This window comes from Nicotiana sylvestris, chromosome 12 (assembly GCF_000393655.2).
Source record: "Nicotiana sylvestris chromosome 12, ASM39365v2, whole genome shotgun sequence".
NCBI lineage: Eukaryota > Viridiplantae > Streptophyta > Magnoliopsida > Solanales > Solanaceae > Nicotiana > Nicotiana sylvestris.
Genome location: NC_091068.1, coordinates 143410388 through 143542061, shown reverse-complemented (window position 1 = coordinate 143542061; position 131674 = coordinate 143410388). Strand labels below are relative to the sequence as shown.

At 38.0% G+C, this 131674-nt stretch overlaps 4 protein-coding genes across 9 annotated transcripts; 2 read left to right on the top strand and 2 right to left on the bottom strand.

Moving 5' to 3' along the window:
* Positions 1 to 4270: 4270 nt before the first annotated feature.
* LOC104244214 (large ribosomal subunit protein uL23-like) lies at positions 4271 to 6701 on the bottom strand. The gene is made up of 3 exons (XM_009799588.2): positions 6544 to 6701; positions 5101 to 5464; positions 4271 to 4491 (listed from the first exon to the last, which is right to left on the bottom strand). The coding sequence occupies exons 1-3, from the start codon at positions 6557 to 6559 to the stop codon at positions 4407 to 4409; spliced, it is 465 nt and encodes a 154-aa protein (XP_009797890.1). The 5' UTR covers positions 6560 to 6701; the 3' UTR covers positions 4271 to 4406.
* A 3734-nt stretch (positions 6702 to 10435) lies between these two features.
* On the top strand, positions 10436 to 11087 carry LOC138883871 (uncharacterized). Its single transcript, XM_070164589.1, has 2 exons — positions 10436 to 10617; positions 10787 to 11087. The coding sequence occupies exons 1-2, from the start codon at positions 10436 to 10438 to the stop codon at positions 11085 to 11087; spliced, it is 483 nt and encodes a 160-aa protein (XP_070020690.1).
* Positions 11088 to 64018: 52931 nt separating this feature from the next.
* Positions 64019 to 71815, top strand: LOC104244215 (phosphatidylinositol 4-phosphate 5-kinase 9-like). 6 transcript variants are annotated; one of them, XM_070165018.1, is made up of 10 exons: positions 64194 to 64425; positions 64964 to 65144; positions 65622 to 66972; positions 67218 to 67385; positions 67851 to 68016; positions 68508 to 68618; positions 69061 to 69248; positions 70574 to 70731; positions 70851 to 71013; positions 71346 to 71815. In XM_070165018.1, exons 3-10 carry the CDS (start codon positions 65738 to 65740, stop codon positions 71620 to 71622), a joined length of 2466 nt encoding a protein of 821 aa, XP_070021119.1. In that variant the 5' UTR covers positions 64194 to 64425; positions 64964 to 65144; positions 65622 to 65737; the 3' UTR covers positions 71623 to 71815. The 6 variants fall into 6 exon arrangements, with proteins under 6 accessions (XP_009797891.1, XP_070021121.1, XP_070021119.1 ...); XM_009799589.2 differs by lacking the exons at positions 64194 to 64425; positions 64964 to 65144 and adding an exon at positions 64019 to 64127; XM_070165020.1 differs by lacking the exons at positions 64194 to 64425; positions 64964 to 65144 and adding an exon at positions 64019 to 64148.
* A 534-nt stretch (positions 71816 to 72349) lies between these two features.
* On the bottom strand, positions 72350 to 116669 carry LOC104244216 (uncharacterized). Its single transcript, XM_009799594.2, has 7 exons — positions 116348 to 116669; positions 79962 to 80038; positions 78549 to 78614; positions 78355 to 78429; positions 78172 to 78246; positions 77768 to 78035; positions 72350 to 72501 (listed from the first exon to the last, which is right to left on the bottom strand). Exons 1-7 carry the CDS (start codon positions 116667 to 116669, stop codon positions 72353 to 72355), a joined length of 1032 nt encoding a protein of 343 aa, XP_009797896.2. The 3' UTR covers positions 72350 to 72352.
* Positions 116670 to 131674: the final 15005 nt, after the last annotated feature.

Below are 131674 nucleotides of genomic sequence, written 5' to 3'. Positions count from 1 at the left end.
ATATATATATATATATATATATATATATATATATATATATATATATATATATATATATATATATATATATATATGTATTAAAAATTTCAAATGCAAGTGTTGGATTCAAAGCTGTTGTTAGAGAGTATAAATTGACTTATCTATTTTGACTACCAAACCAAGGATATTGATCTAACTTATTCCAAAATTCACTGAAAATTGAACTGATTACTCACAAGGCCGATCGAACCATTGAATACGTACCTCTGCTTTGGCTTCATGTTTCAGTATTAAGAAAATGGTGCACCAGCCGCCTTCAAATCTTAAATTTGCCTATGTATATGGTCATACTAAAAATGGAAGAGGAAAGAAACAATCAATCGGCGTTACACTAAAGAGTCTCTCTCTTCTTGCTTTCTTTTGATCATGTAGTATGTCGAAAAGTTTCAGAATTTAATACCAAGTGTAATCCCACGAGTGAATTCTAAGAAAAAAGTTTCAGAAGTTCTAATAAAATGCTAAGCAAGATTAGCTACAACGAATAAGACAGAGTAAAAGAAGAAGCCATATTTTGTGATTAACTGTGAGTATATATGTGCCGATGGCTGCAATTCTCTTCAATGACAGGCAGGAATTTAAAAGGCATAAAATAGCCGTTTCCAATTTAAAAGGCGTAAATAATGCAGTTAAGCTCATATCCTGTGGTATCTTGACTGAAGGCTAAATCTGCTTTGAAGGGATTAATTAATTAATTAATTATGATGTTTCGAAAGCTTCTCAAGAAATTGTGATATGAAGATTTCAAGTAACATCTATAGTACTAATAATTAGAGTGAGACGAGAAAAAAAAATCTAATCATCTTCTAATTCTTTCACTTCAAAGCTAAGGGACTTTTCCATAGTATATAGATAACAAAAAATGTAATAAATGGAGGATGACATAATGTTTGCTTTCATATCCTATGCGAGAAATGAGATGCCAATTACTTTACCGAAAGAAATTACAGTAGATAGAACGCAAATATGATGAAAATTCAACGCAAGGAGTCATCTCACCCCATGTACAAGAATCTACTATGCACAAAAAAATTGTGTAAAGCTTGGAGGGAACTTAAGTAAAAATCCTAAGGTCTAAGCATTTTAAAATCGTACCTCTTTATTTGGTTTGCATGAAAATTTCATTGTTTAAACACAGAATGGTGAAGTGATACCTACTAGGGGATTAAGACAAGGTGATCCTTTGTCACCATATTTGTTCTTGATATGTGCCGAAGGTTTTTCTAGACTATTAAATCATGCGGAATGCCAAGGGGATATTCATGGTCTAAGTTTAGTTAGAGGGGAACCTACTGTAAATCATCTTTTCTTCGCGGATGATTTTTTTTATCTTTTGTTCTACTAATATCCAAAATGCAACTAATATCTCTAAAATTTTAAAAATTTATGAAGAATATTCTGGACCGAAGGTGAACTTGGATAAATCATCGATAATTTTTAGTAAAAATACTCTTGAAATTGATAAGATGGTATTTTTGTAGAGCTAGGCCAGCTACACAGGAATAACTTAGGCTTTTATCTGGATTTACCTGCAGTAGTCGGAAGATCTAAGAAGAAAATGTTGGAATTTATTAAGGATAGAATGAGAACAAAAATTAAGGGTTGGAAAAATAATTTTTTAAGTCCAGCCGGAAAAGTGGTGATGCTTAAATCTGTCCTATCCGCGATTCTGGCTTATGCTTTATCTTGCATTCAATTTTCAGATAGCCTATGCAAAAAGATTACTACTATTTTTTCTTATTTCTGGTGGAGGCGAAATGAGGATAGGAGGAAAATGCATTTTGAAAAATGGGAGAATCTTTGTTTAGCAAAATCAAAAGGTGGTATTGGCTTTAGAGATTTAAAATCTTTTAACCAAGCTTTGTTAGCTAAACTTGCTTGAAGAATTTTAACTCAACAAGATTCATTACTCTGTAAAATTCCCAAAGTAAGTACTTTCAAAATAGTTCTTTCCTTAAAGCTACAATTTCATTATCTAGTTCTTGGATTAAGAAAAGTATTATTGAGGGAAGAGAACTATTGCAAAAAGGGATTCGATGGAGGGTAGGAACATGTGAAATATTAAGGTATGGATTGATCCTTGGATTCCTAATTCTAGTGGATTTAGACCACAATATTATCAAACACAAGTGAATACAGAGTTGCAAGTTAATGCCCTTATTGATCAACAGACGCATACTTGAAAGTTGCACGATCTTCAAAATTTGTTTTGTATTGATGATATTCGTGCGATTTTATCTGTCCCCATCTCTACTACGGGCTCTTTGGATAGAATTATTTGGCATCACTCTAATCAAGTAATTATGAGGTTAAATCGGGTTATCATTTAGCTAAAGAAATTGCAAGATGTAGGGAGGTTAACAATGCTAGACCACAATCTAGTCATCACTCTTTTTCAAAAGCTTTTTGGGAGTTCTTATGGTCTTTGAACATTAAGAACAAATATAAACATTTTATTAGGAAATATATTTTGAATGTGCTACCTGTTAATTGTACTATTTCTAAACGTTTAAGTCATGTATGTAAGGTTTGTGGATTAGAAAATGAAACTATTGATCATATGCTCTTTAGATGTTATAAAGCTCGGATAGTTTGGAAATTAAGTCCTATTAATTGGCCTAACTTAGAAAATACTTTAGATTTTGTTGCGTGGTGGTATGATGTCTTCATTAATGCTTATAAATATCCTGAATCTATTGAAATTGTTACACTAAGTATTTCAATTATGCGGCAAATTTGGAAGGCTAGAAATTTGTTGAATTTTAATGAGGATATATGTGAACCTAGTGAAATTGTAAACAAAGCACTTTTTGATTTTCATGAATATGAAAATTCTATGTTTACTATCTCTTCTCCTTCCCACATATCTGACTGTTCTGATAATAAAAATATTACAGTGGCACAAAATGGTGTTGTTATATTTGCGGATGCTGGTTACAACTGGAAAAGAAAATGGCAAGCATTGGAGTGGTGGTTATGGATAGTTGTGGTCATTTGCTTCAAGCCTTTGGCACCCCAATTCAATTTGTTGGAAAAGCCATTACTGCTGAAGCACTAGCAATTCATGAAGCTTTGGAAAAAGCTAGAGAAAATGGATGGTCAAAGGTGCATATACTATGTGGTGGATGCGAAAAATGTGGTGGATATGATAAGAAAAAGGAAAGTGGTCTCATGGGAGATAGAGACTACTTGTGAAGATATCTGAAAGATGATGAATTCCTTTGAAGATATAAATATTGCATCTATTCCTAGATCTTGGAATATCTTAGCACATAATTTAGCCAAGTTCTCTATCTCGCTATTACATAGAATTAATTGGGTTTTTACTTTTCCTAGTTTAATTGTAAACGATGATGTTGTATCCTTTGACTCTTTGAAAGCTATTATTATCTAATATATTAAAGCTGTTTGTTGAAAAAAAACAGAATGGTGTAACTCAATGGTCGATAAAGTGGGAAAAGATCATGTTAAATCATATTTAAATCCTAGTAAAATAAACAAATTTGGTCTCTTTTTTTTCCATTAGTCGAAACTAGGAGTGGCAAACGGTCGGGTTGGATATGGTTCGAGTCGAAAATGGGTAATGAAAAAACAAACAAATTATCCAACCCAACTTATATTTAATATGGATAAAAAATGGGTTAACTGACGGATAATATGGGTAATTATATTATCCATTACTTCTTCAATATGATCACTTCTGAGAAAATTCCTAGTCTCCCAAATTTGAAGAACCCCCAATTTGAGGCTTTAGCTTTACAAATGTAAAAACTAACCTCATTGGTTATCCATTGATTACCCATTAGTTATCAATTTTCTAAATGGATAATATGGTTCTTATCCATATTTGACCCGTTTTTAAAAAATTCATTATCCAACCCATATTTAGTGGATAATATGGGTGGTTAAGTATTTTTTTTAACCATTTTGCCACCGCTAATCGAAACGCATATAAGTTGACAAAACGTTAATGATAAGGTTCACTGTTATGAAGCGATGAGAGGATGCTTTCTTGCATAACTTGTGTGATTTCACTTGTTTTACTTTGAGAATTTCTGAGGGAGCAGAAAATTCAAAGAAAAGAAAACGAAGATACGTGTGCTCATTATGCAATAATTCAGTGCAGAACTAAGCGAGCCAGATGTTGATTGTGAACTATCTCCACTCTTAGGAGTTTAAAAGCTTCTAAAACTAAGCTTAAAATAAACTTAACAGAAACACAAGCTTGCCTGACTTGTGGAAAAAATAAACACCTCCGAAACTCAAATATTCAATATGAATCACCCAAGGCACTTCCTGTTCAAAGTTTCTAAAGAACTCATATCCAAAATTTCAGGTTTGACATAAAAATTCAAAACTAGGTAATCAACTTAGATGATTCCAATTTTGTTAGCCACATCCAAAGCATCATAGTCAGGTGTCAGCCTCACATAAGCCTTCTTTGTTCCATCGGGCCTGGACAAGGTAGAGAAAGTAGCTTAGCAAAGGCAGGGTGCTATTTGTACATCATGCCCCTTTACAATTTTGAATTTAAAAATGACCTTTTTAGAAGTGTAAAAGAGAGATCTCTTACATCTCATGTGTAAAAAAAGAGGTAGGGTCATAAAACTAAAAACAAGTTTACAAAAAGCCAAAAAACCAATTGACCAAAAGTTACTAAGCATGAAAATTTGTACCGAAAATAGTAAAAGAAACAGTCAAGCTTAAGCTTCATAAGCATTCTAAAAAATGACTTAACTCATTGTGCTAGGAATGTGAATAACTAAACTATTTGTATTCTTGTTACTTTTCACAAGTCGTTTACTTTATTTTTAAAACAAGGAAGAAATCATTCACTTTCTCGTCGTTGAGCAGATTTGATGGAGGGGGATAAAGGTCTAACTGGTCCTTGGACAAAAACATCTCGCCATTCTAGTTAAATACAGGGAACTGTCAGCATGCAAATGTAATCCTGTATGCCAGGTAAATGAACCACAACTAACTGACATGTCATGGTCAATCATGCCAGGTAGTTATAACGAGCAACCATACAAATTTATCAGGAAGAAAAATGCAAGATATTACCTGATCAAGGTATTGACTTTCTTTGTCTGGATGTCATACATTTTCTTCACTGCATCCTTTATCTTTTTCTTGTCAGCTTTGATATCAACGATGAAGACAAGGGTATTGTTGTCCTCAATCTTCTTCATTGCAGACTCAGTGGTAAGAGGATATTTTAGGATCCCGTATTGATCGAGTTTGTTCCTTCCGGGTGCACTAATGCGGGGGTACTTAGGATTCCTATCCTTCTTCAATGTCTTAGGTCGATGGAAAGTAACTTTTGTCCTTATCTTTGTTGACTTCTTCTTAAATGTGGATCCTGACTTAACAGCCTTAGCAGCCTTGACAGCTTGGGCTTTGGGGTCTTTCTTTTTGGCCAAATCAACTGCATATGGAATTTCACAATTACATTAACAGAATCTATGCTAGTTCACCAAGAGCTGCAACAAAACCAACTCCAATTTTCGAACTAAAAGTCTTAAACTAACAAGTCGTAACACAGTTTTAGCTCGTGGGTATTACTAATTAGAAGCATGTCCAAGATACAATGAAGTCTTTCTTCTGGTCTATGTTGCGCGGACTCATCAAAATGTTGTCGCACCTGTGTCGGATCTTCCAAAAAAAACACTACTTTGGAGGATCCAACACGCACCCGGCAACATGTTCGGAGAGTCCGAGCAACGTAGCTTCTGGTAACCTATTCATCATGCATCTTAAGACAATTAAATCTCCTGTTCCGATAGACATTAGACACAATTATCAGAACGGCTAATCTGTTGAGATAAACACCAAAAACTAGTTTACAAGAGCCTCTATTCCCAAAAACCACTACCGTCTATGCCCCATCCCCTCAGTATATAAAGATTCTCAAAGTTCTAAAGTCCAGGTTATACATTCTTTGTCAACAAAAAGAAAGGCGATAACTATTGGTAGTCTACTGGATCAGGAAATGCAGCAAAAACTCAATAATACCAGCCTTTATTCAACAAAATCAACCTTCATATAATCATACCCTAACCTTAACCAAGACATTATACCCTCCCTTCTCCCATCCCATCCCCACCTTTCTACCAGCTTCAATCTAGCAATCGAATGACCGATTAATGTACCTTACCAATAACAACAGATTCAGCTATGCATCAATTACAAACTAGTTGCAATCATTTATATAAGAAAATCAATATCTACTATGCTCTAATTAGTTCTGTTTCATTTCTTTTAAGACAAAATAGGACTACAAATTCTCTAAATCTCACACTTATCCCTACTTATTAAGCAATAAAATCATAACCAATAGATCAGATTAGAATAAAGTACAAAGAGTTAGATATCTTCTATAATTAGTAAAACGCTAAGAGAAACGTCAAATGCTAGACAATATTTGTCACATTTCAGATAACACAAGCAGATTCATAACAGAAAATAAGATATGAAGATGTAACGGTAGAGCCAAAGAAAGTATACCTTTAGCTGGAGCCATAGCTGAGGACAGTGCTAAAAACCCAACACGATGGCTTACCTGAGAGAAGCTGCTTAGCTCTGTGGTTTAGGGTTTTGGCTGAGTCGATGAAGATGCTATATTTGTATTTGGGGCTGACCTTCCCGCAATTGTTACTTAGGCCCGTTACTATTAGGCCCAATGTTAACTTAACTCCATCAATTCGTAGAAATTGGGGTTTTTGCATCTATACCCGATTTTAGGGTCACAATTGAACATATACCTACTTTATAAAAAAGTTTGCAAGCTTACCCATTTTACGATCAATTTCAGACTTATCGGGTCTGAAGTAAAAAAATTGCACTTCAGATGCACTTAAGGCCAAATAGGTCTAAAAGGCAACCAATGATTTCATGCACTTAAAGCCAATAAGTCTGAAGTGAAAAATTGTACTTCAGATGCACTTAAGGCCAAAAGGTCTGAAGTGCAATAAATATTTTACTACACTTAAGGCCAATAAGTCTGAAGTGAAAAATTGCACTTCAGATGCACTTAAGGCCAAATAGGCCTGAAGTGTAACCAATGGCTTCATGCACTTAAGGCAAGAAGTCTGAAGTGAAAAATTGCACTTTAAATACACTTAAGGCCAAAAGGTCTGAAGTGCAACAAACGTTTTCCTACACTTAAGGCCAATAAATCTGAAGTGAAAAATTGCAATTTAGATGCACTTAAGGCCAAAAGGTCTAAAGTGCAACCAAAATTTTCACGCACTAAGGCCATATAGGCCTGAAGTGCAAATTGCCCAAAAACAGAAATTTATTCTTCGAATTTTAACAACTCAATATATGATTTAATACCTAAATCTATTCCGAATTAGCTCAAATTTGAAACATAACCTCCAAATTTTATCAAGAACAAACCCAATCATCAATTTGTCAAAATAACAATAAATCTAAGGACCCCTTTTTGTAATTAAGAAAAAGAAGAAGAAGAAAAAGAAAAAACCCTAAGCAATAGTAAAAAATAAAGCGCCACAACGGCTCACCACTTTAAAATATCATAAACTACCTAAAAATATGTTCACAAACACCATATAAAATCATTGTCACCAGAAGAAGAAAAGAAGAAAAAGAAGAAGAAGGAGAAGGAGAAGGAGAAGGAGGAGGAGGAGACGAAAAGGGCTTGAAGTTGTTTAAAAAGTGGGTACAAGTTAAAAATAAATAAAAAGTGGGTATATATTAAATGGGGGCGACCAATTAGGGCTCCAATGCAATTTTTACGTAAGAAATGACACCAGATAGCTACTCTAAAGGGTTATTATTTAGAAATTAGTCACTATGTCCTTAATTTCAATTTTTCAGTTTAATTTTTCAAGACAAAAATTTTATGAATTTTCCTGAAGTTAAAATTTTAAGTTTAAAATTTCAGGATAAAATAAATACTGTAAATCTCTAAATAACATCCCTAAGAATGACTATTTGTGCACTTGCCATTAATTATGTGGAAGTCCATTACAGTTAAAAAGTTAAAATTTAGTGAATAGTTTATACTGAAATTATAATGTGGGGAATATAATATGAAAATTGGTCACAAATGACGACATGAACTTGTATGCGTCGTCAAATTGTAATTTCGACCTCGTTTGTCCGGTTTTGATTGTCGAAACCCTTCTTAATCATCTAAGTGACCAGTTTTGCATAAACTCATTCAGAACCTTTGGAAATTAATCTGACCAGTCCCAATAAGTCATAAATGACGGCTCGAACCTACGGGTTTGGTCATATTACCATTTTTGATATATTTTATTGATAAATAATAATTAATTAGATTAAAATAAGATATATACAGTGTCATATAAAATATATCTTTGATATTACACAACTAGACAATCATTATTTTGTTATTTTTTATCCTGAGATTATCCATTTGTGTTTGTTACTCCACATAAAATGTGATATAAAAATAATATCACAATCATGGAACAAACATTTTCGAGATTATTTATATTGAAATTAAAAGAAATCAACGAAATGCAAAAATAAAATATAGATTATTCATTTCACAATAAAAAAACTTTAATCAAATGCAAGATAAAATTATATTTTATCCCAAAATTATTATTTCTTATTCTTAAAACCAAACGCTCCCTATGATTTTACTCCTTTTCTTTAAACATAGTTAATATGAAGTAAAAAAAGGCTCATGTATCGATAGTAGATGACCCATAACTATTGAGATTCAAATTCGTGCCTTGTTTTTTAGAGTTCCATCCAAAGACCTCTCTTTATTACTGATCTAAACCTCAAGATTATGGACCTTAGACAGACGAATGGTTGGGATTTCTCCAAGTTAAGCTTTGATCTCCCTAATTTATATTGCTCATAATATCACTAGTAAGTTCGCTAAGCGACGCAGCATAGACTATTGGTGATAGACGTTGGTATTAGGTTAAAGAGAAGGAAATGGACTGCTCGGGGAACACCGAGAATCAGGTGGGGAGCCTTGACTAAGGATAAAGCCCAAGAGTTGGAGTGGCGGCTGTCGGCTATGGGTGTTTGGAGGAGCAGTGGGAACGTAAACACTATGTGGTCAGCAACAGTAGACTATATAAGGGCGTCTGCGAGAGAGGTATTAGGGGTCTCGACCGGTGTCTCTGGTGGGCATAAAGGAGACTGGTGGTGGAATGAAGTGGTCCAAGGTAAAGTGGAAGCGAAGAAGGCAACATACATGAAGCTTGTGGGGAGCATATGTGATGAGGAGAGGCGAGCATGCATGGAGAGATATAAGGTAGCTAGGAAGGAAACTAAACTGTCAGTCACAGAGGCTAAGACTGCGGCTTATGGTCGTCTGAATTAGGAACTAGGGGAAAAGGGCGGGGAGAAGAAGTTATTCCGGCTGGCCAAGTTGAGAGAGAGGAAGGCTCGGGATTTGGACCAAGTGAGATGCATCAAGGACGAATATGGTAGGATACTGATGGAAGATGCCCAGATTAAGAGGAGATGGCAGACTTACTTCCATAAATTTCTGAATGAAAAAGGGGATCGGGATATTGTGCTAGGCGAATTGGAGCATTCCGAGAGTCACCGTGACTTCGGGAACTGCAGGCGTATCGAGGTTGAGGAGGTTGTGGGGGTTATGCGTAAGATGAATATGGGCAGAGCAACCGGGCCAGACGAGATTCCGGTGGAATTGTGGAAGTGTGTAGGGAGAGCATGTTTGGAGTGGTTGACTAGGTTGTTTAATGTTATTTTTAAGGCGAATAGGATGCCGGATGAGTGGAGGTGGAGTACGGTTGTTCCATTGTATAAGAACAAAGGTGATATCCAAAGTTGTAACAATTATAGGGGTATTAAATTACTGAGTCATACCATGAAAGTATGGGAGAGAGTCATTAAAGCGAAGGTGAGGAGGACAGTGTCTATATCCGACAACCAGTTCTGGTTTATGCCGGGTCGTTCTACCACAGAAGCTATATACCTTGTTAGGAGGTTGGTGGAACTGTACAGAGAGAGAAAGAAGGATCTGCACATGGTGTTTATTGACCTAGAGAAAGCGTATGACAAAGTTCCTAGAGAAGTTCTCTGGAGATGCTTGGAAACAAAAGGTGTGTCGATTCCCTATATTATGGCGATTAGGGACATGTATGATGGGGCCAAGACTCGGGTTAGGACAGTAGGAGGTGACTCTGAGCATTTTTTGGTTGAAATGGGGTTACACCAAGGCTCTGCGCTCAGTCCGTTCTTATTCGCCCTGGTGATGTATGCATTAACAAATCATATTCAAGGGGAGGTGCCATGGTGCATGCTATTTGCCAATGACATAGTTCTGATTGATGAGTCACGAGCCGGGGTTAACGGGACACTAGAAGCTTAGAGACAGACTCTTGAGTCTAAAGGTTTCAAGCTGAGCAGAACGAAGATGGAATACCTGGAGTGTAAGTTCAGCACTGAGCCAGGGGAAGTGGGTGTGGATGTGAGGCTTGAATCACAGGTTATCCCAAGTAAAGGCAGCTTCAAGTACCTTGGTTCGGTTATCCACGGGAGAGGGGAGATCGATGAGGATGTCGCACGCCGTATTGGGGTAGGATGGATGAAATGGAGGTTAGCATCCGGAGTTTTGTGTGACAAGAGAGTGCCAACGATACTCAAAGGTAAGTTCTATAAAGCGGTGGTTAGACCGGCGATGATGTATGGGGCTGAGTGTTATCCTGTTAAGAACTCACATATCCAAAAGATGAAAGTAAATGAGGATGTTGAAGTGGATGTGCAGGCACACTAGGATGGACAAGATTAGAAATGATGATATTCGGGAGAAGGTGCACGTGGCTCCCATTGATGACAAGATGCGGGAAGCGAGGCTCAGATGGTTCAGACATGTACAGAGGAGAAGCCCAGATGCTCCAGTAAGAAGGTGTAAGCGACTGGTTGTGGAGGGAACGAGAAGAGGTAGAGGGCGGCCTAAGAAGTATTGGAGAGAAGTGATCAGGCAGGATATGGCGAGGCTTCAGATTTCCGAGGACATGACACTTGATAGGAAGTTATGGAGGTCGAGTATTACGGTTGTAGGCTAGGAGGTAGCTGAGTCTTGCGTTACCTTGTACTGTTGTGAGCCTAGTCTGATAGGGTTTTTGTCTGAAATAGTTAGGGGCATTGCAATGTCTTACTATTTTCTCTTTTTGGTGCAGGACCTATTTACTAGCCATCATTTTTGTTTTGCATTTTTCCTTCTGTATTTGATGTTCCTATTTTTCCTATGATCTCTGTGGTGAAACTAACATTTTCTCCTTTTTGTTTTTCTTATTATCTTGAGCCGATGGTCTTCCGGAAACAGCCTCTCTACTCCTTTGGGGTAGGGGTAAGGTTTGTGTACATACTACCTTCCCCAGACCCACTTGTGGAATTTTACTGGGTCGTTGTTGTTGTAAGTTCGCTAAGCATACCATAAGCTCTGATATCCCCATATGGGTCCTTAGTAGCAGTGAAAAGTTAAGCATAAGTTCTTGTTACCCCTTTATTGACAAAGTTGACATCAATGATAAAGATTTCACTTGGATCCGGCAGCTCAACTATCCTACCACAATAATATTCTTCTTGTGAAAATATTTCGTTAATAGACTTTCATGCAGATCTTATTTGAGTCACATTGGCTTTAATGTGGATGCACCCGCCTTGTGTGTAAAAATGAAGATGAAACTATTACTCAAATCTTCATCACCTGCCCTGGTGCCGATGCATTCTGGAAAAAACTGGGCTCAATAAATCTCCTTTTTATTGACCCCAATAAGTTGCTTCTCACCATTAAAAAAATTAATATTATTCTTGACAATAATCACTTAATTTAGGAGGATGTGTTTTTTCCTCTATGGGGAATCTAGTTGACACGAAATAGTAATAATAAAAACAATTTTAACTATTTTCTATCTCCGAATTTTGTTTTACAGCTGGCAATGAAATTTAAATCACCGCAACTAGGAGCCTAACTGTAACATTAAAAATCCCATCAAAGTAAAATGACTTAAATCACCTAGTGGGTGGTATAACCTTAACACAGATGGAACATTTAGAGCCAGTAATTTGTATTGTGAAATAGGCAGTGTCATCCGAAACAACCTTATGAGATTAGGTGGTTGGATTCAATAACTATATGCATGACATTACTCATATCCAGGCAGAACTACTAGCTCTCCAACACATCCTTCAAATTGCACGTGCTCTTCAATTAAGTCTATTGGAGATTAAAACAGACTCAATGTATGTACTTCTATGCCTCGAACATGGTTATCCTACGTATACCAATATTTGTGAATGCAGGGGGTTGATGCACTAATTGGAGCAAGTGGTGGTCAGTATAACTTTAGGGAAACAAATCAAGTATCTCATGTTTTGGCAAAAGAAGCTTCTAAGCGGCTCAAACTAAATAAAATCAGAAATTTTGCAATCCCGCCACATTTTGTTGAAAACCAGTTCCTAGCGGACAAAGGTGGAACACATTTTATTAGGTTTATTTCGGATAATATATGTACTAAGTTGGTTGAACTTGGTAAACAAAATACCCTAAGTGGCATTTCTCTGACATGTTATATGATTGGTTCTTAGTAGTACTAATATTAGTATTCCGGTTTCTCAAAAAAAAAAAAAGAGATTCAGATTCATGCATTGCATAATTTATAGGGATAATTCTATATTTTTTTCTACAGAAAACATGAGAACTAAAATAAAAATAATGGTGAGTGAAAGTTCATATAGCCGAGTTAATTTTTTTTTTTTGGAACAAAATATTATACTTAATTTGTTTGACAATTTATTAGGCCGGTGTATGTTTGAGGATATAAGCAAATTATTTTCTGGACTTTGAGAAATTTCTTCAATTTCCCCTAATGTTTATTAGATGGTCTTTGCCTCAAGTAGATTAACTTCTTAACGTACTAGATTGGAGTAATGTCACGATCCGGATTTTCCACCCTCGGGAGTCATGATGGCGCCTACTAGTGAAAGCTAGGCAAGCCAATCATTACAATTATTTACCTTTTTTCCATTTTTAATCCTTTAGTAGTTGTGAATTAACATTATATAAATAGCGAAAATAATAAAGCGGAAGAATGAAGTGTAACAGTTTAATAATAATACCGATACCAATCCTTAAACATAAGCTACCCAGAACTGGTGTCACAATTTCACAGACTGTCTAAGAATACTACAAGTAGGGGTCCGAAAGATAAATACAAGTTGTTCTAGAAATACATAGAATAAATAATATGGAAGGATAGAAGGAGACGCCAAGGCCTGCGAATGCCTACAGGACTACCTTGGGTCGTCTGATGGACTGAAGCAGCAATCTCACTGTAGTCCAAAAGCTGCAGCACCGGGATCTGCACACAGTGCAGAGTGTAGTATCAGCACAACCGACCCCATATGCTAGTAAGTGCCTAGTCTAACCTCGGTTAAGTAGTGACGAGGCTAGGATCAGACTACCAAATAAACCTGTGTAGTTAAATCATATACAACGGAAAAGTAAAGGCAGAAATTTACAGTTAAGGATATGAAGGGAATCATGCTGCGGGGAACAACAAGTGACAACAGAAAACCAACAGATAAATGTAAAGAACACCATAACTCAATTATCAGCACGAATCAGGAAATCAAAGACAAGTGCACGACATCACCCTTCATGTTTTTACTCTCGTCCTAACCATAAGAATTAATATAATCGGCACGGCATCATCCTTCGTGCTTTAACCTCACATAATCATGGCACGGAATGATCTTTCGTGCATTATCACTCATATCATGGCAGAGCATTGTACATCGTGCGGCACGGCATCACCCTCCGTTCTTTTACCTCACAATATTGACACGACATCACCCTTTGTGCATTAACACTCTCAAAATTATACAAGGCATCACCCTTCGTACTTTACACTCTTCCTCACCCAAGCAACAATCACAAAGCAATTTGGGCAAAGGAATCAATAATATTTCAATAAAATCCCGGCAAGGGAACAGTAGCATAACAACAATATTCCAGCAAGGGAAACAGTATCATGAATAATAACATACCGACAAGGGAGATAATATCAAAAGCAACAATATCTCGGCAAGGAAGACAATATCATAAACCTCTTCTCTATTTCACAATTACTTCACAATTCAATTCTCAACTTGAGCCAACGCTCTACAATATTCAATTATCAATAATACTTCCACAAGCCTTGTTCCATAATAGAAATCACCATATAAAGCATGAACAATACGAAACGGAATCACATTAATCATAGTATAAGACTCACGGGCATGGTTGACACCAATGTGTAGATACTCGTCACCATGCCTATACGTCGTACTCAACAATTAACACATAGCAGATATGACACAACTCCTAATCCCTCAAACTAAGGTTAGACCAAATACTTATCTCGATGCCACGAACACAATTCAAGCCTCAACTATCACTTTACCTCTTGTTTCTACCACCAATTCGCTTGTATCTAGTCACAATTTACTTAACGATATCAATAAATGTTAAATGAATCAATTCTAATGCATGAAAATAGGTTTTCCAATGATTTCCCTAAAAAGTCAAAAATTGACCCCGGGCCCACATGGTCAAAACTCGAGGTACACACCAAAATTCGATTACCCATTCACCCACGAACCCAGATATATAATTTGTTTTGAAATCGAACCTCAAATCGAGGTCCAAATTCCCAAAATTTGAAAATCCTAAGTTCTACCCAAAACGCACAATTTCCCCCATGAAAACTCTTGATTTTGGATTGAAATCATGTGAAAAGATGATGTAGATTAAAGAAAATGGGTTAGAAATGACTTACAATCGATTTGGAGAAGAACTTTCTTTGGAAAAATCGTCCAAGAGAGCTTAGGGTTTGAGGGAGTTTGAAAAATAAAAAATTTCCGCTAAGTTATGATTTAGCAGGTCGCAGATGTCGCAATTGCAACCAGGGTTCGCAATAACCTGCTATCTTCGCAATTGCGAAGAATACGTCGCATTTGCGACCAAGGAAAAAATTTGGTCACCTTCGCATTTGCGAAGGTAACATCGCATTTGCGAAAAGGAGGGCTTCACAATTCCCACCCTGGGTTTGCATTTGCGAAAAGGGCCTGCCTAGGCTTGGTTCGCATTTGCGACCCTGGGGTCGCATTTACGAAGCCTGAAAACTTCGCAATTGCGAAGGCTGATGTTGCAATTGCGAGATCAGAGGCCTGGGCAAAATATCAGATACCAACAACTTTTTCCTAAGTCCAAATTCACTCCGTGGGCTATCCAAAACTCACTCGAGCCCTCGGGGCTCCAAACCAAACATGCAACCTAACCTAAAAACAACATACGGACTTTCTCGTGCGATCAAATCATCAAAATAACATCAACAACTATGAATTAAGCCTCAAATTCATGAAATCACTCAGGAACATCAAAAATTCCAATTTTCTCAAATAAAGGTCCGATTTATACTAAACGGACTCCGATTCTTATCGAACTTCACAGATTTAACTTAATTATTATTTAAAACTTGTACCGGGCTCCAAAACCAAAATACGAGCCCGATACCATCAATTTCCAACATCTTTTCATTTTCAAAAACTCTTATATTTTCCAGAAAATAATTTCTTTAAAAATTTCATTTCTCAGGCTTGGGACCTCGGAATTCGATTCTGGGCATATGCCCAAGTCCCAAATTTTACTATGAACCCTACGAGAACGACGGATTACGGGTCTGGGTCCGTTTACCAAGAATGTTGGCCAAAGTCAACTTTATTCAATTTTAAAATCCAATTTCTTTATTTCACTTAGGTTTCACATAAAAGCTTTCCTGAAACTCGCCCGGACTGCGCACGCAAATTGAGGTGAGATAAAAAAAGGTTTTAAAGTCTTCGGAACATAGAATCGACTTGTAAAACAAGTGATATTCATCACATTCTCCACCTCTAAAACAACTGTTCGTCCTCGAACGGATATAGAAATGAAGTACCTGAGTCGGAGAAAAGATGGGGATATCGGCTCCGCATATCGGACTCGAACTCCCAGGTCGCTGCCTCAACAGACTGAGCTCTCCACTAAACACGAACAGAAGGGAAACTCTTTGATCTCAACTGACGAACCTGCCGGTCTAGAATAGCTACCGGCTCCTCCTCATAGGACAAGTCCTTGTCCAACTGGACAGTGCTGAAATCTAACACGTGGGATGGATCGCCGTGATACTTCCGAAGCATGGACACATGAAACACTGGATGCACGGCTGATAAACTCGGCGGTAATGTAAGTATGTAAGCCACCTCACCCACTCGATCAAGAATCTCAAACGGGCCAATGAATCTAGGGCTAAGCTTGCCCCTTTTCCCAAATCTCATCACGCCCTTCATAGGCGACACCCGAAGCAACACCCGCTCGCCGACTATGAATGACACATCACAAACCTTATGGTCGGCATAACTCTTTTTCCTGGACTAAGCTGTACGAAGCCTATTCTGAATGATCTTAACCTTGTCCAAGGCATCTTGTACTAGATCCGTATCCAACAACCGAGCCTCTCCTGGCTCAAACCATCCAACCGGCGACCGACACCGCCTACCATATAAAGCTTGATAAGGAGCCATCTGGATGCTCGACTGGTAGCTGTTGTTGTAGGTAAACTCTGCTAAAGGAAAAAACTGATCCCACGAGCCTCCAAAGTCAATGATACAAGCTCGGAGCATATCCTCCAAAATATGAATAGTACGCATGGACTGCCCGTACGTCTGAGGATGAAATGATGTGCTCAACTCGACCCGAGTGCCCAACTCACACTGAACTGCTCTCCAGAAGTGAGAGGTAAACTACGTACCTCGGTCCAAAATGATAGACATGGGCACACCATGAAGACCAATAATCTCCCGGATATAGATCTCGGCTAACCTCTCAGAAGAATAGGAAACTTCCACAGGAATGAAATGTGCTAACTTGGTCAGCCTATCAACAATAACCCACACTGCATCAAACTTCCTCTGAGTCCGTGGGAGTCCAACAACAAAGTCCATAGTGATACGCTCCCACTTCCACTCAGGAATCTCAATCTTCTGGAACAAACTACTAGGTCTCTAATGCTCATACTTTACCTATTGACTATTCAAACATCGAGCCACATATGCAATAATATCCTTCTTCATCCTCCTCCACCAATAATGCTGCCGCAAATCCTGATACATCTTAGCGGCACCCAGATGAATGGAATACCAGGAACTATGGGCCTCCTCTAGAATCAACTCTCAAAGTCCATCCACATTAGGTACACAAACTCGACCCTGGAGCCTTAAAACTCCATCATCTCCAACGGTAACTTGCTTGGAACCTCCGTGTCCCTAAGAACACACAAATAAGGATTATCATACTGCCGATCTCAAATACGCCCAAATAATGAAGAACGAGCGACTGTGTAAGCTAACACATGGCTGGGCTCAGAAACATCCAGCCTTACGAACTGATTGGCCAAATCCTGAACATCCAAGGCAAGCGGTCTCTCACCAACCGGAATATACGCAAGACTGCCCATACTGGCTGACTTTCTACTCAAAGCATCGGCCACCATATTGTCCTTTCCCGGATGATATAAGATAGTGATATCATAGTCTTTCAATAGCTCCAACCACCTTCTCTGACTCAAATTTAGCTCCTTCTGTTTGAACAAATACTGCAGACTCTTGTGATCCGTGAACTCCTAACATGACACTCCATACAGATAATGCCTCCAAACCTTCAATGCGTGAACAATGGCTACTAACTCTAAATCATGAACTGGATAATTCTTCTCATGAATCTTCAACTGTCACGAAGCATAAACAATGACCTTGCCATCCTGCATCAACACCGTACCAAGTCCAATACGATATGCATCACAATAAACTGTATATGGCCCTAACCCTGTGGGCAAAACCAACACCGGCGCCGTAGTCAAAGCTGTCTTGAGCTTCTGAAAGCTCGCCTCACACTCGTCCGACCACCTAAACTGGGCACCCTTCTGGGTCAACCTGGTCATTGTCACACCTCCTTTTCACCTACACCCCGGAAAAGGGTACGTAAAGGGACTTTTTCCAATTAAAGGACAATCATAAAGGGATTTATTAATTAATTCAGAGTCGCACTTGGGAGATTTATGGTGTCCCAAGCCACCGGTTGAATCCCGAATCGAGGAAAAGATTAACTCTGTTTAAAAGTCTGCGCACGAGAAATCCGGATAAGGAATTCTGTTAACCCGGGAGAAGGTGTTAGGCATTCCCGAGTTCCGTGGTTCTAGCATGGTCGCTCAACTATCATATTCGGCTTAATTATCTGATTTTATACAATTATGAACCTATGTGCAAATTTTAACTGTTTACCGCTCTTGTTATTATTTATTCAAAGAATTGCAACGTCATGAGAATGCATCTCGAATTGCGCCACATAAATGTACCCGCAATTTTCGATACGTTCCAACTTCGTTGAGATTTGGATTTGGGTCACATAAATGTGTACCCGAGTTTAGGAAGATAACATTATTAAATACGCACCTAAAGATATTAACGCGTTGTTATTTTGAGAAAAGCCGTAAAGTTTGCTATGCGACCTGTCTCGAAATCTAAGCATTTGAAATAACTGTCCGTTGAGGGGCCCGTAGTTTGTGTATTCTTGTTTGTCGAGGCTCGTCTCATTCATTATTTTTTAAAGGAATTTGCAACGTCATGGAAATGCATTTCGAACCACGTCACAATCAATGTACCCATGATTAGCGACACATTTCGATTTCGATGAGATTTGGATTTGGGTCACATAAATGTGCACCCGGGTTTAAGAAAGTAAATTATTAAAGGTGCGCCTAAAGTGACTAATGCGTTGTTATTTTGGTCGAGGCCGTGAAATTCACTAAACGACCCGTCCCGAATTCTAAATGTTTTATTTTACCCCTTTATTGAGAGCCCCGCAATTTATTCATTTATTCGGCGAGGCTCGTCTCTTCTATTATTTGTTTTAAAGGGAAAATCCTAAAGTAACTATGATTTTTATTTTTGTTGATCTCTAGTAAAAAAAGGTCCTAATCGATTTGTTACGGGGTCGGTGCAGTCTAATTGGTTATGATGTACCAAAGCCCAACATCGGGCTTCGAAACTGGCCATCCATATATCTCAGCCCAGGCCCAAGCGCATACAGTCATAAAACGGGACCTGGGCTTCTCGTTTATCCATCTGGAGACTACACCTCTTGGGGAAAAAGAAATGGTTAAGCCCACATGACTAAGCCGAACATGGTAGTTCAAATTTGAGCAAATGACCAGTTAACAATTGTTCTAATGCATTATTCAGATTTTGTTGATCAGATTTATACCTTAATAGCTAAGGAAAACTTATCAAGTTTAATCGACAAATCCGATAGACGTGCACATTCTGATGTTTACCTACATTCTTGTACTAACTTGAAAATACTACTTCAAACCGATATATCAATTGATGCTTAAAGTAATTAATCATATGAGGTTACGATTAACTAAGTGGTTGATTGAGATAACTACTACAAGTTTTAGCGTTTGGTGATGGTGCATCAACCTATAGTCATATTAGCAACCAGATTACCTATGACCAATTCAAATAATTCGCTCAATTGGTGCAGCCCAGTACAACTACCTTAACTACAGGCATCCATATTTCAGTCCATAAAATGTAACTAACATCTACTGCACAATAAACGAATCACAGAAAAACTTTTAGAATGACAGAACTGTCGAACATGCAAATCCCCAGTTAATGAGGAACACAAGTTCTCATACTACCTAACGGTCTGTACCAGATGATAGCTAACACAGTCCAATTGCAGTTCAAATTATACAACAACTCTGTTCGAATCTAGTTCATATGATTACAAAACTAATTTTGTTCCACACAATTGAACTGGAGTCTAAGTTCGAATCATAGACAACGAATCAATAAAAAACGACAGAAGACATTTGGTTAATTTTCATTGATTTTTATGTTTCAATCATGTGGAGCTACAAGTCAGAGTCTCGAGCCGTGTACCTGAAAAATGGAATTTTAATGGAGGCAACGATCAGCATCAGCAGTACAATAGAGACAATCAAACAGTAGCAGATGCACAACCCAGGAACTTGAATCACAACACAGAAAGAGTTTGAAACCAAACAAAGATGAGAATTTAACCACAAATCACTCGAATGCGCCCAAATTTCTTGAGATTGAACTTCGAATGCCCTAGGACTTCACTGTTTTTTTTCAATCCCCTTTTCTACAGACCTGATTCTGCCCTCTTATACAGGTCTGCCCTCCCTTTCCAACTTACTGCCTTACCCCCCTTTTCCACTAAAAATCTGAATTTTTCCACTTTAAATCCCACTAAGGAAAACTTTTCCTTATTTCCAGCCCTTCATTCCCTTTTGTTCCCCACTACCATATTAATTTAAAGACACTAATATCCCACTAATCAAAACACTAACATTAAAATATTATCCTAACTGTTCCATTCTCAAATCACCCCTGATACCCCTTAATATTACTGCCCCTAATACAATTATTCATCTGTATTAAAACCCTTTTAACTCTAAAATCTGTTCAAACTAACGATGATTTTAAAACTAAATCTGACTAACAGCTATAACCAATCCTCCTAAGTTCTGAATGCAACCTTATGACTCATTACTATCTAGTTGACATCATCATACCAATACTGAATTCAAATCAGTTGTCAGATTCATTTCAGACCCTAGACAGTAGGATTCGATTCATCAATTGCTTAAACTTGAATCAAATAGCAACAAAATAAAGGCTAAAGCTATTAATGACTCAGAACACCCTTACAGGGCATGACACAGCAGGTTTAGGTGACAACCAAAATAACAGTTGTGATGAAGCAGTTCGATTGACCAAGCAATTCAGAACATTTCAAATGATCAAGCAAAAACAATGTGACGAACTGAATATACCCACAGGCTCAGTACTAAGTTCAACTTATACCAACAGGCTCGTTTCAACACAACATTTAGGACAGAAGCGAAGCAGGAGGGGAAACAGACTAGCATGAACCATGAAATCAAAACCAACATTACACTAATATCATGTTAAACTAACACTCAAACCTACCGGACTAATCGACGACGCTTATGCAAATTATGACATATAACAATCGACAACAAACAATAACAAATGATGAAATTGGACCAAATAAAAGGTTTGATGAAGAAGGACATAATCAATCGACAAAAACTGAAAAATCAATAAAGCTACATTTAAATAAAGTAAACTGAACAAACAAACACAAAAATGGAAACAAACAGGAAAAGGGAAAATACCTCCATAACTCAGAAACTGGACGATCCTGACTTGGACCTTTAATTGAGGTCGAACGGACTTTAATCGAGTGTTCTCAGCTGAGAACACTTCGACTAAGGTCCACTAGACACCCAACTTCCTTTGATTTAGACAGATTTCAGTCTTTGGTTTTCTAGGGTTCTTGGGGGTTCGATTTGGGGTTCGAGTGTTTCTAGCCAGATTCGAACCAAACCCACGGTGGTTTGGTGACGAGGGAGGTCAGGGACATGTCTGGTATGAGTTTGGGATTGGTTGGGGTAGATCTAGTTTTTGCTCGAATCTTCGATTGAAGATTCGAGAAGTTGGAGGTTGATTCGAGGCAAGTAGTCAACAGATCTGTAAGGAGGGTGGTCAGGGGTGCCTTGGTGTGGATTTGGGACTGGTTGGGGTGGGTTTCAAGTTTGCTCGAATCTTCGATTGAAGATTCGAGAAGCTGGAGTCTGATTCGAGCAAAACGGTTAAGGGATTTGTGGAGAGGGTGGTTAGGAGGTTCAGGGGTGTTATTTTGGTAATCAGCGGCGTTGTTGCCGTCGGCTTTCAAGCGAAGGGGTTTTAGGGCGGCTAGGGTTTGGGAGGGTTGCTTGGGTTCGTCTCTGAAAGAGACGATGAACAGGGTATGGCTTAGGGGGGTGTGAGGAGAGGGGTTAGGTTTATATACGGAGGGGATGGTCTAATCCTGGCCGTTGGATCAGGCACGATCAATGGCCTGGATTAGTTCATTTAAGGGAGACGGTGTCGTTTTGAGGTAGTGCTGGGGCGGTCCGGGTATTGGAGTGATGAGTCGGGGGTCGGGTTTGGTCAAAGCTTTAGGACCGTTTGATCAGCTGAGATCAACGGTCCAGATGGAAACGCCTGAAACGACGTCGTTTGGTTGAGTCGCGGGTGGACTGGATTTGGGGCGGGTATGGGCTATTTTTTGGCCTGGTTTGGCTGTAAGGATTTGGGCTTGGCCAAATTGGCACAACTGAATCTTCCTCTTCTTATTTATTTTAATTATTATTTTTTCAATTTTTCTTTTCAACAATAAAACTAAAAATCCCAATTAAATTATAAAATCGATAATTAACTTAAAATATTGAATCTTAAAAATAACTATCACACGAAATTAAACATCAAATAAAGATAAAATTACACAATTCGGACATTAAATGCTAAAAATGCAAAGCATATATTTTTTTGTGATTTTTCTATTTTTGTACAACAACTTGCTTAATTAAATCCTAAATTATAAAATTAAATCCTAATTTGCAAAATTAAATCCTAAATGCACATGCAACACATATTTTTGCATTTTTCTCATTTAAAATAGAAAATAGACAAAATACACCTAAATTACAAACAACGCAAAAACCATTTTATTTTGAATTTTTTGGGAGTAGTTCTCATAGGGCAAAAATCACGTGCTCACAGTCATCGGGGCTGCGATAGATAAAAACCCCTTAATAAACTGACGGTAATAGCCTGCCAAATCTAAGAAACTCCGGATCTCTATAGCTGACGCGGGTCTAGGTCAGTTCTTGACTACCTCTATCTTCTTCGGATCTACCTGAATACCCTCTGCTGATAAAACATGACCCAAGAATGCAACTGAACTCAACCAGAACTCACACTTCGAAAACTTGGCATACACCTGACTATCTCTCAAAGTCTGAAGAACCACTCTCAAATGCTACTCATGCTCCTCCCGGCTGCGGGAATAGATCAAAATAGCATCAATGAAGACTATCACGAGCGAATTCAAGTAAGGCTTGAACACTCGGTTCATCAAATCCATAAAAGTTCCTAGGGCATTTGTCAACCCAAATGACATCATCAAGAACTCATAATGCCCGTACCGAGTGCGGAAGGCTGTCTTAGGGACATCGAATGCCCTAATCCTTAACTGATGGTAGCCAGATCTCAAGTCAATCTTTGAAAATACCTTGGCACCCTGAAGCTGATCAAACAAACCATTAATCCTCAGCAATGGATACTTATTCTTGACTGTAACCTTGTTCAACTGCCGGTAATCTATACACATCCTCATCAATCCATCCTTCTTCTTAACAAACAACACCGGTGCACCCCAAGGTGAGACACTAGGCCTAACTTTATCAAGCAAGTCTTGCAACAGCACCTTCAATTCTTTCAACTCAGGCGGGGCCATACGATACAACGGAATAGAAATGGGCTGAGTGCCCGGAGCCAAATCAATGCACAAGTCAATATCCCTGTTGGGTGGCATACCCGGAAGGTCTGAAGGAAATACCTCAGGAAACTCACGAACAACAGGCATAGAATCCATAGAAGGAACCTCGGCACTAGAGTCACGAACATATGCCAAATAGGCCAAACACCCCTTCTCGACCATACGTTGAGCCTTCATATATGAGATAACACTTCCGGTAGAATGACCAGGAGTCCCTCTCCACTCTAAACGAGGTAAACCCGGAAAGTCTAAGGTTATAGTCTTGGTATGACAGTCCAAGATAGCGTGGTAAGGTGATAACCAGTCCATCCCCAATATGACATCAAAATCGACCATGTCCAAAAGTAACAAATCTACTCGAGTCTCAAGACCCCAATCACAACTATACACGAACGATGGACACGATCTACCACAATAGAATCACCCACCGGTGTATACACATATACAGGAGCACTCAAAGTATCAGTAGGCATGACCAGATACGGTGCAAAATAAGATGACACATAGGAGTATGTAGATCCTGGATCAAATAGAACTGAAGCATCTCTACTACAGATTAGAACAATACTATGATAACCACATCAGAAGCCTCAGTCTCAGGCCTGGCTGGAAGAGCATAACATTAGGGCTGGGCCCCACCACTCTGAACTACATCTTTTGGGATGTCCTCCTACTGGCTGGCCTCCACCTCTATCGGCCTGACCGCCACCTCTAATACCTCTACCTCCACCTCTAGCACCTCTACCCCCACCTCTAGCTGGCTGAGCAGGCGGTGGAACACTCGGTGCCTGAACCATGGCATGGGAATCCTGAGGCTGAGAACCGCTCGATGCTCGAGGGCAAAACCTAGCAATATGCCTCGTATCACCACAAGTAAAACAAGCCCTCGGCTGCTGAGACTGCTGACCCTGACGGCCTGAATAACCACTCTGAAAACTCTAGAGCGAAGGTGCACTGATAGGAGTTGGTGGTGCACTGTAGGGAAACTGATCTAAATACTACATATGAGAACCACAACCACCTAGAGCACCATGAGAAGCCTGAAGTGTTGAATGAAACGGCATGGAAGAATGGCCCCTACCAAAAGAATCCCTGCCTCCAGATGAGGCACCACTGAACCTGCCCGAATGACGAGGCCTCTTGTTAGACCCCTGACCACTCCCTTGTGATAGAACCATATGAATTCTCCTGGCCACATTGGCCGCATCCTGAAAAGAAATCTCGCTCCCCGTCTCCTTAGCCATTTGCAATCGAATAGGCTGAACGAGTCCCTCAATGAACCTCCTCACTCTCTCTCAATAGGAAGTATAAGAAGATCATGATGGGCCAAGTCAATAAATCTGGTCTCGTACTAAGTAGCAGTTATAGAACCCTACTGGAGACGCTCAAACTGCCTCCAATAGTTCTCCCTCTGAGTGATAGGAAGAAACTTCTCCAGAAATAGCTGAGAGAACTGATCCCAAGTCAAAGCTGGTGACCCAGCTGGTCTAGCCAAACAATAATCTCTCCACCAAGTCTTGGCGGATCCAGACAAACGAAAAACAGCAAAGTCGACCCCATTGGTCTCCACTATCCCCATGTTTCGAAGAACCTCATGACAACTGTCCAAATAATTCTAGGGATCCTCAGAAGAAGTACCACCAAAAGTAGTAGTGAAGAGCTTGGTGAACCTGTCCAATCTCCACAAGGCATCAGCAGACATAGCTAGCCCCTCTCTGGTCTGTGCCACAACACCCAGATGAACTACCCCAACTGGATGAGCTGCTGGAGTTTGAAACTGGGGAGCCATCTGCTCTGGAGTGCGAGTAGCAAGAGTCTGGGCTCCTCCTCCAGCCTAAGAGACGGCTGGTGCTATAGGAAGTAAACCTGCTTGAGTGACACTCTCCATAAGGCCCACTAGACGGACCAAAGCATTCTAAAGTACCGAGGTGGTGATGAACCCTCTGGGACCTGAGCTGGTCCTACTGGAACTGTCTGGGATGGAACCTCATCATCAAACTCAACCTGAGGCTCCGCCGCTGGTGTTGTTGCTCGAGCTGAGCCCTGCCTCTACCTCGGGCCCTAGCACGACCTAGACCTCTACCCCTCGCAGGAGCTGCTACTGGGGGTCGGGCTGCTAGTCAACTCATGAAGCGGTACGTGTTCTCACCATCTGCGAAAGAACAGAGTGGAAGTTCAATTAGCATTGAGAAATCAAGTCGCACAACAAGAAAGAATAGATGTGAAGTTTTTCCTAACTCTATAGCCTCTGGGGGATAAGTACAGACGTCTCTGTACCGATCCCTTAGACTCTACTAAGCTTGTCCATGAATTGTGATACCTAAGCAATCTAGAGCTCTGATACCAACTTGCCACGACCCGTATTTTTCACCCTCGGGAGTCGTGATGTCGCCTACTAGTGAAAGCTAAACAAGCCAATCATTACAATTATTTACCTTTTGTCCATTTTTAATCCTTTAACAGTTGTGAATTAACATTATATAAACAATGGAAATAATAAAGCAGAAGAATGAAGTATAACAATTTAATAATAATACTGATACCAATCCTTAAACATAAACTACCCAGAACTGGTGTGTCACAATTTCACGGACTGTCTAAGAATACTACAAATAGGGGTCCAAAAGATAAATACAAGTTGTTCCAGAAATACATAGAAGAAATAATATAGAAAGATAAAAGGAGACGCCAAGGCCTGCGGATGCCTGCAGGACTACCTCGGGTCACCTGATGGACTAAAGCAACAATCTCACTGTGGTCCAAAAGCTATAGCACCGGGATTTGCACATAGTGCAGAGTGTAGTATCAGCACAACTGACCCTATGTGCTAGTAAGTTCCTAGTCTAACCTCGGCGAAGTAGTGACGAGGCTAGGACAAGACTACCAAATAAACTCGTGCAGTTAAATCATATACAACGGAAAAGTAAAGGCAGAAATGTACAGTTAAGGATATGCGGGGAATCATGCTGCGGGGAACAACAAGTAACAACAGAAAACCAACAGATAAATGTAAAGAACATCATAACTCAATTATCAGCACGAATCAGGAAATCAAAGACAAATGCACGACATCACCCTTCGTGCTTTTACTCTCGTCCTCACTATAAGAATCAATATAATCGGCACGGTATCACCCTTCGTGCTTTTACCTCACATAATCATGGCACAGAATGTTCATTCGTGCATTATCACTCATATCATGGCACGACATTGTACATCGTGCGGCACGACATTGTACATCGTGCGGCACGACATCACCCTTCATGCTTTTACCTCACAGTATTGACACGACATCACCCTTCGTGTATTAACACTCTCAAAATCATACAAGGCATCACCCTTCGTACTTTACACTCTTCCCAACCCAAGCAACAATCACAAAGCAATTTGGGCAAGGGAATCAATAATATTTCAATAAAATACCGGCAAGGGAACAGTAGCATAATAACAATATCCTGACAAGGGAAACAATATCATGAATAATAACATCCCGTCAAGAGAGATAATATCAAAAACAACAACATCCCAGCAAGGGAGACAATATCATAAACCTCTTCTCTACTTCACAATTAAATTCTCAACTTGAGCCAACGCTCTACAATGTTCAATTATCAATAATACTTCTAGAAGCCTTGTTCCATAATAGAAATCATCATATAAAGCATGAACAATATGAAACGGAGTCACATTAATTATAGTATAAGACCCACGGGCATGCTTGACACCAGTGTATAGATACTCGTCACCATATCTATACGTCGTACTCAACAATTAACACACAGCAAGTAGAACACAACTCCTAATCCCTTAAGTTGAGGTTAGACCAAACACTTACCTCGATGCCACGAACACAATTCAAGCCTCAACTATCTCTTTACCTCTTGTTTCCACCACCAATTCGCATGTATCTAGTCATAATTTACTTAACAATATCAATAAATGCTAAATGAATCAATTCTAATGCATGAAAATAGGTTTTCCAATGATTTCTCCAAAAAGTCAAAAATTGACTCCGGGCCCACATGGTCAAAACCCGAGGTTCAAACCAAAACCCGATTACCCATTCACCCACAAACCCAGATATACAATTTATTTTGAAATCAGACCTCAAATCGAGGTCCAAATCCCCAAAATTTAAAAATCCTAAGTTCTACCCAAAATGCCCAATTTCCTCCATGAAAACCCTTGATTTTGGATTGAAATCATGTGAAAAGATGTTGTAGATTAAAGAAAATGAGTTAGAAATGATTTACAATCGATTTGGAGAAAAAATTTCTTTGGAAATATCGCCCAAGAGAGCTTAGGGTTTGAGGGAGTTTGAAAAATGAAAATTTTTCGACGAAGTTATGATTTAGCAGGTCGCAGATGTCGCAATTGCAACCAGGGTTCTCAATTGTGAACCCCTTTGGAACCTGCTATCTTAGCAATTGCGAAGAATATGTCGCATTTGCGACCAAAGAAAAAATCTGGTCACCTTCGCATTTGCGAAGGTAACATCACATTTGCGAAAATGAGTGCTTCGCAATTCCCACCCTGGGTTCGCATTTGCAAAAAGGGCCTACCTAGGCTTGGTTCGCATTTGCTACCCTGGGGTCGCATTTATCAAGCCTGAGAACTTCTCAATTGCGAAGCCTGCTCTCGCAATTGCGAGATCAGAGGCCTGGGCAAAATATCAGATACCAACAACTTTTTCCTAAGTCCAAATTCACTCTCTGGCCTATCCAAAACTCACCCGAGCCCTTGGAACTCTAAATTAAACATGCACCCTAACCTAAAAATATCATACGGACTTGGTCGTGCGATCAAATCATCAAAATAATATCGACAACTATGAATTTAGCCTCAAATTCATGAAATCACACAAGAACTTCAAAATTTCCAATTTTCTCAAATAAAGGTCCGATTTATACTAAACGGACTCCGATTCTCATCGAACTTCACAAATTCAACTAGAGTTCTAGTTATCTTCTACTTCTAACTTCTCCCTTATCTATGATAGAGTTCTCTTCGAGTAAGGAGTCATTCTCATTGTCAATTATGCAACATTTTCGTTCAGGAGATATCATATGTGACCACTTAAGCTTATCTCCTTCACGTGCATGCCTTGTGCTCGAACACGGTCGATGTCGCCCTTGAGGTACTCCAAAGCCTCCGTCTTTTTCTGCAACTAATACAACAAAAAGGGGGTTAACCTTAAGGGCCAAAAAGAGCAAAGCGTGAGCTGCAAAAAGTTATCTACTCCATCAAATAGCTCTCATAATTTGAGATCCGGTACGCCTCATATCGCCAATGTTGCAACTCAACCTCTTTCACCTTGCTAAGGAGCCTAAGGGACTGTTAATCTGGTTGGTACAGCCGTATGACCGTGATCATTTGTGTTTTGGCCGGAGCCATTTTTGATCCCGAGTAGTAGTATAGGTGTCTATATCAAGGGTATGCCCTTTCAGGAGTCTTACAAATGCGACATATAGCCTAAACTTCGTGTCTCAAAACTAACAATGTTGTTGGGTTTGCAACTTAGCTAGGTTTTGGTGGTTGGTTTTGTTGGTAGTTTAGCCTCCCCTCCTTCACAAGGTCCAAAGGCACAGATGGACTCCGCAAGCAATCTACCGATCATTGGTCCTGAGGATAGCCCAGCATCGGCTATTCTGCAGCTAGAATCAGCAGCTGCTGAAGAGAATAAGATGTTGCGTCTCCGCATATTGAAAATGTGGGACGCCTATTATTTCAAACTTGTACCGGGCTCCAGAACCAAAATACAAGCCCGATACAATCAATTTCCAACATCTTTTCATTTCCAAAAACTCTTATATTTTCCAGAAAACAATTTCTTTAAAAATTTCATTTCTCGGGCTTGGGACCTCGGAATTCGATTTCGGGCATATGCCCAAGTCCCAAATTTTACTACGGACCCTACGAGACCATCGAATTACGGGTCCGAGTCCATTTACTAAGAATGTTGACCAAAGTCAACTTTATTCAATTTTAAAAGCCAATTTCTTTATTTCACTTAGTTTTCACATAAAAGCTTTCCAGAAACGCGTCCGGATTGCGCACGCAAATCGAGGTGAGATAAAAAGAGGTTTTTAAGGTATCGGAACATAGAATCGACTTGTAAAACAAGTGATGACCACAAGTAATCATCGAGGGACAAGGATAAACAGGCCACTAGGTCAAGAAAAATTAAGGGGTATTATCATTTTTAGTTCGCGCCAGAAACTATTTATATTTGGTAGCCGAAAAAGTGTATATATTTTGTATATAACATACATAATGTATATATATACAAAAAATATACAAAATTTATATATTTTTGAGGCTATTATTATTACAGCGACTGTATAGTGTCATTTTTCCAAAAATTAATTCACTAATGATGTTGACCTATCTTAGCTTTTTCCAAAAGATCCATCTTGAGAATATTTGGAACATAAGTGCAATTTTTATCATCTTTTTTGGGCAGGAGTGGACATTCGGTACTTCGGTTCGGTGTTCGGTTTATCAATTGTGTATACCAAATACCGTACCAAAGTATTTCAGTACGGTTTGATATTTCTTATTTTGGTTCGGTATGGTTTCGATTTAAATCAAATCTTCACTGTCTCCCTCACTCCATTAACTAATATAATCCATGTTGTTTGAGATTCCACCAGGCAATTCATTAATAGTATGGAACGCAACTACATTTTGTGTAACCTGAGAAGTCTCCGATATGAATGAATGACCCATCGATTTCACATTTGTACTAGTAATTGTATTTACTTGCTGTAGTTGCACTTCTTACCATAAAAATTTTGCTGGAAGATATACTTTTTCCACAATGGTTATGCAAAGGGCCCCTTTAAAGGGGAGATGTGCACAAATAGCCACTAACAACACATGTCTTTATTTTAAAGCCAGTGTTTTAAATGTCTTTAGTCTTTAGCCACTGGTTTAATAAACTTATACCTGACTGGACGAAAATACCCTTCTGCTATAACTTATACCTGTCTTTAGTCTTTGGTAGACACGGATATGGATGTCATGGTAGTTTGTGGGTAAGTGTGTCAGAGAAGGATGTGTAACTGGCGCGCTCTGAAGATTTAAAGATTGTGAGGACTCAAAGTAATATAAACTACGTACAATTTATTTGAGCCTCTAAGGAGGAGGTTGTTAAAATGAGGTAACTTTAAACACAAAGTTAAGGACTCTCTGTCCTGAACTTTTGAACGTATAATTCAAACTTAAGGACTGCATATCTTTAACTTTTGAACCTGCATTTCAAACTTAAGGACTCCTGTTCTTAACGTTTGAACTTTGAACTCAAAGTTAAGGACTGTCTGTCCTTAACTTTTGAACGTATTATTCAAACTTAAGGATTGTCTTTCCATAACTTTTTAACCTGCAAGTCAAACTTAAGGACTCTTGTCCTTAACTTTTGAACTTGAAACTCAAAGTTAAGGACAAACAATCCTTAAGTTTTAAACTTGAAACAATAACTTAAGGACTGACTGTCCTTAAGTTTTGAACTTGAAACTATAAGTTAAGGATTGCATGTCCTTAACTTTTGAACCAGCTGAAACTCAAAGTTAAGGACAGAAAGTCCTTAAGTTTTGAACTTGAAACAATAACTTAAGGATTGTCTGTCCTTAAATTTTGAACTTGAAACTATAAGTTAAGGACTGTCTGTCCTTATCTTTTGAACCTGCGTGTCAAACTTAAGGACTCATGTCCTTAACTTTTGTAAAGTTGAGGACAGACAGTCCTTAAGTTTTGAACTTTGAACTCAAAGTTAAGGACTATCTGTCCTTAACTTTTGAACATGTAATTCAAAGTTAAGGACAGAAGTCCTTAGGTTTTGAACTTGAAACTATAAGTTAAGGACTGCCTGTCCTTAACTTTTGAACCTGCATATCAAACTTAAGGACTCATGTGCTTAAATTTTAATCTTTGAACTCAAAAGAAACAAAAACAAGGTAAGAAGAAAGAAATTTTGAAAATTCAGACATCTGCTCAAAAATTTGAACATACAGAATTTAGCAAATAAGTATTGATGAGGATGATGTCATTTATAAATATTTTTGTTAGTGTTAGTACAGTGTAAGGCTTACTTACCCAGTGATATCATATACTATATACCCAGTGACTGAAGCAACAAAGCCAAAGAAAAGCTCAACCACTACACTATATATTAATAGGGAAACCGAAATCCAGAAAATCCTTTTGAACTTTGACCACGAGCTAATTTGGCTGCAACTTCATCATTATGATAATTCTCTGTCTTTGCATATTGTTGATGAAAATTGGATGATTTTGGAGGGCTTTTCCCACTGAGGTATTGAACAATAGCTCGAAATTCAGAAGGGTTTTTCACATTTACCATTCATGCGCTTGATATATACTTCACCTTCATCACTTCTTTCTTTTTGCAGAAGGGTTTGGGAATATAACCATTGAAGAAAGGGTAAAATTGTCTTTTTCCTATTAATAATGGCTATTTTTGCTGAGCATTATAATTAGTGGATAAAAATTAAAGACCCCCTTAATTAGTGGCTACTACACGCCATTTTTACCCTTTAAAGGGGTTAATATTTGGTCTTAAGCCATGCTATGCTAAAGGTAAGAGATTGGGGAATTAAGGGTTTTGGACTTTTGGGGTATGGGCTTAAGGTTATTAGGCTAAAAAACAAAAATAAAGTTGAGCTTGGACTGTAAAAATTGCATGGGGGCGCCCTATTTGATCGCCTCCATTTAACCTATACCCATTTTTTTTAAAACTTTTAACTTGTACACACTTTTTAAATAACTTCAGCCCTCTTTCTCCTCCTCCTTCTCCTCCTTTGTTTTCTTCTTCAAGTTACAAAACAAATTGGTATTTATCTCCAGAAGCAATGTTGTTTTAGTTATAAGGTCAATTTTTTTTTAATTGAACAGTTTGGCAGTTGTACTTCTGCTCCAAATTAAAAGCAAATTAGTCTTAGGAAAAAGTTTAAGTTACCAGTTGGGTTTGTTTTGGATTGCTCACTGTTGAAAAGCATTTTTGTAAGGCCAATTATTTGTGTGCCCTTTGGAAATATATATATTTCCTGGTATGATTTTTCATATGCCTCTCTACTTATTTTTGTTTGTTTGGGCACAGTTATTCCTTCTTTTATGCCAGAGGACATATATCGAGCATATTGTGGCTTTCTTAAAAACATAACTTGCTCATTCTAGTCCACTTCAGCTAACAACCACTAGCTACAACTAAGACAAAACAACAAAAATACAGCTAAAAAATTATAATTGACAAATACAGCAAATTAACAAAAACTTCAGCTCTAGAGCTGAAGTTTGCCAGTTACAAAGACAAAAACTTCAGCTCTAGAGCTGAACTTCAGGCCCGGCTACTAGAATACTAAAGTTTTGCGTGATTATCTTTGCTACTTCAGCCCCGTGTGCTGAAGTTATGCTAAAAAGCGGGTACGCTTGTAATTTTTTTTGCAAAGCGGGCACAAGTTAAAATGTGACACAAGAAGAGGGTATAGATGCAAATGTCCCGCTTGGACTAAACTATTTTGGTATTTTGGTATACCGAAATATCAAAATTCAATACCGTATATCGTACAGAATTATCGAAATACCAAAATTTCTGTACCGAAATAATCCGAAATACCGAAAAACCAAAACTGAAATACCAAATTAATTCGATTCGGTTCAGAATTTGATTTTTCGGATTTTATGCCCACCCCTATTTTTGGGGGATTGTTTTCGGTAGGGGTATTCATGGTTCAGTTTGGATCGATTTTTCCCTAAAAAGAAACAAATCAAGTAAGTCGATATTTTAAATTTTGGAACCTAACCGAACCAATTAAGTCAGTTTTTTATTGATTCGGTTTATGTCGGTTTTTGTCGGTTTTTCGATTTTTTCGATTATTTATTAGTTTTTTCTTAAATATGAGACATCCACTATCAAACGCATATTCCAGCGACTACATTTTCAACATACATTATCAAACCAATCGCTCTATGAGAAATCTATCATTTACCAAGATATATATTGATGATAATTGAACCAAATAGAATGAATAATTTTAAGGCTCAATTAAAAATGGATTATTTTTAACATGAAGTAAATTCTTGTACTTAGTAAAAGAAAATTACCAATCAAACTAGAATGTAAAGGTAAAGAACTAGATGATTATAATAGCAAAAAACTAGACTAAAAGTGTAAACTATTAAAATGTAACATAAAATTTTAGAAACTTTATATATATATATATATATATATATATATATATATATATATATATAGATAGATAGATAGATAGATAGATAGATAGATATAGATATAGATAGATAGATAGATAGATATAGATATAGATAGATATATATAGATATAGATATAGATAGATAGATATATATAGATATAGATAGATAGATGGATATAATAATAAATTTTAATAGCTATTTCTATATTCGATTTAATTTGTTTTTTTCAGTTATTTTTTTATTAAAACCAAAACCAAACCAATCGCTCTATGAGAAATCTATCATTTACCAAGATATATATTGATGATAATTGAACCAAATAGAATGAATAATTTTAAGGCTCAATTAAAAATGGATTATTTTTAACATGAAGTAAATTCTTGTACTTAGTAAAAGAAAATTACCAATCAAAGTAGAATGTAAAGGTAAAGAACTAGATGATTATAATAGCAAAAAACTAGACTAAAAGTGTAAACTATTAAAATGTAACATAAAATTTTAGAAACTTTATATATATATATATATATATATATATATATATATATAGATAGATAGATAGATAGATAGATAGATATAGATATAGATAGATAGATATATATAGATATAGATATAGATAGATAGATATATATAGATATAGATAGATAGATGGATATAATAATAAATTTTAATAGCTATTTCTATATTCGATTTAATTTGTTTTTTTCAGTTATTTTTTTATTAAAACCAAAACCAAATTAAATTTGATCGGTTTTTAAAATTCAAAATCAAAATCAAACCAAACTGATAAAGTATCGATTTTTTAATTAATTTGGTATATATAGATATAGATAGATAGATGGATATAATAATAAATTTTAATAGCTATTTCTATATTCGATTTAATTTGTTTTTTTCAGTTATTTTTTTATTAAAACCAAAACCAAATTAAATTTGATCGGTTTTTAAAATTCAAAATCAAAATCAAACCAAACTGATAAAGTATCGATTTTTTAATTAATTTGGTTCAATTTGATTTAGTTTTTCAGATTTTAATAAACGCCCCTAGTTTTCAGTAAACAATGGAACCATAGGCTGATGTTTAGTGGTTAATTTTTTTTCCCATTCTCCACAAGGATGCAGAAACTTGTTGTTTTCAAAACGTGTCAAATTGACCATATATAGAAAACGAGAGGTTGTCTTTTTAATGTTAACAATGATAGAAGCGTGGGGTCCTTGTTGTATATGTACTTATATTTGGTGCGTTCTTGTGATAACTAATCAAATTTTCTCTATTAAGTATATTATCGACCCTATTGCATTAACCTCTTGTTTGGATGGTTGTTACCTATTATATTATATTGTATTATTATTTTAAATAAAATATTTATTTTGATTGTTACTTAAATTTTATTGTATCGTATTGTTAAATTCATTATCACGTAACGACGAAAAGTGTCACTTTATGAAATGATGAATTTGGTGTGGTGGTGTCGTTTCCTTCTTCTTCTTCTTCTCTCTCTCTCTCTCATCCAGCCCTTTCTTATTATTAAATTGTGATGACCCAAAAGGTCATCTTATGTTTTAGAACTCGATTCCATATTTCGAGGCCTTAAAAGCCTCATTTTAACTCTCCTCGATTTGCATGTGCGGTCCGGATGTATTTCCCAAAAGCTTTTATGTGGAAAATTGATGAAATAATTATTTTTGGCCTAAAAAGTTGATTTTAGCTGACTTCGGTCAGCGTTTTGGGTAAATGAACCCGCACTCGTGTTTTGACGGTCCAGGTGGGTCCGTAGTAAAATATGGGACCTGGACGTATACCCGAAATCGAATTCCGAGGTCCCTAGCCCGAGATATGAATTTTTGATAAAAATTATAAGCATGAAATTCTAATGATTTAAAGAATTTGATGAATGATTGATCTCATTGGTATCAGGCTTGTATTTTGGTTTCGGAACCCGGTACAGATTTAATATAATATTTAAGTCATGTTTGCGAAATTTGGGTAAAAACGGACTTTATTTGACGTGATTCGGCCATCCGGTTGAGAAAAGAGGGATTTCAAATGTTCTTAAGAATTTTATGTGTTTTGGTGTTAGATACATAGTTTTAGATGTTATTTTGGCGATTTGATCGCACGAACAAGTTCGTATAATGTTTTAAGACTTGTGTGCATGTTTGATTTGGAGCCCAGATGGCTCGGGTGAGTTTCGGATAGGCTATAGAGTGATTTGGAACTTAGAAAAGTTGTTGGTGTTCTTCAGCTGTGTTGCAGGCCTCAGACCTCGTAAATGTGAGGTCAAGGTTCGCATTTGCGATTACTGTTGAGGTCGCATTTGCGAGCTTCTCATCGCAAATGCGAAGAGAAGCTAGGCCAACCTATGTTCGCAAATGCGAACAACCCTTCGCATTTGCGAAGAATGTCTGGGGAAGGGGTCCTTCGCAATTGCGAACAATTAGTTCGCATTTGCGACAGAAACAGAAGGGCGACTGATTCACATTTGCGAGCTTCGCAATTGCGAAGCTCTGGTCGCAAATACGACATCTACAAATGTGTAAAAAGGATTTAGACGGGATTTTTCATTTATTCTCCCATTTTTCAAAACCCAGAACACAAGAGGCGATTTTCCAAAGACTTTTTCTTATCTAAATCATAGGTAAATGATTTACTTGTCACGACCCGGATTCCCCACCCACGGGAGTCGTGATGGCGCTTACTCGTAGAAGCTAGGCAAGCTATGAACTTAGAAATTATTAACTCCTTTATTTTAGAACTTCTTATCAATTATATTATCAAGGGAATAAATAGTTAAATAATAGCGGAATATGAAATTTAGCGGAAGTCTTAAATAAATAGAAAACGAAAATGTCTCAAAGAACATCACGTGCCTCTAACCAGAGCCTGGTGTCACAATATCCACGGACTACTAAGAGTACTAAATACAATCGTTTGAAAGAAATATAACATTGTTTATCTCGAATACATGAGATAAAAGAATATAAAATAAGATAGAGGAGACGTCGGGCCTGCGGCTGCCTGCAAGGCTACCTCGGTGTCTCGGTGGACTGAAGGCTAGCTCCCGAGCTACTGCTGCTGAACAAAGGCTACTCCTGTATCTGCACAGAGTGCAGAGTATAGTATCAGCACAACCGACCCCATGTGCTGGTAAGTGTCTGGCCTAACCCCGGCGAGGTAGTGACAAGGCTAGGACCAGACTCCAGATAAACCTGTGCAGTTATATAATATACAACGGAAATATCAACAGGTAATAACAGTTTAAAAGGAACGGGGAAACATGCTTTGGGGAAACATATCAATTCTATCAGAAACTTAATAAACTATGAAAGAACACTCGATGTCTACAATCAATACAACGACATTACTGTTGCGGCGCGCAACCCGATCCCTTATTCTTTAACATTGTTGCGGCGTGCAACCCGATCTATATATGTAACTGTTGCGACGACAACCCGATCCAATATAATATCTGTTGCGGTGTGCGATCCGATTCAATATAATATGTGTTGCGGCGTGCAGCCCGATCCAATATAATATTTGTTGCGGCGTGCAACCCTATCCAATATAATATCTATCAACAATAATCATAATTAACCGTCTCGGCAAGAGATCAACAATAGACTACACTATCCCGGCAAGGGAACTCAACAGTACAAGTATATACGTCCCCGCAAGGGAGAAACAGCCATAACCAAACTTGTTCCAACATCTAACTATCTCAACCATAACTCAACTAGTTTCAACATCTAACTACCTCAGCTATAACTAAACTTGTTACAACACCTAGCTACCTAGCTATAACCAAACTTGTTATAACACCTAACATGAAGAATCATCAACCTAAACGTCCGTAAAGTCAATTAAGAACACAATGCAAGGGAACCTCAACTCAACAATAGCCCGGCAAGGGAGCAACATAATGATCTCTTCTCTTTCTCACTTTTACTTCACAATTCACTTCACAACTCGAGCCAATGCTCTAAGGTTTCGATTATCACTCATACTTTCACAATTCGTTATACAACTGGAGCCAACGCTCCTCAATGTTCATAGGTCACAATTATTTCCACAACTTTACACAATAAATAGAAATCTTCACCAAGGCATGAATAATACAACGAGATCATGAAAATCACAAGATAAGACTCACGGTCATGTTTGACACCAACGTATAGATACTCGTCACCATGCCTATACGTCGTACTCGACAAGAAGCAAATAGCAAATATGGCACAACTCCTAATCCCTCCAGCTAATGTTAAACCAAACACTTATCTCGATGCCTCGAACACAACTAAAGCTTCAATTATAGCTTTACCCCTCGATTCCTCCGCCAATTCGCTCGTATCTAGCCACAAGTTACTTAATTATATCAATAAACACTAAATGAATCAATTTGAATGCATGAAAAATGAGTTTTCTAAAGTTTTACCCAAAAAGTCAAAATCGCCCTCGGGCCCACGTGGTCAAAACCCAAGGTTCGAACCAAAACCCGATTACCCATTCCCTCACGAGGTCAAATATGTAATTTGTTTTGAAATCGGACCTCAAATCGAGGTACAAATTCCCAATTTTTGAAAAATCTAGGTTCTACCCAAAACACCCAATTTCCCCCATTAAAATCATTGATTTGAAGTTGAAATCATGTTAAAAGATGTTAATGATTGAAGAAAACTAGTTAAAAATGGCTTACAATTGATTTGGAGAAGAAATGTTGTTTGAAAAATCGTCTCTTATGTTTTTGAGGTTTTGAAAAATGTAAAATGGCTAAAAATCCCGTCTATTTATACCCCTCTCAGACCCCTTATGCGGACCGCACAAAATGGACTGCGGCCGCACAGGTCTTCCTGAGGTACTGCGGTCCAGTGCCTTGTGCGGACCGCACGAAATGGACCGAGGCCGCACAGGAGCCCACCGCGGACCGCAAGAAATCGAGCTCGACCCCGAAGGCTTGGCCTTGCTCACTGCGGACCGCACGAATCCCACCGCAGTCGCGAAGCCCCCACCGCGGCCGCAAAGTTTCCACCGCGGACCGCGAAGCCTGGCTTTAGAGACCTGCAACTTCTGGTTTTAAGTCTAAAACATCCCAAACCTACCCGAAACTCACCCGATCCCTCGGAACTCCAAACCAAATGTGCATACTAACTCAAAAACATCGTAAGGACCTACCCGTGCGATCACATCATCAAAATAACATGTAAAATCATGAATTAAACCTCAAAACTCAACATTTTCATCAAGAACTCTCAAAGTTCATAACTCCTCAACCGGAAGTTCAATTCACGTCAAATAAACTCCGTTTTTCACCAAATTTCATAGAAACATCTTAAATCATATATAAGACTTATACCAGGCACCGGAACCAAAATACGGGCCCGATACCATTATGTTCTACTCAAATTTCATTTCAAATTTCCTTAAACAATTTCAGAAAATAATTTTCTTTGAAAATTCATTTCTCAGGCTTGGGACCTCGGAATTCGATTCTGCGCATACGCCTAAGTCCCATATTTTCCTACGGATCCTCCGGGACCGTCAAATCACGGGTCCAGGTCCGTTTATCCAAAACGTTGACCGAAGTCAAATTATCTCATTTTATAATCAAAACTTATTATTTTTCACAGATTATCATATTTAAGCTTTCCGGCTACGTGCCCGGATTGTGCACGCATATCGAGGTGACTCTAAATGAGGTTTTCAAGGCCTTGAAACACGGAGTTTCATTTTAAAACAAGTGATGACCTTTTGGGTCATCACATTCTCCACCTCTAAAACAACCGTTCATCCTCGATCGGACAGAAGAAGGAAGTACCTGAGTCAGGGAAAAGATGGGGATAACAACTCCGCATATCGGACTCGGACTCCCAGGTCGATGCCTCAGGAGGCTGACCTCTCCACTGAACACGAAGAGAAGGAAAACTCTTCAACCTCAACTGACGAACCTGCCGGTCTAGAATAGCTATCGGCTCCTCCTCATAAGACAAGTCCTTGTCAAACTGGACAGTGCTGAAATCTAACACGTGGGATGGATCGCCGTGATATTTCCGGAGCATGGACACATGAAACACTGGATGCACGGCTGATAAGCTCGGCGGCAATGCAAGTCTATAAGCCATCTCTCCCACTCGATCAAGAATCTCAAACGGATCGATGAACCTAGAGCTATGCTTGCCCTTCTTCCCAAATCTCATCACGCCCTCCATAGGCGACACTTGGAGCAATACCAGCTCTCCAACCATAAAAGCCACATCTCGAACCTTGCGGTCTGCATAACTCTTTTGCCTGGACTGAGTTGTACGAAGCCTATCCTGAATGATCCTGACCATGTCTAAAGCCTCCTGAACCAGCTCCGTACCCAACAACCGAGCTTCTCCCGGCTCAAACCATCCAACCGGAGACCGACACCGCCTACCATATAATGCCTCATAAGGAGCCATCTGGTACTCGACTGGTAGCTGTTGTTGTAGGCAAACTCTGCTAAAGGCAAAAACTGATCCCACGAGCCTCCAAAGTCAATGACACAAGCTCGGAGCATATTCTCCAAAATCTGAATAGTCCGCTCGGACTGTCTGTCCGTCTGAGGATGAAATGTTGTACTCAACTCAACTTGGGTGCCCAACTCTCTTGAACTGCTCTCTAGAAATGCGAGGTAAACTGCGTACCTCAGTCCGAAATGATAGATATAGGCACACCATAAAGACGAACAATCTCCCGGATATCGATCTCAGCTAACCTCTCAAATGAATAGGAGACTGCCACAGGAATGAAATGCGCTGACTTGGTCAGCCTATCAATAATGACCCATACTGCATCGAACTTCCTCCGAGTCTGCGGGAGTCCAACAACGAAATCCATAGTGATCCGCTCCCACTTCCACTCGGGAAGCTCAATCCTCTGAAATAAACCACCAAGCCTCTGATGCTCGTACTTAACTTGCTGACAATTCAAACATCGAGCTACTTATGCAACGATATCCTTCTTCATTCTCCGCCACCAATAATGCTGCTGCAAATCCTGATACATCTTCGCGGTGCCCGGTTGAATAGAGTACCGGGAGCTATGGGCCTCCTCTAAAATCAACTCCCGAAGCACATCCACATTTTGCATACACACTCGACCCTGCAATCTCAAAACTCCATCATCATCTAGGGTAACCTGCTTGGCACCTCCATGCTGCACTGTGTCTCTAAGGATGCACAAATGGGGATCATCATACTGTCGATCACGGATACACTCCAATAAAGAAGAACGAGCAACTGTGCAAGCTAATACCCAACTAGGCTCAGAAATATCCAACCTCACGAACCTATTGGCCAAGGCCTGAACATCCAAAGCAAGCGGCCTCACACCGACCAAAATATAAGCAAGGCTACCCATACTGGTTGACTTCCTACTCAAGGCATCAGCCACCACATTGGCCTTTCCCGGGTGATATAAGATAGTGATATCATAATCCTTCAACAACTCCAACCACCTCCTCTGCCTTAAATTCAACACCTTTTGCTTAAACAAATACTGAAGATTCTTGTGATCCGTGAACACCTCACATGCCACGCCATACAAATAATGCCTCCAAATCTTCAATGCGTGAACTATGGCTGCCAACTTTAAATCATGAACTGGATAGTTCTTCTCATGAATCTTCAACTACCGCGAGGCATAGGCAATGACCTTGCCATCCTGCATCAACACTGCACCAAGCCCAATACGAGAAGCATCATAATAAACTGTATAAGGCCCTGAACCTGTGGGCAAAACCAACACCAGTGCCGTAGTCAGAGCTGTCTTGAGCTTCTGAAAGCTCGCCTCACACTCGTCTGACCATCTGAACTAGGCACCGTTCTGGGTCAACCTGGTCATCGGGGCTGCGATAGATGAAAACCACTCCACGAACCGGCGATAGTAACCTGTCAATACCAAGAAACTCCGAATCTCTGTAGATGATGTTGGTCTAAGTCAGTTCTTGACTGCCTCAATCTTCTTCGGATCCACTTGAATACCCTCTGCTGATACAACATGACCCAGGAATGCAACTGAACTAAGCCAGAACTCACACTTCGAGAACTTAGCATATAGCTGACTATCCCTTAGAGTCTGAAGAACCACTATGGGATGCTGCTCGTCCTCCTCCCGGCTGCGGGAATATATAAAAATATAATCAATGAAGACTATCACGAATGAATCCAAATAAGGTCTGAACACCCGGTTCATCAAATCCATAAAAGCTGTGGGGGCATTTGTCAACCCGAATGACATAACCAAGAACTCATAATGCACGTACTGAGATTGGAAAGCTATCTTAGGGACATCGGATGACCTAATCCTCAACTGATGGTAGCCAGATCTCAAGTCAATCTTCGAAAATACCCTGGCACCCTGGAGATGATCAAACAAATCATCAATCCTCAGCAATGGATACTTATTCTTGATTGTAACCTTGTTCAGCTGCCGGTAATCAATACACATTCTCATCGATCCGTCCTTCTTCTTAACAAACAACACCGGCGCACCCCAAGGTGAAACACTCGGCCTAATGAAACCCTTCTCAAGCAAGTCTTGCAATTGCTCCTTCAACTCTTTTAACTCAGGCGGGGCCATACGATACAACGGGATAGAAATGGGCTGAGTGCCCGGAGCCAAATCAATGCAAAAGTCAATATCCCTGTCGGGTGGCATACCCGGCAGGTCTGAAGGGAAAACATTAGGAAACTCTCGAACAACGGGCACAGAATCAATAGAGGGAACCTCGGCACTAGAATCACAAACATATGCCAAATAGGCCAAACACCCCTTCTCGACCATACGCCGAGCCTTCACATAAGAGATGACACTACGGGTAGAATGACCAAAAGTCCCTCTCCACTCTAAACGAGGCATACCCGGTAAGGCTAAGGTCACAGTCTTGGCGTGATAGTCCAAGTTAGCGTGATAAGGTGATAACCAGTTCATCCCCAATATAACATCGAAATCGACCATGTCTAAAAGCAACAAATCAACACGAGTCTCAAGACCCCCAATCACCACAATACAAGAACGACGGACTCAATCAACTACAATAGAGTCACCCACCGGTGTAGACATATAAACGGGAACACTCAATGAATCGCTAGGCATAACCAGGTACGGTGCAAAATAAGATGATATATACGAGTAGGTGGACCCTGGATCAAATAACACTAAAGCATCTCTATCACAAACCAGAATAGTACATGTGATAACCGCATCTGAAGCCTCAGCCTCGGGCTTGGATAGAAGAGCATAACATCGGGGTTGGGCCCCACCACCCTGGGCTCCATCTCTGGGATGGCCTGTAGCTGGCTGGCCTCCACCTCTAGCGGCCTGAGATCCACCTCTAAATCCTTTACCTCCACCTCTAGCACCTCTACCCCCCTAGCTGGCTGGGCGGTCTGTGGAACACCTGGTGCTTGGACCATAGCACGGGAACCCTGCTGCTATGACTGAGTACCCACCAACCTTGGACAAGTCCTCCTGATATGACCATACTCACCACACTCAAAACATTCACCTGAGTGTTGTGGCTGAGGAAACTGAGACTGACCCTAGCGACCCGAATGACCACCCCAAAAACTCTAGAGCGGCGGTGCACTGATAGGAGCTGGTGGTGCACTATAGGACTGCTAATCGGAATACTGCATCTACCGACCACAGCTACCTAAAGCACCGTGAGAGACATGAAGAGCTGACTGAAAGGTCCTAGGAGGATGGCCTCTACCATATGAATCCATGCCTCCAAACGAGGCACCACTAAATCTTCCTGAATGGCGGGGCCTCTTATCCGACCCATGACCACCTCCCTACGATAAGACCATCTCCACTCTACGGGCCACATTGGCCGCCTCCTGAAAAGTGATCTCACTCCCAGCCTCCCTCGCCATCTAAAGGCGAATCGGCTGAATAAGACCATCAATAAACCTCCTCACCCTCTCTCTCTCTCGGTAGGAAGTATGACAAGAGCATGGCAAGCTAAGTCGATGAACTTGGTCTCATACTGGGTAACTGTCATGGAACCCTGCTGGAGGTGGTCAAATTGCCTCCGATAAGCCTCTCGCTGAGTAATGGGGAGAAATTTCTCCAGAAATAGCTGTATGAACTGCTCCCAAGTCAAGGCTGGCGATCCGGCTGGTCTAGCTACGCAATAATCCCTCCACCAAGTCTTGGCGGATCCAGACAAGCGAAATGTAGCAAAATCAACCCCATTTGTCTCAACAATACCCATGTTCCTGAGAACCTCGTGGCAACTATCTAGATAATCCTAGGGATCCTCAGTAGATGCACCACTAAAAGTGGAAGTGAAGAGCTTGGCGAACCTATCCAACCTCCACAAAGCATCGACAGACATAGCCGCTCCATCACCGGTCTGAGCTACCATACCCGACTGAACTGCTCCAACTGGCTGAACCGCTGGAGTCTGAATCTAAGGAGCTACATGCTCCGGAGTGCGAGTATCAGGAGTCTAGGCCCCTCCTCCAGCCTGAAAGACGGCTGGTGCTACAAGAAGCAAGCCTGCTCGGGTGACACTCTCCATGAGGCCCACTAATCGGACAAGAGCATCCTGAAGGACTGGGGTAGCAATAAACCCCTCTGGGACCTGAGCTGGGCCCACCGGAGTTGCTGGGGTCGGAACCTCGTCATCAAAGTCAACCTAAGGCTCCGCTACTGGGGCTTCTGCTAGGGGTTGAGCTCTACCCCTACCTCGGCCTCTGGCACAGCCTCGGCCTCGCCTTCTGGCACAGCCTCAGCCTCGCCCTCTGCCCCTTGTGGGAGCTACTGCTGGGGGTGGGGCTGTTGAGATGTAGATGAAGAAGCATGTGTTCTTGCCATCTACGAAAGAACATAGTAGAAGTTCAATTAGCATTGAGAAACCAAACCGCACAATGAGAAAGAACAAATGTGAAGTTTTCCTAACTCTGTAGCCTCTAGGGGATAAATACAGACGACTCCATACCGATCCTTCAAACTCTACTGAGCTTGTCCGTAATTGTGAGACCTTAACCTAGAGCTCTGATACCAACTTGTCAAGACCCGGATTCCCCACCCTCGGGAGTCATGATGGCACCTACTCGTAGAAGCTAGGCAAGCCATGAACTTAGAAATCATTAACTCCTTTATTTTAAAACTTCTTACCAATTATATTAACAAGGGAATAAATAGTTAAATAACAACGGAATATGAAATTTAGCGGAAGTCTTAAATAAATAGAAAACGAAAATGTCTCAAAGACCATCACGTGCCTCTAACCAGAACCTGGGGTCACAACATCCACGGACTACTAAGAGTACTAAATACAACTGTTTGAAAGAAATATAACACTGTTTGTCTCGAATACATGAGATAACAGAATATAAAATAAGATAGAGGAGACGTCGGGCCTGCGGACGCCTGCAAGGCTACCTTAGTGTCTCGGTGGACTGAAGGCTGGCTCCCCAGCTATTGCTGCTGACCAAAGGCTACTCCGGTATCTGCACAGAGTGCAGAGTGTAGTATCAGTACAACCGACCCCATGTGCTGGTAAGTGCCTGGCCTAACCCTGGCGAGGTAGTGACGAGGCTATGACTAGACTCCAGATAAACCTGTGCAGTTGTATAATATACAGCGAAAATATAAACAGGTAATAACAGTTTAAAAGGAAGGGGGAAACATGCTAAGGGGGAACATATCAATTCTATTAGAAACTTAATAAAGTATGAAAGAACACTCGATGTCTACAATCAATACAACGACAATACTGTTGCGGCGTGCAACCCAATCCCTTATTCTTTAACATTGTTGTGGCATGCAATCTGATCCACATATGTAACTGTTGTGGCATGCAACCCGATCCAATATAATATCTGTTGCGGCATGCAACCCAATCTAATATAATATCTGTTGCGGCGTGCAACCCGATCCAATATAATATCTGTCAACAATAATCATAATTAACCGTCTCGGCAAGGGATCAACAATAGACTACACTATCCCGGTAAGGGAACTCAATAGTACAAGTATATACGTCCCGGCAAGGGAGAAACATCCATAACCAAATTTGTTCCAACATCTAACTATCTCAACCATAACTCAACTAGTTTCAACATCTAACTACCTCAGCTATAACTAAACTTGTTACAATACCTAGCTACCCAGCTATAACCAAACTTGTTACAACACCTAACATGAAGAATCATCAACCTAAACTTCTATAAAATCAATTAAGAACACAATGCAAGAGAACCTCAACTCATACTTGTTCCAGCTCCAAGGTTTTGATTATCACTCATACTTTCACAATTCATTATACAATTGGAGCCAACACTCCTCAATGTTCATAGGTCACAATTCTTTCCACAACTTTACACAATAAATAGAAATCTTCACCAAGGCATGAATAATACAACGAGATCATGAAAATCACAAGATAAGACTCACGGTCATGTGACACCAACGTATAGATATTCGTCACCATGCCTATACGTCGTACTCGACAAGAAACAAATAGCAAATATGGCACAACTCCTAATCCCTCGAGCTAATGTTAAACCAAACACTTATCTCGATGCCTCGAACACAACTAAAGCTTCAATTATAGCTTTACCCCTCGATTCCTCCGCCAATTCGCTCGTATCTAGCCACAAGTTACTTAATTATATCAATAAACACTAAATGAATTAATTTGAATGCATGAAAAATGAGTTTTCCAAAGTTTTACCCAAAAAGTCAAAATCTCCCCCAGGCCCACGTGGTTAAAACCCGAGGTTCGAACCAAAACCCGATTACTCATTCCCCCACGAGCTCAAATATGTAATTTGTTTTGAAATCGGACCTAAAATCGAGATCCAAATCCCCAATTTTTGAAAAACCTAGGTTCTACCCAAAACACCCTATTTCCCCCATGAAAATCATTGATTTGAAGTTGAAATCATGTTAAAGATGTTAATGATTGAAGAAAACTAGTTAAAAATGACTTACAATTAATTTAGAGAAGAAAGGTTGTTTGAAAAATCGCCTCTTATGTTTTTGGGGTTTTGAAAAATGAAAAATGACTGAAAATCCCGTCTATTTATACCCCTCTCAGACCCCCTGTGCGGACCGCAAAAAATGGACTGCGGCCGCACAGGTCTTCCTGAGGTACTGCGGTCCAGTGCCTTGTGCGGACCGCACAAAATGGACCGCAGCCGCACAGGAGCCCACCGCGGACCGCAAGAAATTGAGCGCGGCCGCGAAGGCTTGGCCTTGCTCACCGCGGACCGCACAAATCCCACCGCGGTCGCGGAGCCCTCACCGCGGCCGCGAAGCTTCCACCACGGACAGCGAAGCTTGGCTTCAGAGACCTACAACTTCTGGTTTTAAGTCTAAAACATCCTGAACCTACCCGAAACTCACCCGAGCCCTCAGAACTCCAAACCAAGTGTGCATATTAACTCAAAAACATCGTATGGACCTACTCGTGCGATCACATCATCAAAATAACATGTAAAATCATGAATTAAACCTCAAAACTCAACATTTTCATCAAGAACTCTCAAAATTCATAACTCCTCAACTGGAAGTTCAATTCACGTCAAATAAACTTCATTTTCACCAAATTTCACAGAAGCGTCTTAAATCATATATAAGACATGTACCGGGCGCCAGAACCAAAATACAGGCCCGATACCATCATGTTCTACTCAAATTTCATTTCAAATTTCCTTAAACAATTTCAGAAAACAATTTTCTTTGAAAATTCATTTCTCGGGCTTGGGACCTCGGAATTCGATTCCGGGCATACGCCCAAGTCCCATATTTTTCTACGGACCCTCCGGGACAGTCAAATTACGGGTCCAGGTTCGTTTACCCAAAACATTGACCGAAGTCAAATTAGCTCATTTTATAATCAAAACTTATCATTTTTCACAGATTATCATATTTAACCTTTCCAGCTACGCGCCCTGACTGCAAACCTCGGAACACAGAGTTTCGTTTTAAAACAAGTGATGACCTTTTGGGTCATCACATCTTAACTCATTTCTTTCAATCTTTCACTTCTTTTAACAAGATTTCAACCTAGAATCTAGGATTTTCATGGTAGAATTGGGGATTTTTGGGTAGAAACTAGGGATCTTTAGCTATAATTGATGTTATTAAGTTAATTATGACTAGATACGAGTGGTTCGGAGGTGAAAACTAGAGGAAAACGGTAATTGCGCGTTGAGTTGGCTGTTGGATTGAGTCTAACTTTGACTTGAGGGATTACAGATCCCCGACTTAATTGCTATGTGAAAATCCATGTGTTGGCGTATAGGTGGGGTGACGAGTACCTATGTGTCACGACCCGGATTTCACACTCTCGAGAGCCGTGATGACGCCTACTGGTGAAAGCTAGGGAAGCCAAATTATCCTAATTACTTAACCTTTCCCAGTTTTAAACCATTATCAGTGATGAGTAGATATCATGCAAATAGCGAAAAATAATTAAGCGGAAGACAAAATCTGTCAATTTATCTTAATACAAAATTGCGGAAGTCTAAATACAACTCTACCCAGAATTTGGTGTCACAGTTTCATAGACGGTCTAAGAATATTACATACAAAGTCTGAAAGATAAAATATACACTGTTTCTGAAATGAGTAAAGGAAGCAGGATAAAGGAAAAGATAGGAGGTGATGCCAAGGCCCGCGGACGTCTGCAGGACTACCTCGTGTCGCCTGTGTGGACTGAAGACAGCACCCTCACTGCGGTCCAAGCACTCCGGTATCAGTATCTGCACACAGTGCAGAATGTAGTATCAGCACAACTGACCTCATGTGCTGGTAAGTGCCTAGCCTAACCTCCGCGAAGCAGTGACGAGGCTAGGACCAGACTACCAAATAAACTTGTGGGTTATGGTGTACAAAAATAATACGAAGCAGATAACAATGATGGAAACAATGATCAACCAGTGATATAGATAGCAGGCAACAAGAACACCGTAAATGTTTCTCAACAAATAAAAGATACAAGTGCAATCAATTAATAAAGTCCTTCAAATATAAATCTCTAAGATAATATGCTTTTCAATGAATATATTTCCTTTAAATAAATATCTTTTAAATAAGCATCTTTCGAATATAATTCTTTCGAGTAAAGGTCACCTTGTGACGCCTCATTTCATAATCATAAATAATATAGGTCTCCGCCCACTTTCATATTTTCACGATACCTCGTGCCCATATTTATATCACAATCATACAGACAACTCACGTGCCATTAAATAAAAACATAATATTTTCCCCGGCACCACGTGCCCACATATTTCTGCCTCACATTGCACAACAATATCCTCATGTTACTCAGTTCATAGGTTCCATAACCCAATACAATTAAGAATGTTCAAAGAGCCTCATTCACTTAACATAAAGTAGAGTACAACTTCCAACCCAATTAGGAAACCAACAAGAAAAGATGAAGTTATTTTTAGAAATCATTTGATAAAGAAAATACCCCTTTCAATTAAAGTACAATATCGAATGAATCATTACCTTTAATACGAGAAATCAATAAATCAAAACATAGTAGAAATTCCTTTTTAAGTAAAGTACAACCTCAAACGGTTTAAGAAAAATTTAATTGAGAAATCAATTGAGTTAAAAATGTAACAAATTCTGAAATTTGAAGTATTGAACATATAAAAAAAATAAGGCGAGGTATTGTAGACACTATGGATTCCAACACAAAGGATCACAACAGTAAAGGGATCTAAACAGTTAATACACTTGAATTGTTAATAACAAGTAAACACAACAAATAGAAAGTGCTCGACATCACCCTTCGTGCTTTAACACTCTCATACACGGCATCACCCTTCGTGCTTTACACTCTTCCTCACCCAAGCAACAATCACAAAAAATAAGGGTAAGGGAATTTATAACATCGAAATAAAATCAAGTAGCAACAGAAAATCAGTAATAAATGTAAAGGACAACATAACTCAATTAGAATTAGGAAAAATCAAGTACAAGTGCACGACATCACCCTTCGTGCTTTTACTTTCGTCCTCACCATAAGAATCAATATAAACTGCACGGTATCACCCTTCGTGCTTTTACTCTCATCCTCACCATAAAATCAATATAATCGGCACAGAATTGTACATCGTGTTGCACGACATCACCCTTCGTGCTTTACACTCTTCCTCACAAAATCATACACGGCATCACCCTTCGTGCTTTAACACTCTTCCTCACCAAATCATACACGGCATCACCCTTCGTGCTTTAACACTCTTCCTCACCCAAGCAACAATCACAAGGAATAAGAGCAAGGAATTAAACGAAATCACAATAAAATCCCGGCAAGGGAACAATAGTACCACAATCAAATCCCGGCAAGGGAAACAACATCAAAACAATAACATCCCAGCAAGGGAGACAATATCATGATTCTCTCTCTCTCTCCTTTCTTCTTTCACGTTTACTTAACAACTCAATTCACAACTTGAGTCAATGCTCTACAATGTTCAACAATTCAATTCTCTACTTGAGCCAATGTTCTACAATGTTCAACAATTCAATTCTCAACTTGAACCAATGCTCTACAATGTTCAACAATTCAATTCTCAACTTGAGCCAATGCTCTACAATGTTCAACAATTCAATTATCAACTTGAGCCAATGCTCTACCATGTTTAATTAACAATAATACTTCCACAAGTCATATTCCTCAATAGAAATTATCATATAGAGCATATACAATACGAAACGGAGTCACATTAATGAAAGTATAAGACTCACGGGCATGCTTGACACCAACGTATAGATACTCGTCACCATGCCTATACGTCGTACTCAACAAATAACATATAACAAATAGGACACAACTCCTAACACCTCAAGCTAAGGTTAGACCAAACACTTACCTCGCTTTGCAACCAATTCAAAATTCCAACAAGCCTTTGCCTCGCGAATTCGTGTCCGAAATTTTGAATCTAGTCATAAACAATTTGATTCAGTCAATAAAAATTATAGGAATTAATTCCATATGAAATTCTACATTTTCTATTAAAAATTCGAAATTGCACTAAAAATTCGACGTCTCGGAATTCGACGAAAGTTGTGAAATATGAACCTCATCCAACCCCGAGTCTAACCATACCAAAATTACTAAATTTCGATAATATTTTGACCCTCAAATTCTCAAATCTATCCGAGAGGGTTTTCAAACTCTTCCAACTAAATTCACAGATTTAATGTCAAAACTAGTAATAGATTCGGGTAATCTAACCAAAATTAAGTTAAGAACACTTACCCCGTTGTTTTCTCTGAAAATCGCCCAAAAATCGCCTCTCCCCGAGCTCGAATTTGATAAAAATGGAAAATGGGACGAGTCCCATTTTCTGAACTTAAGAATCTGCCCAGAAAATGTCGGGGGCACTATTCACACGTTTGGGTACTGTTCACGTGGTATTGTTCACTACACTATTCACGGGGTACTGTTCACCGGCAATGTTCACGAGTACTATTCACGGGTACTGTTTACAGTCACTATTCACGGATACTATTCACATGCTGTAGAAAAATCAGCAACTGTCCAAAGAGAAAAATTCAGCAGCTTTCTTTTTATCCGTTAACCTTACGAAATCCACCTAGGCCCTCGGGATTTCAACAAAATGCATCAACCAGTCCTAAAACATGATACGGACTTAGTCGAAACCTCAAATCACATCAAATAATGCTAAAATCATGAATCACACCCCAATTCAAGCCTAATGAAACTAGGAACGTCCAACTTCTATATTCGATGTAAAAACCTACCAAATCAAATCTGATTGACTTCAAATTTTGCACACAGGTCATAAATGACATAACAAAGCTATGAAAAATTTTAGAACTGAATTTCTACCCCGATATCCAAAAGTCAAATCTCCGGTCAAACTTAAGAAATCTTTAGCCTTAGATTTCTAGATTCCGTTAAATGGCGATAATTTGATCTAGGGACCTCCGAATTCGATTTCGGGCATATGACTAAGTTCCAAATCACGATAAGGAACTACCGGAATGGTTAAAGCTTTTATCCGGGTTTGTCTGCTCAAAATATTAATTGAAGTCAACTCAGTTGAGTTTTAAAGTTCTAGTTCACAATTTAATCTATTTTTCACATAAGAACCTTCCGGAAAATCATACGGACTGCGCACGCAAGTCGAGGATTTATTGATAGCACTTTTCAAGGTCTTAAAATACCGAGATAATTATTTAAATTAAAGATGACATTTTGGGTCATCACACTATGCGCCGCCAAATTATCCATTTAGCCTGTTTCTTTCCCTGTTCTTAATATATTATCTTCCTGTCTTAACTGCTACATGCTTATTAGTATTTCCATGTTTAATTGCTACTTATTAGATGTTGTTTTTCTTTATTGAAGTTTTTAACTATTCCGTAGTTCATTGTATTACATTATTGGTTTAAGTTGGTTTATCGGTGCTTTATAGTACGTGTTGCGTTGGTCTCACTGTGTAGTATCAATTGAGTGAAGTTTCATAATTGCGTAGCTTTATATTTACTTTGGTTTGAGGCTTAAATATTGTGGGGAGTTGAGCCAAGTTGTGAAATTTCTATTTTTATTGTGTGATTGGTACTGATAAGGTGGGATTAGGTTGCACGCCGCAACAGGAGTAAGGGTGATATGTTGAGGAGAAATAAGGGTGAAATGTTATTATATGGTGGGATCGGGTTGCGCGCCACAACAAGAGGAATAAGGGTGATATGTTGAGGAGAAATAAGGGTGAAATGTTATTATATGGTGGGATCGGGTTGCGCGTCGCAACAAGAGGAATAAGGGTGATATATTGAGGAGTAATAAGGGTGAATTACTATTGTATGGTGGGATCGGGTTGCACACCGCAACAGGAGGAATAAGGATGGATTAATACGGAGTAATAAGGGTGAATATTCATAGTGTTACTGATTATATGGTGGGATCGGAATGCGCGCCGCATCAGTTATGTGTTTATGTATTTTTTCTCTACTGTGCAAGTTATTCTGCGATTTTACATTTCACTTAAGGATTGATTATAGCTGGATACTAATGAAATACTTGAGTTCTATACTCGTTCCTTGCAAGTTACTGTTTCATTTTGTTTCGTATTTCTTTCAGCTTTATTTCACATTGTATACAAGTTATATTGTAATTGCCCCGCCGTAGCCTCGTCACTACCTCGTCGAGGTTAGATTTGGCACTTACCAGTACATGGGGTCGGATGTACTGATACTGCACTCTGCACTTTCTGTGCAGATTTCGGAGCAGGCAGTGGCTGATTGGGGGGTGGGGGTGCAGAAAAACAAAAAATAAAAATTTAAAATTATAAAAAAAAGTATTTTTTTTCATGTGCGGGGGGGGGGGGGGTAGCAGGGTGGGTGGAGACAGAAAAAAAATTAAAATTTGAAAAAAAAATCTTTTTGGAGAGAGGGGGTTAGGTAGGTAGGAGGGGTTGGGGTTGGGTGGGTGAGTGTGGGGGTGTGGGGTGGGTTGGAGAGAGTGGGAAAGGTTGAGAAGGAGTTTTGGAAAATATTTTTCCTTCTCTTGATAAGGAAAACATTGGGTTCATAAGGAAAATATTTTTCATAACATTTAAATCAACCAAACATGAGAAAATTAAAAAATAATTTTCGAAAAATATTTTTTCTTTTGTACCAAACACATCCGAAATGACAAATTGTAAAATATATATACATAAGCTATAATCACTAAAAGTAAGTGACAACGGTGCTAACTTATTAACATTATATTCTTTTAGTTGTCTTCATTTATGAGTTAAGACACAACCAATGAATAACATCAACAAAATCATTAAAGACAATAACCAAATACTCTTTTCTACCTTTATTGGTGATATATTTTACTCTTATCAACGTGGCAAAATGACAGGAAACCCTCCATTTAGAAACAAAATTAAATCCCTATTTTAGTAAAATATGTAACTCATTGAAAAAATAAACAGAGAGACTGAAAAGAAAAGAAAATTATGAGAGAGAACAAAAAAAGTTTGTCATCTTCTACAAAAAATCAACCACAAGGGCATAATTAAAATGTAATTTTCGTACAAATATCTCTTTATAAAGTACAAACCAAAAAAACATGATAACATTTAAAATTAATTAGAAACCGGGAAAAAAATTATTATTTAATTCACGGCGGTGATAAGGGGCGGCTATGGCTGCTATAAAACAAGCAAAGTCAAATTGGAATATAGCTTAGTGCTGAAAAATTCCAAAATCATGACAATATCACAGCTCTACAACAACAACAACAACAACAAAAAAGAAAAAAAAAGAAAAAAATAACAACAACAACTCAGTAGGAAAATATGTTTCTTAAAATTATGTATTCCGTTTATAATATAGTTTTAGTCGGGGTGACTAGCCTCGTGGTTGCGGGTTCAGTCGAATTCTGTAACTTTGGTACAAATTCTATATTTATTTTAAAAATTTATTGAATATATACAAATTACTAATTTTAATAACTTAGACTGATTAAAATTCCGAATTCATAAGCTCATGGTGGATTTATAGGCTAAATCACAGGGCACATGAAGCCATGATCTCTCTGTCAAACTAGATATTTTATGTATATATTTTCTAAAATTGGTCAAATATTATCTGTTGGCACGAATGCTCCAAAAATACTAGATGGTGCACTTGATTGAATGGTGAGTTATTAACCCAAAAGAACAATGATCAATTCCAATTTAATACCTTTTTTTTTCTTCTTATTTTTTAATAATACACTCGTATTTTAAAAATTCTAAATAAGCTTCAAATCCTAACCCCGCTTCTAATTTTAGTACTTAATTTACCGACAAATTGTTTTTTATGAACACCAGTCATTTTCATTCCAGTTAAAAGATATAAAATTAATCGAATGAGTAACTTTCTTGACCAAGGACTACAAATTTTTAATTCTCATACCTTCATTTAAAAAAAGAAAAAAAAGTGTTGTTCAATACATAGTGGAAGCAACGATACAAATTGAGTAGTCTTTTTCAGGAAACACCGACCAAAATTCTTTTATGAGAATGTGATTGTGGGTGCATGTTGTGGATTTTCCATTATAAAAAGATTGATACATATTGGCCACAACATTTAAATTCACAATATCTAGATACATGCAACCATTTAATTGAAGAAAAAAAAGGGAAAAGTAATTTAATTTGCAACTATTCAAGCTAAAGGAGCAAGGAAAAAGTTTTTTTTGTTGACAATTTTGTGTTTCTAACCGTTTCTTCTTTAATCGTTCGTCCTGGCAATTTCTTCGTTGATTTTTCATGATATTATAAATGTTAACAAGAGGTTTCGGATTCGAACCATAGGTATAAAGTCGCTTTTGTTAGGGAGCGCTCTATTCCCAATATAAAATTTTCCATCCTATTCTTGCCACTCGAGAGGAACAATTTATCACTCTTCAAATCCCAGATGATTTTCCCAGACAATGGAGAGATCATGGTTTTATCCATATCCATTTTGGTGCTATCCGAATGCTTTAACATATCACGGAAGAAAAGATCAACCTGTTGTAGCTCGACTTTCTCTTCTAAATACAAGATACTTAGAGTACTAACATGCAAATTTGAGTACCGCAGAAATTACCCTGAATACTGGGACTGTCTTTATAACTATTAATGCGAGCAGCGAACGCCGAATAAGAAAAAAAAAAGATATTACAAGTGCAAAACTAGAAATACTTTGTAAGAAACTAGGCATAGTACTGAGAAGTAAGGACATGATATTCGCGGTAAAAAAAAAAAAAAAAGATGGCCCGGGGCATATAGGCATTTCCAATTCACCCAGAGTTTGAGAAGGGCCGCACCCCAAAGAGTATGATGTAAACATCTTACCCTAATGCAAGTATTAGTGGCTGCTTCCACGACTTGAACTCATGACCTATAGCTCACACAGAGACAACTTTACCGTTGCTCCAAGGCTCCCTTCAAATAGCAATAACTTGTATTTTGTGATAATGCATAATTAATAATATTATTGTCTTTCGTAACAAAAAAAAAAAACAAAGGGAAATGTAAGAACAACGTTAGAGCAATATTATAAGCTTCGAAGGGATAATTAAATAACAGCCATTTCTTAACTTTAATGATTTATGCTTCAAAATCTTATCCAAATCAAATACCTGGAAAATGACATATTATTACATAAACTAGTACTAAAACCACATTATTAGGGTGTTTAGCCAACTTCTTTTGAGGCAACAATGTTTGTTTTCTAAAACTAAGGTGTTTGACCAAACTTTTGGAAAGAAAATGGTTTTGAAGAGAAGCACAAACAAATTAAAATAAACGACTTGTAGTTATACTATTCGGGCATCAAAGAAAATGATAATCCTATAAAAAATTTTGTCAAAAAATGATATTACGTTATTGTTGGAGAAATCAAATAAATTTTAGTTAATTGCTTTATAAGATATTCTTAAACATTTTTACTCATAAGTTTAATACTGTATTCATAATTTTAGAAGAACATTACGTTTATTAATTGAAATTTTTGTTTAAAATAATGTCCTTTACCATTATTATTTATTCTTTTCATAAAATTGTTTATCTTTCAATTTAAAATAATTTTTTTTATATTCCCCTACAAATTCGAAAACTTTATATATTGAAAGTATTAAGTTTACTAATTGAAAACTTTTGTTTAAATAATATCTTCACCATTATTTTTACTGTTTTTTAAGAAGATGTTTATCTTTTAATTCAACACAATTATTTTTATATTTCAAGAGCTAGTTTGGATGGACTTGTTTTAAGTGACTTTTAAGCCAAAAGCTATGAGTTAGGAATTCTAGTTTTTGACTTTTGACTTATTTTTATCATTTTAGCTTAAAAATAAGTGCTTAAAAGTACTTTTTTACTTTGTCCAAACGCTACAAAATAATTTAAAAGCTATTTTGGCTTAAACGAACTTAAAATAAGTCAATCCAAATGGGTTCCAATTCAATTCAAAATCTTCATCTATAGATTCAAATACTTATCTTTTAATTCAAATTTAATTTAATTACATAATCTAATAGATATTATCTCAAAATTATCAAGTGGCTTTTTATTAGCTTGCCACTTGGTATTTTATATATATATATATATATATATAGAAGATTTTTGCTAATTTTATTATATTTTATTCTAAATATTATTGGACTTTACCCTAAATCTTATTAGATTTTGTCCTAAAAGTGCCATGTGGCTTAATATTGTTGTCCACTACTCTATTTTATATATATATATATATATATATATATATATATATATATATATATATATATATATATATATATATATATATATATTCTTACAATTATACTCCAGATATACCAAAGAAATAACATCTTTTGTTATTTGCAAAAGCAGAAAAGTGCATAAGAAGTTTTGAAGATAAGCAATGAGAATTAATCCATAGTAAAGACGAAGTGCAACTCAATTCGATATCCTTTTTAGATATGCTTACCATTTCAAGTTATATTCTTTTGAGGCATACACTAATGAGAAAATGACTCCGAAATTAGCACCTCCTTCCTTAACTTTCTTAGTTAAAGATATGGCTACATTTAAATAGCAAAACATTTGAAAACAAAAAGAATATCAATAAAGTTCTAAGTACAACAAAGAAAAAATTGAATGAAAATTTAGAATAATGACATATAAAGGTTAAAAAAAATTCAAAGTATCAAAAATAAGAAAGAAAAAGAGAATGCACAAACGGGAAAGGCAATACAGAAGAGTTTGCACAACTTTTAGATGGATCTGACATGCTTTCTCATTTCCAGAAAGAAGAGTATATATACATGAGTTTAAGCTCATACTCCCTAAAATTTCTCCTAAGAATATTCTCAAAATATCATATTCTTATAATATCTTATAGAATACCACATTTCTAACAAATATAGATACACAATATACAGTTGCTATATTTACATATTTACAAATTTTTCTTAATAAAAAGAGATCCAGCTCTCTAGATTCAACAATGAAGCACAAATGAAAATTTATAAGGCCACCTAAATTTCTTTTTATAGAATCATAATGCTTCTTTCTTCATCTTTAGTTTAGCTCATCAAATATGGATGCATAGAGGAAACACATGAACTTAATTGTCTAATAAAAAATCCACCATGATTAAACTAAAGTATGACATATAATAGATAAATTATCAATGCAAAGCAAATTAAAACAAAGAGAAGAATAAAAATAGACGTCTTTCATTCCTTTCTGTAGCATTATTTATACAAGTGTATTGTTGTGCATTTGAAATTTAAATACTCTTTGCCATATAATATTATTTCAAATATGGTAATATAAATCAAGAATAGCCATACAATTTCCCAACATATATTTTTTTCAATTATTAATTTGATATTTCTTGTCAAAAAGATACATATAGTAATTATATTGTACACAGATCAGGTTAGATACATCAAAGCTTGTACTACTCTTTATTGCAATATTTATTTTCCAAATAAAGAATTATTATTTAAACTCAAAAGGAATGTATAAGCTACAAAATTAAAATTTTGATTGATTCTTTGTCAACAAAAAAAAAAAGACATACCATAACTGAATTATACACAAAAGTTTAACTAAAGATACCTATAATAATTATATTATACACAAATAAGGTCAGATACAAAGCTTGTACAAAATAAATAATTATTGTTGCAAATAAAAAAGAATATGTAATATACTAAACGTATATTTCAATTGATTCCTTGTAAAAAAAAAGAGATCTACCATGATTGAATTATACACAAAAGGCTAACTAAATTATATTATTCTATATTAATATAAAATATAAATCTATGAGTGGATCAATATATAGATATAATTATATATATAGATACAAAATTACACATAAATATAAATATTGACATATAAATAAGATTTATCTAAGATCTATTTAGATCATGTATAAGATTCATTCAACTACTTCCATTAATTATATTTCTATTTATAATTCATAATTATTAATTGTCTTAAAATTGCCAACTGACTTCATTTTAGCTTGCCACTTGACTTAACCTCATGTTTCACTTAGAGCCGTCAATATGGGCTTGGCCCGTTGGGCCAGCCCAGCCCAACCCGTGATTTAGCAGGGTTGGGCTAGAATTTTTGGAGCCCGTTTAAAAATGAGGCTTTTAAGTCAGGCCCGAGTAGGCCCGTGGCCCGTGAGGCTTGACTGAGGCTGGGCTGGGCCGGCCCGTGGGCCTAATAAAATATTTATTTAAAATATATAAAAAATAAAAAGTATACTGCCTCTAGAGATGGAAAGTCAGAATTGGATATTTACTAAGAGGAACCAAAACTTGATCTTGAGAAACTTCAAGAGATGGATGTTGTCATGTATTGGAAGGATCATTCTAGAAAATATCCCGATCTTTCAATGATGGTGCGTGATGTACTTAGTATTTCTATTACCATTGTAGCATCAGAATCAACATCTAGCATTGGTGGTGTGTTCTTACAAAGTACAGAAGTTGCATTTATTATGAAAATGTCCAAACACTTGTTACTACTCGAAATTGGCTGCACACCTTTTCCCAAACTCAAACTGGTAATATTTTTTATGTGAATTTAAATATTATTAATTTTTAAAATTTAATTATTCTTAATATTTAACTAATTAATATTGCGTATGAATTGTAGATGTAGATGAAAGTGAAGATGTTAAGACAACATTGTCACAAACAGATTCAAATGTGTTTGATGAAGATGATGTGTTAGATATCTCATAAACATCATGAACGTTCTCTTGAATAGTTTGTTTTGAGTTTTGACTTTTGGTGAATGAAATATATTCTTGTCTTTTACTTTTTTGTAGTGTTTATTGTGATATATTCCAACAATGTAAAAAGTTATTAAGTTTTGCGAATTTTTTCCAATAAGATATTTTTGAACTTTTAAATAATTATCTTTTTTTAGGTAAGAACTTAAAGAAAAAAATATAAAATTATATTTTTTTAAAATGATGGGCCGACCCGTGGGGGCTCGCGACTCGTATAGGGCTGGGGTGGGCTGACCATTATAAGGCCCATCAAAATGGTGGGCTAGCCCAGCCCAGCCTGTCAATTGCTAAAGCCCACGTGGCCTGGGCTAGGCTAGCCCGGCCCATATTGACAGCTCTAACTTCACTACTCTCTTTTTAATATAATATAGATAGTCGGTCATAATCATTGTTTACTTTTCTAGCCATATACATAAATTATTAATTATACACAATTATACATATATAATACATAAATTATGCATATATTGTACCTCAAGTAATTATTTTTAGCGTAAGCGATTAGATGAGCAGTTATTGGGAATAATTCTTCAAAAAAAAAAAAAAGATAGAAAAAATTTAAGAGAGATACAGGAAGTGAAATATTGGGCCACATAAACGTAATGGTAGTGGTAGAAACTTTTAGGTAACTAAAATAACATTTTCTTATGAGTTTAACTACCCAAAAAAGCTAATAATTGACTTCCACTTCCCGATGATAACATTTCTCTGTAAAGGGAGTGCTAATTAGTTGATAGAGTACTAAAAAATTAATATAATTTGGTTGACGAATAACTTAAATTAATATTTAGTCTAAACACGATTACGGGCCACATAAGCATGTCCTTTCAAATAAATAGTATAATCCTAATTTAAACTTTTCAATGATATAGTGTAAGTAAATATTTTCAAGATATTGGACTATTTCTTCGAAATTTTTTGTTTACTGAAGTTAGGTTGATGAGTTAATGCAGTTTGCAAAATTAATAATATAATTTAATGAAACATCACGACGTATTAGCCTACAATGAGCTCAAAAGTAACCTAAAAAGAAAAAAAGAAAAAAAATTAAGCAAACTTTCAAAACACTAAAGGTAATAGTGTAATAAAAAATATGGAGCTCTATGCTACGAAATTTAACTTAATAATTAATAAAATTTAGTGATTAAATTACATTGAGTTGACTAGTGACCGGCCAAGGAGGTTCGTTTACAAATATAAAATAGTTTTAAAGTCGCACAAAATATCTCCCGACTACCTAAACTTGCATATATCGGATTTTAAAGCTGGTACATGAATTTTTGATTTTCACATTTTAGCACCTCAACTCATATTTGACCTTTGATTATGCTTATGTGGAAGTGGTACAACTGACATGGTCAAACTGTGCTAATCACGCAAAAAAAGCGCGTGGTTCGAATTATCTTATGTAAAAAAGTTATTAAATCTGCTATGCCCTAATTTGTACAATCAATTGGACTTTTACTATTAAAAATGGTGGATGGTCGGGGCAAGGTTATAGCAGAGATATAGCGAAGAAGAAAGGAAAGAGGAGAAAAATCAAATAATTGGTAAATTGGTTTTAAAAAAAGACGGGATCCACAAATTACATGACTGACAATAAATGGTCTTAGCACATGATGTGGTATTTATGTCAGGCAATTGAGATACACGCTCTGTGGGAGGAGTTTATAATTAGTGTTTTTATTGAGTTGAAGTGCTAAAATGGGAAAACCAAAAGTTCATATACCGACTTTAAAATCTGGTGCAAGTTTAGGTAGTCCGAAAGCCATTTTACCAATTAAAGTCATTATAAATGTTCCTTTCCAGTATGTGTATAATGACCCATTCCTTACTCTCATAGTCAGGGACGGACGCAAAATTTTAACGCGATAGGACCATAATATTCGTAATCAAAAGCTTTTTAAAGGCTTTTAGTATTCATAAATTAGCATGGAAATAGTACGGGCTATCCAATTTTTTTGACTAGTAATTGAAATTAATTAGCGTTTGCAAAGCCATTGAAAAATAATCACTGGTTTGCTAAAACACGAAAAGTTCCAACAAAATATGCTGGATTATGGAGCTCCTGCTTGTAAACTTTCAGCATATTATGTTGGAACTCCTACACATTATATTGGAATCTCATATGTAAAAAATTCGAACTCTAGTATATGGTGCCGGAATTTTTCCAGATTTTTAAGGATGTTTTTGTTCAAATTTTATCTTTACACAAAAAAGTGGCTAAATTTTGATCCTTAATATCTGTAAAAACAACAAAAAAATTAATTAAAATGGATCAGAAGCACTAATTCTTTAGCAATGATTATGTGGCATATATCTTAAGCTCAATAATGATGCAATTTGCGTTAATGTAGAATTCAAGCTTTGCTAGTTCTTCAACGACAAACTCATATCCTTTACTTTAAAGAGTCGATTCCTTTTTTCACAAGCAAAGTTCATAAAAAAACATCGAACTTAGTCCATAATTATATAAATCAAATAAATGTGTGTTAAACAAAATGAAGCAAAGAGTTTCATAGCAAGACTGCAAGCCGAGGCAAATCTATGTGTAATTTTGAGAAGTTATCGGATCGCACAGATTTTGTATATTTTTGTATACTTTGAAGATAGTTAATTTAGGATTTTTTTTTTAAAAAAAGTCATATTTATAACTGATAATTGAAAAATAGTCACGGTTTCAAAAATTACGTTTTAGCATAATTAATAATGAAATTAATCATATTAACCTTAATTTGTTCATTAAAAATACAATAAATACTCCAAGGATCTTTAGTTCAAGGGCAACTTTGGAAAAAAAATTAATTCCTTATTGATATCTGAAAAATTTAAATATCGTGGACCATAAAAAAAGTCAAAAAATCAATTAAAGTGGACCGAAGAGAGTATTACTAATATGATTCTCAATTTGGTAATTTTTTAGTTACTTCTTTACATCATGCACTTTTAAAAACAACGGAAAAGAGCCAAATATATCCTTGTACTATAAGAAAAGGTTTAAATAGATCTTTCGTTATACTTTGGGTCCAAATATACCTCTGCCGTAATACTATTGGTTCAAATATACCTCTCTTCTGTTAAGTTTGTCCAATATGGACATCCAATCCTATGTGGCATTAACATTTGATGAGGTGGATGCCACATGTCTTGCCACCTCAGCGCCCCTAACCCATTTTAACCCTCCCTTCTATTTTTTTCCTCCACCACTATTGCCATCATTACCGCTACCATAAAAAAATATTGCATTTCAAATTTTAGTCTTTTATATATAGATTAGGGGTACTAAAATGGCATGCCATGTGACATTCCACTTTATCAAATGTCAGTCCACGTATGACTGGATGTCTACCTTGGACAAACTTAATAGAAGAATGGTATATTTAAACCAATAATATTACGGCATAGATAGATGTGGACCCAAAAAATAACGAAAAATATATTTAAATATTTTCTCATAGTACGCAAGTATATTTAGCCCTTTGCCGTAAACACAAAATACTCCTATCAAATATCAATATCTTGGTCGGCATCCTTAGGTCTACTCTTTCGATTTTTAACACCTATCACAACTTACCTTTAAATTATCTTAAATAAAGTATTTCACTTTCATAGAGGCTATTTAGCTTGCATTATACGTTACATCTCTTTTTTTAAATATTTATTTAACTAGTTAATTCTAAAATATATTATTTAATCTGGTCTCATTAAAAAAACAAGTAAAAGGAAGGTGAAAATTAATGATACAAAATCATAGTAAAAGGATGGTGAGAATTCATCTTTACTTGATGTTTACATCAAATAATTATCAAATATGTGTTCTTTATTTTCTTATATATTATTTATAATCCGTTTGAATTGGCTTAAAAAAGTGATTTTTCAACAAAAATAACTTTTAAGCCAAAAAACAACATCTCACTTTTGACTTGTTTTAAGCAGTTTTTAATTTATTTTAAGCAATTTTTAACTGTCAAATACTGCAAAAAACTAAAAAGATTTTAAAAGCTGACCAGCTTAAAAGCCAATCCAAACATCCTCTCAATCATGATTAAATAACTTACATTCTTCTTTTAATTTTTACTTCCTCTATTCCAATTTAGATAAAGAATAATATATTTCTATGCTCGGAAAATAATTCCTGTTTAAACTCTTCATTCTACATATTTTCCCTTACCGAGAAATTTTTATAACCGCATAAATATCATGGCCTCATAATACTTTTGCCCCTTAAACTTTCCAAATAACAAGCGTTAAAAGTCTTATTTTTTCTCCTAAACTAAACTCCATCTCAAATCAAACTAACTCACAGAGGAAGTAAACTGCTATTGTCATTATTATTATATTATTTTGGTTCAAATGTAATTTTTTTTAAAATTTAAATCATATGCCTCGATTTCTAAAATTTTCTGCTCCCAGTATTTTTATTGCTCTTTTGTGATTCATAGCAACAAAACGGAATTTCATCTTCAGAAAGCGAAACATAAACTGAAACTGAAAGGCACCTTTTTCACTTCTTCCAACTTACCTTTCCGCTTGCGCGCTCTCTCTCTCTATACATTGGCGGTACTTTCTCTCTCTACTAAAGTGTGTATATCACGCGCCACACACTATTTTTTTTTTCAAACCTATGATTATTGATGATGATTATGTTTGAATATAATCTTATTTTCTTTGGAAAACAAATATTTGGATAGTATAATGTAGATTGTTGTGTTGTATTTTTGCGTTTGAGAGTTGAAGTTTTGCTTGTTTTCGTTTGGATATGGTTTGTCGTGAGAACTTGAAATCAACACGCTTAAGGCTCGAAGGCGAATAATTGAAATATTTGCAGAGAAATCTCTGTGAAGTTTTGCTTTTTAGTGTATGTTTCATTTTACAATCCTTTTGTAATTGTGTACAAGCAGCCTTTTTGATCATTTGCATTTGATGAATAGAAATGGTGTTAAATGCTGAAAGACAAATTTTTCTTCTTTTTTCTTATGGTCTAGAGGAGCATAAAGTATTCGATATTAGTATCATTTGAGTAATTAGGCATTTTTTTATACAATCCTTAAGTGGTCTGACTCACGTGTTTCTTTTTCCAAATTCTATAGCAGTATAGGTCACGGTTAAGTTGTATAGGTCAGGTGTTAGAGCCGTGGAATTAGCCACCGGTGCTTGCATCATGGTATGCACTCCCGTGGGTGTGACCCTCCCCGGACCCTGCTAAAAATCAGGATGCTTTGTGCACCGTTTTTTTTTTAATAGCAGTATAGGGCTATCAGTAGTTATGACATGTAAATTGATAGCATCTTTTGGGTAATAACTTGAGAACAGCAATTCCATGTGAGCTGATTGATTGTTTCATGTTTCTGAGCTTATGATTTTTTGTCTACTCTCCTTGTGTTAAATCTTGACAGTTAAGATAGTGTTAGCTCGTTATTTGGATTTCCTGGAGGCCAGAGGCAGAGCTGTGTAGAGCCAACGACTCAATTGAATCCCCTTCATTAGAAAATAATACTGTGCAAATCGGGCAAAAAAGAGTTTTTTTGTCAACGTACGCTCTACCCTCCCCAGACCCTACTTGTGGGAATAGATTGGGTATGTTGTTATTATTGGTTTGTATATAAACTTTTGAATCCCTTGACATAAGGGATTCCAGTGTAGTGGCAATGGGGTTCAAATATTGCTTTTGGTCACAAGTTTATATCCTAAGCGTGACAGTCTAGTAATTTCCTTGAATTCCCTTGCATGAATTCCTGGCGCGGCCACTACTAGAGGTTAGGATGTTATACTATGATTTGAGTCAAATGGTCTGATTTACCGATCTTTCTTGAATATTCAATTCATGGACCTTTTATGGCATGTATCGTGTTTGAGTATGACCTTTAAGGCTATTATTTCTTGAAATAAGAGTTAACACAGTGCACGGATGATTGGAATTCTAGTCTAGCTTCCTATTCTTATTTGTGGACTCAGAAAGAATTTCAATCTTTTTCTTCTTTTACTTTATATTTTGTTCTATAAGACGGATTTGTCTATCAGTAGGTTCAATTACTGTGCTTTTCTTTCTTTCAGGTCAAAGCAGGGGAAATTCATCAAATCATTTTACACTCGGGGTGTGTGCTTTAGCTAGTGAGATAATCTTGGCCTTTCCTCATCCAATATAAAACTGAAACTTCTCGGGATTTTGCATGTCTGGTCTTGTGGCCATTGTTGATAATATTGGAAAAACACTTTCTTTGTCAGATAGGACAAAGTCGCTGGACGCCCTGTTAATTAATGACAATAACCGCTCTAGCAAATGGACAAATGGTGATGTCTGTCATACTTCTGAAAGCACCAGCTTTAGAGTTAGGGATATCTTCTTACCAAATGGGGAATCATATTCTGGATCCCTGCTTGGAAACATACCTGAGGGTTCAGGAAAGTATATCTGGTCAGATGGTTGTCGGTACGAGGGTGAGTGGAGACATGGGATGAGGCATGGACATGGGAAACTAGAATGGCCTACTTCTGCTGTCTATGATGGTCAATTTTCAGGTGGTTATATGCATGGTGAGGGGACATATATTGCACCTGATAAAGTGACATATAGGGGACGCTGGCGGTTGAACCTCAAACATGGTCTAGGGTATCAAGTGTATCCCAACGGAGATATTTTTGAAGGATCCTGGATCCAAGGAACCCCTGAAGGACCTGGTAAGTATACATGGGCGAATGGGAATGTCTACTCGGGCAATATGAAGGGAGGGAACTTTTCTGGAAAAGGAACTCTCACTTGGATGAGTGGAGATTCATATGAAGGAAGCTGGTTAAATGGTACAATGCATGGTGTTGGTGCATATACATGGAGTGATGGTAGCTGTTATATTGGAACGTGGACACATGGAATAAAAGATGGAAAAGGAACATTTTATCCTAGTGGTAGCAGACTTACAGCTGGTCAGGAATTGTACCTCAATGCTTTGAGAAAACGAGGATTACTTCCAGATTTGAAAAAACAAAAACGAGTCTCACATATTTCTCACGCCTCTTCAGTAGATATGGGAAATGTCAAAGTAAGTGGAAACCATTCATACAATAGGCTCTCTAAGGGGAACATATTAAGGCATGAGCAGTCACAGCCCAGTAATGTTTCTCTGGAAAGACGATGGAGTCTTGAAGTAGCTATTGAGAAGGTAATTGGAAATGATATAGATGGTGTTGACATTGGGAACAATATGAATTCTCCAATTTTGGAAAGAGAATACATGCAAGGTGTACTAATAAGTGAGGTTGTCCTAAATGATCGATTCTCACCACAATCTAGAAGAGCAGCAAAAAGGAGACAAAGAAAAATTGCAAGGGAATCAAAGAGGCCAGGTGAAGCAATTATTAAGGGTCATAGGCGTTATGATGTAATGCTTAGTTTGCAGCTTGGGATCAGGTACACTACTTACAGCAATTTGTTTCCCTTGTTTCTCTCCATCCTGTTTATAGCATATTGACATTGCTTCATCCACGGTTCTTGGTAACTCCCATGAAATATTGAACATAACAGAAACCATGGTCCATATATGTGAGGTCTAAAAAAAAAGACAAGTTTCTGCCCTCCTGTTTATCTTATGTCAACCTTTATGACCAGTTAAGCTTCTAGTTTATGAATGTTGAAAGGTTATGAAATGTGAGCAGATACTCTGTGGGGAAAATTACACCGGTACAAAGACGAGAAGTTGGAGCCTCTGATTTTGGTGCCTGTTCGAGCTTTTGGATGTATTTTCCTAAAGAAGGATCTCAACTGACACCTTCTCATCAATCAGAAGATTTCAAGTGGAAAGATTATTGTCCAGTGGTTTTCAGGTTGGTCATTTACCATCTTCTACCTGCAAAGTCAATTACAATTTCTGTCCGCTAGATATAATTTTCAGTTGTCAATTCCATTGTTTTTTATTCTTGAAGGCATGTCATTATGTCTAACAGTGAGGAAATAGCTTGATCTATTCCGACGGAATTCTGATCAGTAAATGTACATCTCCCAAGTGAATTAATATATAGGATATATCTGTAAATCATTGCTTCATATCTTTTATGCCTTCTCTCAGCCCTACTTCTCCTTTGCTGATTAGTTAAGAAAGAGAATCTTCTGATAGTCATTGATCTCAACCATCGATCAACTGAGCTGACCCCCCTGTATCCCTTAGTATATTCATTTTCTGGGTGAAATTAATGGTGTCATAGAAGTCTAAGCTAATTATTGGCATTTTGTTTGTTTATTTAATATATGCATATATATGGACTAACTGAAACAGATTGACCTTCTTGTAGGAATCTGAGGGAAATGTTTAAAATTGATACTGCTGACTACATGATGTCCATCTGTGGAAATGCTGCACTTAGAGAACTTTCTTCTCCTGGGAAAAGTGGCAGTGTGTTTTTCCTGTCTCAAGATGATCGTTTCATGATTAAGACATTACGGAAGTCAGAAGTTAAGGTGTGAAATCTCAGCTTAAATGATCACACCGCCTCTTAAACTATTTTACCAGGGTGGTAGTCATGATTGTTCAGTTCGGGGAAAGCAGCTGCATGTAATGGGAAAAGATCATTTAAGAGGCTGAGTGGGGGTTAACTGAAGTACTTCCTCATCTGTAGTTTCTCTTATCTCATTAGATTGCGTTGGAAATAGCTAACCTGGATTTTCTGTTTCCTTCTCTTTCAACATTCCTTTTGAAGAGCTATGCCTCCTAATCCTTGGCATGTGTTCTTGTTTTCGTTATAGTTACAAAGACCCTCTTTTGATAAGTAATTTTGTTGCGTAGAAGCACTAAGATAGTGCTTACAATAACTTCTCAAAACATCTCATTTTTGTAAACCTCTGACTAATTTATTAGCGTTCCTCTGATATTTGCAAGATAGGTATATGAAAAGAGCACTATTTCAATTAGTGTCGGTTATAATTCTTATTAACGTTCATCTCATTTGTAGGTTTTGCTGCGGATGCTTCCAGATTATCATCGTCATGTCAAAGCCTATGAGAATACTCTCATCACCAAATTTTTTGGCCTTCACAGGATAAAGCCTTCAAGTGGACAAAAGGTATAAACTGTAAAACAATCACATTATTTCATCATTCCTTTGTTGTACTTATGAGTTTCTACAAGCTGCGAAAGGTAAAGTTAGAATAACTTGAGAAGCTATTTGACATCAAACATGTATACTGTTTAATAATGAAAGAAAAAACTTTTTTTTTTTACAAAATTAAGTAGGAAGTTGGCTTCTCACTGACATAAAAATGATTAATCATAAAATATTGTATAACACATCTCAAAATACTATAAATTGATACGTAGAGACTTACATGTTTAGATATTTAATTAGTCACATCAATGACAAGTATATGTTTATCTGAGTAAAATTTTTGATAAGTGGTTTGGTTCCAGAACATTTTTCCTTACGTGCATGCTATCATTTGAAGAAAGAACATATAGACTTTTGCATATAAAAACTAACTCTTTTTTTTTCCCAATAACATTTGCAGTTCTGCTTTGTAGTAATGGGAAATATGTTCTGCACAGAGTTAAGAATCCACCGACGATTTGATCTTAAAGGTTCTTCACTTGGACGATCTGCAGACAAGGTCGAAATTGACGAGAACACAATTCTTAAGGATCTAGATTTGAACTACTGTTTTTATCTGGAGCCTTCTTGGCAGGAAGCTTTACTAAAGTGAGTTTTGGTAAAATATTCCTTATTTTGCATGTATTTCCTATGATGTTTATGCACTTAACTTTTTCTTTGCTTCTTACCTCCTTATCTTCGTAGGTCTTCACTTTATCTCTATAGTAATATGTGAAGGTTTACTTGCTATCCCGTAATGGTTGATCTTCCATAGAGCTTCTTGTAAACATTAGTGAACGTTCTGCTAGGACTTCTTCCTTTCTTAAAATCTTTTTTCTACCTTTAAAAAAAAATTCATTCTTAAGTTTGATCCAAGTCCTTTAATTATTTAGCATTTAAACCAGAAGGTACCTTGTGCTGTTAGATATTCAAGGATTTAAACAGCAACAGCCTTCCGTTACTGGTAATATTGCTGTACTGAACAAAGTGATTCAGTTAGCCCTTCAGTTAACGCCTATCTCATTAGCATGATACTTTCGAGGGATTTTGATGGATGTAGCAATTCATTCTGTAACAAAGGAAAAACTCCAATATATTGCAGTCAGTTGAATAATTTCATGACTTACTGGTTTGACATTTTCTGTTTCCTTGTATCAGGCTATTAACGATTCTCAGCCACCATAGTCGTATTTCTTTTGTAACAGTTCCACATGATTCATCTATGTAAATATGGTGGAAATTTCTTGCTGTGCTCATACCAGTCTGTTATTTTTGCAAGTTTAATAAGATAAAGAGTAAGGCTTAGAGTGCATGGATCTATTTAGTACTTTTCCTGGAAGCAGTTACAACTGGCATTCAAAAACTGTTCGAGAGTGTTTCTGTTTGATGATCACTGACTTCACTAGAACCTTTACGTATTCATGCAAATTACTTCAAGTATTTATGCATGTTTAATAAGACCGAGTAATGTTTCGTGTGCATTTATCTGGTGCTTTAACCTGGAATCAAGTAATACTGGCACTGGCACTGGAAACAAGACAGTGTTTCTCTTTTATATGGTCACAGACTTCACTCTAAAAATGATACTAGAATCTTCTTGAATTCATGCGCATTTCTGTGGTAACAAGTAAACAATGGTATGTGTAAATAGCTTTTCTCATTCCGTAGTTTAATGATATGATAGATCCCTATTTTGTTAATTTAAAGAGATCAAGAGGGGAAAGAATTTTTGAACTTAAGATGCCATAGAAAGAGTAGAATGTCACTAATGTAGAAGTAACCTGCATTGTCTGATGTTTCTTTAAGGAGATACCATTTTTCAATAGTGTCCCAACTGAAAATAGTTGATTTGGAATAAAATTTCCTTTTTCATTTCAGCAGAGATCCTTTTAAATGCTCTCATTTTGTTTGTGGATATTCATGTACTTGTACAGGCAGATAGAGATCGATAGTAAATTTTTGGAGGAGCAGCACATAATGGATTACAGCCTCTTGTTAGGCGTTCATTATAGAGCACCCCAGCACCTACGATCTCCCATCTCGTGCAGTGGACGTACAACAGCAGAAGGATTAGGAAATGTTGCAGAAGATGGTATGTTTGTTTGTTTCATGTGATCATTTCTTTAATGTAAAATATTACTGATCCCCCTTTCTAATCAATGAGCGTGCTTGATCACTGTTTCTGAAACTTTATTATTTTATTTATTACAGAGTCTCTGGAGGATGAAATATCACCCCAGGGCCTTGTTTTAGTCCCTCGTGGTGCAGATGATAATAGTGTAGCCGTAGGACCTCATGTCAGAGGCAGCCGATTGCGAGCAGCATCCGCTACAGGTGACGAGGAAGTGGATCTCCTCCTTCCTGGGACTGCAAGGTATCTTAAAAAATCTTGAACATGGTACTTTCAGCTCACTTAAAAGTTTCATTCCGGGATAACGTGCAGGATTCAGTTGCTAGAAGTCTAGAACCACAGTGCATCAAATAGGTTCAAGTATGAATAGGGGTTTCTGATGCTCAAATCACAGTATAAAAACAGAATTAGAAATTATACAGGCAAGAAAGTTCATGACTATATATGTTCGCCCAAAGGAATGCATATTTATGCTATATATCTCATGTAATCTGTCGATTAGTTTTGATCCCTTTTTCTGTTTTACTTTTTCTGTTGATTTTTTCTAAAAGTAGCTTCCCTCTATCCCCATGCAGACTCCAGATTCAGCTTGGAGTGAATATGCCGGCAAGAGCAGAATATATACCCAGGAAAGATGAAGCACGGATGTTTCTCAAAGTATACGATGTTGTATTATATCTCGGGATCATTGACATATTGCAAGAATACAACCTACGTAAGAAGATAGAACATGCATACAAATCTATTCAGTTTGATTCTATGTCCATTTCTGCTGTGGAGCCAACATTTTATTCCCAGCGTTTCTTACAGTTCATCCGAAAGGTGTTTCCTGCAAAATCAGTAGTAAATTAGAAGAGTTTGTATATTATCATTTGTAGCGTCCTCATGGGTTGACAGATATGTATCTACTATTTGCACTTATTGAGAATACACTAGACGGCTTACAGGGGTTTATAGTGTATCTATTGATTTCCTTTTTTTTTTTCTGGGAAAAAGTAACTATAAACTCTTCTGGCAACAATGGAAAAAATTTTCTTTGCTGTCATTTGATTTTATCAACAACATTTCTGCATTTTTGTACATCATTACTATTGAAGATACCACCAACACACTGACTTGAATTTCAATTTAGTAGAGAGGCAACAATCAAGTTGAGATGGAGGTTGGCAACCTGGATATGCCTGAAGATGTCAGGCTAATTTCCCAAGATACCAATGAAAAATATAAATAAATAAAAAGAATCTGCCAAGAAGATAGATTGATGACAATTTAAGTACCAATGTATCTTATTAACTCAGATTTGGCTCCTGAAAATTGAGAAGATTAAATTTACACACGTATAAGCCTTCATTTCAGTGGAGCAGCAGCTAATGCACCAGGCCACTTATGATATTTGAAGTCCGTATATATTAATTACATTCTCTGCCCTAAAGCAATATTAGGCAGAGCAACACGCAGTCACGATTTCAAGCCTATGCTACAATTACCTTCTGACTCTTCAAACAAAGCATATCTACAAAACTCATCACCAGAAGAGTGAACTTGACTGATGCATCCATGCAAATTGTATCATGGCCTATGTTCATCGTCCCATGTTGGGTGGCGGAGGTGGTGGGTGCATTCCTTGGCCTTGCATCTGTTGCCCCGGGAAAACTTGTGGAGACATCATTGGTGGTCTCCCCATGTGTGCACCAGGAGTGAAATTAGCCATTGTAACACCACCAATTGGAGTGTTGGGAATAAACCCCGTAAAAATAATATTCACGGTATCAGTGATAAATGCGGACCACTAAGTTATGGTTAAATCAGCAAGAATAAAAATGCAGCAAAAATGAGTCCAAGATTTTACGTGGAAACCCTTCTGAATAAGGGAAAAACCACGGCCAAGAAGAACAACTGATATCACTATAGCGAGGATTTTACACTGTGTAGTAACGAGTACGAATACTCCTAAGACCACTACATCCTCAAAAGAATAAATACTCTTTTGCTTTTTCACCTCACTACAATATCTCTCACACTCTATTTTTCTTCACAAACTATTTTCTTATAGTCTATGAAATACCTTGCTCTCTCTCTTTTCTCTCTTTTGTTGGTGTATTACAAATGGCCGAGAAGCTCTCTATTTATAAAGATTCTATATCCCTACAGATGTCACCAGTGACATCAAAAGCAAGAAATATTCAAACTCTTCAATTTGAGCAATTCAACAAAAATGGTGGCTGCCAAAAAAGACTTAGAAGTCTTTATCACAATCTATTTTTCTTCTTCTTCATTTATGGGGATGGACCCTACAAATCTCCCCCTCCAGAACCATTCACCTGAAGGAAGTAATACCGGACTTCTAGTTTGAGCGCATGCCGACAAGTTCTTTGCAAAACTCAAACTTGTATCTTGGTACTACCTTGGTCAACATATCTGCAGGATTTTCACTCGTGTGAATCTTTTTGACTTAAAGTGATTCATTCTCCACTTGCTCACGAATCCAATGATATCTCACATCTATATGCTTTGTTCTTGCATGGTACATGGAGTTCTTGCTCAAATTTATTGCACTTTGACTATCACAATAGACAACATACTCCTTTTGATGCAATTCCAGCTCTTGAAGAAACCGCTTGAGCCATACCATCTCCTTGCCAGCTTCTGTAGCGGCAATGTACTCTGCTTCAGTTGTTGAAAGTGCAACACACTTCTGCAACTTAGATTGCCATGATATAGCTCCCCTTGAAAATGTAAACAAATATCCAGTAGTGGATTTTCTGTTAACAATGTCACCTGCCATATCAACATCTGTATAGCCTTTCAAGATTGGATCAGATCCTGCAAAGCACAAACAATCTCCTACAGTACCTCTTATATACCTGAGTATCCACTTGACTGCTTCCAAATGTTCCTTTCCGGGATTTTCAAGAAACCTGCTAACAACACCAACTGCATGAGCAATATTAGGTCGAGTGCATACCATTACATACATCAAACTTCCGACAGCAAAGGAATAAGGAATCTTGGCCATTCTCTTTTTTTTCCTCCGTTATTGTAGGACACATCTTCTTGCTCAACTTCAGATGACCAGGAAGGGGTGTGGGAACCAACTTAGCACTTTTCATATTAAAGCGCTCCAGTACACATTCTATGTACTTCTCATGTGACAAGTAAAGCTTTCTTTCGTTTCTCGAACGAGTAATTCTCATGCCCAAAATCTGCTTAGCATGACCCAAGTCTTTCATTGCAAAAGACTTATTTAACTGTTTCTTCAACTCGTAAATCTTGAAAGCATTCCTGCCCACAATCAACATATCATCCACATATAGTAAGAGGATGATAAAATCCATATAGACTCAAACTCGTAAATCCTTAAGAAGTCTTCTTGTAGCCTTGCTCCCCCATAACAGACTCAAACTTCTTGTACCACTGTCTGGGAGTTTGCTTCAATCCATATAGACTCTTCTTAAGTTTGCATACAAAATTTTCTTTACCTTTTTCCTTGAAACCTTCAAGTTGTTCCATATAAATCTCTTCTTCTAAGTCACCGTGAAGAAAAACAGTCTTCACATCCATCTGCTCAATCTCCAAATCAAGACTGGCAGTCAAACCAAGAACTGTCCGAATGGAGGACATTTTCACGACATGAGAAAATATTTCGTCAAAGTCAATACCTTTCCTTTGACCAAATCCCTTGATAACCAATCTAGCTTTGTATCTGGGCTTCAAACTATGTTCTTCAGCTTTAACTTTGAATACCCACTTGTTCTTCAAAGCTCTCATGCCCTTAGGCAATTTTATCAACTCATAAGTATGGTTCTCATGCAGAGATTTCATCTCATCTTACATGACTTCAATCCATTGATCTTTGTGCTCATCTTCTATGGCCTCCACATAACATTCAGGTTCTCCCCCATCAGTGAGTAATACATACTCATTGGGTGAATAACGGGAGGAAGAAGTACGACGTCTAGAAGACCTCCTGAGTGGAATATCTAACTCATCCACAGCTTCGTGAGTAAGAGCATTTACCTCATCAGCTTTAGCATTGTTATCACCATCACCATCAATATGCTGATCTGGAATATGGTGCTGGGTATCACCATCATCATTGAGCCCACTAACGTCATTCGCATTTGTATGAGGAACTTGATCAAGATTAACTAAACCTTTAGAACTTGGAGATTTTAGCTTCTCCGCTTTATTAATGTCTTCAATGATTTGATCCTCCACGAAGATAACATCACGGATTCTCATGACTTTCTTCTCAATTGGATCATATAGCCTGTAACCCAACTCATCAAGTCCATAACCAATGAAGATGCGCTGCCTTGTCTTGGCAGTTAATTTTTATCTCTCATCTTTAGGTACATGTACAAAAGCTTTGCAACCAAACACTTTCAAGTGGTCATAGGAAACATCCTTGCCATACCAAACTCTGTTTGGAACATCACTTTGCAAAGCAACCACAGGGGATAGATTAATAACATGTGCTGCGGTCAACAAAGCCTCACCTCAAAAGGAATTCGACAACTTTGCTTCAGAAAGCAAACATCTGACTCTTTCCATCAAGGTCCTGTTCATCCTTTCTGCTAAACCATTAAGCTGAGGAGTCTTAGGAGGAGTCTTCTGGTGTTTGATACCCTATTGCTTGCAGTATTCGTCAAACGGTCCACAATATTCACCACCGTTATCAGTACGAATACACTTCAGCTTCTTTCCTGTTTCTCTTTCAACTGAAGCCTAAAACTACTTAAAGACACCCAACACTTGGTCTTTAGTCTTCAAGATGTAGACCCAAAGTTTCCTTGAGCAATTATCAATAAAGGTAGCAAAATAAAGTGTACCACCCAAAGTCCTTGTCTTCATTGGACCATATAAATATGAATGCACCAACTCAAGCAACTCTGTTTTTCTTGAAGGAGGATGAGACTAGAAAGAAACTCTTTTTTGTTTTCCAGCCAAGCAGTGCTCACATTTTTCTAATTTTGCGCATTCAAAATTTGACAACAATTTCTTCTTGGCCAGAACATTTAGTCCTTTCTCGCTAATGTGGCTAAGCCTCTTATGCCATAACATTGAAGAGCTATTGCTCTCAACGATATTCACCATATCAACATAGGTAGAGGTCGTAGTCCAGTATAGACCACGACGTTTTTCCCCACGAGCCACAATCATGGAACCCTTAGTGAGCTTCCACTTTCCAGCACCATTGGTACTGACATATCCCTCATCATCCAAAACACCAATAGATATCAAGTGCAAACGAACATCAGGTGCATGTTTTACATTGTTTAAAACTAGTTTAGTTCCAATACTAATTTCTAAACAAATTGTTCCAACACCAGCCACCCTAGATACAGTCTCATTACCCATACTCAAAGTTCCAAAGTCACCCTGAGTATAGGATGAAAAAAATTCCTTCCTTGATATCACATGAGATGCGGCACCACTGTCCACAACCCAGCTTGACTCATCACAAGCAATATTTATCAGATCCACATCAAACAGTAACAAGATCTCCTGTAGTGACAGTGGCCATACAATTGCCATCTTCTTTCTGTTCTTCTTTGTCTCTATTCTCCTTTTTCAAAATCCGGTAGAATTTCTTTGTGTGCCCTTTCTTCCCGCAATGATAGCACTCAATATATTTAAGTCTGCTTCTGAATTTGCTTCTTTTATGTTCTCTATTTTGAGAACCCCGATTCTTGCTTCTCCCCCTAGAGTCAGTCACTAAGACATCTGACAAGGAGGAACCCTTAGATTTTCTTCTCAACTCTTCAGTTAAAAGGCTGCTCTTGGCAAGATCTATAAAGATCACACCATCCGGAGCAGAATTTGATAATGAAGTTCTAAGAATTTTCCAAGAATCTGGTAGGGAACCAAGTAGAAACATGCATTGAATTTCTTTATCAAATTTAAGGCCCATAGCAGATAACTGGTTCATAATCCCCTGAAAATTATTTAGATGATCTGTCATTGTGGAACCATCATGGTATTTAAACCCAACATCTGCTTTATCAGAAACATCTTGTTGTTTCTAGTTTTCCAAGCATACAAACTTTTAAGATTCTCCCATAGGGTCCGAGCATGTGTCTCCCCAGAAATATGGTTCAAAATATTATCGTCAACACACTGTCTAATAAAGCCGCAAACTTGCCTGTATAACAAATTTCACTCTTCATCTGATTTATTATCAGTCTTTATAGTGGTGAAGACATGTTGATGAAAATTCTTGACATAGAGCAAATCTTCCATTTTGCCCTTCCAAATGGCATAATTTGTGCCATTTAAAGTAACCATTCTACTAGTGTTGACTTCCATTGTTTATCACAAATATAAATACTATTTATTAGGAGACCAAAATAATTCTTTTCTGATGTGGAAGTTTAGACTCTGCTGCAACAACAGAGCATATTCAGACAGAACCTTGGCTTTGATACCACTTGTTGGGAATAAACCCCGTAAAAATAATATTCACGGTATTAGTGATAACGCGGATCACTAAGTTATGGTTAAATCAGCAAGAATAAAAATGCAGCAAAAATGACACCAAGATTTTACGTGGAAACCCTTCTAAATAAGGGAAAAACCATGGCCAAGAAGAGCAACTGATATCACTATAGCGAGGATTTTACACTGTGTAGTAACGAGTACGAATACTCCTAAGACCACTACACCCTCAAAAGAAAAAAATACTCTTTTGCTTTTTCACCTCACTACAATATCTTTCACACTCTATTTTTCTTCACAGATTATTTTCTTATAGTCTATGGAATACCTTGCTCTCTCTCTTTTCTCTCTTTTGTTAGTTTATTACAAATGGCTCAGAAGCTCTCTATTTGTAGAGATTCTATATCCCTACAGATGTCATCAGTGACATCAAAAGAAAGAAATATTCAAACTCTTCAATTTGAGCAATTCAACAAAAACGGTGGCTACCAAAAAAGACTTAGAAGTCTTTATTACATCTATTTTTCTTCTTCTTCATTTATGGGGATGGATCCCACATGGAGGGGTGGGGTAGTCAAGTTAGCACCTGGAGGCATAGGCCTAGGTCCATTAGCCATAGGCAGAGGAGGAGGCGACAACATAGACCCCGGGGAAGATGGTGGGCCTCTAGGCGGGGCTGGCGCTCCGGGGGGGGGGGGGGGTCCTTGCGGTGGTGGCGGCGGCGGAGGCAAAGTTCTAGGTGGGGCATCAGGTGTTGTTCCGTTAGCTATAGGAGCAGGTTGCTGTTTGTTGGTCTCCTGCGGCTTAATCTTGAAGTATAATTGCAACTAAAATCAATTTGACCAGGTGAAATGTCAGATTTACCATGAGGAAAATTAGTGAAACTTGGCAAAGAAATATAAACCTCCCAAGTAGGCATTATAGTCCAAACTCATTGGAGTTTGAAACCTTCAGACGACTTACAGTCAACATTTTTGAGTCTGGATCCCAACGAGAGAAGAACTTTGGTGTAGATTTATCAATCTCGACGCTCGGAACCTAAAGAATGCACGTTTTCAGTTTTGAAACAGATCTCTCATTAAAAAAAACTAAGAAGCATAAGTTCTGCACCATGACAAGAATATTTCTACTTTAGAACCAAACTACCTTGAACGCAATGATCTCATACGATTCAGCAGCGAACAGAAGAAACTGACATCTTTTATCAAAAGGTTGAACTTTCTGCACAAAAGGTAAAAATAAAAGAAAATACATAAGGATGAATATCCTGTTAATATTTGAAATGATTCTTATATAGCAATAGAATACTTGAGAAAAGATAATTGTAGGACATAACAAACCTGCTCAAATGAGGACATGAATCGATGCCTTGGCTTTGTATTACCTTCAATCTCAGGATATTCAATCTACAACAACATTGAAAGTCATGAAACTATTGATGGGCAAATACAATTTTTTTAGAAACATGCATTTTGTGCAATTAGAGTTTATGCTAACATAGTACATACTTTGAGTATGTGATCATAGGCAGGTAGCTAAAATCACCCAAAAAGGCACTTGATTAGCACCCGTAGAAATGTGCTCTCAAATTTATTTCACATATCTCAATATGTAACACCATTGACTTCCTAGGGGGTTAGGAAGAAGGATTCCAAAAAATCCTTGGGAACAATGAGCAAAAGGATATCTCAGAAGGAAAGTAGGAGGCTGTATTGGCAAAGATCAAAAGGTGAACAACTGCACTAAAAAAATCAGCGAAAAGTCTGAGGTTTTAGTACTATACTCTATTACTGAACTAGCAACTTAGCTCGAAGGAAGGCCAGCCCTTCCCTATCCTTTCTACCTCGGCCAACCCTAAGATTCTGTTTCCTATCAATCCCAACTTAGTATACAAACTCAAGAAACTGATCCACGTTATCGCCTGCAACCTACCTCTAATCTACGATATTTGTGCATTTCTCTTCTTTAGAGCATCTAGTAAACCACTTTTAATGTGGACAAAATCCTACTGCTGCCCTCTTTCTCATTCGTCACGCAATCATTAAGATTCAAGAAGCCCTTTTGCCAATACATTAAGTTTCTAGTAACACTTTTACATTTTTAATGGTTTTGAAAGACACTAAAATTATTTTTCCTTATTTCGTTCTCTAAATAACATGACAAGGTGTGGCACACATCTACATGCCCAAGTGCTTTCACATTATGAGGTTGCCACCTCCTTCACTGAGTGGTCCTAACACCTCCTTGTTCATCTTCAACATAAAAGACGTCACCGACTTTTTTGTCCTTCACGTATAGCTTTATTCTGTTATATTTGAACTATATTCTATTTTCTCGCACTATCTGCACCAAATCGAATATGGCATCCACTCCAATTGGATATGTGTTTATAACTAACTTATCACACCAATGAGACTAGAAGTGCTTTTTAGTTTTTCCTTTACTGTATAGCCAATTGCCTTTTTTTTGGACTAGGTTTTCTACTGCCTAGTGCTTCAATTATTTAGACTGAATACTAATGCTATTCCAAAAAGGATTAAAGTCACACTTTACACATCTAATTTCGTAGTAAGTCAAAAAAGCTTATCGATATTCCTCATCATCTCTTACTCATTGCAAAAATAACATTATATTGATCTTATTTCAACACTTAATGTCATATGAGATGAGATAGTGCCATCGAACGTCAGTTAACAACAGATATGTCATAAAGATCAAAAAGAAAAAAAAGGACACCAAAAGACATGGCGTACCTGAAATAGAAGAGATCTTTGTTTTGTCTCTAGATCAAACTGCTTGGTTACTCGATATCCAGGCCGACCAATTTTAACTGCAATTGCAACAGACGAACAACTTAGTACAGGTCAACCAATCAACTAGAATACCTTGATAACTATCATCAAACTATTCATTTCTCACTCTGAAGATCTAATGCTTAATAGAATTAATTTTTAAAGCATCCAGTATTGGAAGTCCATTGGCCAGATTATATTTGGATCCACTGGGAAGGCCCACTAAGAAGGTAAACCGCTATCTATCAAAAGGTTATCCATTCTCGATGCTTGAACTCGACACCTCTAGTTAAGAGTGGTGAATTCTTACCATTACACCACTTTCTAGATAAAATAAAGTACAGAAGGTACTACCGAAGTTCTGAATTATTACAAAATCTAATATTTTCAGAAATTTTGCCAATGAAAAATGGCAACGTCAAAATCTTTATTTGAAATCCGACTCAGATTACTTTTTTTGTTGAGAAGGTAACATTTGTGTATATTTATATAATGGTACATAGGTTGTACCGAAACCATAGTTACATTAAAACAAAAAAAGGAGGCTACTAAGCTACTATCCTAGCAGTATTCTAGAGCTTCTAGGATTGATACAGTATCTTCTGGCCACTTTTGTTTACACCAAAAATAAAAAAGTAGGACACAATTCATTTTGATCTTCTGCACTGAATTGTTGTTGTCCTCAAAACATCTAGAGTTCCTCTCTTTCCAGATTGTCCACCATATACATGCTAGGATAGTCCTCCATCATCTCTGCTACCAGCTCCAGTTCGAGCTTCATCCCAACTAGTGAGCACTTCAGTAATCTTAGAGGGCATTGTCCATGAGATACCTCTGAGATTAATAAATATCTTCCATAGTTGATCTGTGATCCTGCATTGTAGAAATAGATGGCTAATTGTCTCAGTTGTTTTCCCACATAAAAGCACCTAGAGCACAGTGGGATCCCCCTCTTCATAAGATTGTCCTGTGTCAGAACTGCCTCCTTTGCAAGTAACCAAGTGAAGCAAGATACCTTGTAAGGTATCTTGACTTTCCAAATATGTTTCCATGGACAATTAGTGATCTGTATATTTGAATGATTAAACATCTTGTACGCTTTATTCACCTTATGTATGCCATTATTGTGGCCCTTCCACCAAAAAATATCCCTTCCATTCTATAGGCCTTTGAATACTTCCAGTTGCTTGTAGAGCTCAGTCATCCTACTTAGTTCCCAGTCACTCAGCCTTCTTCTAAGTATTAGATCCCAACCTTGAGGAGTCTACATTTCAGCAATTGTCTTTTGTTTGTGTTGAGCTAGGCCATACATATCAGGGAATAGTTCCATCAAGATTCCAGATCCCAACCAATTATCCTTCCAGAAGGAAGTTTTGGTACCATTTTTCACTCTGACGTAAGATTGGCTCTTCACTGCAAGCCAAAGTGTTCTGATAGATCTCCATAAGCTAACCCCATATGCTGTGTTGACTTCCTTTGAAACCCAGTTGTTTTCTTCTCCATATTTAGATTTAATGACATTACTCCATAGGGATTGAGGGTCTTGAGAGTATCTCCATAACCACTTCATTTTTAGGGCCTTACTTTGATTCTTTAAATTCCTGATACCTAGCCCACCTTTGTTCTTGCCAATAATGAGAGATTTCCGTTTTACTAAGTGAAAACCCCTCTTTTTTTGTTTCCTTACCACAAGAAAGATCTTCTGATCCTATCCAGTCTCCGAGTGACACTTACAGGGATGGAAAAGAATGACATCATATAGGTTGGAAGTGAGTCAAGTACAAAATTTATCAGAGTCAATCTTCCTCCCATAGATAGATATTGTGCTTTCCATCTAGATAGATTCCTCTCACATTTTTCAATGACTGTGTTCCATATTTCCTTAGACTTAGACTTAGCATCTAATGGCAAACCAATATAGATCGCAGGAAGAGATCCTACTTCACCTCCCATAATTAGTGATAGATGCTCCATCTCAAGCACATCATTAATTATGAAAGGCTCTTTTTCTAGTTAATGTGTAATCCTGATATACCTTCAAACAAAACCAGGATAATTATCAAATACCACAACTGCTCCTCTTTTGCATCACAAAAAATTAAGGTGTCATCAGCATATTGGAGATGTGTAATTTCTAGGTTGTTGTTCCCAATTCTTGCTACCTCAAAGCCTTTGATCCATCCATTGAGTTGTACAGTTTTGACCATGTTGTTCAGACCCTCCATAACTATTATGAAAAAAAGGAGATAAGGGATCTCTTTGTCTTAACCCTCTGTGTGCAGGGAAGAAGCCTTCAGGGGACCCGTTAATGAGAATGGAGAATCTAACTATGGAGATACAAGCAGTCATTCAGTTGATCCATTTCTTCCCAAAACCCATTAGTTCCAGCATTTTCAGCAAGAAACTCCAATTAACATGATCGTATGCCTTCTCAATGTCTAGTTTGCACAAAATTCTTGGCTTTTTTAGTTTGTTCCTAGAATCCACTGCTTCATTGGCTATTAGAACATCATCCATTATTTGTCTTCCTTTGATGAAGGTCATCTGCTTTGCATCCACCAATTTGTTTATCACCCTCTTGAGTCTCTCTGTTAGAACCTTTAAAGTAGTTTATAAAAGCTGCCTATTAAGCTTATAGGCCTAAAGTCCCTTAATTCCTTGGCTCCCGTCTTCTTGGGAATCAAGGCTATGTATGTTGCATTGAAACTTCTTTCAAATAGTTCTTGGGAGTGAAAGTTGTGGAGAGCTTCCATGATATCTTACTTCAATATATTCCAGCATTTGATTAAAAAACCCATAGTGTAGTCATCAGGCCCTGGAGCCTTATCTACTGCACATAGCTTCAGACATGTCAAAACTTCTTGTTCTTCAAAGCTGTTTTGTAAAAATTCCTTTTCTTCTTCTGATATTGTGGGGCAATTGTCGAAGTTAGCTATAGGTCTCCATTCCAAAGTCTCTGTATAAAGGTTTTTATAAAATTCAATGATCACTGACTTGATTCTCCCTGGTTCCTCAATTGTTTCATCATTCACCACTAGTTGATCAATGTGGTTTCATCTTTTATGTGCATTAGCAGTTTGGTGGAAGAACTTTGTGTTCCTGTCTCCTTCCTTAAGCCAGAGAGCCCTGGATCTTTGCCTCCATGCGACTTCTTCATTCTTGAGGTGTTCCTCATATTCCATGAGGATAGACATCTTCCTCACTGATTCCTCCTCTATCAGTGCCCTTGTTTCTTGAATAGAATCAAAGACTGCCATTTGTTTTAACAATTCTGATCTTTGAACTCCCAAGTTTCCTTGGCTGCTTCTGCTCCATTCTCTAAGTTTTCCTTTTAAAGCTTTGAGTTTGCATGCTAATACATAGTCTAGCCTCCCATGGAATTCAAATGAGTTCCACTATTCTCTGACCCTGTCTACAAAATCTTCAGTATTCAGCCATCAATTATCAAACTTAAAGTATGATTTGGTTTGCTCCCAAGACCCACATTGTAATGAAACATGAACATGGTCTGATATCAATCTTTGAAGGAGAACTTGTTTGATGTTCCTGAATCTATCATCCCAATCTTTGGAGATTAAGATTCTATCAATTCTGGAAGCAATGACCTTATTGTCTCCTTTGAACCAAGTAAAAGTTCCTCCTTCTAGTTGAAGGTCGATAAGCTCCATGTCTTCTATAAAGTTTGAGACTCTACCATAGCTCTAGGCCTTCTGTTGCAATTCATCTTTTCGGAAGGAAATCTAGTGACATTGAAATCGCCACATAAAGCCCAAATCCCTTCCATCAAGCCTCTTACTGTCCCCATTTCTCCCCAAACAACTCTCCTTTCAATGACACAATTAAGGGGCGTATACACCTATGATATGGCATGTGAAATTCTACAATAGAGCCTTGAATCTACATGTCAAAGTGTAGGCTCCTATTTGTAACACCTCTCCTTCCTAAACTCTGCAATCCCAAAGTATTGCAATCCCCTCTCTGGTACCACTAGCTTTCAGACATGCATACCTCACCCATCTCCTCCCCAAATCTGACTAATAACCTCCTTAATATCTCCCTCTAATTTTGTTTCCTGAAAGCAGATAATATCTGCCATCCATTCCCTCACCAAAATTTTTATAATTCTCCTCTTAGCCAAATCGTTCAAACCCCTCTCATTCCATGATACTAATTTGATCAACATAAATCAATAACTGGCATGAGGTTCCCCTACTTCTTTTTCCATTACTTTTGAATTTGACATCAAAAGAGGCTAGATCTTTCAACTCTTTCTTACCTTTAAATCTATTCTTTTTGATATCTGATTCTGATTCCATCCTTCTAATTTGTCTGCAGCTATCGATTTGCAATAGCAGATCCAAAACTTCTTCTTCGTGACCCTGAAAATCCACCCCAAACATCTTGCTCAATCTGACTAAGTTCTAATGTACCCAAAGTGTTGCATTCATCTCTTTATCCGTGAGTGAATTATGATGCTAAACAGAAATAGGGCTGACATCTTCAACTATCCAATCTTCCTCATTGATCTCCGAATTGATACGACTTAATTGCTGATGTTGCCCAGGATTTACCCTTGATTGATCTTCTCCCACTTTGATTATGGCCATAGTATCTTCTGCCTTTTTTTCTCCTAAATCCCTACCCCAATTTCTTCTATTGTTCCCATGTAAATTATTGAATTCCCAGAATAGCTGTCCATTTTGCCAGTTTCCTCGAGGTTTAAATTTTGGTCCTCTATTTCCTTCTGTTTAAAGATTGATACTGCCTTCAATTCTTATAGGCAATATTCGACTCTAATGTCTTCTGTGGGCCTTTGTTCGAAATCATTAAAAATGACTTGGGCCAAAAAATTAGGCCCAAACTTTGGTTCAGATCCAGTTATTGTTCCACTAGTATGGCCTAATAATTTCCCTTCCCCTAATTTTCTTGCATACCTTGCACATGCTTCTACCATAAATGTAGAGCAGCTTTTATTAATTCACACCTGCAAGACTGACTTCTGACCGTCCTTCTCATTTATTACATAGGAGGTCTTTACCCTAGGGTTTTTCAGAAGCTTCAAATTGATGGGTTCTTCGTTGGACTTCAGCAACTTCGGTAACTCTGTCTTCTCCGACAAACCTAGCTCGAATCGAGTTTGATTTTCCACCCAGATTAGGATAAAGATTTTAACCCCGTCTCTCTCAATGATAACCTCTAAAGGTATATTCCGACCATCTCGTTCTACTTCAATCCTAGCCCATTTCAGATGGTTCCTCAATTCTGTCTCTTCCTCAGTGGCTATCCACCCGCCACAAAAATCTCCAATTTCTTTGAAATTTTTTTGTGACCACAGATGCTGAGGAACTCCCATGGCTCTGATCTAGGTGGTTTTAATTGTGAGGGAGTTGGGTATACATCAAGCAATGAGGTTCCACCATTCCAGACAAAACCTTTGGTTCTTCCATCTCCATTCTCCTTGGATAATTTGCTCAGCCATGTACCTGTTTGGGAATTCAAAAAGGTACAAATTTCGAGCCATGTCGTACACATTCACCCCAAAGGCTTTACTCCAAGATGCAGAGGCCCATCTCTTGATATTTGCTAAAGTGGGTCTCTCCTTGGCCTCCTTTCTAAAATATCTAACGACACACCTGCTCAGCAGTCCTGTGTCCTTTGCTCCAGGTATTTCGGCAATTTTAATGACTCCATTTAATGGGTTGCTCTTTACCTCATGAGTAATGTTAGGTTGCCATTTAACTCTCTTTGACTGCTCTAGCATATGGGTAGTTTGATTTAGATATTCTGGTGGGTATCAGTGTGTTTAATTGAGATTCACATTTAATAAAACTTTCTATCTGAAATGCTACATCCTTCCATCCTGTATTTATGACTGACTCAGGTATGATAATAATTGATCTAGCTGCCCCTTGTAGAGACAAGATGCTCATATACCTTCCGTGCTCATTATACTTCCTAGTACAGAAGTATTCTGAACTCTTATCTCTTGTTTTCCATCTCCTTACCACATTCTTTTGGTCTTTTGAAGCCTCTTTGAGTACAAAGCAGATCCATTCCATAATCTTTTTACTCATTGTTGATCGTCTTATCATGTTTCGACTTCTCTCCACCCAGTCAAACCACGTGTTTTTGTTGGAATACTATCTGGTAACGTCAAAAGATTTGAAAGCAGCATTAAAATATATTCTGCGTTCCCCCATTTCAAATCTTGTTTCCCGCAATAAAATAAAAAAGGTATCGGATTTGTAGTCTTCACGATCTCAGATTACTATAATAAATAAAATGGCAAACTTTCTTTCCATTTAATAATAAAATCCACTTCATCACATGCCCAGGAAAAAAACACTATAGCGTGATCAATTGTGTTACGATTTGAGAATTTAAGAAGAACTAAAGCTAAGAATTAAGCTAAGCTAAGGAAAAGAAAATGACAGATTTCATTCATGCCATGAAAATGAGCCGATGCTCAGTACATATAGCTGTAAACGTAAGTAAAGATGTAAGGACCAAAAAGAAATAAGAGAAACTTACAAGGGGTAATAAAATAATAAAGTAAATTAGCTAAATGGACTCAATTGCAAATAGTAAGACTTGTTAGCTACTCCACCAACTCCTCTCACTAACTTCATAGCACATCATTGCAAGCCCATTGTACAAGCTCCACCAATAACTCCAACCCCTTTCATTTTAAATCGTATCAGTTCTCCCCCCTTAAGAACTTCCTTGCCCTCAAGGAAGGAGAGATGGAAAAATTTACTCTGGAAGCATTTGTATCTTTCCAGATCAATGACTGTCAGCCCTGTGCAAGCATTATATATTATTGAAGTCCTCAAATCAGTTAGTTTGATATTTTTCTTTCGTGCCTTAAGAAACATCCAACGATCTTTGTAATTGAGAAGGACTAGCTTGATGATCTTGTTTTCCTCTTGGCTTTGAAGAGTTTCAACAATGAAAAGAATAGCTTGTTTAAATCCCGAATATAGCCCCCATACTCTGCCAGCTTCTTTGGATCAATGTTCATAAGCTTTACTGCTACAACAGTGCAAGTGCTATCATTAGGAAGTCGAATCCATGATTCAAAATTCTCACCATCAGTGATCATACTTTTGCAAGTGAACTTGTTGAAAGAGGGAGAAGAATTCCTTGCAAAACATCACCTTTGCTCCTTCACTAAAACAAAGAACCTGCTGGATTTGTCTCGAGAATGAGACTGTGACTACTTCAAGTACACCCCAGAATTCCATGTGTGAAGTAATAGTATCATATTCAGCACTTTCACTTAATTTTCCTTTTGGGGAAACATTATGAGTGTTAGACCAGCAAAACAAATACACATCTGATATACAATCCAATTTCTTTTGAGGTAGGATAATCTTGTTAAGCAAATGGGAAGGATCATACACAACTTTCTTGCAATTTTCTATTTTATCTTGTGGGGTAACACTAATAGAGACCCTTCCTCTGTCATACTCAAAATTGGTATTAACCTGTAACGATCCGGCCGGTCGTTTTGAGAGTTATAGTCCCGATACTCTATTAACTGCTTCCTCATATCTATTTCTGCTATTGTGACTTGCCAGGAGGTTTCGTTTTAGTTTTTGGAGTGTTTTGGGACACTTAGTCCCTAAACGGATTAAGTCATAAAATTTGGACCATAGTCGGAACTATGTGAATTGTTGATGTTATTTTGTTGATTTGATCGCACGAGCAAGTCCGTATGATATTTTTGGACTTGTGTGCATGTTTGGTTTGGAGCCCCGAGGGCTCGGGAGAGTTTTGGAAGACGACTCTGGAATGGAATTCCGTTGATTTCGTTAGCTACCTGGGTGATTTTGGGCTTAGAGGCATGTCCGGATTGTATTTTGGAGGTCTGTAGCTCATTTAGGCTTGAAATGGCGAAAGTCAAATTTTTAGAGATTTGGACCGGTAGTGGAACTTTTGATATCGAGGATGAATTCAGATTCCGAAAGTTGGAGTAGGTCCATAGTATTGAATATGACTTGTGTACAAAATTTGGGGTCAATCGAACGTGGTTTGGTTGGTTTCGACATCGGTTGTCGAATTTGGAAGGTTCAAGTTCCTTAAGTTTGAATCGGAGATGATTTATGTTTATAGCGTTGTTTGATGTGGTTTGAGGACTCGACTAAGTTTGTATGGTATTTTACGATTGGTTGGTATGTTTGGTTGAGGTCCCGGGGGCCTCGGGTGAGTTTCGGGTGGTTAACGGGTCATTTTTGGACTTTGGGAGTTGGTAGATTTCTAGTATTTTGTTGCATACCTCCTCTTCATCGCGTTCGCGAGAGACCAGCATGGCCCAGGAGTTAGAGATAGATATCTCGTATCAGCAGGTGGTGAGTATTGCTAGGAGAGTGGACGGAATGCTTGCTCGGGGATAGGGAGGAGAGAGAGGCCAAGAGGTCTTAAGAGTCTGGCCATTTTTCTAGTACTCGTGCCCCAACTGCAGTTCGCCATGGTAGGGATTATGTGAGTCGCCCCGTTCATCCAGCTCTTCCAGCCGCCAGTGGTGTTCCAGCTCCTCCTAGACCTCGGGAGACTTATTATGCACCTCCAATATCTAGTGTGCCACCTACATAGGGTGTTATCAGCGGTCAGTCCAACATACCTGGCCCGAGCCAGCCACGACCGCCACGTCCTTCCAAAGCTTGTTTTGAGTGTGGCGATGCTCGTCATATGGTGATGGATTGCCCCGACTTAGGAAGGGTGCACCTCCACACACTTCTTAGCCACATCGTGTTCCACAGGGTTCTCAGGCTATGATTACAACACCAGCTGCCACTCCACCTGCTCAGCCAGCTCGGGGTGGAGGTCTGGGAGGTAGAGGTTGCCCTAGAGGGGGAGGCCATGCTAGATACTATGCTCTTCCTGCTAGTACCGAGACTGTTGCTTCCGATTTTGTCATTATAAGTGTTGTTCTGGTCTATCATAGAGATGCATCGATTCTATTCGATCAAAGCTCCACTTATTCTTATGTGTCATCTTATTTTGCCTTGCATTTGGGCATATCTCGGGATTTTTTGAGTTCTCCTATTTATGTGTCTACTCCTATGGGAGATTCTCTTATTGTGGATCACATGTACTGGTTATGTTTGATTGTTAATAGTGGTTTTGAGATCAGAGCCAATTTATTATTACTCAGCATGGTAGATTTTGATGTTATCTTGGGCATGGACTGGTTTCCGCCCTATTATGCTATTCTTGATTGTCACTCCAAGACCGTGACGCTGGCTATGCTAGGTTCATCGCGATTAGAGTGGAGGGGTACCTTAGATTACACTCCCAGCAGAGTTATTTCATTTCTTAAAGCTCATGAATGGTTGAGAAGGGGTATGATGTGTATCTAGCTTATGTGAGAGATGTCAGTATTGATATACCTACAGTTGAGTTAGTCCCAATAGTGAGGGATTTACCTGATGTGTTTTTAATTGATATTCCGGGTATGCCGCCCGACAAAGATATTGATTTTGGCATTAATTTGTTATCGGGCACTCAGCCTATCTCTATTCCTCCTTACCGTATGTCCCATCCTGAGTTGAAGGAGTTGAAGGAACAATTGCAGGAATTGCTTGAGAAAGGCTTCATTCAGCCTAGTGTGTCACATTGGGGTGCTCCTGTCTTGTTTGTGAAAAAAAAGGATGGTTCTATGCGTTTGGCATTGATTATCGCCAGTTGAACAAAGTTATAGTGAAGAACCGATATCCTTTGCCTCGTATTGATGGCTTATTCGATCAGTTACAGGGTGCCAGGGTATTTTCCAAGATTGAATTGCGTTCAGATTATTATCAATTGAAGATTTGGGAGCCAGATATCCCGAAGACTGCTTTTAGGACTCGGTATGGTCATTACGAGTTCTTTGTCGTGTCATTTGGGCTGACCTATGCCCCAACAGCATTTATGCATTTGATGCACAGTGTATTTCAACCTTATCTTGACTTGTTCGTCATTGTCTTTATTGATGACATTCTGATGTACTCCCGGATTTGGGAAGATTATGAGCAGCACCTGAGGACAGTACTTCAGACCTTAAGAGAAAAGAAGTTATATGCAAAGTTCTCTAAATGCGAGTTCTGGTTAGATTCCGTAGCATTCTTGGGTCATGTGGTATCGAGTGAAGGTAGCAAGGTGGATCCGAAGAAAGTGGAAGCAGTGCAGAGTTGGCCCAAACTATCCTCAGCTACAGAGATTCGGAACTTCCTTGGTTTGGCAGGGGTATTACCGTCAATTTGTTGAGGGATTTTCATCTATTGCAGCAACTATAACCAGGCTGACCCAGAAGGGTGCTCCGTTCAGGTGGACGGAGGAGTGTGAGGAGAGCTTTCAGAAGCTCAAGATAACTTTGACTATAGCCCCAATATTGGTATTGCCTTCAGGTTTGGGGTCTTATACAGTTTATTATGATGCGTCACGAGTTGGCCTCGATGCGGTGTTGATGCAGGACCATAAGGCGATTGCGTTCGCGTCTAGACAGCTGAAGGTGCATGAAAAGAACTATTTTGTCCACGACCTTGAGTTAGCTGCTATTGTTCATGCCTTAAAGATTTGGAGGCACTATTTGTATGGTGTCCCTTGTGAGATCTACACTGAGCACCGGAGTTTGCAACATCTGTTCAAGCAGAAGGATCTTAATTTGCGTCAGAGGAGGTGGTTAGAGCTACTTAAGGATTATGATATCACCATTTTGTACCACCCTAGGAAGGCCAATGTGGTGGTCGATGCTTTGAGTCGCCAGACAGAGAATTTGGGGAGTTTAGCATATCTACCAGCAGCAGAGAGGCCCATGGCGTTGGATGTTCAGGCCTTAGCCAGCCAGTTTGTGAGATTGGATATTTCTAAGCCTAGTCGAGTATTGGCTTGTGTGGCCTCTCGGTCTTCTCTTTATGATTGTATTACGGATCGTCAATATGATGACCACCATCTGCTTGTCCTTAGGGACACGGTCCAACACGGTGATGCTAAGGAGGTCACTATTGGGGATGATGTAGCAATGAGGATGAAGGGTATGCTATGTGTAGGGAATGTAGATGGTTCGCGTGAGTTAATTCTTTAGGAGGATCATATCTCGCGGTACTCTATTCATCTGGGTGCCGCAAAAATATACCAGGACTTGAGGCAGCATTACTGGGGGATGAGGATAAAGAAGGACATAGTGGAGTATGTTGCTTGGTGTCTAAATTTCCAGCAGGTGAAGTATGAGCATCAACGACTGAGTGGTCTGCTTCAGGAGTTAGAGATTCCGGAGTGGAAATAGGATCAGATCACTATTTTCGTTGTTGGATTCCCACGGACTTAGCAGAAGTTTGATGCAGTTTGGGTGATTATGGATAGGCTGACCAAGTCAGCTCATTTTCTTCCTGTGATGACTACCTATTCTTCCGAGCAATTGGCTCGAGTTTACATCCGTGAGATTGTCAGACTTCATGGCATGCTGGTATCTATCATCTTTGACTGAGGTACGCAGTTCATATCATGGTTCTGGAGAGCCGTACATCATGATTTGGGTTCACATCATGGTTCTGAGATCGTTAGCTTCGTTGGGTGATTTTGGGCTTAGGGGCATGTCCAGATTGTGTTTTGGAGGTCCGTAGCTCATTTAGGCTTGAAATGGCAAAAGTCAAATTTTTGGAGATTTAGACCGGTAGTCGAATTTTTAATATCGGGGTCGGTTTCCTATTCCGGAAGTTGGAGTAAGTCTGTAGTGTTGAATATGACTTGTGTGCAAAATTTGGGGTTAATTGGACGTGGTTTGGTTGGTTTCAGCATCGGTTGTCGAATTTGGAAGTTTCGGCATTGGTTTCGGCATCGGCATCGTGGTTTGATATCGTATGATGTTTTAGGATTGGTTGGTATGTTTGGTTTTGGTCCCAAGGTCTTCGAGGTGAGTTTCGGGTGGTTAACAGGTCATTTTTGGACTTTGGGAGTTGGCAGATTTCTGGCATTTTGTTGCATACCTCTTCTTCATCGCGTTCGCAAGAGAGGTCTCGCGCTTGCGTAGGTCATCTGAGAGACCGACTGAGTTTTCTCTTCGCGTTTGTGAAGTTTTTCCCGCATTCGTGAAGGTATGAAACACTAAGGCTACGCATTCGCGATAAGGACCTCACGTTCGCGTAGAGTCACTGACAGATGGGTTCCAGGCATAATAGCCTATGCGTTAGCGATGAGGGTCCCGCATTCGCGTAGGGTCGGGCTAGTTGAGCTTCGTGTTTGCGACTAGTACATTGCGTTCGCGAGGCTTTGACCGCGTTCGCGAAGAAGGAATCACTGAGCAGTACTTAAACATTTCAAAATGGAGGGTTAGCCATTTTTATCAAAACTTAAGTTTGGGAGCTCGAATTTGGATGAGATTTTGAGGGATTTTCAGAGATATCAATTGGGTAAAGATTCTTAACTTGATTTGGTTATATTCCACTAATCTATCATTAATTTTATCATTTAATTTCGGCTTTGGGGTGAAAAATTGGGGAAAATGGAAAGAAGTTCTTCAATTAAGATTTCAAGTTTTGGTTGAGATTTTGACATCGGATTTGGATAATTTTGGTACGAGTGAACTCGTGAGTGAATGTGTGTTCATAATTTGTGAATTTTACCCGATTTTGAGACGTGGACCCGGGGAGGCATTTTGGACGATTTTCCAATTTCTTACCTTAGCTTTGATTTCATTAGCTAGATTAGTTTCTGGTAGTTATATTTATGCTAGGTAATTCATTTTGGCTAGATTTGGGCCATTCAGAGTTGGATATTCATGGAAAGAGCATTGTGACAGATTGATTCGAGGTAAGTGGCTTGCCTAACCTTGTGGGGGGGGGGGAACTCCCCTTAGGATTTGGTACTGTTTGATATATGAGCATCGTGTATGTGAGATGACGAGTGCATACACGAGCTAATTGTTTAAAAACTCCATTTCCATTAAGTAAAATATCTGTTTTCCTTTAACTGAGCTACACTAATATATGTAATTATCATGGTTAGTCTAGAATAGCATGTCTACGTGTCTTAGCTGCTTACCTGAATTCTGTGCAACATGCTTAGTGAAATTTCTGCTTCTTCATTGACTTGTACTTAGTCTAAGTTGTAGGATTTTCGTGTTGTAGTTGAAATTCTATTGTTTAAGCTGCATATTTACTTTGGGACTACGGAATGGTATTCAGGGAGATTCACCTGTACTGCATTTTTACTTTGGGACTACGGAACGGTATTCCAGGAGATCCCCAACACTGCATACTTACTTTGGGATTACAGAACGGTATTCCAGGAGATTCCCTACACATTTATGTTTGGGACTGTGGGACGGTATCCTAGGAGATCCCTTGTTGTTATCTCTGTGTTGTGAGTTGTTATCTTTATATGATTCTATTCCTGTTAGATTTCTGTATTTATTTTGACTGTGATATTTCATTTTGTCTTATTTCAATATATTTATTCCAGTAGGGCCCTGACATGATCTCGTCACTACTCGACCGAGGTTAGGCTCGGCACTTACTGGGTACCATTGTAGAGTACTCGCACCCTTTCCTGCACATATTTTCTTGTGTGCAGATCTAGGTTCATCTTATCAGCCTCATCATTAGATGCAATCGCTGCTGCTTATTGGAGACTTCAAGGTACATTGCCCGCGCCCGCAGATCCTCAGAGTCCCCCTCTATCCTCCCATGTTCATTTTTCCTTCTTTCTATAGAAATGATGTACATAACAGTTAAGACTTCTTAGTAGCTTGTGACTTACGGTATTCCGAGTTTTGGGAATTGTTTGGTACATTTCAGAGGTGATAATTGTATATGCCGAGTGGCATTCAGTTGCTTATTAGATATTTGTTACTGTTAATAGTTAACGTTCATGCTTTTATTTCATTTCCGCAAAGTGTTAGGCTTACTTGATCGTAGAGACTAGGTGCCGTCATGACAACTCACGGAGGGAGAAATTGGGTCGTGACATAACCACTTTAAAATATAAATATTCCATAACATTACTATGAATTAGCACCATCACACTTCCCTTCAAAATGCAACAGTAAATAAGGAACAAAGTTTCCATAATATCGGCATGCCAACTTCGACAACAAAGGAAATACCTTCAACACTTTACTACCAGCATCTTCAACTATAATTTCAGCATCCATGTCACAGAACAATTTACTAAAAATGCCTAGAACTTCAGCTTTAATGAAAGCAAGTGAGAGCTGGTTCTTTTTTACCAGCTCTCACTTGCTTTCATTAAAGCTGAAGTTCTAGGCATTTTTAGTGGGTAAGGTCTGCGTACACATTACCCTCCTCAGACCCCACTAGTGAGATTACACTAGACTATTGTTGTTGTTGTTGTTGTTGTTGTTGTTGTTGTTGTTGTTGTTGTTGTTGTTGTTGTTGTTGTTGTTGTTGTTGTTGTTATTCTTATGATAGTGATCAAGTCCAAAAGAAAAGGAATTCATATTCTGCCACTTCCAATCTAGATTTCTTGCAATTTGCAATGCATGAACTACACTAGTCTTAGCATTATCAACCACATTTGTAGTTTTAGCTTCATTCCTTGCACTAGCCGCAACAACAACTAAAGGTGAAATATGCCCACCTCTTATCCTTGCTAAAGCTATCAAACTGGTAATGTCCTTGTAATAGTTTCTAAGTTTGACACTGATGTGTAGTGTCTTCCTAAATTTGGAGAAGTTCCCTTTTAATAACAAGGTGTGCAAAAGCTTACAAGGTCTAAATAGCAGATCAATCTCGTTATCTGTTTAACCAAAAAATGAAATTTCGGTCAAAGCTTTAATTTAGAAGAACTCGGGTTACTGATAATCAAAAAAATATATGAAAGAAAGTAATTTGGTTAGCAATAAGATAATTAGAAGAAAAGCAAGTAAATCGGTATATTCAGATAGTATTTCGTGTCCCTACAATTGATCTGTTCTCTCCCTTTTATAGCTATTTTGGAGATATGCGTTTTGCCTTTGTCATAATAAGGCCATTATGGACAATTTAAAATATTAAATGCTATGTTAAATAATCATTGTATTTAATACAGATTCTCTAACGTTTTTAGTATTTAAGGCTCATTAAATACTGTATCTGTACTCCTATGTAGTGTCAGATTCATTTCCCTTGATTCTTGGACTTAAAAGTACGAGCGCTGAGTCTTTTGTATAACCGCCCGTGCCTCTTCCTTTGCATCTGCTCGTATCTGTTGCAACTGGTGTCTCTTTGCCAGTTTTAATTCTTTGACCAATCTATGTGTCATGTCACGTCATCTTTACACCACTTTAATATGTAAACTCAATTTTCCCAATACAGATAGTCCCCCCACTTGCCATTTATTCATCGATTGAATATTTGGGAAGTGGATTTCATTAAAATGAGGATTTTTGTCACCATTAATGCTATGACAGAATCGATGCTTCAATTGTCACTTCCATTTAATGCTCTTCACACGTGTCACCTTTTCATTAGTTCTATAGTTTTGCAGCAGTTTTAAGGCTTTTTCACAGCTTCACTATTCACGAAGCGTCAGTTATCATTATTATGGTCCTTCCATAATTGCACCTTTTCCTTTGGCGGTTGCTTATCAGTATGAATATAACTTCCTTCTTTGTCTTTAAAACATAAAGTTTTCTGAACACCCAATTTTCTCAAATCTCTGTTTGCTTCTTCATCGTATCATCATGTCTTCATCAAACCCTAACCCTAGAAGGGTTCCCATTGTTGATACCTTCCCTAATTCCCCCAGTAGGAGCAGAAGAGGAGGTAGGCTCCGTAGTTTAGGATCTGCACGTGGTTCTTCTATTCCTTCACCTAGTTCTGGACCTTCTTCTAGAACTAGAGGTTCTCTTTTACAAAGATCTTCTTTTAGGGGTAAAGAAACTTCTGAAACTCTTCGTGAGCCTTCAGTAGAAGAGATAGTTCCTGCGAAACTGTCTTTTTATCATGACAGAAATTCTCTTAGAAACCAAGTATCTTCTTTAGATCGTGCTGATATCTATCCCACTCAAATTACTGAAGGTTTAATTTCTATAGTTCACAGAGACTGCCATTGGATTCATGATTTTCCTATTATCATTCCCAATCTGAATCAAAGAATTACTTCCTACTTAACCAGATTTTCCTTTATTTATACATACCCTTTCACTTTAGGATTTAAACCAGCTATTGACCATGTTATCCTTGAGTTCTGTCGTTTCTTTGATGTTTGCTTAGGTCAAATTAGCCCAATAATATGGAGGGTTGTTGCCTGTTTGAGGCATTTGGCCAACACAGCTAGTGTGACTTTTACTTTCCCACATCTGATCCACCTTTACTCCCATAGACTCTTTCGTAATGGTGTTTTTACACTAGTAGCCAGGAGCAAAAGAGTTTTAGTGAGCCCTGAAGATGACAAAGACCGTGGCTGGTATGTCAGGTTTGTTGCTGCCCCCACTGTTGGTTTAGTGGGTGATGAGAATGTTCCCTTCCCTGAGAAGTGAAATTTTGCACGTGAGTCTTCTGACTTTCTCTTACCTTTTTCTTCAAGTTTGTTGATTTTTCTTCTAATTTTGCTTTTCTTTTCCAGCAACCATGGGAGTTGTGGAAGATGTTCCCAATTTTCGTGATTGGGTAGACAAGCTATTGAAGATTGCTCCAATGGATGGTATATCTTGGAAGACTCTTTCCCAACGATTTGTTTGGAAAGTAAAAACTCATGGTAAGAACTTTTATTTTATTTTACCTTATATATATTTTTAATTTCTCTGAACTAATTTCAATCCTTCTTTCTATCAGGATTTGTTATTCGAGGAGTTACTGCCGAGGTAGTCGCGGCTTCTCGTATCTCTTTGGAAAGGGCCCAAGAAATAATCTTGAGTTCTTCATCGAAGAGAAAAGCCGTTGATGAACAAGATTCTGAAGAAGAGGAAGGCGAGAGCTCTTTAGTAACAAGGCCACGGGCTCGAAGACGCATCATTTCTGATGATGAATAAGAAGTATCCCCCTGTCGTTCTATTCCCCTTACCAAGTCTGTTGAGGCCCTGATAGTGATTCCTGACGATGATGTTGCTCCTGCTGCTGCTCATGATTCTATTGAGCAGCTTTTTATCAGCGGGTTTGGTGGTGAAAGCTTAGGTCCAGTTTTGGATGAATCACCTCTGGCTTCTTTTTCTACACCCGTGTCTGTGACTCCTTCTTTGCCGATCTCGGCTATTTCCGTTCCTCCCCAGACTGTCTTTACTACTTCTACTGTTCCTACTTCTATTGTTCCTCCTTCAACAATTCCTCCCCCAATCATTCATCGTGCTGAAGTTGGCTCCTCAAGTAGGAGTGGTGCTATGAGGCAAGTGATCATTGAAGTCCCCGCTAAGGGCAATCTCTTAAGGAAATCGGGTCAAGCAGATGTATGGCTAAAGCCCTTAATTGGACCAATTGAAATAGCCAAGCTAGATAGCCATAGCTCCTTGACTTTGATGAATGATATTATGCACGCTTCTTTAAAGGTATTCCCCTTCTCTTTTTTCCTTTCCTGCGCTTTAAAATTTTTCTATCTTTGAGATTCTCATTTCCCTTCCTTTTCTTTTTTTATAGGCCAATATTATCGGCACAGAGATGATGAAAAGGGTTTCCCTCTCAGAGCAATTAGTGCGTGATTCCCTATTAGAGGCGTGCAATTGGAAGGAATAGTATGAAAGCTTTCAGATTGATGTGGAGTACTTAGAAGAAAGTAAGAGTACATTGGAGCAGCAGGTACGGGCCTTGACTTCAGAGTTGGCAGTTGAAAAGGCTTCCTCAAGTCAAGAAGATAAAGAAAAGGCTCGCCTTGAAACCTCTTTCTCCGAGCAGCTGTCCAAGGCAAGTGAAGATATTAGAGAGTTGAAGGCTCTCTTGGGTGAGAAAGAGGCTTATGCTGGAAAGCTCGTGCAGAGTCTGACTCAAGCACAAAAAGACCTCCGATCTTCTTCTGATAAGGTTTGTGCCTTGGAAAGTTCCCATGCCTATCTTCAAGCTTCTTACACTTCTGCCTTGGCTGAAAATGAGAATATAAAGAATGAAATTGCTGACTAGGAAAGGGATTATGAAATCCTTGAGGATAAATCTGCCATTGAAGTGAGTTGGGCATTTTTGAATTCTCGCCGTGATACCCTAGTTGAAGCTAGCCAAGAGACTTTTAACTTGGAATCTGAGTTAGCTAAAATCAATGAAACTATTGAGAAGGCTCATCGAACTCAAGATTTTCCTTCTCCCGTGGCTGAAGCTTCCGTGAATGTTGAAGTTGATACGGGTATCCCAACTCCTTCAAGCCTAGTTGAGCCCACTGTTGTAAACCAAGTTGAGCCCGCTGCTGTTGATGCACCTACTTCAGTTCCTATATCTTCTTAGTGATAAGTTTAAGTCATTTGAATTTCTTTGTGTTATTTTGTTTTTTGGGAAAATTGTGGTAAAAACCTTGGTCTCATTTGAGGGTTTATTTTGGAAATTCAAGTCCCCGGACCTTTCATGGGGCAGTTTGTATAAACAATTCGCACTTATGACTAAGTTCGTACTTAGTATTAAGCTTTTTAATATTAAGAAGTTTTCTCGTTACTATCTTAAACTTCTGTTTTGTTTATTCTTGCTTTTATTTCTAAGGACTTATAGAATAATTTGCATTTTTATTCTTTAAAAATGCTTCTATTAACTTCATGAATATTTACATTAATCATGAATTTTATAAAAGAGGGCCCTTTTATATTCGACACTTAATGAAGAAGACGTCTCAACTTCATAATGGTGTTAACATACGATAAAAGAAATAGGAATACACATGTTTCTTTGAAAAAACTTTGACAAGTTTTTATTTGAACTTTGTCTAGTTTTGAATAACACTTTACACGTATTTGAATTACATCTATAACTTTCTCGTAACTGTTTTTCTTGTAACAGATTTAAAAAAGAAAAATAAACACGAGGTTTTTATCTATAACCCATTTCAGTACATAGCCTTTACTCTAACTATGATAAGGTTTTTCTTTGGCCTTAGCTCGTGACTTTGCTCTGCACTTGACTCATTCAATGAGTGAACTTTTCAGGGCTTGATCTTCTTTCCCTTCCTTATACATATGCCCGTGTATATTATGTAGTCCCCCAAGTATTTGAGCGTTGAAGTATGAAGCCTCAAGCACTTGATTGTTCCTCTCATTTGGTCATTTCCCTGTAAAGGAAAAACATACGGGACTCAGAGATACGATTATAGATGAAGACTGCTTAACCCGTTTAAATTTCTATCAGAATAATTATAACCCTAGGCCAGGAAGTTTAATTTATTCCACGTGCCTTGCAGGTCGTGACTCATCATTTAGTACGGGTCAGCATTTTGCCTATCATCTAAAATCGTTAGTAAAATTTTAACATTTCAAAAATTAAATTTTAAAATATGGATACCTGACCATGGGTATTCTTCAGAAATAATATCTCTTTAGATGAACAACATTCCAATGTGACGGTAGTATCTTGCCATCCATTGTTTCCAGCTCGTATGCTCCTTTACCTGAAATATCATGAATTATATAGGGTCCTTCCCATGTTGGACTTAATTTCCCCGAGTTAGCTGCCTTCGTATATTGAAAAACCTTTTTGAGCACGAAGTCCCCAATTTTGAAGAATCTGAGGCGTGCTTTTCGGTTGTAGTATCGTTCTATGACTTGCTTCTATGCTTCCATTCTTATTAGTGCAGTTTCTCTTCTTCCTTCAAGTAAATCAAGATTTACACGCATTTCCTCGTCATTAGATTCTTCTGTCGCATGTGTGAATCGCGTACTCGGCTCTCCTATCTCAACTAGAATTAAAGCTTCAGCCCCATAAACCAATGAAAATGGTGTTTCTCCTGTACTTGTTTTTGCTGTTGTGCGATATGCCTATAAAACACCAGGTAACACTTCTGGCAAATTACCTTTGGATTCCTCTAAACGCTTTTTTAAATTGTTGATAATGACTTTGTTTGTTGACTCAGCTTGCCCATTACCCACCGGATGATAAGGTGTAGACGTAATCCTTTTAATCTGCCAACTTTGAAAGAATTCTGTGATTTGAGTGCCTACAAACTGAGGGCTATTACCACACACGATCTCCTTTGGCACACCGAATCGGCATATGATATTCCGCCAAATGAAATCTTTAACTTCCTTTTCTCGCACCTGTTTAAATGCTCCTACCTCTACCCATTTAGTAAAATAATCAGTGAGTACAAGCAAAAAATTTACCTGTCCTTTTGCTTGCGATAGTGGACCCACGATATCCATCCCCCATTTCATAAATGGCCATAGTGCAATGACCGGATGTAATAACTCTGGGGGCCTATACATATTATTACCGTACCTTTCGCATTTATCACATTTAGCCACGAAACTTTCCGCTTCTTTTTCCATTTTGGGCCAATAATAACCTATACTAATTAAGGTTCTTACCAATGACCTTCCTCTTGCGTGATGCCCACAATGAACCTCGTGTATTTCTCTCATTACGTATTCCGTCTGAGAAGGTCTGAGGCATCTTGCTAAAGGACCACTGAACATTTTTCGATAAAGATTGCCTTGCTTTAAGCAATACCGAGCAGCCTTTTTCGAAGAGCATGAGCTTTTTTCTTATCTTCAGGGAAAGTACCATACTACAAAACAACAACAATCTAGTTCCTCCAATCCCAAGTTAAGTTATTAAAATTTACCTCATTCTTATCGAGATCGAGAACTGAATGAAACAAATGAATAACTGAAGCATTTTCATTGCTTGCCACGTCTGCCGCAGATGCAAGATTAGCTAGGGCGTCGGCTTCAACATTTTCATCCCTTGATATTTCTGTTACTTTCTAGGTTTGAAATTGCTTTATCAAATCCCGTACCTTCTCTAAGTATTGCTGCATCCTTGCTTCCCTGGCCGTATAAGTCCCCAGCATTTGATTAACTACGAGTTGTGAATCACTTTTGATTATAATCTGATTTATGCCAAGTTTTCATGCCAGTTCTAAACCTGCAATCACAGCTTCATACTCTGCCTCATTGTTAGTTATAGAATGATATTTTATGCCTTGTCGAATGGTTTCACCCGTAGGTGGTACCAAAACAATCCCTAAATCAGCACCCTTTACGTTAGATGAACCATCAATAAACAAGGTCCAAGTTCCTGGGTTAGCTCCGTTGAACACCTGCAACTCTTTTTCTGCTTCTAATTGCATCCCCTGGCTAAAATTAGCCACGAAATCAGCTAACACTTGAGATTTTATAGCAGTTCTAGGTTGGTAGGTGATATCATATTCACTTAATTCTATAGCCCATTTAGCTAACCTACCTGACAATTCATGCTTATGTAATATATTGCGTAATGGATAAGCAGTTACTACAACAATAGGATGACATTGAAAATAAGGCCTTAATTTTCTAGATGCCATGATTAGTGCAAGTGCAGGTTTTTCCAATTGAGGGTACCATGTCTCCGCATCTAACACAGATTTGCTAACATAATAGATCGGAGATTGTTTACCTTGGTCCTCACGGACTAAAACAGCACTTACCATTACTTCTGAAACAGCAAGGTAGATGAGCAGTCTTTCCCCAGCCTTTGGTTTTGCGAGCAATGGTGGATTTTATAAGTATGTCTTCAAATTTTTGAGTGCCTGCTGACATTCCTCGTTCCATTCAAAGTGATCTTGCTTTTTAAGAGTTGAAAAGAATTTAAAGCACTTTTTTGATGATTTAAAAATGAATCTTCCCAAGGCTGCAATTCTTTCTATCAACCTCTGCACTTCTTTTTTGCTTGAAAGTATATAAGGAATTTCTTCAATAGCCTTAATCTGTGCGGGATTCACTTTAATACCACAGTTAGAAACAAGAAAACCCAAAAACTTACCTGATGCGACACCAAATGCACATTTCTCCGGATTTAATTTCATATTAAATTTGCGCAAAATCTGAAATGTATCAGACAAGTGTGATATATGATCTTTCGAATGCTGAGTTTTAACGAGCATATTGTTATATAAACCTCCATAGTTTTTCCCAGATGTTCTTGAAACATTTTAGTAATCAGCCTTTGATATGTTGCACCAGCATTTTTGAGACCAAAAGGCATTACTTTATAATAGTAAGTCCCCCTGTCTGTTATGAATGAAGTTTTTTCCTCATCTACCGGATCCATTTTGATCTGATTGTACCCTGAATATGTATCTAAAAAACTTAGTAGTTCATGCCCTGCAGTAGCATCAATTAGCTATCTATATGCGGTAGTGGAAAAGAATCTTTAGGACAAGATTTATTAAGGTCTGTGTAATCCACACAAACTTGCCACTTACCATTCCTCTTTGGAACTACAACAGTATTGGCTAACCAATTAGGATACTTTACCTCGCGGATGGATCCAATCTTTAGCAATTTTTGAATCTCTTCTTGAATCACCTGATTCTTGAAGTTTCCTTGCTTTCTTTTCTTTTGTTTGACAGGAGGGTACGTTGGGTATTCATTCAATTTGTGAGTCATTACCTCCGGTGGTATTCCTGTCATGTCAGAGTAGGACCAAGCAAAATAGTCCATGTTAGTTTTCAAAAATTCAATTAACTTACCTCTCATGCCTTGGCTTAGATTGCCCCCTACGTAGACTTTCTTATCAGGCCATTGTGCAAATAACACCACAACCTTCAGTTTTTCAATTGTTTTTTTGATATTTTCGTTTTCTTCTGGTTCTTGAATGGTATCAGGCCTTGAATCCACATCTGTCCGCCCTTGTTCAGTTGCGGTTTGTGCTGTGGTGCCCTCAACTGTCTTCTATGATTGCTATTTTTCTTCTTTTTTCGTACTTGAATCTGCTACAGAGTTGATGCTCCTAGATGTATGTTGATCCCCGCGGATTTGACATATTCCCCATGGTGATGGAAATTTAATAACTTGATGCAAGGTTGAAGGAACGACATCCATTTCGTGGATCCATGGTCTCCCAAGGATCATATTGTAAGCCATCTCCATATCTACTACTTGAAACTTTGTATCTTTGACAACTCCTTCTGCGAATGTAGTGAGTGTTACCTCTCCTTTCGTCACAACACTAGAATTGTCAAATCTAGATAAAGTATGCGCCTTTGGTATTAATTTATCCTCAGCTTGCATCTCACGTAATACTCTTAGCAAAATAATGTTCACAGAACTACCTGGATCAATCAAAACTCGTTTCACATTAGTATCATGTCAATTAAAGATATTACCAAGGCATCATTATGAGGAGATAATACGCCATCCGCATCAGCATCATCAAATGTAATGTTGTCTTCCTCTAATACATGTCACACCCGTTTCCCTTGGGTAATTGTGACTTTGGAAATTTTATTAGTTGCAGTGTACATTACGCCATTGATGTCTTCACCCTCGCTTATAACATTGACGGCCCTTTTGGGAGAAGGTGGTTTAGGGGGTTCCTACTTATTCTTCATGTAAGCTTGCTTAACTTTCTCACTGAATAACTCGGTGAGATACCCTTGTTTTAATAAATGATCAACTTCACTTTGTAAAAATCTACAGTCTGTTGTTTTATGCCCGTGATCATTATGAAACTCACACCAATGATCAGGGTTGCGCCTGTTTGGATTCGATCTCATCTCTTTTGGCCACTGTACCTTGTCACCCATACTTCTCGAAACAGCTACGAGCGCGGAAGTGCTCTCATTGAAATTGTAACCGCCAAATTTCGCCTTCAAATTTCTATCATCATCTCATGACTCATGGGTGTTTCGATCATTCCTAAACCTTGATGAAGAGCCTGACTCTCTATTCCTTGTTCTATGATCATACTTTTGATTGTCCTGTTTTGACCATGAATCTTTTCCCGCAGGTCCCATGTATGGCTCGTACCTATTTTTACTGGACCTTTTCCGGTTTCTGCCCGTCTCGAACTTACTTTTTCTTCTTTTTGGAATCGTGGAACAGTATCTTCTTCTATCCTTAACTTTGTGCTATACCTATTGTAAACGTCATTCTATATTGTAGCTGGGAATTCACGAAGACTTTCCTTGAGTCACCTCGTAGCTTCTGAGCTCTTTTCATTCAAATTACTTATGAAAGCTATAACTACCCAATTATCAGGTACACATGGTAATGTCATTCTTTCACGTTGGAATCTGTCCACGAACTCCCTAAGCAATTCTGAGTCCCCTTGCTTGATCTTGAAAATATCTTCCATTCTTTTTTGACTTTTTGAGCTCCCGAGTGTGCTTTGATGAAAGAATCTGCAAGCTCAGCAAAAGAATTTATAAAATTTTCAGGTAAAAGAGAATATCATGTTAATACACCCTTGGTGAGTGTTTCACCGAATTTTTTGACTAATACTGATTCAATCTCCTGCTTGGTCAAGTTGTTGCCTTTTACGCCTGTTGTGAATGCAGTCACGTGGTCTCGTGGGTCTATTGTTCCATCGAATTTTGGAATATCAGGCATTTTGAATTTTTTTGGAATTGGGTGGGGAGCAGCACTTGGCTTCCAGGGTTGTTGCGAATATTGTCACACCTCCTTTTTTCTACACCCCCAGAAAGGTATATATAAGGGAGTTTTATCCAACTTAAAGTGACAATCGAAACGTGATTATTTATTATTAAAAATCAAGTTCAGAGTCGCCACTTGGGAGATTTAGGGTGTCCCAAGTCACCGGTTCAAATCCCGAACCGAGGAAAAGATTGACTCTGTTTTACAGTACGCGATCTAGAAATTCTAAGTAAGGAATTTTGTTAACCCGGGAGAAGGTGTTAGGTATTCCCGAGTTCCGTGGTTCTAGCACGGTCGCTCAATTGTTATAATCGGCCTATTTATCTGATTTTAAAACATGTTTTAGTTTAAGGTAGATTTTAACCGTTTTAATCATTTTTAAGAAGATTCAACAATATTTAAAATATGCCTTGGACCACGCCACATGAAATGCACCCGCGGTCGGCGACATATTTTATCTAAAGTTGTTGAGATTTGGATTTGGGTCACATGAAATGCACACCCGAGTTTAAGGAAGTTAATTTAAAATTACGCGCCTAAAGCAACTACACACTTTCAAGTTTGTGAGGGCCATGGAAAGTTCAACTAATGGCGCACCTCGATTCTAATTAAAGGGCCTACAGGTTACCCTTATTTGCAAATGACTCTTCTCTTTGCATAGAAAGTTCTTTCACCAATGACTTGCATAAAATTTGCATTACCCCAAATAAATATTAGCCAACAATTTCGCCTTTAAGACAACAGAAAGGAAGCTGCAATGCCATGACTAAGAAACTAGCAGTTAAACATAAAGTTAGACTCATGAATTAACTTCTTTTAAGCACAGTACTACCCCTTTTAGCAACCAAAGAATTTCACAATTTGTCTTTTTCAGAAATGAACCTCTCGTCGCCAGCAAGATCCAACTAATGAGACAAAAAACCTCATTAACAAATCCCACCAAATTCAAATAAGCACACGTTTACCCCTTTTAAAAAAATTCTAGATTGCACGGGTGGTGGCAGCTCATGCATTCCAATAAAATTCAAAGAAAAGTCATGGTTCAGTTAATTGAATCAACATATGCCGATGGCCAGAATAAACAAAGATGTAATTCGAAGCTAACAGAGTTAATTGAATGAACTTAAACAGATGTACTTGGTCGAATCTCTACCCATATACATGGAACGTATGTAATAAGCAGTGACACAAATTCATACAACAAAGTTATCTCAAAGGTTGCTGGCAACTTGTGTAAGAAGCTCTCCAAAACAGAATAATGCATCTCCTGAAAAACTAAAGACATGCAGCTGGTTATTTCACTTCCCAGAACATATGATCACTCTTGAAAGTGAAAGAATCTAAGCACAAATTGCTATATGATTTCAAAGAAAAACAGAACAATTCAGGCACTGACGGGCAGACGTTTGACCCCAACAATTTTGACTATGGTCTGAGTATTATAACACTAAAATCCCTTGTACTGAAAAATCAGAAATCCCAACTAAACACCATGAGAAGATGTTTCACTAATTCATGCCCATTGCATGAACATAGCACTATGTTATAACATCCAAATGAATTGCATAGCAAAAGAGATCTGATACAGCATACTCCCACTTAACATAGTGGAACACAAAATCTAACTACCCCTCCTTTTTACTACCAACATCTACAATAATAAGAACTCAATTGCCACAAACCAACATCTAACTATAAGTGTTTGATAGAAAAATAAAGTCCTACCAGATACAAACCAAATACTATTTTTAGAAGAGTATTACGAGCAAACAACAACATATAGTGCATCTAATAAACTCAAAACCATGTAATTCAGGAGGAATGAAGCTGAACTATGAATCAGAACATATTGAGGCCTTGTTTAAAACTCCAGATTTCATTTCACACTTCAAGTCGAGCCTCACATGAGATAGAATTCAGAAACATGTACCTGAGAATAAGGAGAAATAAAAGAAGTGAGGGAATCAATAGCCAACAACAGTAGAGCAGAGCCCAGATTTAGCGATAAAATAGTACTAAAACCAAAAACAAACTTCAAATTCTTGGACCCATTCCAGCATTCAAAAACCCCAAATGTATTATTTCTACTGAGCCTTGGAATTCTGACTTATCCTAGGAATTTAAAACTCAATATCAAACAGAAATTTTAGCTATTTTTTAGTATTTTTCTTGAAAGAAGGCAACTCAGCCGTTTTTAAGTTTTTTTCCTAATTTTGATCTCCAATCCCTCTGCCTTGTTAATGAAGTAAGAGTGCCTTTATAGGCAAGCTGTTAGGGAATCAGAAATAAGCTAAATTTTGCTCATAAAACCTTTCAGAATTTTTATTTTTGCTCAAGTGCCCTTAGCTCAAAAATTAGATTTTCACATTAGTCCTAAGGCCAGCTTCTAGGAGCTTCCTAAATCAGTTATAATAGATTCCCTAACCTAAATTCCCTAGACTACCCTTAAAACCCCGGTCAATTACCCTAGCTTACCTCATGGGTCAAGTCGACCCAGTAAATTAAACCCAACTGAACGGGCTTCTCTTGCAAATGGGTCAGAAATGACCCAAAGCCCAAACAACCACTGATCCAAACTAGCTTCTGTGATTTTATCAAGAGCAGGAGAAAACAAACATTTACATGATTTGAAAACTAAAATTTTAACTACATGACTGATTAATAATACAAATAGGCAGGGAACAAAACTAATTAAATTAAACTAATGAGACTAAAATCAAAAGGAGAGATCAAAGATTTAACTATGACATTAACAAAACTCAACAGGCCAAGAAAATCGGAGAACAAGTTTTTTTACGATTTGAAAAAAAGATAGAGGGAACAATCGAACAGAAAACAAAACTCAAAAAATTGGTCAAGTTTTCAACCAAAGAAATAGGAGAAGAAAAGAAGAAGGACAAAAGGTGAAATAAAACAAAAAATGGACACAGAGATGAATAGACACTCACCGATTAAACTCGAAATTACACTTGATATCCTGATTCACACGAAACTGATGCTACTCATTTGTTCTCTATCAAGAACAGATGAACAACATCAGTTTTGTAGTGCATCAGCCTCCTAATCGTGGAAAACAAAGGCTTGGGTCGATGCACGCCACCGGATTCAATTGGAAATTGATATTTAAACTTTAGGGCTCGAGCTTAGATTTAAGATTCGAGGGGTTCTAGCAAGTTTCGTGGGAAACGAGTTGTGGATTGGGAAAAAAGATGAGGTAAGGGTTTTATGATATCAACTTGGGGCCGTTCAGAGATGGCGCCGCCGGCTGAGGCGGTGGAAAACTATGGTGGCCCTAGGGTTTCTATTCAATCTCTGAAGATGGATGTGAGGGGTGAGAGACGAATTAGGGGGGAACGTTCGGACACTTTTATACTATAAGGGGTCCTAGTTCCAGACTGTTTGATCGACTGAGATCAATAGTCCAGATGGAAAATGACTAAGACGGGGTCATTTGGTGATTGAACGGGGTCGTTTGGTAATTGAATGGGGTAGACAGGGTTAAGGGACGTGGGTTTGGGCCGGTTTCGATGGGTAATGGGCATAATTTGTTTGGGTTTGGGGAATTTAACGGATTTGGCCCAAAATCAGGCTTTTTCCACTTCTTTTCCTTTTCCTTTTATGTCAAAATTCTTTTCTTCTTTTTTTTTTCCCAAAATTAAAACCTAAATTAATTCCTAAACCAGATTATCCTACCAAATTAGATTAATTACTCAAAATAATTTTTACCACAACTAATTAATTACCAAATTAAAAGAAAACTATAAAATTCGAAGCTAAATGCAAAAATGAGTTATTTTTTTGTGATTTTTCCATTTTTGTAAAACATACTAATTTACTAATTAATCTAAAAATGTAAAATTAAATCCTAAATACAAATACAACATATTTTTGTATCTTTTATGAATTAAACAAAATTTAAAATGTGCAGACAAGTGCAAGCAATTAACAGAAAAGTGCTACAAAAATCCACGAAATTGCAAACAATGGAAAAAAATTATTTTTTTTGAATTTATGGGAATAATTCTTATAGGGCAAAAATCATGTGCTCACAAATATTTATCCGTATCTATCCCTTTGATTACGGGCGGCACCCCGGGTATTTGCTCTATGCGGTCACTTTGTTCCTTGAGCTGTTTCTGCAACGTTAGTACTAAGTTTTGTAAATCAGAATTGACTAAGTTACCTGGTTCTCCTTCCTGTGATTCGCCGGGGGTTCCACCACTACCTGAATTAACAAGCCCGGAACGAGGGTTCTCCAAAGTGTTGTTATTTGGAGTAGGTGTGGGTGGTGCAGCAGGTAACTGGCTAGCAAAAGCCTCAAGAGCTTTATTGACCTGTGCATCAATTAGTTTCTGCAAAGCTTCATCGATAGCTTCAACATTTTCAAATTGAGCGTTTCCATTTGTATGAGATCCATCAGGAGAGCCTTCACGAGACCGCCGAGGAGAGCCTTGTGGAGAAGGGACCGAGGTTTGATTACCCTGTGGATTTCCCTAAAGTTGTTGGTTTCCTTGAATGTTGTCAGTGTTGTTCGACATGGTTGATGCAACAAGGAAAGTTAAGCTAAAAGCGGATAGATTATCAGATTCCTGGTAGCAGAACCAATTTGTTTAACCAAAAAATGGGATTTCAGTCAAAGCTTTAATTTAGAAGAACTCGGGTTACTGATAATCAAAAGAATATATGAAAGAAAGTAATTTGGCTAGCAATAAGATAATCAGAAGAAAAGAAAGTAAATCGGTATATTCAGATAGTATTTCGTGTCCCTACAATTGATCCGTTCTCTCCCTTTTATAGCTATTTTGGAGATATGCGTTTTGCTTTTGTCATAATAAGGCCATTATGGACAATTAAAGACATTAAATGCTACGTTACATAATCATTGTATTTAATACAGATTCTCTAACTTTTTTAGTATTTAAGGCGCATTAAATACTATATCTGTACTCCCATGTAGTATCAAATTCATTCCCCTTGATTCTTGGACTTAAATAAGTACGAGCGCTGAGTCTTTTGGATAACCGCTCGTGTCTCTTCCTTTGCCTCTGCTCGTATCTGTTGCAACTCGTGCCTCTTTGCCAGTTGTAACTCCTTGACCAATCTATATGTCATGACATGTCATCTTTACACCACTTTAATATGTAAACTCAATTTTTCCCAATACATTGTCATCCTCGGAGTGCACTACAACAAAGGTCATACAAGATAGACTTTTATGAAGAAGATACTCACTGTCTAGACCCAATCAAGAGTGGCAATCATCAGCTTCTCCAACCAAAAGTTGCCACAACCCCTTTTTCAATGGAAAATCTATTTCACAATTTTCTCCAACAGTGCACACCAACAAAAAAATATCAAGAGATGTTACTTTACTCTGGTGAAGTTGCTCAAAATGGTTATAAACTTCCTGGATGATATGAGGGTTTTTTCCAACACAAGCTTGAGCAAAAAGTACAACTGCCAGTGCTAAGACCATGTCATGCTCGAGCGACCTCGGAAACCTCTCTTTCAGCAATTCAACATCCTTCACTAATAGACCACCGAGAAGGAAATGGCTATCAAGGAAAAATAGCTTAGCTCTTGGGAAGTGAGCAAGTTCCTTTGCCAAAAACTCTCGATGTATCTCAGGTCCTGCAAGAGTAAGGTTCTTTGTGATCTCTATAGAAAGAAAAACTTCAAGACACTGAGTGTTTAAATTGCCTCTCCACAATTCTCCATTATTCCACACAATACTACAACCAACAGTTTCCTCTCTGTTGTAGCTATCTACTTGGTCGCATCGAATAACACCTCTGATTTGGAGCTGTTAATAGGCCCTCTTAAAGGTCATATATTCAATCGTAATATGTCTCTTATCAAATTCATCAAGATGCTTCATGACATAAGCTACTGCTTCTAAATTTTTCTCGTCTCCACTTCTCTTTCATTTTTTCTTTACTCGAGAAGTCAAAGTAGCAGTTAATAACTCATACATCAATCTGTAAGTAGTATGTTTCTCTTCATTGCATATGTGAGTTTCTTTTCTCAACATCTCACTAATTGCAAAAACTATCATGGTGCTAAGTAGAAGGAACCGATGTTTCCCTACGAACTCAGCAGAAGAATTTTCCTTGACAGACTTGGAAGTTGCTCCAGTTTTGCATATTACACCATTCACCATAAGTGAATATGGAGCATCCACATGCCTTCGATCAGGCCCAATTCTAAAGCTCCTAGGATCAGCAAATACATGTTCTAGCAGCAGGCTATGATCCGGAACAGGGCTTGCATCTGCAAACTCAACAACTTCTTCAACCAATTTGTCAATCTTCTTATCTGTGACCTTCAACTCCACTTCACTGGCTAGGTTGTTCTCAAACATATACTTCTTCAAGTTTGTCACATAATCCCTCATGGCATAGTGGTTCTTTTCAGCATTGGCGATAGTGGCAGCTATATGAACCTGAATAATGTGACTTCTATCATTGTTGTTCACCACAACGGCAAATTCCTCAAGCTTCTCGTCGATCAAGGGAATGATATTCTCATCAACTTACTTCTTCTTGACCTCCTTATCTATTAGCATTTCATCAAACATCAAGTGCTCATGAGTGGGATGCTGTTCCTTTTCCGTTGACTCAAAGTTTTCCAACATCTCTTTCCTCGAAGTAGCTTTTGGAATAACAACATCGATTAAACTTCTTAGTCTTTCATCTGTGTGAATAAGTGTTGCTGTTGCAACCCATCAAAATCCCCTCATCCATCAAAATTTCGGATGGAAGAGAGCTCTCGACGATGGTATCAAAACAAAAATGTTGCTGCTGAAATGGCAAAAGGGGAATGGAATATTCAGATATGTGGTTGGAATTATCAACAGTAGTTGGAATCGCCTCGTCCATCAGAAAACTGGAACAGAATCATTGACCTGCTATTGCTGCTGCTCAAATAACAAATGTGGAGGATTATACTCCGAGATGTGATCAGTCCCCACCATTTCCATGCTAGAAAGGAAACCCATGTTATTAGATTGGAAACCCATTGTGGCGCCTCTATTTGAAGCCACACCGACAGTTGAAAACCCGAAAAGACCGCAGTGAACTCTGATGGCTGGTAGGCATAAGGGACCGATGGGGAACTCCCAGCTTGCCAAGGTTGATGTGAATTGAAATTAGAGGTGTATAAAGGGTTTGTTGGTTTGAATTGCTGCTGATACCCCATATAGTAAGCTCCATACCCGCTATTACAATAATCGGAAGAATTATGACCTTGGTAGGGTGCATAGTTGAAATCTTGTCGAAGATTTGCAAAGCTAGAATGTTATGACCCGGCCAGTCATCCCATGAGTTATTCTGTTTCCCCCATTTCTTCATCTTTATGCTTTGTGTATCCATGTTATGTGGTATTGGGTTGGTCGGATCGAATCCGGAATAATTTTGGTAAGGTTTGGGACACTTAGTCTCTTTTGAGGTTGCTTAAGTTGGAAAAGTCAACTGGATGTTGACTTATGTATTAGAGGACTCGGATGTGAGTTTCGATGGTTCGGATAGCTTCGGAAGGTAATTTGGGACTTAGGAGCGTGATCGAAATGAGTTTTGGAGGCTCAGAGTAGATTTAGGCTTGAATTGGCAAAGTTGATATTTTGACGGTTTCCGGTTGGTAGGCAAGATTTTGATATAGGGGTCGGAATGGAATTCTGAGAGTTGCATTAGCTCCGTTGTGTCATTTGGGATGTGTGTGCCAAATTTCAGGTCATTCGGACGTGGTTTGGTTGGGTTTTTGATCAAAAGCGGAATTCGAAAGATTTTGGGAACTTAGGCTTGAATCCGGTGTGTTTTGGTTGATTTGATGTCGTTTGAGGTGTTTTGAAGATTGGTACAAGTTTGAATAAGGTTTTGGGAGATTGTTCTGCTTCTGGTATTTCCGCACCTGCGGATTGGGGACCGCAGTTGCGATGCCGCATATGCGGGAAAAAGGTCGCAGAAGAGGAAGTTGGGATGTACGCAGGAAACCGCAAAGGCGGTAAGGAGGACCGCATCTGCGATGTCGCATATGCGGATAAGGGATCGCAGATTCGGAATAGAGGAACATAAGTGAAAACCATAGAAGCGGTTGATTGGCCGCGAATGCGATACCGCAGAAGCGGTTATAAGGCCGCAGATGCGAAAATGTCTAGGCAGAAGGTATAAATTGTGTCCTTCGCGATTTTGAGCTATTTTCACCATTTCTAATTTGGTTTGGGAGCTTTTTGGACGATTTTGAAGAGGGATTTCAAGGGAACTTCATTGAGGTAAGGAATTTGGACCTAAAACTCATTCTTATGCTATTATTTCACTGATTAGAGCTATAATTAATGGAATTTAAGGGCTAAAATTGGGGAAACTAAGGCTTGGAAACTTAGACCTTTGCTTGAGGATTTGAAGGACCATTTGAGGTCGGATTTCAGAACTTTTGTTATGTTTGAACTCGTGGGGAGATAAGGAATCTACTGATATAAAAAATATCAAATTCCGAGACGTGGGCCCGGGGGTCGGGTTTTGGTAATTTCGGGATTTATGTTGTAAATTGATTATTTTTGCTTGAGCTTCGTTCCCTTAGCATATTTTGACTTCATGGTTCTGATTTTGGATAGATTCGACGCGAGTGGAGGCCGATTCGAGGGGCAAAGGCGTCGCGAGATAAAGATTTGACCGGCTCGAGGTGATAATTATTGTAAATGATATTCTAAGGGTATGAAACCCCGAACTTGCACATCGTTGTGCTATATTGAGGTGACGCACACCCTTGATGACGAGCGTGGGGTCGTGTACTGTTGGGGATTGTGACTTAGTCCGTCCTAAATGACTATTTTACTGCATATTTGACTGAAATCTATTTGCTATCATCATTATTTGGGCTGAATGCCATATTCGGGCTTCGTGCCAACTATTTGAACCATTAGGGGACTTTTATTGATAATTCCTCACTGTTTTGACTTTATACTTGAACTCAGTCATGTTATATTTCACTATTTTCGTACTCAGCCATGTTTACTCTATTTTAACATGATCTTTTAAATGATATTTTGGGCTGAGAATCATGTTTTACTATTGCCTGAATGGCATGTAAGGATTTTGACTGAGTAAGGCCGAGGGCCTATGTTGTGAGGAAATATTTGATATTGATTATGAGGCCGAGGGCCTGAGGTATGTATGCCACGAGGTGCTTGATTGATATGAGGTCGAGAGCCTAATGATGATGCCACGAGATGGCTTGATATTGTGCTTGGGCCGTAAGGGGCCCCTCTAGGAGTTTGCACACCTCCAATGAGTGCAGGTACCCATTGTGATATGAGATTGAGCCCGATGGGCTGGTATTGTTCTGAGATGTTTCCCGAGGGGCAGATTTGTTGATACGGTGCCCGAGGGGCGAACCTTTATGTGTTTATATTTTCTTAATTGCCTGTCAATTACCATGCTTAATTGTTGAAAAAGGCTTTTCATGAAGTTAAATTTGAGTTAAAGGATTTTTTCCTATCTTTCACTGGTTTGCTATTTTAATGGTTTTACTGCTTCATTATAGCATGTTTTGTGCCTTACGTGATTTCTTGCTTTCAGTCTTTATTTATGATTATTACTCACTGAGTTGGGGTACTCACTTTACTCCCGGTACCCTGTGTGCAGATTCAGGCATATCTGGTCCCGCTCCCGAGTGCTAATCATTTCCGGCTCAGGCGGATCTAAGGAGTCTCTAGGTAGTTATTGACGTTCGCAGCTTGGAGCTCTCCCCTATCTTACTTCCTCATGTTCTTGGTTTTCTGTAATAAACTCTGTAGTTTGATTGAGAGTATTCCGTTTTACTAGATGCTCATTACTAGCAACACCCCGGTATCGGGCTGTGTTAAATTTTATTTTCGCAAACTGTAATGTTCACTGCTCACTGTTGGATTATTTATTACGTATTAGACTTAAATTCTTATTGTTTAATTCCTTAAAACTGAAATGGGAAAGTGTCGGCTGACCTTGTCTTCACGAGAGACGCCATCACGACTGGGTCCGGGTTTAGGGTCGTGACATAGAACCTGGGCGTTCACTATAGCAAGCCATGGATGCCTAGCTCGTGGGTCATTATAACAACCATATGGTGGGAGAAATCGATCCATCTCCATTGCCATAAAGGTCAGAGAATCGATGCTTTGATACCACTGTTACGATTTGAAAATTTAAGAAGAAACTAAAGCTAAGAATTAAGCTAAGCTAAGGAAAAGAAAATAACAGATTTCATTCATGCCATGAAAATGAGTTGATGCTCAGTACATATAGCCCCAAACGTGAGTAAAGACGTAAGGACTAAAAAGAAATAAGAGAAACTTACAAGGGGTAGTAAAAAATAATAACGTAAATTAGCTAAGTGGACTCAATTGCAAATAGTAAGACTTGTTAGCTACTCCGCCAACTCCTCTCACTAACTTCATAGCACAGCATTGCAAGCCCATTGTACAAGCTCCACCAATAACTCCAACCCCTTCCATTTTAAATCGTATCAAATTATATAGAGTAAACCCTTTTAACCCTAAATTTCTTTTCTGGAACCCTATTCAACTAAACAACAAAAAGACTATATCTTTTATAATAGAGAAATCAACATATCCACAGTTTCCAGTCGGTGGATAATGATTTTGCCCCTCTATCCTTCCTACTTAAAACCATCTCTATCACAACTTATCCGCACCTGGTGTTTCTACCAAATCATACTAATTTACCGTGGTAAGTCCCAAATTAAGGTGAGAATGTAGGCTAATTAACCGTGGTTTAACGATAAGAGCGTATTTGAAGTAGGGTTGGGCGTATATCGGGTAAAACCGATAACCCAACCCGTTAATTATTTATTGGGTTATCGGTATCGGGTTATTGGGTTAACGGTTTAGAATTTTTTCACTATTGTGTTATCGGTTCGGGCCTCGGTTTGCCAATTTTGTTAATGGGTTAACCAATAAGCCAATAAGAATTAATAAAGTTACGACTTTACCTTAAGTATATACATATGATAGGGCTTCAGTTCATTCTCTACTATTCTTTCTCAGTCGCACTCTTCAGTTGCTTCATCTTCATTCTTCATATATCTTACTAGTTACTCCTAGCGTAAGTCTTTAGTCTTATACATTAGGCTTTTAATTTCTATAACAAAATTCATCTTCATATTGGTATTTTTGACTGTTAATGGTTCTTTATTGTCTTATTTTTGTTTCTTAATTTTGTGAGCTCACATTGTGCAGCCTATACCTACTACCAATTTCTCTTCGCACTTATCAATTCTCAATCGACAATCTTCGTCAGTTTCGGGTATATTTTTAAATATTATTCTTCTGTACAGTACGGTGAGCTTTGACAACAGGACAACATTTTCTTGCCTTCTAGGTGTTTTTCATTTATGTGTTAGTATTGCCCATGCACGGATCAAGGTTTTGCTCTATGGTTTCTTTTTTCAGGTTAGGCATTTGACAAACAACATCTAGTTTATCTTGGACTGTTAGTACTATATGTTTGGACTTGTTAATTTTAAGGTGAAATTGCTAGTATTTTGTATTATTATTAATGTGTTTGGACAACTGTTGATGAAGAATTAATACTATTCTAGTTGTGGTAACTGGACATAAAGCAGAAATGGGTATTATACTATTCCAGTGAATTGTCTTCTCTTTTTTGCTTAACTCTAGATTGAGTTATCTTATCGGGCAAACCGATAACCGTAACCGAACCGATAATGATCGATAACCCATAACCGATATCTTATCGGTTCAGTTATCGGTTTATCAAATTTATAAACTGATAACCGATATGCCTAACCAATAATATTCATAACCGAACCGAACCGACTGATGTCCACCCCTAATTTGAAGGCATGTGTCATGTATCCAAACCAATGTGCTACCACTTACCATTCCTTTTGAGAGCGACTTTGCGCTTATGAGGCTGCGGCTGAGCTGGCGCATCCTTAGCTTCACGAGCAGCTCGCTTTGCTAAATTGGTCTGATGGCACTTCCCTTGCGTATGGGCCAAGTAATTCCCTTCGTTATTGTGGAGCGTTAAGCAAAGTTTACACTCGTAGCTTCCCAAATGGTTTCGCATGAAATATGGATCTTTAGCCAGATCAATTGTCTCAAGGGCAAGCCGCCGTAACCGCTCGCGCCAGTCGATGGCTTCATATTGTGCAGAGGCGGCGCCACCACTTCCCGGCTTCGAGCCCCACTCTCTGTCCATATTGTTGGTTCAATTGTTTTGTTCACAAAACTAACAGTTAGCTTGAGTTTTGTTCTTTAAGGGAGTAGATGAAACGGAAAAGAGAAAGGCGGTTCGTTATAATGGGTCGTGTCAATATAATTGGACCGGCCTAAACATCAAATAAAAGCAGGAAAGTGCACAGATAGCCATTCTATGCTATTTACAGTGGGAAAGTGCACGTATAGTCATTCTTAAGGATGTTATTAAGAGATTATTCGGTACTTATTTTATCCCAAAAATTTAAGCCAAAATTTTTAATTCAGGATAACTCAGGACACCTGTATTCCAAAAAATTAAATTATAAAACAGGGAAAAAATAGCTAGATTTACAATAGGTAATTGAAAAGTAGCTAAATTTAGCCCATTTTCATCCAAAGATAAAAACTTAACAAAAATACCCATAAAAATCCGAAAAATTCCAGCATAATATACTAGAGTTTGAATTTTTTACATTGAGATTACAACATAATGTGCTGGAGTTCCAACATAATATGCTGAAAGTTTATACGCTGGAGCTCCATAATCTAGCATATTATGCTGAAACTTTCCGTGTGATGGAGTTCTAACATAATATATCGAAAGTTTATCCGTAGGAGCTCCATAATCCAGCATATTATGCTAAAATTTTCCGTGTTTTAGCAAAATAATTGTTATTTTTCAATGACTTTATAAATACTGGCTACTTTTAAATTATCAGTCAAAAACTGGCTAGCCCGTGCTATTTTCACCTAAAAACTGAAATTCAAAATACATTAATTAATTAAAGGGAATCTTACAGAAATGTCCCAAAAAAGTTCCAACTTACCAACCTCTAGCCATTAATCATAGACTTACCAAAACTAGCCAGACACATATAAAAATTGAAAACCCAAAGAAATAAGGTTCTTTCTCTCCAATAATCACACACAAAAATCTCCTTCCATATTTTTAGGTGTAATTAGAAATATTAGATGCAAGACAAAAATGAAATTTTATGGATGAGGTAGCAAATAAGGTGATGAAATACAATATATATATATATATACAAGATTCCAAAAATTTAAGCAAAAAGAACTTTTTTCAATGGGTATGGTTGAGATTCATTGAAAATATATAGATGAGTCAATGTACAAAATTTGAGAAAGATTGGAGGTGATTTGGACTGAATTGGTATAAAAAATCGCAGTTAAAATCGAGTTCAAAAAGTTCTTCTGCGACACATGTATCAAACATGTATCACGCATGTATCTCACATGCAATTATATATGGATATACATGTGATACACATTTGATACAAAATATGACATACATACATATATATATATATATATTGATACACATTGTGATACACATATCATTTTTTCATGTTCATCTTCTACTTCGAATTTTCAATTCAAACCACCTCAAACCTCCGCCAAATCATCCCAAACCTGAGATTCAAGCTCCTTAAGATATACCTAATCTATTCTAAGAACACCCACTCAAAAGAGAGCAAAATTTTGACTTTTTTTTGCCACAAATAGCTAATTAGCTAATATTAGTAATATTTTATAAATTAACCAATTTTTGTAATAAGCTACTTATAAATGGACATGACTAATATTTTTCTTTAATTAAACAACAGACCTTTAGAGTAATTACCTCATGTCATTTCTACAAGAGAAATTTTCATAAAGCACCATCTTTTAGTAGTAATTGACCATCTATATATACCATTTGCTATATTACGGATTATAAATACTTTTTTTGTGGTTATAAGATGTATCTGATGTATTTAAGCTATTGTATTCATGAATACAACAACAAAAATAGGCGTGAATCAGAGAAGTCCAGCTAATCAGTTGTTGTATTCGAGAGTATTCGATTGTATTCATGTAGTGAAACATGGGATTACATCTGGACAGATTATTGTATTCGACTGTATTCACGGCGTGAAATAGGAGATTACACTGTTTTTAAAACGAAAAGTGAATTAATTAACATAATAGACTCCTAATATAACTCAACAAACTCAATTATAACACACAAATTTTGTATTTTCAGTTATAAAAAAGATTCTCAACCGAAAAATACCCCAAAAACATAGCAATCTTCAGAGAAATTATATAATACATCTGAATACATAAATTATATTAATTATAAAAAACTTATGAATACATTCATGGCATATAGCGAGATAGTGAATACAATGAAATACATAGAATACAGCGGGATACACTGAAATACAATGAAAAAAAGACAATGAATACAGTGAAATACATGAAAATAAAACGAGATACATTGAAATATATTGAAATATATTAACAGAAAATTCAAGTTGCTCAGCACCAAACTCCATCGTCTTTGTTCAAGAACAACCCTAATGTCGTCTCGTCGAGCTGGAGGATAAGTAGAACCAAATCAAGAACCCAAAAAAGAAAAGGTCCCTTTTTCCCTAGATTCCCTCTTTTCCTCTCAATTTCTACTCCAAAATGGAGAAAATCACTATTTCTACTCATTTGTGCCCTAGCCTTAAGCCTTTCAATTCTAATTCAAGTTTAGATGTAGGGTTTTCCTTGCCTTGTCTCACTTCTGTATTCCCAAATCAACGCTGAAAGATATTGGCTTAAACAACTTCAGTTGAACAGCTTCGTTTACTCCTCTTGGTCTTCGAATATTTCGTAAGGAATTAGGTTGTTTTATGAAAGGGAAAGAACCGTTGGCTAGACAAAGAAGAGGAAGAAAATCGAAAATTTTAATGGGATGGGGGAGGAGAATGGGATGTATCAAAGTAGAGAGAGAAATAAAATATTGTAACTGATTAGCATATTTAGTGGCTTAGGGTTAGGAGGTAACCAAAATTAAATATTTTGCTATAAACCTTAAAAGGTATCTATAGAATATAATTTATTTAAATGGTATTTATTTAAAATAAATAAGGTGTTAACATTTGCTATAGGAGGTAAAAATTCCTTTCTACAAACCATGAATGGAATGCGAGCATTTTTACGAAATGGTCGCTTTTAGCAGTCCTATTTAAAACATAGTCAGTTGTTAAAATTATTTAAATATTTAGCCGTTTTTGACAAACTTCAGATTGCTCGTGTCGTTGCTACTTATTATGCTTGTTTTCCATAATTATTTAACTTCATACTTGAAATGTCTAAAGTTCAAACTGTTAAAATCAAAATTTAAGACCGAACTATATTCAATTTCAAATCCGATTTTCTGACATTTGAAATTTCAAACCCACGATTGAAACATTAGACTCGATGCTTTGAAGTTTGCTTTTGAAGCGGCTAAATTTTAAAATTCTTGTAAATTAAACTTCGGCTATTCTTTAAATAAGGGTTCTAAAAGCAACTATTTATACATCTCGCTCGACCATTTTGCATTTGGATGGAAGAGTAGAAGGTGGAGATATCCAAAATGAATGAAAGGGGAACTTTCTGAGCTGCTTAATTTACAAATGCAGTCATTTCACTTCACATCTCACGTGACTCTTGATGGTAGGCTAGAAACTCGTATTTTAGTCATAATTTGTACTCTAATTATTGTATTTTACTTGTGGTTGGGCTTGAATATTAGTGTATTGCACTTATTATATGTTTATGCCTTGCAGGAAGTGATCTCGAGTTAAAAAGATACTTGGGAGCAAAATCGAATGAGTTAGAACTTTAAAGTCTGAGTAAAAGCCCAAAAGATTAAACCAGAATCGCGTTCGGGGGTCGGGAGCCAAGTCTGATGTCAAAATGTGAAGAAATGGACTACTCTGTAAAACTTACACTGCCGCGTCGCATGGGGCAGGGCAACAATGCTTTTTGTTGCTGTCCATCAAAAGTCGCTCTGTAAACTTTCCTCCATAAATTTCGTGTTGTGATGCTTTCTTATTGCCACGACCCGTATTTTCCACCCTCGAGAGTCGTGATGGCGCTTACTAATATGAGCTAGGCAAGCTAATCCTTTAAACTAATTACTTCATTATCCATTTATTTCTTTTTACATACGTAAAGCGATAACGTAAAAACAGCGAAAATTTAAATTAAGCGGAAGAAAACAATAAAATATCTGGAATCTATATCTATTACAACTGCTTAAGCCTTAATCACCCAAAACTTGGTGTCACAGTACCATAAACGGTCTAAGACTGCTAAATACAATGTCTGAAAATAAAAGACACACTGTTTCTGAAGCAGAAAGATGAAATAGGAAATAAAAGATAGAGGAGACGCCAGGGCTTGCAAACGTCTGCAGGTCTACCTTGGATCTCCGCGTGGACTGAAGGTAGCCTCCAAACTAAGGTCCAAGAGCTGCCCCGAGATTTGCACATCGTGCAGAGTGTAGTATCAGCACAACCGACCCCATGTGCTGGTAAATGCCTAGCCTACCCTCGGCGAAGTAGTGACGAGGCTAGGACCAGACTTCCAAGTAAACCTGTGCAGTTATATAATATACAGCGGAAAGTAAAACAGGAATAAACAAGTAAAGAGGGGAGGGGAACACATGCTTCGGGGAATAGCAGGTAAAAACAGAATATCAAGAGAATTACAAAGGAACCAAAATCCAACTACTAACAAGGATAAGGAAAACAAAGACAGATTTCACTTTTATTTCACATCTTGTTGCAGGCATGCAACCCGATCCCATTTTCTATATCTCGTGGCAGGCGTGCCACCCGCTCCCGTTTCTTGTATCTCGTGGCAGGTGTGCCACCCGCTCCCATTTCGTTTATCTCATGACAAGTGTGCCACCCGCTCCCATTTCATTTATCTTGTGGTAGGTGTGCCACTCGCTCCCATCTCATATATCTTGTGACAGGCGTGCCACCCGCTCCCATTTCATTTATCTTGTGGCAGGCGTGCCACCCGATCCCAGTTACAAATCAACAACAATCACAAAGAATCCCGGCAAGGGCACACGAGCAATATAACAACATCATGGCAAGGAAACAATAATAATTCAATAACATCCCAGCAAGGGAACAATAATAACTCAATAACATCCCGACAAGGGAACAATAATATTTCAATAACATATGAAGTGCAATAATTCACAATGGAGTCATAACAATTGCAATACAAGACTCACGGGCATGTTTGACACCGACGTATAGATACTCGTCACCATGCCTATATGTCGTACTCCACAATTAACACGTAGCAAATAAGACACAACTCTTAATCCCTCAAGCTAAGGTTAGACCAAACACTTACCTCGATGCCACGAACACAATTTACGTTTCAATTATAGCTTTACCCCTTGATTCCACCACCAATTTCCTCGAATCTAGCCACAAGTTACTTAATTACATCAATAAATGCTAAATGAATCAACCCAATGCATGAAAATGAGTTTTCCAAAGTTTTACCCAAAAAGTCAAAAATTGCCCCAGGCCCACATGGTCAAAACCCGAGGTTCGAACCAAAACCCGATTACACATTCCCCCACGAACCCAAATATATAATTTGTTTTGAAATCGGACTTCAAATCGAGGTCCAAATTCCCAATTTTTGAAAAACCTATATTCTACCTAAATCACCCAATTTCCCCCATGAAAATCATTGATTTTGAGTTGAAATCATGTTAGAAGATGTTAAGGGTTGAAGAAAACTAGTTAAAAATGACTTACAACTGCTTTGGAGAAGAAGAAGCCTTTGAAAAATCGCCCTAGAGTGTTTATGTTTTGAGAGGATATGAAAATGGTTTAAAAATTCGTCTAAGTATAAAAGTTGCAGGTTGCAGATATGGGAAATGCGAACAGGGGTTCGCAATTGCGAACCCCGACCTCTGCTAAGTTGGGAATTGTGAAACAGGGCTCGCACTTGCGAACCCTTCTGGAAATTTGGACTTTCGCATTTGCGAACAAAAATGTCGCATTTGCGACTTCGCTTTTCCGACACATAGGCCGCATTTGCGACCTCAAGAACTACAAGCAGACTTTGCATTTGCGAAGGGACACTCGCATTTGCGAGGTCGGAATTGCGAAGAATTATCTCGCATTTGCGAGGAAGGGCAGGCCTGGGCTGGTTCGCATTTGCGACCAAGCCCTCGCATTTGCGATTTCGCATTTGCGAGCTAGGCTTCACAAATGCGAAGCCTGCAGGCCTGATCACACCAGCAAAATCCTACAATTTTCTAAGTCTACAATACACCCCATGGCTTATCCAAACTCACCCGAGCCCTCGGGGCTCCAAACCAAACATACACACAACCTCAAAAACATCCTACAGACTTATTCGTGTAATCAAATCACCAAAACAGCATCATGAACATCGAATTAAACCTCAAAATCTATGAAATTTCTCAAAACTTCTTTAAATATCAAATTTTGCATTTAAGGTCCAAATCACGTCAAATGGATTGCATTTCTTAACAAACTTTACCGACAACACATATAAATCATATTGAACCTGTATCGGGCTTCGAAACTATAATACGGGCCCGATACCACAGGTTTCACATAATATTTCACTTCCAAAAACCTTTATATTTTTCAGAAAATAATTTCTTTAAAAAAAAATTCATTTCTCGGACTTGGGACCTTGGAATTCGATTCCGGACATACGCCTAAGCCCCATATTTTTCTATGGACCCTCCGGGACCGTCAAATCACGGGGTCGGGTCCGTTTACCCTAAACGTTGATCGAAGTCAAATTAGTTCATTTTATAGTCAAAATTTATCATTTTTCACAGATTTTCATAATAGCTTTCCGATTACGCGCCCAGACTGTGCACGCAAATCGAGGTTATGCTAAAAGAGGTTTTAAGGCCTCGGAACGCAGAATTTTATTTTAAAACAAGTGATGACCTTTTGGATCACCACACTTATTCTTTAATTCTTTTTTTGATGAATTACTCCATAATTATGGAGTAGTTTACCTTAGGGTTTGACATGATTTGGTGACTTGGTTATTGTTTATGGATTTGATTACTGGTTAATTTCTTGAATCTATTGGAAGAGCTTTAACTCTAGTTGTGATTTTATTTATTATCTTGTTTAATCGGAAGAGGAGCATAATATTAAATATTGTTGCAACGTATGCCTCAATTTATTTCGGTACTTCTTAAAGTAATCAAAAGAGCTTTATGATCTACCCCTTAAATTAAGATTGAAAAATATTCGAGAGAAGTTTCTCTTAGACCATTCTTACCAATAGATTCTTGCAAGTTTCATCGCACATCACATTAGTTTATTTGAAAGATTTAGATTTAATCGAGAGAGGAGTCTGAATCGGAAGCATAAGATACACCAATTGAATTTGTGAGAACCGATTGAACCTCAAGAGTGAAATATAACAGTATCATATCCAGAATAACAACCTTGCACCTATCACGTCAAAACCCTTGTTCCTCACATTGATAAGAAACCAACTCTACGAGTCTCTAATTCCTTGTTGTCAATTGTCAATTGTCAATTGCTTTATTTAGTAGTTAAACGTAGTTCATAATCATTTAACTCAAGTGTTGATCCTCCTGAATATAAATTAACCTAGAAATTATTCGAACATTATTTAAATCCAATCCCTGTCAAGACGATATTTTACTATTCTATCTTTGATTAATGAGCCTCAATTTCATGTTGTGTTTTGCGCTCATCAAATTTTGGCACCGTTGACGAGGATTGGCAATCAATAGTGTTCAAAATAGTTTTTGGGTGCTAATTCAGGAATTTATTTTATTTTGTTCTTCATGGGTTTCTCTTCCATGTGTAGGCAATAGGTTAAGTTCATGGTGTGTGACTCGATCCTCTTTAAAAGAAGTAATACCCTACAAATCAAAGTTGGAAAAACACCTGCGGTAACTGAGGAAAGAGAAAGAGTTCACCGGAAAGTTCTTAGGGCAACCTTCAACCCAAGAACACATAACTAATAACGGTGAAAACGAGGTAGATTTAGCTATAAGAGAGGGAGCACAACATAGGGAAGAAGCTGTAAGGATAGTAGCTGAGGCAACCCGTATAGCTGTTGAGGATACCGTCAAAGATAATGGGGGTCGTAGATTCAATATAAATTGACCCTTGGTTGAATACCAGCTCGAGAATGCGGTACCCAGACGTGGTAGAGCATTGGGATATTATGCCAGTCCAGTCTACAATTAGGGACTGTCGAGTGTCAGACCTCCACCAGTAACAACCAATAATTCGAGTTGAAGCAATGCTTGCTTCAAACTATCCAGAACAACTGTATTATCAGAGGGAAGGTGAATGAAGATCCTAACACTCACTTGATGGATTTTGAGGAAATCATGAACACCTTCTAGTACAACGGAGTGTCAAAAGATGCAGTATACTTAAGGGCATTCCCCTTTTCACTAAAGGATGAAGTGAAGCACTGGCTTCGTAACTTACCAACGAGGTTGATCAGGACATGGGAATATATGGCTAAAAACTTTTGTGACAAATATTTCTCAGCTACAAAAACAGTGAAATTTAGAAGGGAAATTCACAACTTCTGCTAGACGGACACCAAAATAGTTTTCCAGGCTTGGGAAAGATTCAAGGTGATAGTGAGGAAGTGTTAGCATGATGGGATTAAATTTTCAATACAACTCTAGGACTTTTGGGATGGAATGACACCTCCTTCAAGACGAACTCTGAACACTGCAGTTGGGGGCCTTTTAATAAAGAAGACGTCTGAGGAGATTGTGGCAATTCTTGATGAGCTCTCTGAAGATGCTAATCAGTGGCTTGCTGAGAGTAACGATAGAAGAAAATTAGTCGGGGTTCATCAAGTAGATTCTAACACAATAGTGCAAGCCCAGCTAGACGTCATGGCCAAAGAGATAAGAAACTTGAACTTAGCCAAGGTCCAGAGCCAACCATCACCTGTTTGTGATTCCTATGGAATGGGTCATTAAACGTATGAGTTCCAGGCCTTAGTTATAGATGAAGTGGTAAATGTTGTGGGAAGCTTTGACAGAGGCAACTACCAGAGTGGTAATAATTTTAACTTTATGGGACAGAGGCACTCAGGCTTTTTTTGGAGTTCACCAAGTGGTGGCCTGAATTCATGGCATCAGAATAACTCTAGACACCAGGGACAAGGAGCTCCAGGTTTTCAAAATCAGTAGAGGCAGCAATATCAGCCTCCATAATCTAATCAGTCTAGCATGAAAGATCTGATGAAGGCCTTTATTATTAAGACATAGGAGAGGCTTGAAGCCCATAGCTCAGCTATACAAGAATATGGAGCAACTATCAAAGAACTGAGCATGACTTTTCGAAACCTGGAAAGATAGGCTGGGCAACTAGCTACTCTGTTGACTGAGAGGGTTCCAAGAACGCTCCCTGCTGATACTGAAAGAAATCTAAAAGAGACAATAAATATAGTGTCTTTGAGGAGTGAGCACGAGTTGGAGGATCCCATAGAAAAGCAAAAAGGAGGATTCGATTGAAAGACAGGTGGAGATTGTGGAAGAGCAAAAAAATGATAACATTCAAAAAGGTGCAAGGATGATAGATGATTGTCTGAAGAAGAAAGGGAAGACCAGATCTCAGAAAAAAAAGAAGGATGATAATGCAACAAATAATGAGAATGAAGAGAGACATGATTACTCTACCTTTTCCCCCAAAAGCAAAGAAGAGAGAAGTTAGACAAACAATACGAACGCTTTCTAGAAGTGTTCAAGCAGGTGCATGTGAATATACGTTTCACCGAGGTGCTTTCACAGATGCCAGCTTATGCTAAATTCATGAAAGAGATATTGTCCAAGAAACAGAAAGTGGAAGAGACATCAGTTGTCAAGCGGACAGAGCATTGTAGTGCCATTTTGCAAAATAGGCTCCCTAAAAAATGTGGAGATCCAGGGAGTTTTACTATACATTGCTTTTTTAGGAAGTACTAAATTTCAAAAATCTTTGTGTGATTCTGAGGCTTCTTGCCTTCGTATATTTTTATGAAATTAGAGGGAGAGATTGGATAAATCAGGTCGATACCTGTGTCCTTGCAACTGGCAAATCAGACCACAATCATACTTGAAGGAGTAGTGGAAGATATACTAGTTCGGGTGATAAATTTTTGTTCCCTGTGGAATTCATTGCGATGAACATGGAGGAAAATAAGGAGATCCCTCTGATTTTAGGAAGACCCTTCTTAGCTACAAGCAGACAATTCTAGATATTCAGGAAAGGTAGCTCATGCTCAGAGTGGGTGATGAAAGATTGATCAATGGAAGGAGAAAAGGGGGTTGTGAAAGAGCAAATTGGAAAGAGTAAAACGGGTAAGTGGGGGTGTACCTAAAGAAGGTGGAAAATAAGCTCTCAGCATGGATGTGTGCACTGGGTTGGGCGTGCAAAGGAGATCCCTACTTCGATTTCAGACTCCGACTAGATGAATCAGGAAAAATTTCTTTACCTCTTACTTTTTATTTGCATGTCATAGGGACATGCCATCATTTAAAGTGTTGGGAGGGGAATGTATATATGTATATGTATGTTTGTAATCTTTTTTTTAATTGATCTTTTTTGACTTTTCCCGACGATGGATTTCCTCGGCTGTCTTCTTGAGGGCTTAAAGTTAAAGAAAAAAACTTTAGAAAAACTTTGTTTATTTGTGTTTTGTTTTCTTAGGTAGTGTAAAAATTCAAACTTGGGTTTTCTTTGTGTCGCGGTTCTTTTTCAAGGGTTTTGCTTGAACTGGGTTTAGTTACTTTTTGTTTTAGTAGGAGTAATGAAGTCTTGTGGTAGGTGTTAAAGGGAGATGACTTTTCTAGACTTTGTTGTGCCTTGAGAGCAGTGAGTGCCTGATTTGTGACGCGTAGGATCAGTTTTTGACTCCTAAATAAGTACCTTAAATTGTGTGATGGTAACATTCTTAGCTGCTTTGATTCGAGATTCGGAATAGATCTGATCCTAGGTGAGTTATGTGCCAATATGTATGAGGTTTTGTGATATTTTGTGCATGTCGGTTGATGTCTAGAACTTGTTTCGTGTGTTTGCAAAGCGAAATAGTAGTCTTGTTCAGTCTAGAAAGTGATATAGACATTTCTTTGTTGAGCCAGATATATATTTTTCCCATCTAAATGTGATGCATCTTAGTTAGCCACGTTGAGCTTATAATCCTATTTCTTTGGCAATCACACTACAACTTTGATCCCTTAATTTGATTTGTCTATTTGTTTGAACCTTTTACCTCTCTTGAGTACTTGATTTTGTTATGAGCTTGTAAAAGCTAAGTGAGGTATGGTCGAGTTTTGAGTGGAACTATAGAAAAAGGAAGAAGGTGCATTGTTTGAAAAATTATGAGAGCCACTTGTAGAGAATTGAAAAAAATAAAATAAAATAAATCAGAACTTAGAAAAGAAAAAATGGATTCCATGCTAGCGGTAGTTCTCATCTTGTTTGTGCTAAAAGATATTGAGAGCTTGATGCTATTATGAATGAAGGTTGGGGTTTTGCTCAACATAAATGTGAGGTTTAAATTGATAATGTATATGTATTAAAGTGCTTATGGGAGGTATAGTCACTATATCCAAATCTATCCTACCCGTCCTGCAGCCTATATTACAACCAAATTAAGTCCTACTTGATCCTTGATCGACTGAGGACAAATTAGTAGAGTATTACGTTACGGGCAAGCCTATGACACGTCTTCTGTGGCACATGAATTCTATTTCTGAGAGTGAGTTAATTCTTTCTATCTTGAATACCTATTTGTTCTTGAATTTTATTGTGTGTGGAACTATTCTCTATCTTTAGTATGAGAGTACATGATTTGTGAAGAAAATGTAATGTCTTTGACCTCTGTGTTAGAGTAAGTGAGTAGGTTGTGAAAAACGCATGGTGCTTGTGAGTTGAGTCTTGAGGTGAGGATGTTATGGTATGGTGCTTAGTATGTTTTAAATATTCTTGGCATGATGCATTAGGGAAGTTGTCTGATAAGAAGGTCGTCTCTATGTGAAGTGCGGTTTGATTGCTCGAGGACGAGCAATGATTTAAGTGTGTAGTATTTATGGTAGGCTAGAAACCCGTATTTTAGTCATAGTTTGCACTCTAATTACTGCATTTTACTTGTATTTGCGCTTGAATGTTAATGTATTGCACTTATTATGTGTTTTATACCTTGCAGGAAGTGATCTCGAGTTAAAACGATATTCGAGAGCAAAATCAAACAAGTTGGTGCTTTGAAGTTTGAGTAAAAACCCAAAGGATTAAATGGGGATCGCGTTCGGGGGTCGGGAGCCACGTTTGGATGTCAAAACATGAACAAATGGAGTACTCTATAAAACTTACACTTCCGCACCGCTCCACGCGGCGCGACAATGCTTTTTGTTGTTGTTCGTCAGAAGTTGCTCTCTGAACCTTTCCACTAGCACCCTGCATGAGGTGGCGCGCCCGTGTTATTTTCTTAGAGTATTTTCTTGTTTCAGCTTGGAAAAGGTAATTTCGCCTGGCCCCGCAATTGTGAGACCAACAGGCTTGGCAATTGCGAGGAGCTGATAGCAATTGCGAAAAATGCCTTGGCCAGCCTTGTTCGTATTTGCGAGCATTTCTTCGCAATTACGAAGTTCTCAGAAATTCCTAGCAGTCGCAAATGCGACGATTTCTTTGCAAATGCGAAGGTAGCAAAAATTCTCAGGGTTCGCAATTGCGAACCCTTGGTCATAATTACGACATCTGCACCTGATAAGTGGGATTTTTTACGGGATTTTATCCATTTTTCAAATTCTTTCAAACCCTAAACTCTTTTGGGCGATTTTCCAAAGAAAGATTCTTCTCCAAATCATTAGTAAGTAATTTCTAACTTATTTTCTTCAATCTATAGCATCTTTCTACATGATTTTATCTCAAAATCAAGGGTTTTTCATGGGAAATTGGGTGTTTTTGGGTAGAAGTTAGGATTTTCAAATTTTGGAGATTTGGACCTTGATTTGAGGTCCGATTTCAAAACTAATTACATATTTGAGTTCGTGAGTGAATGGGTGATTGGGTTTTGGCTCGAACTTCGGGTTTTGACCAAGCGGGCCCGGGGTTGATTTTTGACTTTTTGGGGGAAACATTTGAGAATTCATATTCATGCATTAGAATTGGTTTATTTAGCATTTATTGATGTTATTAAATTAATTATGGTTAGATACGATTGAATTGGTGGTGGAATCGAGAGGTAAAGCGGTGGTTGAGCGTTGAATTATCCGTTGGCTTGGGGTAAGTGTTTGGTCTAACCTTGACTTGAGGGAATAAGAATCCCCGACTTATTTGCTATGTGAAATTTCATGTGTGTGGCGTATAGGTGTGGTGACGAGTACCTATGCGCCACCAAAATTATCATGTTTAGCTGTTTCCCTTCCCCGTTTCCTATTATATCATTCCTCATCTTAATTGTTGCCTGCTTAACTGTTCTACGCTTTAATTGTTATTTGCCATAAATGTCTCCATGCCTAATTGCTTTATATTAATTGTTGTCCTCGTACTTGGAGTGTCTAATTGTTTCATGGGTCCGTTTAGTTATTATTAGCTTGTGTTGAGTTGTTGGTGCCTTATGATGCACTTTGGTTGGTCTTGCTATTTAGCCTTCGTGGGTGAAGTCCGTAATCGTAGTGATAACCCCTTTATTCGAGTTGAAGTGTAGAAATGTGAAAATTGAGTCAACTTGTGAAATTCTTGGTATTTTCTCTTTGTGATTGATGTTGATATATTTATATGTTGGGATCGGGTTGTACACCACAACAAGGAGTAATAAGGGAGGATAGGTGAGATCGGGTTGTGCGCCGCAATAAGGAGGAATAAGGGAGAATGTTGATATTGTTGTTGTTGAATATTGATACTGTTATTGTTGGATTTGTGATACTACTGTCGTTTATATGGTAGGATCGGGATGCGCGCCACATCAGTTATGTTTCTGAGCATGTGTTTATGTTGAAAGTCTATTACTAAGATATTGAAAAACTCCTAAGGATTGGTTATAGCTGAAAAGTAGTAGTGGTACAGTTGGATTCCAGATTTATTTACTGTCAATTATTATTTATGTACATTCTATATTTCCTTTCCGTTTAGTATAAACTGTTGTAGGTTGTATTCCCCGCCGTAGCCTCGTCACTACTTTGTCGATGTTAGGCTCGACACTAACCAATACATGGGGTCGGTTGTACTGATACTGTACTCTTCACTTCCTGTGTAGCTTTTGGAGCTAGTGGTTGATTCGAGAGCGAGGGTGCTACCTTCAGTTCAGGAGACCCAAGGTAGTCCTGCAAGCGTCCGCAGGCCCTGGCGTCCCCTTCTATCTTTACTGTATTCTGTTTTTACTTTTCCTTCGAAACAGATGTATATTTTCTTTCAGATCATTATTTGTAGTAATCGTAGACAGTTCGTGAATTGTGACTCCAGTTCTAGGTAGATGTTATTTCGGATTCTGTTAATGTTCAAGTTAAGCTTTTAAATTGTTCTTCCGCATTTATTTCTGTTAATTCATCTTGTGTTGTCACTTATATCTAAAAGATAAAGGAAAAAGGTGTAATAAACTGTGACGTTGGCTTGCCTAGTGAGTTAAATGTTATGTGCCATCACGGCCTTGAAGGTGGGAAATTCGGGTCGTGACATAGTGTAATGTACTTATTATGTATTTTATACGTTGCAGGAAGTGATCTCGAGTTAAAAGATATTCGAGAGCAAAATCAAACAAGTTGGATCTTTGAAGTTTGAGTAAAATCCCAAAGGATTAAATGGGGATTGTCGTTCGAGGGTCGAGAGCCACATCTAAATGTCCAAACGTGAAGAAACGGGGTGCTCTATAAAACTTACACTGCCGCGCTGCTCCATGCGGCGCGACAGTGCTTTTTGCTGCTGTCCGTCAGAAGTTGCTCTCTAAACTTTTCCACTAGCGCCCCGCATGAGGCGGTGCATGGGGAGGCATGCCTGTGTGATTTTTTTAGAGTATTTTCTTATTTCAGCTTGGAAAAGATAATTTCGCCTGGGCTCACTCCTACAAGGTATAAATACACCAAAAAGATATATTTAAAGGGACTTTTGACCTTGGAAGCTTTGGGAGAGCATTAAAGTCTACAAGACACATGATTTTATTATCTTTCCAACA

Coding starts and splice junctions, on each gene's coding strand:
- LOC104244215 (XM_009799589.2), top strand. CDS start 65,738: ATGTCTGGTCTTGTGGCCATTGTTGATAATATTGGAAAAACACTTTCT. Junction 68,017..68,507: donor TACGGAAGTCAGAAGTTAAG/GTGTGAAATCTC, acceptor TCTCATTTGTAG/GTTTTGCTGCGGATGCTTCC. Junction 71,014..71,345: donor CTCCTTCCTGGGACTGCAAG/GTATCTTAAAAA, acceptor ATCCCCATGCAG/ACTCCAGATTCAGCTTGGAG.
- LOC104244216 (XM_009799594.2), bottom strand. CDS start 116,669: ATGGACAGAGAGTGGGGCTCGAAGCCGGGAAGTGGTGGCGCCGCCTCT. Junction 78,247..78,354: donor ATGAGATCATTGCGTTCAAG/GTAGTTTGGTTC, acceptor TGCATTCTTTAG/GTTCCGAGCGTCGAGATTGA. Junction 72,502..77,767: donor CTTGACTACCCCACCCCTCC/ATGTGGGATCCA, acceptor TTATTCCCAACA/CTCCAATTGGTGGTGTTACA.
- LOC104244214 (XM_009799588.2), bottom strand. Junction 4,492..5,100: donor AAAGTCAATACCTTGATCAG/GTAATATCTTGC, acceptor TACCTTGTCCAG/GCCCGATGGAACAAAGAAGG.
- LOC138883871 (XM_070164589.1), top strand. CDS start 10,436: ATGGAATACCTGGAGTGTAAGTTCAGCACTGAGCCAGGGGAAGTGGGT. Junction 10,618..10,786: donor GTAGGATGGATGAAATGGAG/GTTAGCATCCGG, acceptor GTGGATGTGCAG/GCACACTAGGATGGACAAGA.